Below are 122,630 nucleotides of genomic sequence, written 5' to 3' on the forward strand. Positions count from 1 at the left end.
TACCAGACAAAATAGACTCAAAACCAGGAGTAAGGCCAAGCATGGTGCCTCACACCTGTAATCCCAGAACTTTGGGAGGCTGAGGCAGGTGGATCACCTAATGTCAGGAATTTGAGACCAGACTGGCCAACATGGTGAAACCCTGTCTCTACTAAAAAAATAAATAAATAAAAAAATACAAAATAAATAAATAAATACAAAATAAATAAATAAATAAATAAATACAAAAATTAGCCAGGCGTGGTGGCTGTAACTCCAACTACTCAGCAGGCTGAGGCAGGAGAATCACTTGAACCCAGGAGGCGGAAGTTGCAGTGAGCCAGTATCACGCCACTGCACTCTAGTCTGGGTGACAAGAGCAAAACTCTGTCCCAACAAAACAAAACAAAACGAGGAGTATTACCAGTGATAAAGAGGGACATTTATTAATGAAAAAAATAGTCATTTCATCAAGAAGATACAACAATTCTAAATGTGTATGCATCTAGAAACAGAACTTCAAAAATATGTAGCAAAAACCAAGAGTTGAAAAGAAGAATTAGACAATTCTACAGTTATAGTTAGTGATTTCAACACTCTATTTGATATAACAAGTAGACAAAAATCCATTAAGATATAAAAGATTTGAGTAATACTATTAACCAACTTGACCTAACTTATGTTTATTAAATACTACATCTAACAACTGCAAAAAAAATACATTTCTGTTCCTGTATGCATGAAAACAAGATAAATTATGTGCTGGATTATAAAGCATGTCATAATAAATTTCAAAAGATTGAAATTGCACAGAATATGCTCTCTGACCACAACAGAATTAAATTAGAAATCAGTAATAAGATGAGCAGATACTCATCAAATCTGTGGAAAAAATATTAATTTTAGAGGAAGCCAGGTGGAGGGTTTACAGGAACGCTCTCTGTTATTTTTGCAACTCTTTTGCAACTCCAAAAGTATTCCAAAATAAAAGGTTGGATTTTTTAGGGAAAAAAAAAAAACAAAAAAAACCAGACACTGAAGACAGACCACAGACTGGGAGAAAATATTCTCTTCAGATAGATGGATGATTCATAGATTGATAGATAGGTAGATAGATAGATAGATAGATAGATAGATAGATAGATAGATAGATAAAATGTATGTGTAGATAAATAGATATCTCCAAACTTTATAAATAACTTACATCCAGAGTTTATAAAGAACTACTACAACTCAATAATAAGTCAAACCATCCAAATAAAAATGAGTAAATTATTTAGAACACTTAATAAAAGAAGATATAGGAATGGTCAATAAACATATAAAAAGGTACTCAACTTTATTATTAACAGGGAAATGTAAAATAAAGCCACAATGAGACACCACTTCACAACTCTTAGCATACTGATGAGCATAAGAAACAAGTGGAATTCTCATTAATCACTGATGGAAGTGATTTATGGTACAACCTCACTGGAAAAAGTTTTGGCAGTTCCTTCTAAAGGTAAATGCCCACCTATCATAAGACCTAGCAATCCCGTTTCTAAGTATACCTCTAAGAGAAATGAAAATCAATCTTCACAAAATGACCTGTATAAAAAATATTTATAGCAGATTTATTCTTAATAGCCAAACCTGAAAATAACCCAAATGTTTAACAGGTGAACGGAGAAATTGTGATTTAGTGCTTATCACCAAAAAGGAACAGATTACAGATCTACACAACAGCATGGGCAAATCTCAAAAAAAGTTGTATATTGGGAAGATGGACACTCCATTTACCCTGATGTGATTATAATGCATTGTATGCCTGTATAAAAATATCTCATGTACCTCATAAATATATACACCTACTATACACTCATAAAATTAAATAACAAAACAAAAACATATTGTATTAGAGTTTTCCGGAAAAATAAAGTAGTCCCAGCTACTCAGGAGGCTGAGACAGAAGAATCGCTTGAACCCAGGACGCAGAGGTTGCAGTGAGCCGAGATTGTGCCACTGCACTCCAGCCTGGGCAACAGAGCGAGACTCCGTCTCAAAAAAAAAAAAAAAAAAAAAAGAATCAGAATATCAGTTGCCTCGGGAGCTGGGGGTGGAGTTACTGGAAAGTAATACAAGGGAATTTGGGAGGATGATGAAAAGGTTTTGTATCTTTATTTGGATGTTAGTTTCATACGTTTACACATTTGTCAAAAGTCATTGAAATGTATACTTAAAATCTCTGCATATTACTGTATGCAAAGTATATCTCACTAAAACTGAATTAAAAAGGAAATTCATGGAACTAAACTTGACATTCGGAAATAAAATTCCCAATTATTAAATAAGCTAAAGCTTTAAGTATATTTTATTTCTACCATTCTGCTTGTAGTTATCAGAGAAAGTATCTCTAATCAGGAAAAGATTCAGGTTTTGTGGGGTCTGAAATGTCTGTAATTTTGAAGGCCCATTGGGATTAAGAAAACACAAATTTACAAATACAAATTAGGTATGAATGAGAATATTTATTTAAAATGATAATGTAACCAAAGGAAATTACAAAATTTTTAGAATCTGACAATACCACAAACATCACAAATCCAGTGTTTTTATTCATTTATTGCTTGACCATCCTCTGTAATATTTTCCCCTATATTTTTGGCTGCATACGATTTGATCATCCGTTTATATGACAATGATTTTGTAATATCACTTTCATAGAGATAAGCGAAAGATAATTTACTCTTCTAGCATGGTTGATGTCATTTTTTTATGGTTGGTTATTGGGATGTGTGAAAGGTGCAACTTCATCTGCAGAAACTGTTGTTTGTGGTTGTGCTACAGTTTCATGCCCTGGAAATAGTCTTTCATGTGATTCCCATAAAAAATGTATGGTATATTTGTAGTTGGATATACTGCCTTATTGAACATACTCCTCATAAAAGAGTCCTTTTGTTCTGGCTAGGCATATATGAGAACCAAATCCTGAGCTTGTAATTTTACATGTCTAACAACTGCAAGAATTCTCTGTGGATTAGCATGTATTTCCATACATTCCAAACCTTGTTCTTCTACCACCACCACATAATTCTGGTGCTGGACACACACCCTTATCACAACAAGATCATCAGCCCACACTTTTATGTCATGATGCTGCAGGAATTGGCTCCCTGGGTAATAGCAGTACTCTAGGAAGCCCTCTCTGCACCAGGACACCTAGCAGTAACATAACTCTATGGAAATGACAGCAAATCACATAAACATATTCTGTAAACCCTAAAATAAATGTATCCCCAGCCTGATTTCACCTTAGTCAGATCTAAGTAATGCCCAAGGCCATCCAGTAGCAGTCAACCTGAGGACGCATGTGACCAAGGAAAAGTTGAAGAAGGAATAGCAACCCTAACTGACTGTAGTTAAAATAAAGATTGTACTTTTGGGCCAGGGCCAGGCGCGGTGGCTCATGCTTGTAATCCCAGCACTTTGGGAGAACGAGGTGGCCAGATCACCTGAGGTCGGGGGTTCGAGATGAGCCTGACCAACATAGAGAAACCCCATATCTACTAAGAATACAGAATTAGCCAGGCGTGGTGGTGCATGCCTGTAGTCCTAGCTACTCAAGAGGCTGAGGCAGGAGAATTGCTTGAACCCAGGAGGCAGAGGTTGCAGTGAGCCGAGATCGCACCATTGCACTCCTTCCTGGGCAACAAGAGTGAAACTCTGTCTCAGAAATAAATAAGTAAATAAATAAAAATAAAATAAAATAAATACTGTACTTTTGCAAATTTTACAGAAACACATGGCCATTTGAACACACTGCTGGAACTCTTCCTGGGAACTTGGAAAGGGCCTGTGCAAGTGTGTGGTCCTGAAGATTAGTTTTCATTAAACCTGTTTCTGTCTCTAATTCTTTTGTGTGGACACTTCTTGAGAGCCTGCTACTCTTGTTCTAATTATGCAGAAACCTCAGCTGTTTCCTTTTCTTCCAAAAAAAATCAGGCTTTTGTGTTTGATTTGTGTTTGATGAGGGAGCTGTCCAGTTCCTACAAAAGATGAATGAGCAGGCCTTCAAACACTTTCCAAATCCTAAATTATACTGCAGTTCTTCATTCAGAGGATGCAAAAGGAAGAAAGCCCAAATAGGAACTCAATGCTAACAAATGCACTAACTTGAACCACAGCGCCCTCTCTGGGAAATGAAAACCTTTCTTGATATCAGGTTTCCATTTATCCAATATCCAAAACAGAATTTTGGAGGAGTTGGATCTCAAAGATTTTGTTCAATATCTCCCATTACAACGAAAATTAAAAAGGAGAAACAACTAAACGGAAACTTCAAAGGCATATAGAAAGGGATATAAGGATAGAATCTGGAAAAATTCAGTCTTTCTGCAAAATACCTGTATGGAACACTGGAGTCAGTTATTTCTGTGAGAATAAGTTGATTTATATCCTCACGGAAAGAGAATTTAGGCCCTCTGGCCACCTCAAATCCTTTCTGGAGCAAGATATAAGGGATATGACCAGGCCCGGTGGCTCACGCCTGTAATCTCAGCCCTCTGGGAGGCCGATGTGGGCATATCACTTGAGGCCAGGAGTTCGAGACCAGCCTGGTCAACATGGCAAAACCTCGTATCTACTAAAAATACAAAAACTAGCCAGACGTGGTGACATGCACCTGTAATCCCAGCTACTCGGGAGGCTGAGATGGGAGAACTGCTTGAACCCAGGTGGTGGAGGTTGCAGTAAGCCAAGATCACACCACTGCACTCCAGCCTAAGTGACAGAGTAAGACACCATCTTAAATATATATATATATATGTATATGATATGTACATAAATTAATAAATTCATACACATATAACAATCTGAAAGTCTCCCTCAGTTCCACTCAACTCTACTCTGGAGGCAGTGTGATACAATGCTAAGTGCACAAACAAAACTCAGCAGACCTGGGTTCTGGTCTCTGCTCTGCCACTCACTACCTTTTTGACCTCAGGTATGTTAATTAACCTTTCTAAGCCTTAGTTTCTCATTTGTAAAACATTAATAGTACCTACTTCATCAGGCTGTTGTGATTATTAAATGAGATAACATGTGGAAATCGTGTAGAATAATGTGTCACACAGTGAATATTCAGTATATGTGAACTATTGTGGTGGTTGTTATTATATGGCTTAGAATCCTTGCTCTGCAGCTTACTAGCCAGGAAACCTTAGGAAAATTATACTTTTCCAAGCCTCATTTTCCTCACCAATAATATGCACCTCTATCTTACAGGATTTCTGTTACGACTGGAGATAATACATTTATGTTTAATGTATTTGAGACATTTAGAAATGGAAATTTCTACTTGCGAGCAGAAAGTTCAGTAAGAAATAATGATGTGTTAGAAAATAATTTTCCAATCACGCTGACCTTGATTAAATAGGACATCATTTAGGATAGAAAATTAGCTGTGAAGCAAAAGAAACTATCATCAGAGTAAACAGGCAACCTACAGAATGGGAGAAAAATTTTGCAATCTATCCATCTGACAGAGGGCTAATATCCAGAAGCTACAAATAACTTAAACAAATGTACAAGAAAAAAACAACCCCATCAAAAAGTGGGCAAAGGATATGAACAGACACTTCTCAAAAGAAGACATTTATGCGGCCAACAAACATATGAGAAAAAGCTCATCATCACTGGTCATTAGAGAAATGCAAATCAAAACCACAGCAAGGTACCATCTCACACCAGTTAGAATGGCAATCATTAAAAAGTCAGGAAACAACAGATGCTGGAGAGGATGTGGAGAAATAGGAATGCTTTTACACTGTTGATGGAAGTGTAAGTTAGTTCAACCATTGTGGAAGATAGTGTGGCGATTCCTCAAGGATCTAGAACCAGAAATACCATTTGACCCAGCAATCCCATTACTGGGTATACACCCAAAGGATTATAAATCATTCTGCTATAAAGACACATGCACACGTATGTCTATTGCAGCACTATTCACAATGGCAAAGACTTGGAACCAACCCAAATACCCATCAATGATAGACTGGATTAAGAAAATGTGGCACATATTCACCATAGAATACTACACAGCCATAAAAAGGATGAATTCATGTCCTTTGCAAGGACATGGATGAAGCAGGAAACCATCATTTGCAGCAAACTAACGCAGGAACAGAAAACCAAACACCACATGTTCTCACTCATAAGTGGGAGTTGAACAATGAGAACACATAGACACAGGGAGGGGAACATCACACACTGAGGCCTGTTGTGGAGTGGAGGGCTAGGGGAAGGATAGCATTAGGAGAAATACCTAATGTAGATGATGGGTTGATGGGTGCAGCAAACCACCATGGCACATGTATACCTATGTAACAAACCTGCACATTCTGCACATGTATCCCAGAACTTAAAGTATATATATATATATATTATGCTAGGTAGCAACAAAAGAAAAACAAAGTTATGCAAAACATGAGACTTGAAAGAAAAACAAAAAGAAAATTAGCTATGAAATGTGACCTTGGACTGTCCAACGAACGGAGCTAAGTAACAGATGTTGGTGGCTGCATCCAGTTGAAGCTGTTTGACATGGGAGAAGTGTAGGGTATAATAGGACATACTTTTTTTTTTTTTTTTTTTGAGACAGAGTCTTGCTGTCTCCCAGGCTGGAGTGCATGGCATGATCTAGGCTCACTGCAAGCTCTGCCTCCTGGGTTCAAGAGATTCTCCTGCCTCAGCCTCCTGAGTAGCTGGGACTACAGGCTCCCATCACTACACCCGGCTAATTTTTGTATTTTTAGTAGAGACGGGGTTTTACCATATTGGCTAGGCTGGTCTCGAACTCCTGACCTTGTGATACACCCACCTCAGCCTCCCAAAGTGCTGGGATTACAGGTGTGAGCCATGGCGCCCGGCCAATAGGACATACATTTTTTAAAGATATATGTGGTAACCAGCCTCCAAAACAGTCCCCAAATGCTTCTTGCCTCCTGGTATTTACCTGTGTGTAACTGTATCAAGAGTAGACCAAGAAAATATGGAAGAAGTATATCACTTTTTATACTGACTGATAATTCACAAAGTCTGTGAATTTTAAAATGTATAATTTGCTGATTTTTAGTATGTTCACCAAATTGTGCAATCCTCACCACAATCTAGTTCCAAAATATTTTCATCATCCCCAAAAGAAACACTGTACCCATTAATAGTAACTTCCCATTTATCCCTCTCTCCCACACACTGGCAACCACTAATCTACTTTCCATCTCTATGGATTTATGGATTGTAGATTTATGGAAAAGTCATAACTAGTTAATTGAGGACTTTTCATATAAATGAAATCATACAATAAGTAGCCTTATATATCTGGCTTTTTTCATTTAGTGTAATCCATGTTGTAGCGTGTATAAATACTTCATTCCTCTTTATGGCTGAATAACAGTCCACTGTATGATTATACTACATTTTGTTTAACCATTCATTAGTTAATGGACATACAGGTTTTTTCTACCTTTTGACTGTTATGAATAGTGCTGCCATGAACTTATTTTTATTCTTTGCTGTTCATCTACATTAGTATTTAGGATTATGGATTTTCTAGATCTGATACTCTCCAGCTTTATTGTATTATGATCAGAAGCTGTGATACTGCATTTTTTTTTTTTTTTTTTACTTTGGATTGATATTTTATTTGTCGCTTAGTACCTAATCAATTTTGGAAACTAATCATGGGCACTTAAAAACAAGATGTATGCTTGGCTTTCAGGTGTGGAATTTTATATATCTCTATTAGATATACGTATATATCTATTAATTACCTTAACAAAGGTAGGTGGTAGTGAGTGTAAATATGCCAATTTCCACATCTTCTATAATAAAGAGTTGACATAGTTCAAAGGCGATAAATCAATATGAGAAATATTAGTCTATTATTTAAAGATATGACAATAATATTGGGTAGCCAAACCTGGGGTGAAGGAAGGATAGGGAGGTGAGGTGTAGAATTATACTTATCTCCTCATTTTTCAAAGTGGGAATTCAATGTAAACCCAATTATAAGGTAAAAAATGATTTAGTATATTGTGTCAATAACCAAAATATGTGAAATAATTTTGCCATTATAAGAAAACAATACTCACATTGGATCAGAAAGTAAAATCATTTATAAAGAACACACCTAAAACAAAGTTACTCATAAAGTTGAAAAATAAGAGGACAGGATGATTCATACATGGCAAATTAAATAAAGAGAATGCAGAGACTTTAATATCAGGCAATGGGAAATGGAAGACAAAGGACATTAAATGAGGGAAACATGCCATTCCACATTGACAACTTAGCAGTCATGACCACTTACGCCCCAAATAAACCATCAAAACAAATAAAGAAAATATTTACTTGCACTTTTTGAATTGTCTTCTTAGTGGGTTCTCTAGGGATTACAATAGGCATCTTAGTTTATCACAATCTACTTTATGCTAATGCTCATAATTCTGGTAAAACACAGAAACTTTACTGCACTATAGCTCTATTTTCTTCTCCATACTTATATTTTTAGATGCTATTTATATATTTATATTGAATATATTTATATTTTATATGTTGATATAATTTATGACATATACAGATATGGCATATATATGTGCTATTACATCTATGTATGTTATAAAACCAACAATAAAGTGTTAAAATTATTGCTTTAAACAATCTATGTCTTTTAAATGAGAAGAAAAGAAAAATGTACACATTTATCCACAAATTTACCATTTTTGATGTTCTTTAATCCTTCCTGTAGATTTGCATTCCTGTCTGTTCTTGTAAAGAATGTTTGATATCAATTCTCTCAGGCTCTGTTTATCTGTTTATCACTTTATTTTATTTTCATTGTTAAAGGATAGTTTTTGGAACCCTTGCTTGCCATATTCTTCTGTTAGCACTTTGAATATGTCATTCCACTGCCTGCGAATTTCCATTGTTCATGATGAGGAGTCAGCTGCTAATCACATTGTTGCTTCCCCTGTACGTTTGTAGTTATTTTTCTCTTGCTGTTTTCATGATTTTCTCATTGTCTTGGTTTGACTATGACATGTTTAGTTGTTAATATCTTGTGTTCATCCTACCTGGAGTTTGTTTAGCTTCCCAAATTTGGGAAAATGTTGTCACTATTTCTTCAAATATTTATTTACCATTTTATTTTCCTATCTCTTTTCCGGGATATCCATTACACACATATTGATATGAGAGAGAATGACAGAGGGCAGGGGGTGGGGTAGAGAGAGAGAGACAGAGACAGAGACAGACAGACAGACAGGGTTGACACTTCAATCTACAGGTCTCCTCTACCTTGACACACTGATTCTTGCTGATGTGACAGGCCCACTTATTTCCTTTTTCATCCTGACCTCCTTAGCCACTTGGTGTTAAGTAGTAATCAGGAAGTCCCTGAAGCTAGACAACACACCTCTATTTTGTGATTTCAAAAAACTGTCATAGAGTTTGTTCTGTGTGTCAGTTACTTACACGACTCAATGCCCCACTGGCTCTGTGGGAGGCCATCACAGAGAACAACCTCACTCAGCAGGCCCCCACTTTAATTTGCTTAGCACTCAGCTACTTTCCCCACACATTACAGTTTAAAGTAATAGGTGTTTTCAAGATTAATTAAAGTTGTATTTTATTTCGGAGAGAAAGCAGTCTTCTTAAACAGAAAGTTCTTATTGGCTCATTTTTTCACCTCTTTGATCAGCAAATATATATCCAATCCCAGCAAAGTATTTGTCATTGTGCAAGATGCTGAGGACATCAAATATGAAAAAGACTCCACATTTCTTTTTTTTTTTTTTTTTTTTTTTTTTTTTGAGACGGAGTCTGGCTCTGTCGCCCAGGCTGGAGTGCAGTGGCCGGATCTCAGCTCACTGCAAGCTCCGCCTCCCGGGTTTACGCCATTCTCCTGCCTCAGCCTCCCGAGTAGCTGGGAGTACAGGTGCCCGCCACCTCGCCCGGCTAGTTTTTTTTGTATTTTTAGTAGAGACGGGGTTTCACTGTGTTAGCCAGGATGGTCTCGATCTCCTGACCTCGTGATCCGCCCGTCTCGGCCTCCCAAAGTGCTGGGATTACAGGCTTGAGCCACCGCGCCCGGCCAAGACTCCACATTTCTGTCTCTAATCTCAGTCCTTAGATGGGTCACTTTTAAAACTACGTTAAGAGTACATCGTGTGATAATTAAATAACTCCTTAAGAGTGATCTCTCAAAGCCACAGCTACATATTAAAGTGGTACAAAGTAGTTTCTGGAAATAAAAATAATTTCTAATACTTCTGTGGCACTTGTAGTGTACCATTTTAATAAGTTCCTTATCAGGCACTCAGATAAAATAAGCATGCTTTCTAGAAGGTACCAGAATCTACCAATCCACTTGAAGTTCAAGTACCAATCTACTTGAAATACATGGCCAGGCGTGGTAGCTCATGCCTGTAATCCTAACACTTTGGGAGGATGAGGCAGGTGGATCACCTGAGGTCAGAAGCTCAAGACCAGCCTGGCCAACATGGTGAAACCCCATCTCTACTAAAAATACAAATATTAGCCAGGCATGATGGTGAGCACCTGTAACCCCAGCTACCTGGGAGGCTGAGGCAGAAGAATCACTTGAACCTGGGAGGCAGAGGTTGCAGAGAGCCAAGATCGCACCCACTGCACTTCAGCCTAGGTGACAAGAGCAAAATTCCATCTGAAACAAAAACAAAAACAAGTACATGACTTAAAAAAAAAAAAGGCATCTTGTAGTTCAAATAAACCTTGCAGCTGGTAAGTCCTTCTATCAGACAGGCCCATGTACACAAAATGGCTTCTTTTTATCTTGATATTGCCAACTGAAATGTATCATGGAGAGAATTTCTCCTTACCCACAGAATTTAAGATTGTAGAAGACTTGGCCTGACACTGTAACAGAAGGCAGACTGTCCTCAGATCTGCAGATATATTATTTAGAATTTACTTAAAAGAGCTGGAAAATATCTTCCTTTAGTGAGAAGATTCCAAAGGCCTATGTAATCCTATTTTTTCTGAATACTGACATCAGCAATGTAATACTAATGTCCTTAAAGTGTCAAAAACATCATGCAAACATTTCCGGATATCAAAACTAGATGATATTAGATTTGGCTTTTGGATACCATGCCAGCATTTAGATCACGTCAATTCAAACTCAACCCTGAATCTGACTCTACGCAATTCATAAAATTGCCTTGCCTGAATATAAACAGAACAGTGGGTAGCAGTAAAATTTCCACAACATTTTTCCTCTTTTTGTTCCATTTACAGTGAGAAGCTTTTGTTTGTTTGTTTCTGTAGACACACATTTATAAATGTTCTGCTCTGCATGGAAAGTTAACACTACCAGAGTGAGTTTTATTTTAAACATGCAAGGAGATGTTTTTGTATGTACAGAAAGGGAACTAATAACTACATCAAGGAGGAAAATGGGGTAGATAGGTCCTGACAGAGTGTGAGCACAGTGGCTGCACTGAACTCATAAGGGCTCTTGCTAGCTAAGGATAAAATCTCATTATCTCCAGTTATGGGTGACAACATTTGGAAGAACACTGTTTCCAGTTAAAAGTATCCTAGTTATCTGCTCTGGAGTAATCCAAGATCCACTGAAACCAAGGCTGCTTCCCATACCCAGCTGTCATGCGTACCACTGTTGTGCTTATATTAATAATATGAGACTTCAACTCTTGGACTTCATTTCCTCCTGACAATAGCCACCATGAGTTGTTTAGGAGGAGAAGACAATTTAAAGCAACATTTTCTAAGTAACTGAAATAAATCTAGTCTCAGGTATTATGCCTAGAACACCACGAAGAAGCATGTCATGATCCAGCTAGGCTGGGTCATGGGTCCAGATCTAGCAACTCGATCCATTTTCCAAGACGGCAGCAATCTGCGTCAAGTTAAGAACTTGTTTCCCTTCCTAAATCCTTTGGCTGTGAACTGACTTAGAATTGAAAACGTATTATTTTAGCTAAAATTTATGAATTATTTATTTGCCTCAGCTTTCTTTCTTAAGATTTCCTTGTACGTTTAAGTATAACTACAATGTAGAGTTAACCCAATTATATCAGAATGGTAAATTCTTTTCCCCACAAAAAGAACCCTCCGGATTTACAGATGTCTTGCTTTGATTTACATCCATCCATGTTGCAACAGAGCTTAGCCACTTTTTTCTTTGCCTTTCCTTGGTTCCTCCTGCATTTTGAGGGTGGTAAGGAAGTATAAACATTAAAGTATATATTTGATTTATTGCCTGATCCACTTTCTCTGACAATAGAAACAGGCCATATCCAATGAGAAATTAAATCATTCAAATATGTCTTTGTAGCTAGAAATTAATTCACTCTTTTATAAGAATTTGAAACTATGTATTTAGAAAATATATACAGTCATTACTTTAGGAAACTGAATAAAATCCACTAGAAATTTGAGGAAAGGATCCAAGACATTTTCACAACTGTCTTCCCAGGATTCTTCAGAGTTGAATACAAAGTAAGACATGAGAGATCATAAGTCTTGAGAAATGTATTTCATATTTAGGGCAAACAGATGTTTCCAGCTGATTTATAATCTCTTCTTTTCTCAAAAGCAGCAAAAAGCACCATTATAAAATGTAAAATGGAGAAGAATCGTCTGAAGGGCCACCCTGCAACCATATGGCACAGCATCTAGATTATGCACTGCAGTGGTTCCAAAATGTGGCCCTTGGGCCAGCAGCCTCAGCATCACCTGCAAACTGGTTAGAGATGCAAATTCTCATGTCCTTCTTCAGACCAACTACATCAGAAACTGAGGATGGGGCCCAGCAGTCGCTGTCCTAACAAGTTCTCCAGGTGACCCTGATGCACACTCAAGCTTGGTACCACTGCTCTGTGATTTTTTGTTCTGAATTTGAGGTCTGCTATTGTTAATCTGCCATACTTAAAAAGAAAGGAGTTGGAAAGTCATTTTCAACTAAAAAACATTTCAAACAGAGGAAATAGAAAAAATAAAGGACTGAAGGCCAATGCCTTGGCTGCAGAAGCAGCTAATGCATTTTATTTTTAGACCTCATCAGTTATTTATTTCTTTTCTTTCAACCCCAATATCTTAGAATTAGGCTTTATTGTAGTATCAGAAAGGGCAAACAGTCACCCACAATGCACTAGAACAACTCACAAGCCAGCATCTCATATGACTGGCTGGTACCCACGCCATGTAAAGCTTTAAATGTATCTCCCCAACAGGGTATGGTAGAGAATACAAACACATGGAGCAACTACTGTCTTAGAATTTAATTATGGTTAATAAAGAATACAAATGAAATATACAATATGAAGGCATCAGAGAAGGACCCAGTAGAAAGAAATCACTCCAGATGATTCAAATAAAGAGACCTTAGTGAAGGGAAGATTTTAGAGGTGTGGGCAGGATTAAGGAAGCAAACAAAGTAGGCTCAGAGACCCAGAGACTGGCGACAGTGCAGTCACCAGCATCCCTTGGATGGAAACAACAAGGAGAGAAAATAGTGTCATTGGCAAAGAAGGTGGCCCAGTGGGAGCTGTCTTCATGGAAGGATCCAGTTGCTGCCCAAGATAGAACTCCAAAGCATGAAGCTAGGATGTTAGATATATTGTGACTTACCTCTCCTGCCCTCCAATCTCCTGCCTTCCACCTGCCAAACAAAACTGAGCTAACGGCAAGGGAGCCTGGGTGATACAACCCACACTGGTCTAATGCCCAGGGTATGGAGCCAAGCAGAGAAGAATGAGACTAACTGGGAGGGGTGGAGTACTAGAGAGTAACAAGGATTACCGACAAATAGGACTCAGAGGCTTTGACTCTCATTTAACTCTACTTTTTTGGGAACAGGTACATGCATCATTTCTCTTTTATGATAGGCAGCTTTAATGTTGAACTCCAATTTTTAAAAGGTCCTTAAATAAATATTTACTATTTCAACGTTGTATTAACCCTAGTGATGTCAGCAACTACGACCAAATCAATAACCATAATTATCAGAGACGTTTAGAACTTTTGATTCAGAAATGGCATTGGAACAATTTATGTAGTTAAATAGCTTTTAAAATATTGTTTATATCCCACAAGAACAACTCATGAAAGATATTAGCATATTTTAATTAACATGTTTTAGTAGCAAAATTATATTTAAATGACATTTTGTTATCCTCCTAATAGCTTTACAAGTAATTTTCAGACACATTTGAATCCCTGCCCAGAGGGTTTTATTAACATAAAACAACCAAATAATTTAGCAACATTTATAAAAAGTTTTGTGTAACCATCTAAATTTCTAAAGCTCTGATTTGGGCTTCTGTGGTGCATGTATAATCAGTACACAGGAGGAACACAAAGTCGCCTTTCTAAAACTGTCTCCACACCAACAAGACCTCTACATGCAGGGCAGACCAGTGGCTTGCTGCTTCTGGCTTACACTGGCCTTGAGAGTGGATTCTGTGCATCTCTTCCCCACTCCATGTTTAATGGCTTCACATGGATAGTTTGAAATCTGCCACAATGGGAGTATTGACACCATGGAAACTGACAAAAGTTACAAATAGGAGTTTACTATCTGTGAAAATACAGAGGCCCACTAGGCGTGCAGGCTTCTCCCTAGGACCTGTAACATATTTTTTGGCTGTCTAGGATTTGCTGGGGATAGCCCTTGTCTCTATGATTCCTGTGGACTTTACTACTGAAATCAACTCTTTTTCTGGGGCTGATAATACTGGAAGTTTCCATGTTGCATGTGCAGTTAGTATCTGCATTGAGGTAGGGGAGACACCTCTACCTGGGGCCATTAGTGTCACTGTGGCCCAGGCCTTCCAATGTCCATCTCAGGAAGAGGTGGTCTCTTCAAAGACACTGCCTCACCTCCAGCCTATCCAAGGGTAGCAGCTTAGCCAATCCTTAGACATTTCCGCCTGAGCCAGCATCTGCAGGGGCCTTTGAAAACAGTATGCTGAGAATAGATAGGGCTCAAGGACAGTATCTCCAATTGAACTTTTAATGAACTCCCGTAGGTGCCAAGAAGGCGGGCAGATAAGGAAGAGCATAGAAACAAGGAACTGAGTAGAAGGTTACATGTGGGAAAAGAAAGTTTGTTTTGCATTGCATTCTTTCTGCTGACGTGGGGTTTATGGAGTATAAATAAAGTGAGGCGGAGGCTCTGAGTGCGGCCGCCATGTTCTCTGTGTGTCTTTGTCTTTTGTGTGTTCTTTCATTCTCCACCACCCCCGGCACGGATCCCAACAAGTGGCGCAGCGAGCAGGGTCAGCACGGGTGAGTAGGGGAGAACAAGAAGGGGAACCCCCCTAGGGGCGGGTAAGGCCCAGATATTGTTAAGGGGAACCTTCTTAAGCTTTCATTATGGGGAATTCCATCTCTCTGGCCTCAGAATATTTACGGCTGTTTCAAGGACTGTTGCTGTCTATAGGAGTAGAAGTGAAAGAAAAAGACTTTGAAGTGATTGTTTGCCCATGTTGAACAACATTGTTACTGGTTTCAGTATCAGACTAAAGTGCAGCTAAATCGCAGAGAATGGTTACAGGTAGTAAAAACTCTGCTTAGAGCTCTCCAGTTAGGGGATATTATGCCTCTAAAATTGTGGACCTTGTGTGACTCTATCACTCAGACATTAGAGTTACTTGAGACTGATTCAGAGTGTGGTAATGTAGCCACAGGAGGAAAGGTATCTGAGGATTTGGGGAAAAAAAAATAATAATAAATCTGAAATGGAGCCCATTTGTGCCAGGATAACAGAGGATGGGGGGGGGTAACAAAAGGGGGAAAAGAGAAAAAGCCAGCTCTTCCTTCTTCTAAGGGAAATTCTGACAGGCAGTGTATTATGGAAATGCTTCAACAAATATTACAAATATATTCTTCTAATTCACCTTTGCGAGCTTTCCCTGTTTCTTTTCCTTCTGCCCTGTTAAAAGAGAATTTTCCAGAGCCTCCAACCCCCCGGCTTCCTTATCTTTACCTTTGTTTGGCAAAGTTGAAGCCCTGTTCACATCAGACATACTTTAAATTTATACTAAACACCTGTTTAATATGTCAAAACCAGTGTATATGTATATCTTGTTGTTTGTTAAAATATTATGAGTATTTCAATAGTCAATAAATAAGCACATTAATATTAACTATTATTATTAATATAGTATTAATAACCCCAGCTAGAAAATTGTTATGTTATAGGGGTGCATAGGTTCCACCAATTTACACTCCAAACAGAAGTTGAGTATTCGAGCTGCTTAACACATTAACTACCTCTTAATATTTTCTGTGTTTTTAAATTTTAACCATTGTATTGTGTATGTAATAATTCTCAATTTGGTATTAATATACATATTTCCTAGTGAGTAATGATGTTAGACATATAAGTTTATTGTCATTTCTTTGTTCTGCTACTTTTGGTTGGGTTATTTGCCTTTTCTTATTAATATGTTGAGATTCTTTATATTTGGGGATATGAGTATTATTATATATTATATATACTTTTAATTTAAAAAAAAATTTAAGAAGCTGAATCTGTTTCCAATTATTTGTGCTTCTTTTGCTCCTAATGCTCAGTTTTCAAATGGTGGCAATAATGTCCAATTTAATGCCTTACAAACTAAATTTAAAAAAAAAAATAAAAACTGCCATTTCTAACTATAGACCTCAATCTCCTTTTATCCTTGGTCTTCTTAATATTTTTTCATCAAAAAATTTAATAATTCCTATAGACTAAAAGACTTTGGGAAAGGCTTTTCTTAATCGTTCTCAGTGGTTACAATTACACAACTGGTAAATAAACAAGACACATGTACAGGCTAAAAAAAATGTTATGTGTTATCCCCCTGGACCCACTGAGAAACAACTCACAGACACGGGCCAATATGCTACTCTTAATGCTCAGGCTGGTTTAGATGATGTTGCCCTTACTCAAATCAAGACTTTGTTTTTAAGGGCCTAAAATAAGGTAAAAATAACAAAAAAATGTTCCCTTTCCTCTGTAAAGATTTTACAGAGCACAAATAAACTATATCCAGATTTCGTAGCCCGTCTTCAGAATACTGTCTTCAAAATTGTGGGTGCTGGCCTTACTTCAAAAATTTTGTTACAAACATTGTCTTTTAAAAATACTTATACTGACTATTAAAAATTGTTAACATCGTTAAAGGCCAATGGGGCCAATTTAGATAAATATATTAAAACTTGTGTTAGTGTTGAAAGGGCTATTTATAATACTCAATTATTTGCTGGAACTTTGTCTAAAGCCTTAAAAAAAATAACAAACAAGGTGTTTACTTTCAATGTGGTAAACCTAAACATTTCAAAAAAAATGTCATAAAAATTAAACACTTTTATCCCTCAAGGCAGAAAGCTGCCTTCAGAGGTGTACAAATGTTGTGATAAAGGTCGACATTGAACAAATAAATGTCGTTCCAAAACTAATAAAAGTGAAAATTTACTGTCTCCTCTCCTAAAAAACGAAAGCCGGGGCCCACAAACTTGGGGCCCCAACAATTACAATACAAGTCTACTACAATATTCAGTAAACAATGGCCTACAACATTAAAAAATAAATTCAAGTCCTCCTTAAGGATCCCACACCTTACCCCAGTTTCTCAGCTTTATGCAACAACTAAACAGAGTGCCGCTACTGACTTAGCTATTACTCAGCCTTATACTTTGTCTCCTAATAAAAAAGTATATAAATTAACTATTAAAGTATGTGGCCCTTTGCCAAAAAGACATAATATTACTAATAAAATTCTTATTTTGGTACAAGTTTCACAATTTATACGCCTAAAGACAGAAAAACGTATTCTCAATAAAAAGGGTTTCGTAACACAAAAAACCTGTTTTTTGGAAAACTTTAGTTTCTAATCAAAAACCCTTATGTTCATTACACATTAATAAAATAGTTTTTAAAAAGTTAATTAATACGGGGGTAAATATGTCTATCATTTGTTTAAATTATTGGCCTATACAATAAAAAAAAAGACAAGTTTCAGTTATACTCACTGACTTGGGTACTACTTCTGTGGTTTATCAAAACGTAAAACCTTTAATATGTGTCAGTCCTAAAGGTCAACAAGGTCAAGTGTTTTTTTATATTATTCCTATCAATATTAATCTTTAGGGACAAAATCTTTCATAACAATTTGGTACTTTTTTAAACATTCTTCATATTTCCTCAACTGTCAAAAATATAATGTTCAAAATGGGCTACAATCCTTTAAACTCATAGCCACTGTTCACCAGCCTCAAGTTTTACAATTAAAGTATAAAACGACCACTCCTCTTTAGGTAAAACAGTGGCCATTATCTAAAAAAATACTTAAAATTTTAAAAAAGTAAGTCAAAAAACAAATGGCCAAAAAAAATCTAAAGCCACGTACTTCTACATGAAATTCCCGTCTTTGTCTTGTTCTTAAAACTATAAATGTTTACATTCAACCTAGAAAAAGTTTACAGCCCGGTCTTCCTAATCCTGCCCTTATCCCACAAAGTTAAAACCAAAAAAAAACAACAAGATGCTTTTGTATCATTACAAACTCAACTTTCTTTCTACTCACTTAATATTGCCACAAAAAAAATTTAACTAAATTTTCTTATTCAATATTTAGGTTATACCTTAAAAACACAAAATATTCAACCCCAAAAAATTCAAATTCAACGTAATCATTTAAAAACATTAAATGATTTTCAAAAACTTCTAGGAGACATTAATTAAATACGTCCTGTTTTTAAAATACCAACATATCAGTTATAACATCTTTTTTCTATTCTAAAAAAAGACAGTCACTTGGACAACTCACGCCATTTAACTCCTTTAACTTTACAAAAACTCCAACTTGTTAAAAAACAACTTCAAAAGGCCCTTCCTTTTGTTTATTTCATACTTTACCTTCTCCCACAAAAATAATTCATCAAACTAGTCAACCACTAAAATAGATCATTTTGTCCAATAAAATATCTAAACACTTAACTACTTATATCAATCGTTTAACTAAACTAATCATCAAAAAACGACATCACTGTCAACAACTTTGGAAAAAAAATCCTTCCTTAATTATCTCTCAATTTACTCATAATCAGATCACTTATCTTCTTACAACTTCTAATTCTTGACAAGTTGCTTGCGCTTCTTTTGTTGAACAATTTTCTACCCAATATCCTAAGTCTCCAATCTTTTCATTTTTTAGGCAACATTCTGTGTTGCCTTTCTCACCAATTTCTGTATTTCCTGTTCAAGGTCCTACCTTTTTTACTAATACTAGTAACAATAATAAGACTAAATATTAAAGTGTTCATCAATCTCAAGTTACAGTTTATCCTTATCCCTCGGTACAACAAAAAAAAACTGTTTACTATTCTCATGGTCTTACTTAATTTCCCTACTACTGGTTGTAACATTGTTAGTAATTCTCAATACGCCGTTTATGTTACTTCTTACATTTCTCAGGCCACTTTACCTCTTTGTACTACTTCTTCTCTTCAAAAACTCTTTTCCTTGTTATCTTCTACTTTGAGCCAACGTCAAACTCCTTTATTCATCACTCATCTTCGTTCTCATTCTCAACTTCCTGGACCATTAATTCATAGTAATACTCAAATTAATTCACTTTTAATAGGCCACCTACATACTACAAAACAAAAATATACTCTACATCACACTAATAGTTCTGGCCTTCAACAACGGTTTCATTTAACTTATAAACAAGCTCGTTCTCTTATTCGAGCTTGTCCTTCCTGTACTCCTTTAAACATTCCATCCTTCCATCCTGGGGTTAATCCACGAGGTGTCCCTTCTTTTAAACAATTAAAGTATGTTCATCATACCATTAATACTTTTTCTCATTTCTGTTATTACTCATCTCTTAACTTGTTTCACCATCATGGACATTCCTCTTATACTTAAAGCTAATCATGCCCCTACCTATGTCTCTCGTAAATTACAAGTTTTCTTACAACAATACAATATTCAACATATCATCGGTATCCCGGACAACAGTCAAGGTCAAGCCATCATTAAACACACAAATTTAACTTTAAAAACTTAACTATTAAAACAAAACAAAAAGGGAAAAATGAGCCCCCCAGAAACCAGATTTTGAAACCAGATTTTGAAGGTTCTTTTTACCTTAATTTTTTTGAATCAATGGAGACAATTGCAAGATTCCGCTGCCGTAACCCATCTTTCCTCACCTCCCTCGGTGATAGTCCCCCCTGACAGTTTAAAGGTTTGGTATCCTAATAAAGAAGGTAAGTATGTTCAAGGGCAAGTTCTAAAACAGGAAAGGGACTATGCTCTTGTCCTTACAGGGAGCGGACCTGAGTGGTTTCCTACAAGATGATTGAAACCCTGTTGAAAAGAAAACTGGATTCAGCATGCATTTCTTCCTTTGTTGGATGTGCCTCGGCGGGGGACTTATTTCCCTTAGTGAGGCTTTGTATGAATATTGGACTTATATTCCCTTTCCGCCCTTGTATCAGGGAGTCGCCTGGGGGGAGGCGGAAATTAAGGTTTTCACCAATGACACTACTTGGATGCCGTCCCCCTATATAGACAAGGACAATATAAAACGGGAAACGGAAATTATAAACAACACATATCAATTTGGAGTGGAAGGAGTTCCAATATGTATGGGAAATAGTTCTCATTGTCTCCGAAAATCGCATGAAGCCTGGGCTGTTCGTTATAATCATAGTCATGTGGCTACTAATACTGTTATTATTGTAACTAGAAGTTTTTAATATAATCATACTGTATATAGTAATGAAACTATTCCTAGTTCTTTACTTTTTTGTCCTATTCTAGAGGTTTCTCCTAATATTGAGGTGCTGGAGTGACAACAATGTCGGGGAACTAAACCCCAAATTTTATTAGAATACAATGAAATGTAAATAACTGATTGGAGTGTGCACGGTAATTTTCAAATAAAATTTAGTCACATACCTTTAAAATGACACTGGGTAAATAAAAGTATTGCTACTAACAGTAATGAAACCTTGGTATGGCGTGAAGGAGGCCTAAAGTACAGAGTCATCTTTGGAAGTTGTTAGCTGCAGGCGATGCCATTAGCACTTTTGTGAGGAATATGTCCCTTAATCTTTCTAACCCAACTAACTCCTTTCATATTCAGTTATATCGAAATACCTCCTGATATATTATTGCTTGTGTCTGTAAGCCCTACCTATTATTAGCAGGGAATTTGACATGGGATAATGATACGGGGATTGTTAATTGTACAGATATGTGTACATTTTTGTCTTGCCTCAATCATTCCTGGTGGCACAACTTTACTGGGGATATTTATATTCTCAGGGCTCGTAAGGAAATTTGGCTACCTGTTAACCTTACGCGACCGTGGGGGGCATCACCTCTTAAAACTTATATTTGGACTTCTCTCCAGCGAACCCGCCATGCCCTTGGACTTATAATTGCCTCGGTGATGAGTCTTGTTGCCATCGCCTCCACTGCGACCGTAGCAGGACTTGCTCTTCATCAAAGCATACAAAATGCTAAATTTGTGCAGCAATGGCACGAGCAATCTCACCGGTTATGGCTTCAACAACAAAACATTTATTCTCAACTTGCTAAAAGATTGGACAACATGGAGCAAGCATTAACATGGCTTGGAGATCAGCTCACTGTACTCAGTACTCAGATAACATTACAATGTGATTGAAACTCCACTCAATTTTTTGTAACGCCTGTGCCTTTTAACATCTCTCAAAATTGGACCGTAATCCAAAAATTATTAGTAGGCCATAAAAATATTAGTTTGGACATCCAAGAGCTCACTCAGAACATTTCCAAAGCATTTCGACAACAATTACATGTGTTGTCCGGAACCGTAACCCTGCAAGAGCTGGGTCAGCGCCTTGCTGCCTTTAACCCGTGGACCCAGATGAAAACATGGATTTCTACAATCTCCGGAAGTATATTGTTTTGGGCACTCAAATTGGGTCTACTTCTTTTGGTGATCCGATGCTCCCTCCGTCGCCTCCAAAAACAAAAGAAAACACAGGAACAAATATAGGCTACCTTTTTAGGATTGAGACAAAACAAAACAAAAAGGGGGAAATGCAGGGGCCTTTGAAAACAGTATGCTGAGAATGGATAGGGCTCAAGGACAGTATCTCCAATTGAACTTTTAATGAACTCCTGTAGGCGCCAAGAAGGCGGGCAGATAAGGAAGAGCATAGAAACAAGGAACTGAGTAGAAGGTTACATGTGGGAAAAGAAAGTTTGTTTTGCATTGCATTCTTTCTGCTGACATGGGGTTTATGGAGTATAAATAAAGTGAGGCGGAGGCTCTGAGTGCGGCCGCCATGTTCTCTGTGTGTCTTTGTCTTTTGTGTGTTCTTTCATTCTCCACCACCCCTGGCATGGACCCCAACAAGCATCCTCCTCCTTCTGCTGTTCTCAGGCTCACCTTCTGTTTTGCCAGAGTTTGTCTTATTTCTCTGGTCTCTGCAAGTGCTCCTTGCTGCTTGGCAAGGTCTCTCCCAGGTCCTGCTGTCTAACGTCCAGATTCTCACACATTTTAATAATACGTACTTTTTCTTTAATACCATCCCTTTACCTCACACCCTACTTACACTCAAGGAAGGAGAGGAAGAACAATTCAGCCCTCCTCCACCACTTTCTCTGTTCAGAAGGCACATGAACTGTGGCCACAAGCCAATGCTCTACATTAGCCTAACCACAGTTTTCCCCTGATACTTGAAATCATGACAAGGTCTTAGTAGAATGCCAGATGTTTTTGCCCCAGGTTACAAAGGCCATTATTTCCTAAATAAAATTGAGCCTGAAACCAAAAATTCTTTTAACTCTTTAGTGACATTTTATTTATGCCATTAAAAAAATTTAGTGTCTGCGTGAGCTATGGAGCCACCTGATAATGGTGAAGTTTCCATTTAACATTTTCCTTCTCCCATTTAGCCCATATATTATACTGAATTACCAGGTTCAGAGAGCAGACAAACAGAAGTTTAAATAAGAAATTACTTTCTGATTGCTGGCAAGATGGCCAAATAGGAACAGCTCCGGTTTGCAGCTCCCAGCGAGACTGACACAGAAGGTGGGTGATTTCTGAATTTCCAACTCAGGTACCCGGCTCATCTTATTGGGACTAATTAGACAGTGGGTGCAGCCCACTGAGGGCGAGCTGAAGCAGGGTAGGGCGTCACCTCACCTGGGAAGTGCAAGGGGTCAGGGAACTCCCTCCGCTAGCCAAGGGAAGCCATGAGGGACTGTGCTGTGAGGAACAGCGCACTCCGGACGAGATACTGTGCTTTTCCATGGTCTTCACAACCCGCAGAACAGGAGACTCCCTCCGGTGCCTACACCACCTGGGCTCTGGGTTTCAAGCACAAAACTAGGCGGCCATTTGGGCAGACGCCAAGCTAGCTGCAGGAGTTTTTTGTTTTTTTTTTTAATGCCAGCAAGACAGAACCATTCACTCCCCTGGAAGGGGGTGCTGAAGCCAGGGAGCCAAGTGGTTGGGCTCGGTGGGTCCCACCCCCCACGGAGCCCAGCAAGCTAAGATCCACTGGCTTGAAATTCTCACTGCCAGCACAGCAGTCTGAGGTTGACCTGGGATGCTCAAACTTGGTAGGGGGAGGGGCATCCGCCATTGCTGAGGCTTGAGTAGGTGGTTTTACCCTCACAGTGTAAACAAAGCCACGGGAAGTTTGAAAAGGGCAGAGTACACCGCAGCTCAGCAAGGCCACTGTGGCCAGACTGCCTCTCTAGATTCCTCCTCCCTGGGCAGGGCATCTCTGAAAGAAAGGCAGCAGCCCCAGTCAGGGGCTTACAGATGAAACCCCCATCTCCCTGGAACAGAGCACCTGGGGGAAGGGGCAGCTGCGGGCACAGCTTCAGCAGACTTAAACATCCCCGCCTGACGGCTCTGAAGAGAGCAGCGGATCTCCCAGCACAGCGTTTGAGCTCTGCTAAGGGTCAGACTGCCTCCTCAAGTGGGTGTCTGATCCCCGGGTCTCCTGACTGGGAGACTCCTCCCAGTAGGGGCCGATAGACACCTCATACAGGAGAGCTCTGGCTGGCATCTGGTGGGTGCCCCTCTGGGACGAAGCTTCCAGAGGAAGGAACAGGCAGCGATCTTTGCTGTTCTGTAGGCTCTGCTGGTGACACCCAGGCAAACAGGGTCTGGAGTGGATCCCAGCAAACTCCAGCAGACCTGCAGCAGAGGGACCTGACTGTTAGAAGGAAAACTAACAAACAGAAAGGAATAGCATCAACATCAACAAAAAGGACATCCACTCAGAGACCCCCATCTGAAGGTCACCAACGTCAAAGACCAAAGGTAGATAAATCCACAAAGATGGGGAGAAACCAGTGCAAAAAGGCTGAAAATTCCCAAAGCCAGCATGCCTCTTCTCTTCCAAAGGATCACAACTCCTCGCCAGCAAGGGAACCAAAGTGGACGGAGAAAGAGTTTGACGAATTAACAGAAGTAGGCTTCAGAGGGTGGATAATAACAAACTCCTCCGAGCTAAAGGAGCACGTTCTAACCCAATGCAAGGAAGCTAACAATCTTGAAGAAAGGTTAGAGGAATTGCTAACTAGCATAACCAGTTTAGAGAAGAACATAAATGACCTGATGGAGCTGAAAAGCACAGCACAAGCACTTTGTGAAGCAGACACAAGTATCAATAGCCGAATGAATCAAGTGGAAGAAAGGATATCAGAGACTGAACATCAACTTAATGAAATAAAGCGAGAAGACAAGATTAGAGAAAAAAGAATGAAAACGGGACGAACAAAGTCTCGAAGAAATATGAGACTATGTGAAAAGACCAAATCTACATTTGATTGGTGTACCTGCAACTGGCAGGGAGAATGGAACCAAGTTGGAAAATATTCTTCAGGATATTATCCAGGAGAACTTCCCCAACCTAGCAAGACAGGCCAACATTCAAATTCAGGAAATAGAACACCACAAAGATTCTCTTCAAGAAGAGCAACCCGAAGACACGTAATCGTCAGATTCACCAAGGTTGAAATGAAGGAAAAAATGTTAAGGGCAGCCAGAGAGAAAGGTCAGGTTACCCACAAAGGGAAGCCCATCACACTAACAGGGGATCTCTCTGCAGAAATCCTACAAGCCAGAAGAGAGTGGGAACCAATATTCAACATTCTTAAAGAAAACAATTTTATTTTCTTTTTTTCTTTTTTGAGACACCTCAGTCTCCCAAGTAGCTGGGATTACAGGCACACACCATCATGCCCAGCTAATTTTTTTGTATTTTTATAGAGACAGGGTTTTGCCATGTTGGCCAGGTTGGTCTCGAACTCATGACCTCAGGTGATCCGCCTGCCTCAGCCTCCCAAAGTGCTGGGATTACAGGCATGAGCCACCGCGCCCAGCCAAAGAAAACAATTTTCAACCCAGAATTTCATATCCAGCCAAATTAACCTTCATAAGCGAAGGAGAAATAAAATCCTTTACAGACAAGCAAATGCTGAGAGATTTTGTCAGCACCAGGCCTGCCTTCCAAGAGCTCGTGAAGGAAGCACTAAACCTGGAAAGGAACAACCTGTACCAGCAACTGCAAAAGCATACCAAATGGTAAAGACCATCGACACTATGAAGAAACTGCATCAACTAATGGGCAAAATAGCCAGCTAGCATCATAATGACACAATCAAATTCACACATAACAATACTAACCTTAAGTGTAAAAAGGCTAAATGCCCCAATTAAAAGACACAGTGATAAATTGGATAGAGTTAAGACCCATCAGCGTGCTGTATTCAGGAGATGCATCTCATGTGCAAAGACACACATAGGCTCAAAATAAAGGGATGAAGGAATATTTACCAAGCAAATGGAAAGAAAAAAAGCAGGGGTTGCAATCCTGGTCTCTGATAAAACAGACTTTAAACCAACAAAGATCAAAAGAGACAAAGAAGGGCATTACATAATGGTAAAGGGATCAATGCAACAAGAAGAGCTAACTATCCTAAATATATATGCACCCAATACAGGAGGATCCAGATTCATAAACTTCTTAGAGACCTACAAACAGACTTAGACTCTCACACAATAATAGTGGGAGAATTTAACACCCCACTGCCAATATTAGACAGAGCAATGAGACAGAAAATTAACAAGGATATTCAGGACTTGAACTCAGCTCTGGACCAAGTGGACCTAATACACATCTACAGAACACTACACCCCAAATCAACAGAATGTACATTCTTCTTAGCACCACATCGCATTTATTCTAAAAGTAACCACATACTTGGAAGTAAAACACTCCTCAGCAAATTCAAAAGAATGGAAATCATAACAGTCTCTCAGATCACAGTGCAATCAAATTAGAACTCAGGATTAAGAAACTCACTCAAAATCGCATAATTACATGGAAACTGAACAACCTGCTCCTGAATGACTACTGGGTAAATAACGAAATTAAGGCAGAAATAAATAAGTTATTTGAAACCAATGAGAACAAAGACACAATGTACCAGAATCTCTGGAACACATTTAAAGCAGTGTTTAGAGGGAAATTTAATGCACTAAATGCCCACAACAGAAAGCAGGAAAGATCTATAACTGATACCCTAATATCAAAATTAAAAGAACTAGAGAAGTAAGAGCAAAGAAATTCAAAAGCTAGCAGAAGACAAGAAATAGTTACTAAGATCAGAGCAGAACTGAAGGAGATAGAGACATGAAAAACCCTTCAAACAATCAATGAATCCAGGAGCTGATTTTTTGAAAAGATCAACAAAATAGACCGCTAGCCAGACTAATAAAGAAGAAAAGAGCGAAGAATCAAATAGATGCAATAAAAAGTGATAAATGGGGTATCACCACTGATCCCACAGAAATAGAAACTACCATAACAGAATACTATAAACACTTCTACACTAATAAACTAGAAAATCTAGAAGAAATGGATAAATTCCTGGACACATACACCCTCCCAAGTTTTCCTTCCCAAACAAGGAAGAAGTTGAATCCCTGAATAGACCAATAACAAGTTCTGAAATCGAGGCAGTAATTAATAGCCTACAAACCAAAAAAAGTCCAAGACCAGACAAATTCACAGCCAAATTCTACCAGAGGTACAAAGAGGAACTCTTGCCCAATCCTTCTGATACTACTCCAAACAATAGAAAAAAAGGGACTTCTGCCTAACTTATTTTATGAGGCCAGCATCATCCTGATACCAAAACCTGGCAGAAACACAAGAAAAAAAGAAAATTTCAGGCCAATATCCCTGATGAACATCGAAGTGAAAATCATCAATAAAATACTGGCAAACTGAATCCAGCAGCACATCAAAAAGCTTATCCACCACCATCAAGTTGGCTTCATTCCTGGGATGTAAGGCTGGTTCAACATATGCAAATCAATAAACGTAATCCATCACATAAACAGAACCAATGACAAAAACCACATGATTATCTCAATAGATGCAGAAAAGACCTCCAACAAAATTCAACACCCCTTCATGCTAAAACTCTCAAAAAACTAGGTGTTGATGGAATGTATCTCAAAATAATAAGAGCTTTTTATGACAAACCCACAGCTAATATCATACTGAATGGGCAAAAATTGGAAGCATTCCCTTTGAAAACTGGCACAAGACAAGGATGTCCTCTCTCAGCCCTCCTATTCAACAGAGTATTGGAAGTTCTGGCCAGGACAATCAGGCAAGAGAAAGAAATAAAGGGTATTCAAATAGAACAAAAAGGGTATTCAAGTACTCTCAAATTTATTAAGAGTAATTGTCTGTTTGCACATGACATGACTGTATATTTAGAAAACCCCATCATCTCAGCCCAAAATCTCCTTAAGCTTATCAGCAACTTCAGTAAAGTCTCAGAATACAAAATCAGTGTGCAAAAATCACAAGCATTCCTATATATCAATAACAGAGAACCAAATCATGAGTGAACTCCCATTCACAATTGCTACTAAGAGAATAAAATACCTAGGAATACAACTTACAAGGGATGGGAAGGACCTCTTCAAGGAGAACTACAAACCACTGCTCAATGCAATAAGAGAAGACACAAATAAATGGATAAACAGTCTATGTTCATGGATAGGAAGAATCAGTATTGTGAAAATGGCCATACTGCCCAAAGTAATTTATAGATTCAATGCTATCCCCATCAAGACACCATTGACTTCCTTCACAGAATTGGAAAAAACTACTTTAAATTCATATGGAACCAAAAAGGAGCCTGCATAGCCAAGAAAATCCTAAGCAAAAAGAACAACGCTGGAGGCATCACACTACCTGACTTCAAACTATACTACAAGGCTATAGTAACCAAAACAGCATGATACTGGTACCGAAACAGATATATAGACTAATGGAATGAACAGAGCCCTCAGAAATAACACCACGCATTTACAACCATCTGATCTTTGACAAACCTGACAAAAACAAGCAATGGGGACAGCATTCCCTATTTAATAAATGGTGTTGGGAAAACTGGATAGCCATATGCAGAAAACTGAGACTAGACCCCTTCATTACACCTTATACAAAAATTAACTCAAAATGGATTTAAAACGTAAACATAAGACCTAAAACCATAAAAAACCCTAGAAGAAAACCTAGGCAATACCATTCAGGACAATACCATTCATGGGCAAAGACTTCATGACTAAAACACCAAAAGCAATGGCAACAAAAGCCAAAATTGACAAATGGGATCTAATTAAACTAAAGAGCTTCTGAACAGCAAAAGAAACTATCATCAGAGTGAACAGGGAACCTACAGAATGGGAGAAAATTTTTGCAGTCTACCCATCTGTCAAAGGGCTAATATCCAGAATCTACAAAGAACTTAAACAAATTTACAAGGAAAAAACAAACAAGCTCATCAGAAAGTGGGCGAAGGATATGAACAGACACTTCTCAAAAGAAGACATTTATGTAGCCAACAAACATATGAAAAAAAGCTCATCATCACTGGTCATTAGATGAGAAATGCAAATTGAAGAAATTGAGAAATGCAAATTGAAACCACAATGAGATATCATCTCACGCTGGTTAGAATGGTGATCATTAAAAAAATCAGGAAACAACAGATGCTGGACAGGATATGGAGAAATAGAAATGCTTTTACACTGTCGATGGGAGTGTAAATTAGTTCAACCATTGTGGAAGACAGTGTGGCAATTCCTCAAGGATCTAGAACCAGAAATACCATTTGACCCAGCAATCTCATTACTGGGTATATAACCAAAGGATTATAAATTATTCTACTATAAATATACATGCACATGTATGTTTATTGCGGCACTATTCACAATAGTAAAGTCTTGGAACCAACCCAAATGCCCATCAATGATAGACTGGATAAAGAAAATGTGGCACATATATACCATGGAATACTATGCAGCCATAAAAAAGTATGAGTTCATGTCCTTTGCAGGGACATGGATGAAGCTGGAAACCATCATTCTCAGCAAACTAATACAAGAACAGAAAACCAAACACCACATGTTCTCACTCATAAGTGGGAGTTGAACAATGAGAACACATGGACACAGGGAGGGGAACATCACACACCAGGGCCTGTCGGGGGTGGGAGACTAGGGGAGGGATAGCATGAGGAGAAATACCTAATGTAGATGACGGGCTGATGGGTGCAGCAAACTACCATGGCACATGTATTGCACATTCTGCACATGTATCCCAGAGCTTAAAGTATAATAATAATAATAATAAAATAAATTACTTTCTGTATACTTGACCAGTGGGTCTATATGTCTGGGTAAGGATGAGCAACCACAGACCTCCTCTGTAAGTTAGTTTCCCAATCTGCAAAATGTGAACCATAATGGTCCCCACCTGGCTAGACTGAGATACGATCCAAAATACAGCTTGCACAGAGCAAGCATCCAAACATATTAATCACCATTTTCATTATTATTAGTGTGGAAGTCCACATGTCCTTTTTCATCTAAATTTTATCTTACTTTGAGAACAAAGGATCTTTTTGAGTACAAAAGAGAACTTAATTTTTATTCTCTTTTTTCTTTTCTACCTAGAATAGTTTGGGTTTTTGGTTTTGCGCTTTTGTTGTTTTACAAAGAGAGATAATATAAAGAGGCAACAAATTTATTAAGAGTAAATATCATATTGATGTTTGGTGAAGGTCTAGCACGAATAGTAAAAGTTGTTTTAGACACTCTCCATTCTGCTATTCTAGGGAGCGTTCCAACCATACTGAAGAAATGGCCATCTGAGGGGATGGGGAGAAGAATAGTGGGTTTAAGGTGGGAGAAAAACATAACCACAAAGAGGATTTTATAAAAATGAGGCAAAATTGATCACCCTGGCTCTGGCCTTGTTCCCCCTCTGTGGGGTTTCCTCTTTTTCTTACAGCAAAAGAATTTTAAAGATTTTGTGTAATTACAGAGAACTTTGAAATCAGAAAATGCAGTTACCAGGGGAGGGCAAGATGTTTCAATCTGAGGAACACACTTCATTATTAGTACTTTATCTAATATCCACGTTAGTATCCTGCACAGTCCAATGCGTTATGCTGTAAACATTTTAAATTTCTCTACATATGTATTCACTTAGCAGTAAATAAAAAATAAATGGATATTAAAAACTGAGAGTTTCCAAGACATTTAAAACATGGATAGCAGCTTAAATTTTTTACATGTCTAATATATCAGATTCTCGTAACTGCTTAAAGCCCTTTAGGAGTAAGTCTAGAACAACACAATCATTACAAAACAGAAGCATACACCTACATTGTAACTGGTTATACAAGTGTTAATACCACGACTTAGAATTTTCTTTATCTTTTTACTCCAATAGGAAGATTTGTATCATGAAAGCCTGGAGAGTTTCTCACCTAAACTCTCATCCTCCCAGATCTAAAACGATGGCATTCATCCACTTTCACTTGCCAAATTAGGATTCTTAATGATTTTAGATCTTTTTCTGTTTTAAAGCTGAAACCAGGATTATGAGCTCGTCTACATTTTTATTGTAAATAATGCATTCTGCATTCTATTACAGAGAAATTGAAGGCTTGTGCTTCCTAAGCCTTTAAGCTACAAACACATTTGTCTGAATCTAATAATCCAGGTAAGGAGAATTGTAATTTACAATTACCCATGATAAAGAAATACCAATTAGCCAAGTGTAAACTGCTAGCACTGAGGCAGTAAAAATAGGGTCTGGAGGCAGGGAACGTAAGGCCGATTCACACTTCAGCTATGGCAGGAAATATTCCCTCCATAGCGCATGCATCAAATAAATAACTTTGTAACTTTACTTCATCCTCTATTTACATAGGGCATACCTCAGGTAACCAACAGAATCCTCCAGAGGGTATTTAAACTCCCAAAGTTCTATACCAGGGCCCTTGAGCCCCTAAGCTTGGGCCGCTCCCACACTGTGGAGTGTACTTTCAATTTCAATACATCTCTTCGTTCCATCCTTGCTTTGTTTGTGCGTTTTGTCCAGTTCTTTGTTCAAGATGCCAAGAGCCTGGACACCCGCCACCGGTAACAGTATGGTTGTGCTGGTGTCTCTCACAAAGGGCTCTTATTCACCCTCTGTTTTCCTTAATCTTTCTTCCCCCTAAACCAAGATCTACTAAAAATATAATCTCTGATCTTAAGGGAGATTAGAATACAGAGATGTAGGATGGGCTACAGAACAACTCATGTCACCATTAAGACAGGGCTGCAACGTCACTATATTATAGCTCCTGTCACCCTGGGTAGACCTGTCCCTCACTGGAATTTTGGACTTCACATATCTATCTTCAGCCCATAAAGGTCATCTTACCTGAACTCCTAAGGAATCAACCTTTTTGGAGCAGAGGGAAGGAACTATTGTCCAGGATGCAAATAGGCCAGGTGTGCTCTTTAGAAACTAACAGAACAACCAGAAACTACCAAACTGAGCAGGATGGCAGGGTCTGGATGGATGCTGCTGCAGGGCAGGTTCCTCCACAAGATGGACCCAAAGAAAGCCTTTAAATACTGACCATGAGTGTGAGAAAAACCACTCCTCCCCCATACGAAGGGCTGCAGCAGAACACTGGCTACACTCAGATGTGCAGATGTATCATCTAAGGTTATTTACAAGAGCTAAAGAAGGTCCTCCTTTGGTGAGAGGACTCCAGAGTTATTCAATACGTCATCATCAGTAGTGAAAGAACAGCGTACTTTAAGGGTGAAGAACTCATACAGATGGTTTCAGGTATCGATGCAGATAGATGTTAAGAGCTTTCACTTTTAGAAAAAGACTGCTAGAAAGGAAATTTTCAGGACAAAATGGAAAACCAGGCAAGGATCACCAACTTGGAAGAAAATACACAACATGGAAAAAGAAGACCAGAATTAACAGAAAAAATGTCTCCAGAGGAAACAAATAATTAAGTGAACAGATTAAAACTAGAAAAGAACATGCAGCATCTTCAGTGAGATTTAGGGAATATTTAATCCACAAAACAAAAATGGGATCCCATAAAAAAGAAATAGCAGAGAACAACAAAGAGAGTTCAACAAATAAAACTGGGATTGTCCACATGGGGAAAAAATTAGTATAAGACCTGAAAAATGCAATCAAGAAATTCTAAACAGGCCAAGTGTGGTGGCTCACACCTGTGATCCCAGCACTTTGGGAGGCTGAGGCAGGCGGATCACCTGAGGTCAGGAACTCAAGATCACCCTGGTCATCATGGTGAAACCCGTCTCTACAAAAAATACAAAAATTAGCCAGGTGTGGTGGTGTGCACCTGTAATCCCAGCTACTCGGAAGGCTGAGGCAGGAGAATCACTTGAACCCAGGAGGTGGAGATTGCAGTTAGCCAAGATCATGCCACTGCACTCCACTCTGGGCAACAGAGTGAGACTCCATCTCAAAAAAAAAGAAAGAAAGAAAAAGAAATTCTAAACATTATGGAGGATATGAGCTTTATGCAAAAAAAGAAAAGGAAATCTGGGCTGGAATATTATGAGAGGGTCGTTGAAGTGAGTTAGGAAGGCCCAATCTGACAAGGGTATTTGAAAAAGATAGTGCAGAGAAAATGGAAGGAAGGAAGTCATTAAACACCACCAAACAAACAAACAGGGAACAATTTCCCAGAACAGAAGGCTATTGGGCTTCATATTAGAAGGCCTCAAGTGCCCACGCATTTACACCAAAAGGACCCAGGCTTAGACTAGTTTTTCCATGGTCCCAGCTGGTGTCGAGCCATTACCCCAAACTGGCCTCCTTTACTGTGTCTCCAAGGCCTCTCTGGGTTTTAAAATAGTATCTCACCACATATAGGAAATACAACAATAAGAAAATATGTTTAAAATATACCAAAACTCTAATGCCACCCAACTGAACGATGCCCTAGAGACACTGATAGACTATTTCAGAAAATTAGTCTTTTCTTTTGGAAGACAAAATATTTTGGAAAACATCACTTTAAGCAAATTTATGCTGAAAATAAACACATATACACATCCATATCTAGTTATCTGTATTATTCTAAAGTGCCTGCCTTGAAAAGATGCATGTGCAGAGGTCTGTGGGGAAAGGGTTGAGGGCAACAGTTTTTCTGAAATCCCCATGAAATGGAAAGTACCATGGAAAACCAATCACTTACCAAAATATTGTAACAGAGGCTCAAGAACTAGAAATTTCTGAAAGAAAGCCTATGGATACGTTGCAAACTTTATACCAGAAAGCATTCTCTTATGACAGCTTCAAGATGTACTCGGAAATTGCTTTTACTGAAACTCATCACTCTTTTAAGACTGCATAGCAGTCATTACTTTCTGACATTTCCTTGTTTATTGCTTGTTTCTTTGTGCATTGCAGGTTCCATAAAAGCTGACTTTGTGCCTGAAATATTAGAAGTGAACTGTGAGTGCTTACTGAATGAATAGGTGAATGGACAAAACCTCCTGCAATATAGCTTTCTTACCACGCCTCAAGAGACTCTTCAGTCCATCCTGCTGTTGTTGTTGATTGGTTCTCCCTGAGTGCTGACCCTAGGCCCAGATTCAGAGATTTCTCCAAGAAACAGCTTCTTTGAAAGACATCATTCCTATTGTCAACCCTGTTGGCATAGAAATAAAATGTAGACGTTGGACAAAGGCAATATTTGTTGTGACAAAGGCGATATTTGTTGTAATAAAACATAAATGTATGTCCATCAGTGGGGAATGAGAATGCTGGGATTTGAAGAGGCCAAAAAATAATACTGCTCTCTTTCTCTCTTGGGAAAGAGAGGGGATGTATTTTTTTGAAAAGCCATAAGCTTACAACAGATGAAATTCAAAATTCATACTAAACTTCACTGGAGAATGTAACCAAAATATGAGGCCACAGGTGAGCTTTCTACTTCTTTCCTCCACTCTCCAAGATGGCCCACTGATACGGTTTGGCTGTGTCCCCACCCAAATCTCATCCTGAATCCCCATGTGTCATGGGAGGGACCCAGTGGGAGGTAGCTGAATCATGGGGGCAGTTACTCCCATGCTGTTCTGTGATAGTGAATGAGATCTCATGAGATCTGATGGTTTTGTAAGGGGCTTTTCCCCTTTTGCTTGGCACTTCTCCGTCCTGCCATCATGTGAAGAAGGATGTGTTTGCTTGCCCTTCTCCCATGATTGTAAGTTTCCTGAGGCCTCCCCAACCATGTGGAACTGTGAGTCAATTAAACCTCTTTCTTTCATAAGTTACCCAGTCTCAGGCAGTTCTTTACAGCAGCGTGAGAACAGACTAATACACTCACCCAGGATTCAGTCTCCCACCTGCAGAAGCAGCGGTCCCCCAGTCGCTGTGCTCCTGGCATCTTTGAGGGCCAGCCACTGGGACTGAAAGCTCAAAGAGGGCAGGGCCGCTGCCTGGTTTCTTCTCCTAGTTTCAACAGTAAGATAAATCATTCCCACCTGAAGTCTGGAATCACTAATAGTGTTATACCCTGGGAGTGTAAATTCCCTCATGCAACATGATTGGGAGGAATAAGATTTCCACCAGATAAATAAATAAATAGTTTGTGGTGCACCCAATGTTATGTTATATATCTATTTACAAGAATACAGTTAGATCAGATCTACATATACCAACACAAGAAATGTTTCAAAGGATTTTAAAAGTGGTAGAAAAATTGCAACACTGTTTGTGACCTTCTTTTTTTCTTTTTTTCTTTTTTTTTTTTTTTGACAAGGTCTTGCTCTGTCACCCAGGCTGGAGGGCAGTAGTATGATCATGTCTCACTGCAGCCTTGACCTCCTATGTCTAAGGTATCCCCCTGCCTCAGCCTCCCAAGTAGCTAGGACCACAGGCACATACCACTACACTCAGCTAAGTTTAAACTTTTTGTAGACATGGGGTTTCACCCTGTTATGCGGGCTGGTCTAGAACTCCTGGGCTCAAGAGACTCCCCTGCCTTGACCTCCCAAAGTACTGGAATTACAGGCATGATCATGGTTCTGCTTATGCAGGTGTAAGACCTCTGCTTAGGCAGGTGGGAGCCCTCCATGCCCCCAATCTGACCTTCTTCTTATAAAAGCAAATGAATAATTCTAATATATGTTAGCATATGTATAAATATGAAAAAAGGAAGACTATGCATTGAACTTAATGATGGTTATCTTTAGCAAGTGGGATCACAGTGGATGTTTATTATATTATAGTTTTGATGATGTCTGAATTTTGTATTAATGGAAAGCCGTTTCTTCTATAATAAGGAAAAATAATTAAGAGTAGAAAAAAGGGAATTAAATTAGAAAGCAGATGACATTTCTTTTCCTCCTAAGATCATGCTGAAGAACAAGAGGAAGAGGGAAACCAAATGGGTGTCTGTAGGACTGGAATATGCAAATGGCCTTGTCCCTAGGTGCCACCACATATGGTGAGGATGGGAGAGTGCTGGCCACCTGTTGCCTCTCATGGCCTGCAGTTTTCTTCTTGAAGCCTCAGGAGCCTCCCACTCCCAGTCCTCATCCCTCCTGTGTGCTGTCACATGAAACCACAGTCTTGGTTCTGGACTTTACAGCCAGCCTATGGGGGCACTGAAAAAAGAGCATGGGCTCTGACAGTAGATGGGCCTAGGCTCAAATGCTAATCCTGCCATGTCCTCAATGTTTGAATCTGGGCAAATCACTTATCTGCTGAAACTTGGTTTTCACATCTCCAAAATGGATTTAATAATATTCTCATAACAGGTAGTGGATATAAAGCCCTCAGCTAGCCTCCTTTCCCCTGATTATAATTTCCAAACTGCTTGAAATAGGGTGTCACGGGACACAAGAGGGATACAGCATAAGAAACTGAGTGAGATTTAACTTCCTAGAATCACATACACTGGGGACTGGTCACTTGAGAAACCAGACCCCAAAGACGCCCTTGGTGTGGGAGCAGAGATCTGTGTCCAGAAACTGCAGGAAAAGCACAAAACTCGGAAGCATGTTCATTTCTCCACCCTCTCATCAAGACAATCAACCTGCTGCTTCGGGCCCTTCTAAGAGTTTGCTTTCACTCTGCTGAATGTCTCCTTTTTTTGCACTTTGTAATATGCTTTAACATCTTTCTTTATGTATCCAAAGAAACAATCAATTAGCTTTAACTTTCAAAATTCTTGATTTTTCACTGTGGTGGCAAAAAAAGGAAGCCTCTGAGACCCCACCAATAACTCATTTGGGATGTCTTTGAAATATTAAACTGTGTTCCTTTAAAAAAAAAAAAAAAAAAAGTAAATGGCCAGGTGCGGTGGCCCACACCTGTAATCCCAGCACTTTGGGAGGCTGAGGCGGGCAGATCAGGAGATCAAGAGATCAAGACCATCCTGGCCAACATGGTGAAACCCCGTCTCTACTAAAAATACAAAAAATTACCTGGGTGTGCTGATGTGCACCTGTAATCCCAGCTGCTCATGAGGTTGAGGCAGGAGAATTGCTTGAACCCAGGAGGCGGAGGTTGCAGTGAGCCAAGATTGTGCCACTGCACTCTGCCTGGCGACTCTTGCTCTAGTTCCCCAGGGAAGAACTTCATAGGATATTGCGTTTTATTTCACATTCCCCACCTCAAGCCTTGTCTCCCAGCATTCCAGAGACTAGTGGAGGCATGGAAGAGGTACGGTCTGCGCAAGCTCAGGCTAACAGCTCTCTTACAAGATGGTTTTCAGACTAACTGTTAAGATGACCCCAAGTAAGCATGGATTCTGTAAATGTGTCACTGAAAAGCTGAATCCTGCTATCAAAGACAAGAAAAGAGCTTCAAGAACAGACTCTGGAAACAGTCCAGCCACACAAAAGCTGGAGAGATTCAGGAACCAAGTAAGAGTGAGGAGCAAATGATCAGGCTGTGAGACGGACCAAGCCACGGTGATTCTGGCATAAGAAGAGGTGACTATAACAAGGTTTCAGAAGACAGCCTCACATATACGAGCAATTGCTTTACAATTAAGAGGCTTCTGCGATTTAGTGTTAAAAGGATGATCTTTTCAATAAATAGTGCTGGAGCACTTATATTTTATATTATATAAAATACTTATATTTCAAAAATATACTTCAATCCACACCTTATATCACATACAAACATCAATCCTAAGTAGGTTATAGGCCTAAACTTATAAGCTAAAATCATTCTTTCAACAATAGAAGAAAACATAAGAGAAAAATCTTTGCAACTTCGAGTTAGGCGAATAGTTTTTAGAGAGGACACCAGTCAGTATCTTTAACCTTAAAAACATATTAAATCGGCTGGGCACAGGGGCTCACGCCTTTATCCCAGCACTTTGGGAGGCTGAGGCGGGTGGATCACCTGAGATCAGGAGTTTGAGACCAGCCTGACGAACATGGAGAAACCTCATCTCTACTAAAAATATAAAATTAGCTGGGCATGGTGGCACATGCCTATAATCCCAGCTACTCGGGAGGCTGAGCCAGGAGAATCGCTTGAACCTGGGAGGCAGCGGTTACAGTGAGCCGACATTGCGCCATTGCACTCCAGCCTGGGCAACAAGAGCAAAACTCCATCTCAAAAAAAAAAAACCAAAACCAAAAAAAAACTTACTAAACTGAGCATCAGAAGTTAAAACCTTTTTTCCTCCAGAATATACAGGAGGCAACATCACCAAGATAACAGGATAGGAAATACCAGCCTTTATCTACCACATTAAAAATATATATATATAAACAGCTATGCACAAAACAAATAGTCCAGAGGGAGCTCAATGGTTCATTAAAGAATCTGCAGCAATACAGTAGAGCACAAAAATCCAGGGAATATTCACATAAAAAGTATCGCTGGTGAGACTGGCATAGCTAAGATGCCAGGAGATGACTAGGAGTGAAAAAGAAGAAAGTCAAAGACTATCGGTATCAGTTACACGATGGGAACCACCAGCATTGCCAGGGGCCTGCTCCACAAAGGACACTGGCATCTCTTGTTACTGAGCTAATCAACAACCCTTCTCACCAGAGAACCCCAGAGAAAGAGAGATGCCTGAACACCCCATCCCCATCCATGAATTTGATAGACTGTTGAGCCACTTCAGGAAAGGAGCAACCACCTCTCCCAAGCCCATGTGTTCTTTGATCCTGGAGCTACACTGACCTGCGAGTGCCTGCACTCCAATGACAGCATCTTAGTCCATTTGTGTTGCTCTAAAGGAATACCTGAGGCTGATAATTTACAAAGAAAAGAGGTTTATTTGGCTTATGGTTCTGCAGGCTGTACAAGAAGCATGGTGCTGGTCTCCTCAGCTTCCTGTGAGGGTCTCATGCTGCTTCCACTCATGATGGAAGGTGAAAGGGAACTAGCATGCAGAGATCATACGGTGACAGCAGAAGCAAGGGAGAGAGAGAAGGTGCCAGGTTCTTTTGGACAACAAGCTCTCAGGGAAACTAAGAGACCTCATTCACTCCCACAAGGATAGCACCAAGCCATTCATGAGGGACCCTCATGACCCAAACACCTCCCAATAGGCCCCACTTCCAACATTAGGGATCAAATTTCAACATGAGGTTTGGAGGATCAAATATTCAAACTATAGCACCTGGACTCTGTGGCTGTACTGGGCCTGACACTGGAGTCATCACCAAAGTGAGCTAGTTCACACGCCAGGCCTAAGAGCCAAACCTTCACTGTGCATGCTTGTGCTCTGGGCACCAGCTCAGCTACCATAGAGAGCTAGGCCCCGCCTGGACCCCAGAGTCACTCTAACTCTGCACACACTTGTGTTCCCATTCTCAGCTCCCCAGCTAATTCACAAACATCTGCAACTTGCATATCTTCACCAACTCAGCAACAGGGGTGCCTTCACCGTGGGCACCAGTGGCATTACCACCCTGGATCCCAGAACTGTAGTTCCTCTACACATGCCTGTGCTTCAGGCCTCAGCACTGTGGTTGCTCCACAGGTGCCATGCATCAGACACCAGTGCCACCACCACCATGAGTGGACCTACAAGCCAGACCCAGTGCCAAGAGGGATCCCCTCAGCCCCAACATCTCCAGAGAGGAAAAAAGAGATCATGAGGACTTAGCAGCCATTGCCACTGAAGATCCTAACAATCCTGGATGCCGCTATAGACATCCACAATATTGGCCACTAAGGATCTCTGCAATCTTTGTTAACACTGACCTCGGCTTACAGTGCCACACAGAGACTACACAGCTGTACTCTCACTGGTATTAGAAACCCTGAAGGCCACCAAACAAGCACTCTCATACTCCCCTACAGGGGAAGGTCTTTCCACAGCAAAACTAGCCTGTAAAGTCTGGAAGAGGTGACTGCTCCATCAAATGCGCAGATATGGATGAAGACAACAAGAAACATGAAAAACAATGGAGACATAATACCACCAAAAGAACACAATAATTTCCTAGTAACCAACCCCAAAGAAATGTAGATACACAAACTGCCTGACAAAGAATTCAAAATAATAGTTTTAAGGAAGCTCTGCAAATTTCAAGAAAATACAGAGAAATAATTCAATGAAATCAGAAAAATAATAAACTAACAAGTGAGAAATTTAAATTATTTTTAAAATAGTGAGATTGAAATTATTTTTAAAAAATCAAGCAGAAATTCTATAGTCCCAGCTACTCAAGAGGCTGAAGCAGGAAGATAACTTGAGCCTAGGACATCAAGGCAGTGAGCCATGGTCATGCCACTGCACTCCAGCCTGGGTGACAGAGCAAGACTCTGCAGCAAAAAAATGTATCTCTTGAGACAAATGAAAATGGAAATGCAACATACCAAAACTTACTGGATGCAGTAAAAGCAGTTCTATCAGAGAAGTTTATGGCAAGAAACAGCTACATCAAAAATGAAGAAACATCCCCCCAAAAACAACCTAATGCTACACCTCAAGGAGCAAAAAAAGGAAGGACAAATGAAGCCCAAAGTTAGTAGAAGAAAGGAAATAATAAAGATTAGAATAGAAATAAATGAAATAGAAACAAGAAAAACAGTAGAAAAGATCAATAAAACTAAGAACTGGTTTTTTAAAAAGATAAGCAAAATTGACAAAACTGTAGCCAAACTAAGAAAAACTTTTTTTCTCCAAAGATGCCAATAAGAAAATAAAAAGACAAGCCCTAGACTGGAAGAAAATATTTATTATAAATATATCTGGAAAAGGTCTTATATCTAGAATATATAAAGAGTTATAAATCAAAAATTAAAAAAAGAAACAACTCGATTTTTTAAATGGGCAAGACTTGAGACACTTCAAAAAGGAAGATATACAAATGGCCTATACACACAGAAAAAGATGCTTAATATTGTCCGTCACCATGTAAAATACACGTTAAAATCACAATGAAATATCATGACATACCCAGCAGCATTATTAAAAGTTTAAAAGATTGACAATAACAATTGCTGGCAAAAATGTTGAGCAATGCGAATTCTCACACACTGTTGGTGGGAATGTACAATGATTCAACCACTCTGGAAAAGAGTTTGGTGGTTTATTATAAAGTTAAACATACCCTTACCCAAGGACTTGCAATTCCACTCCTAGGTATTTATTTACCCAAAAGAACAGAAGAACATATGTCTACACAATGACTTGTATATGACTGTTTAGAGTTGTTTTATTCCTCATAGCTCAGAACTGAAACAACCCAAAGGTCCATCAACAGGTGGATAAATGGATAAACACAATGTGGTATATTCATACCAGTGAATATACTCATCATCATTAAAAATGAATGAACTGCTGATGAAGCAGCAGCACTGATGACCTCACAGATATTATGTTGAGCAAAAGAAGCCAGACAGAAAAGAACACACACTGTATAATTTCATTTTTATGATGTTCTAGAGTAGAAAAAATGAATCTATGGTGAAAAACATAAGAAAAAAATGGTGGCTTCAGATGGGGATGAGATAGGAATTAACCATAAAGTGACTGCAAAGAGGCAGGGGGGACTTTGGGGATGATGGAAGGGTGGCAGTGCGTAGGAATATGCCTTGGTCAAAACTAATCAACCTGCGCAGTTACAATGGGTGCCTTTATTAAATATAAACTATGTCTCAACAAATTGAATTTATTTTTAAAAAATGTCAGATAACATCATGCCTCAAAATCCTGCCATGATCTTCCTTTCATGCTGCAAGAAAACCAAAGTTCTTCCTCTGGCCTATGAGGCCCTTCATGATCTACACCTTCCCCCATTACCTTCTGACCACTTCTCCCACCATAATTATCACCATACACTCTACTTCAGCCACTGTAGCCTCTTCGGTGTTCCCCAAACAGCCAGCACATTGCCACCTCAGAGCCTTTGTACTAGCTGTTCCTTCCTCCTGGAATGCTTTCCCTCAGACAGCCACATATTTCACCTTCTCTTACGTCTTCGCTCCAATTCCATCTTCTCGGTAAGACTCGTCTTGACAGTCCTATTTAAAATTTCACTCTCTGTATTCTGGACATCTTTTATTCATTCTCATTAATGTGCTGATCCTTCCCTAAATGCTGGTGGGATTATACATTTTATAGCCATTGAAGAGAGAGCCTCGTGTACTGAAATAGAAGATGCGTTTGACCTACAACTCAATAGTTACACTCTTCTGTTTCTGTCCCACGGAAGCATTCATACATGTGCACAAGGACACATATATTAGGATGTTCACTGCAACAGTCTAAAATAGTAAAATCTTGGAAATAATTTTAAATCCCATCAATAGAAAGATGCTTAAATATATTTTTAGAACTGTTCAGCATTTAAGCAGAATTAGGTATATACACTAACATGGGTGAATCTCCAGGATATCTTGTCAAGTGGAGAAATTAAGTTTTTTATTTAAAAAAAAATCAAAGAAAAATGAGTGTGACTAAAGAGGAGCAGTAGGGATCTTTGTGGTAATGGAACAGTTCTCTCTCTCAATTGTGATGCTGAATAGAAAATCTACATATGATACAATTACAAAAAAAAAAAAAATACACACAGTGAGTATACATAACCTGGTGAAATCTGAACAAATTCTGTGGATTTTACCAATGTTGATGTCCCAGTTTTGATAGTGTACTATAGTTATATAAGATATTACCACTCGGGGAGGCTAGGTAAAGAGTATCCTGTACCATTATTTTTGGAACTTTTTGTGAATCTATGATTATTTCAAAATAAAAAGTTTAAAAAGAAGAAATGAAAAATAAATGTTGTTATACTTTGAAGATTCAATTTGATGACATCGATTCTTCCTAAATTGTCTAGAGTCGATGCAATCTCAAAACTTTTAAAAAGTAACTTGACAAATTTGTTTTAAATTTATATGAAAATACAAGGAGCCAAGTATCATGAAAACACTCTTGAAGAATAACAAAGGTAGGGAATTTGTTCTACCACACAAAGATGTATTAAAAAGTATGGGAATAAGGAATATGGTATTGCCACAAGAATAAGCAAATTGATCAATGAAACAGAATATAGTCTAGAGGTGGAGGTGGAGAACAATTAATGTAAGAATACTTGATTAATGGCTAAGTTGGCACTGTAAAATAGAGGGAAAGGATGGACTCTTCAATAAAAGGTGCTGGGAAATTTGGGTACTTGTATATAAAATTTGTATAAAAAATAAAATTATATTCCTACTTCACACCAAACACAAAGATCAACATATGTCTACACAATGACTTGTATCCATCAAAAAATTGCTTCAGTGCACAACTGTGAATACACCTAGTGGAAATGAAAAATAGTATCAGCAAAATAAATAAATAGAATATATAAAGAAAAATCAAATGGCAATTTAGAACAGAAAAACATAATAACCAGGTTGGGCATAGTGTCTCATGCCTGTAATCCAGTACTTTGGGAGGCGGAAGCGGACAGATCACCTGAGGTCATGAGTTTGAGACCAGCCTGGCCAATATGGGGAAACCCTGTCTCTATTAAAAATGCAAAACTTAGCCAGGCATGGTGGCACATGCCTGTATGGTGGTGCATGCCTGTAATACCAGCTACTTGGGACGCTGAAGCAGAATAGCTTGAACCCGGGAGGTGGAGGTTGCAGTGAGCTGAGATTGCCACTGCACTCCAGCCTGGGCAACAGAGCAAGACTCTGTCTCAAAAACAAACAAACAAACAAAAACAAAAAAACAAAAAAAGAAAGAGAAAACAAACAAACAAACAACAACCAAAATTTGAAAACTCATTGGATAGGCTCAATACCAAAATGGAAAGGACAGAGCAAAGAATCAACAAATTTGAAGACACAGAGGTCCTACCAAATGTTTAAAGAATCATTAACACTAATTCTACAGGACCAACTCAAATTATGAGGTCAGTTTTACTATTATCAAAACTTGACCAAGAAAATACAAAGAGGAAAGGAGGGAGGGAGGAAAGGAGGGAGGAAAGGAGGGAGGAAAGGAGGGAGGGAGGGAGGGAGATCTGTCATGAATATAGATGCAAATTTTTAAACGAAATATTAGCAAATACAGTTTAGTAATATATAAAAATAAGTATGCGCCATGACCAGGTAGGATTTTTTCCAAGTATACAATGATGGTTCAATAGTTGAAAATCAACCAATGCAATCAGCCATATTAAGAGACTGTTCTGAGAGGCTCCAACTAAACTGGGATTCCAGTACCAGAGCAACTACAGACCCTGCACTAATGAGAAATGGAGAGGAGCCTGGCATGGGTATTTACTGTGTCTTTCACAGAATACTTATTTTACCTGGCAGATATCCCAATATCTAGCTGTTTGACCTATGACCAGGGTGTCCCTTACATGGGAAACTTGTTTATATTTGCAGGGGTCCCAGGGGTCCCAGTGGCTCATATCGGACCTGTGTTCTGTTTATGCCTGCTTGACTACTGCTCTGGCACTGGGAATCCAATCCTGTTTTCTCTAGCATCCCAGGGAGAACCTGGCCCAGGGGAGCCCCTGGTCTTCAGAGTAAGATGCAAATTCAGTGCACTACCACAATAGGAAAGATCTTCAAATATTTATTACTTAAAGATTCTGGGCAGGGAGGGTGCGATGAGTAAGGAGGGCAGTCCTACATTCCCAGGGAGGGCACTCCTACATTCCCGCGTCACACAAGCACACAAGGCAAGGCAGGAATGAAGAGTTAGTCACAGAGAGAGACAAAGACAGAGAGAGAGAGAGAGAGAATGGCAACTAGCAGTAAATACAATGAAATGGGGTACATGCGTCACTTTAAGTTCATAGACAAATTCCCAAATGTCCTTTTAAAGGAAGTAGTGGGAAAATGTCCTTTTAAAGGAAGTAGTGGGAAAAACAGGGAGCCCGATCTGCTAGATGAGAGAGATGCCTCCAAGTTCTCATCTCCAGCCACTGGCTTCAGCCATCTGGACGTGGCGTACGCCAGCAACTTTTACTGTGTTGTTCCCACTACACAGATTAAAAGAGAAAAGTTGAATAATCATATCAATCAATGCCAAAAATTATCTGACAAACTTTAACACTCATCCATGCCAAAAACTCTCAGGAAGCTAGAAATATAAGGAAAGTTCCTTGACTTGATAAAATTCATATACAAAGACCGTATAAATAACATCATACTTAATAGTGCAAAACTGAATGAATTATCCCTAAGGTCAAGAACAAGCAAAAAATGCCCACTTTCACCACTATTATTCAGCATTGTACTGGAAGTCGTAGTCAGTGCAACAAGCCAGAAAAAGAAATAAAAACAGTACATATTGGACAGAAAGAAATTAAACCATCCCTACCTGCAGATAATATAATGATCTATACAGAAAATTCTAAGTAATCTATTAAAAAAAAAAAAAACCCTTCTAGACCTGATAAGTAAGTTCTGCAAGGATGCAGTTACAAGCTCTATATACAAAAATCAATTGTAGAAAAGAGCCAAGATGGCTGACAAGACATGGCCAGGAAGACCATTTCCCACTGAGAGACCAGACCATCAAGAAAACTGACACACTCTGAGCAGATCTCCAGAGAGAAGGCATTGAGAATGGACAGAGGGAGAGCACAGACCCTGGGCTGAAAGCAAAGGAGGCTAGGAGCCCTACATGGGGTTTCCAAGCACCAGGACTCATTGATGGCACCCAGCAGCTCCTGGGGAAGGGGTGGGTTAAATAGGTGAGGAGTGGCCCACTCTCATCACAGACCTCCAGAATCCTAGCTGCAGAAGACCCCATGACCTCCACAGACATTTGAGCTGACAGGGAGAGCTGCTTGGAGAGGAGGCAGGGACAGGACTCCAGCCTGTGCAGAGCTCAGAGGGTTTGGCACGGGAATGGTTGCAGTGGAGCACAACCAGAAGCACTCATCCTCCAAGGCTTGCCATGCTCTTCTAGGTGGCTTTGGCCTTTGTTGACTGTCAGACTTGGACAAAGAAGAGCATTCTTGCCCATGGGATGGGGACAGTCTGGTCTGAGCACCTCCTTGTCTGCTAGCCTCTCCCAGAGTCCCTGCCTGGCCACATCTGCTTGCGGCACGACCTTGGATGCCCAACCAGGGTATTTCCTGGCAGCTGCTGCCATAGCTTCTTCTCCAGCAGATCCTGCCTAACCACAGGAGAATTACAGAGAAGGGGCAGGTCACCTACCAAGGGAACCCCATCAGGCTAACAGCACACCTTTCAGCAGAAACCCTACAAGCCAGAAGAAATTGGGGGCCTACAATCAGCATTCTTTTTTTTTTTTTGGAGGGGGGATGAAGTCTCGCTCTGTTGCCCAGACTGGAGTACAGTGGCATGATCTCGGCTCCCTGCAACCTCCATCTTCCAGGTTCAAGCAGTTCTCTGCCTCAGCCTCCCAAGTAGCTGGGATTACAGGTACCTGCCACCACGCCCGGCTAATTTTTGTATTTTTAGTAGAGACAGGGTTTCATCATGTTGGCCAGGCTGGTCTTGAACTCCTGACCTCATGATCCACCCACCTCAGCCTCCCAAACTGCTAGGATTACAGGCAAGAACCACTGTGCCTGGACTATAATCAGTATTCCTTTTTTTTTTTTTCTGAGACAGAGTCTCGCTCTGTTGCCAGGCTGGAGTACAGTGGCACAATTTCAGCTCACTGCAACCTCTGAATCCCTGGTTCAAGTGATTCTTCTGCCTCAGCCTCCTGAGTAGCTGGGATATAGGCATGCATCACCACGCCCGCCTAATTTTTGTATTTTTAGTAGAGACAGAGTTTCACTGTGTTGGCCAAGATGGTCTCGATCTCTTGACCTTGTGATCCGCCCGCCTCGGCCTCCCAAAGTGCTGGGATTATAGGCGTGAGCCACTGTGCCCAGCCTATAATTAGCATTCTTAAAGAAAAATTTCAACCAAGAATTTCATATCCAGCCAAACTAAGCTTCATAAGTGAAGGAGAAATAAAATCCTTTTCAGACAAGCAAATACCAAGGGAATTCATTACCATCAGACCTGTCTTACAGGAGGTCCTTTAGGGACTGCTACTATGGAAACAAAAGGCCATTACCAGCTACTACAAAAACATACTTAAGTACATAGACCATTGACACTATAAAGCAAATACACAATCAAGTCTGTATAACAACCAGCTAACAACAACATGACAGGACCAAATCCACACGTATCGATATTAACCTTGAACATAAACAGGCTAAATGCCCCACTTAAAAGCACACAGTGGCAAGTCGGATAAAGAAGCAAGCCCCAACTGTATGCTGTCGTCAAGAGGCCCATTTCACATGCAAGGACACCCATAGGCTCAAAGGTTAAAAAATGGAGAAAAATCCACCAAGCAAGCGGAAAACAAAAAAGAGCAGGGTTGCTCTTCCTCTTTCAGACAATACAGACTTCAAACAAACAATGATCAAAAGAGACAAAGAAGGGCCATACATACGATAAAGAATTCAATTCAACAAGAAGACTTAACTATCCTAAATATATATGTACCCAATAATGAACCACCCAGATTCATAAAACAAGCTCTTAGAGACCTACAACGAGACTCATAACCACACAGAAACAGTGGGAAACTTCAACATCCCACTGACAGAAATAGAACATCGAGGCAGAAAACTAACAGAGATATTTGGGATGTAAACTCAACACTTGACCAAATGGACCTAACAGATATCTAGAGAACACTCCACCCAAAAACAAAATATACATTCTTCTTATCTCCACATGGCATATACTCTAAAACTGACCACACATGCAGCCATAAAACAATTCTCAACAAATTCAAAGAAAACAAAATCATACCAACCAGACTCTCAGACCACAGCACAATAAAAATAGAAATCATGGCTAGGTGCAGTGGCTCATGCCTGTAATCCCAGCACATTGGGGGGCCAAAGCAGGCAGATCACTTGAGGCCAGGAGTTCAAGACCAGCCTGGCCAACATGGTGAAACCCCGTTTCTACTAAAAATACAAAAATTAGCCAGGTATGGTGGTGCATGCCTGTAATCCCAGCTACTCAGGAGGCTGAGGCAGGAGAATTGCTGGAACCTGGGAAGCAGAGGTTACAGTGAGCCAAGATCACGCCACTGCACTCCAGCCTGGGCAACAGAGCAAGACTGTGTCTCAGGAAAAAAAAAAAAATGAAATCAATACTAAGATGATCTCTCCAAACTATATAATTTCATGGAATGAAACAATCTGCTCCTGAATGACTTTGGGGTAAATAATGAAATGAAGGTAGAAATCAAGAAATTATTTGAAACTAATGAAAACAAACATACAACATATCAGAATCTCTGGGACATAGAGGAAAGTTTATAGTGCTAACTGCCCATATCAAAAAGTTAGAAAGGTCTCAAATTAACAACCTAACATCACAGCTAAAGGAACTAGAAAAACCAGAGCAAATAACCCCCAAAGCTAGCAGAAGAAAACAAATAACCAAAATCAGAGCTAAACTGAATGAAACTGAGATGCCAAAAACCATCCAAAAAATGAACAAAACCAAAAGTTTGTTATTTGAAAGAATAAATAAGATTGATAAGCCACTAGCTAGACTAACAAAAAAAAAAAAAAAAAAAAAAAAAAACACAAAGAAACACAATCAGAAATGACAAAAAAAATTACCATGGACCACTCAGAAATACAAAAACCCTCAGAGATTATTACGAACACCTCTATGCACACAAACTCGAAAACCTAGAAGAAATGGATAAATTCCTAGAAACACAACCTCCCAAGATTGAACTAGGAAGAAACTGAAACTCTGAACAGATCAATAATGAGTTCTAAAATTGAATCAGTAATAAAAAGTCTACCAACCAGAAAAAGCCCTGGACCTAATGGATTCACAGCCAAATTCTACCAGATGTATAAAGAAGGCCTGGTACCAATTCCACTGAAACGACTGCCAAAAATTGAGGAGGAAAGACTCCTCCCTAACTTGCTCTATGAAGTTAGCATCATTCTGATACCAAAACCTGGCAGAGACACAACAACAAAAAAGAAACTCCAGGTCAATATCCCTGATGAACACAGATGCAAAAATCCTCAACAAAATACTAGCAAATCGAATCCAGCAGCACATTAAAAAGCTAATCTGCCACAATCAAGTAGGCTTTATTCCTGGGATGCAAAGTTGATTCAACACACACAAATATATTATAAAGATTGATTTTCATATATTTAACCATCTTTGAATTTCAGGAATAAATCTCACTTGGTAATGGTGTATAAACCTTTTAATATGCTGCTATATATGGTGTGCTAGTATGCATTCTAGGACTTAAACATCAATATTCATAAATAATACTTGTCTGCAAAAGAAATTAATTGTACTTCTACATACTAGCAATGACCACATGGAAACCAAAATTAGAAATACATACCGTTTACAACTCCACAAAAAAGGGAGGTACATGTGAACTAACAAAATACAGCATTGCTTTTATAAAACAGAGCATTAAATCATATGCTAAAAACTTTAAAACACTAATAAAAGAAATCAAAGTAAATCTAAATTGAGAGACACACCACGTTCACAGAATGAAAGACTCAATATAGTAAAGACGTCAACTCTGCTCAAATTGATATAGAGGTTTAATGCAATTCTTATAAATATCCCAGACATATTTTTTGTAAAATAGACTAAGTTATTCCAAAATTTATACATAAAGTCAACGAAGTAGAATGGCTAAAATAACTGTGAAAAACAAGAATAAATTGAAGGAAAATACTCTACTCCATTTAAGACATTATACAGATAAAGTGTGTTACTGGCAGAGATATAGAAACGTAGATCAATGAAAGAGAATACAGAACCCATTGACAACTAACTTTTGAGGATACAAAAGCAATTTAGTGATGAAAAGATAGTCTTTTCATCAAATAATGTGGGAGCACAGCTTATAAAAAGTTAACTCAAAACTGATAATAAATTAAATATTAAATATAAAACTATATACCTTTTAGAAAAAAGAATGGGAAAAATCTGCAGTACTTAGAACTTCGGGAAGAATCCTTAGACATGGCACCAAAAGCATGATCCATAAAAGAAAAAAGTTGATAAACTGGATGCCATCAAAAATAGCTTTTGCTCTGTGAAAGACACTGTTCAGATAATAAAAAGACAAACTGAAAACTAAAAGAAGTTCTTTGCAAACCACATGTCTGATGAAAGACTCATGCTTAAAATAGTTAAACCACTCTCAAAATTCAACAGTAAAGAAGGCACCCAATTAGAAAATGGACAAATGACATGAAGAGATATTTTACTGAAGAGAGCACATGGATGCAAAAAGCATATTAAGAGATGTTCAACATCACTATTCATTGGGGAAATAAAAATAAATACCATTATGAGGTATCACTATGTACCTATTAACGCAGTAAAATAAAAAGAAATAGTAATAACATCAAATGGTGACAAAGATGCAGAGAGACTGGATTTCTCACACTCTGCTGGTGGGAATGCAAAACGGTGCAGCAACTCTAGAAAACAATTCAGCAGTTTCTTCAAAAACTATACAGTTGACCCTTATTATCCTCAAGGGATTGGTTTCAGATCCCTCTGCAGATATCAAAATCCATGGATGCTCAAGTTCCTTATATAAAATGGCGCATCTTATCTGATCTTAGAATCAGGGTTGGGCCTGGTTAGAATAAAAAATAAAATGGTGGCGTATTTGCATATAACCTACGTATATCCTCTCATACTTTAAATCATCTCTAGATTATTTATAATATCTAATACAATGTAAATGCTATGTCAATAGATGCCATACTGTATTTTCTAAAATTTATATTATTTCCTATTGTTGTATTGTTATTTTTATGTTTTTTCCCAAAATATTTTTGGTCCATGATTGGCTGAATTCATTGATGTAGAACCCACGGATATGGAGGGCCAACTGTATGTACATTTACCATATGACCCGGCAATCACATTCCCAGGATTTATCCCAAAGAAATGAAAACTTAAATTCACACAAAAACCTGTGCGTGATTTCCATGATTATTCATAAAAACTTTATTTGTACTAGTAAAAACCTAGAAAAAAAAACAAAAATGTCCTTCAATAGGTGAATAGTTAAACAAACTTTAGTACATCATACCTTGGAATACTTCTCAGCAATAAAAAGTAAATGAACTAATGCTACACACAACAATTTAAATGGGGTTTCAGGGCATTATATTGAGTCTTTTTTTTAAAGCCAACCTCAAAAGATCACATACTGTATGATTCCACTTATGTAAAATTCTGAAAATGACAAAAATCATAGGGTTGGAGAACAGATTAGTGGTTGTCAAGGCTAAAGGACGGTAGGGAGTGGAGTGGATGTGACATAGAAAAGTAGCATGAGGGAGGTCTTTGTGGTGAGGGGGATAGTTCTGCACCTTGATTGCAGTGGTGGTTAAAGGAAGCTACTCTTGTGATAAATGGCATAAAACTATACACACACATTGTAACAATGTCAATTTCCTGGCTTTGCTATTATACTGTAGTTAGATAAGATCTAACTATTGAACAAAACTGGTTGATGGGTACACCAGATCTCTGTACACTATTTTTACAACTTTCTGTGAATCTTTAACTATTTCAAAATAAAAAGTTTTACAAAAAGTACATTTTGGACTGGAAACCTAAATTTGACACCTAAATAATTTATTTCTTATTAGGGATGGGGGTCTTGCTCTTTTGCTCAGGCTGGAGTGCAGTAGTATAATCACAGCTCACTGCAGGCTTGACCTCCCAGGCTCCAGCAATCCTCCCACCTCAGCCTCCCATGTAGTCAGGACCACAGTTGCACACCGCCATGCCTGGCTACTTTTAGAATTCTTTTTGTAGAGATGTGGTCTCCCTATGTTGCCCAGGCTGGTCTTGAACCCCCGACCTCAAGCAATCCTCCCACCTTGGTCTCCAAAGTGCTGGAATTATAGGCGCGAATGACTGTGCCCAGCCAAGAAGGAAAGGAGGAGGAGGAGAAGAAGGAGGAGGAGGAGGAGGAACAGGAGGACAAAGAGAAGGAAGAGGAGGAGGAGAGGAAGGGGGAGATGGAGGAGTCTCAAAAAACATAACAAAAGCAAAGGATAGACAAATAGATCAGTAGAACAGATGGAGAGCTCAGAGATAGACCCACACACATATAGTCAACTGATGCCTGACAAGTGAGTTAAAGTAATTCAATGGAGAAAGAATGGAGTTTTCACCAAATGGTGCTGAAGCAAGTGGACATCCACATGCAAGAAAAAAAAAAAAATGAAAGAAAGAATCTAGACACAGACCTTACATCTTTCATAAAAATTAACTCAAAATGGATCATAGCTCTATGTAAGACGGAAAGCTATAAAACTGCCTGAAATATTTAACATAGTGGAAAATGTAGATGACCCTGGGTTTGGCAATGAGTTTTTAGATACAACACCAAAACTGCAATTCATGAAATAAAAAATTGACAGCTTGAACTTCAAAAATTAAAGCTTTTTGCTCTGTGACATACATTGTTAAGAGAACGTAAAGGCAAGCCACACACTGGAAGAAAATCTTTGTGAAACACACATTTGATAGAACGCATATCCAAAATAGACAAAAGGATTCTTAAAACCCAATAATATATGGCCAGGCACAATGGCTCATGCCTGTAATCCCAGCACCTCGGGAGGCCAAGACAGGCAGATCATGAGGTCAGGAGATCAAGATCATCCTGGCTAACACGGTGAAACCCCGTCTCTACTAAAAATACAGAAAAATTAGCCAGACATGGTGGCAGGAGCCTGTAGTCCCAGCTACTTGGGAGGCTGAGGCAGGAGAATGGCGTGAACCCAGGAGCCAGAACTTGCAGTGAGCCGAGATTGCAACATTGCACTCCAGCCTGGGCAACAGAGTGAGACTCCATCTCAAAAAAACAAAACAAAACAAAACAAAACTCAATAATATGTAAACAAACAACCTAATTTTAAAACAGGCAAAAGATCAGAACAGATGTCTCACCAGAGAATATACGGCAACAAATAAGCATATGAAAATAAAATAAACTGTCATTAGGTATCGGGGGAAACCAGCCCCCAATAATTCAATGTAGGTTTTTTTCTATTTCCCTAAGTGTCGGCTGGTCTGAGAAATAAAGGGAAAGAGTGCAAAAGAGATAAATTTTAAAGCTGGATGTCCGTGGGAGACATCACATGTTGGCAGATTCCATGATGCTCCCTGAGCCCTAAAACCAGCAAGTTTTTATTAGTGATTTTCAAAGGGGAGGGAGTGTACGAATACGGTGTCGGTCACAGAGATCGCATGCTTCAAAGGCAATAAAATATCACAACGCAGAAGGTCAGAGTGAGATCACAAGATCAGGGAGAAACTAGAATTGCTAATGAAGGTCCATGACTCACTGTGCACGCACTGTCATTGATAAACATCTGAACATGGATCAAAAGCAGAGAACCCGTCTGACTAGAATTCGCCAGGCTAGAATTTCCTAATCCTAGCAAGCCTGGGGGTGCTGCAGGAGGCCTGGGCATGTTTCATCCCTTATCTGCAACTGCATAAGGCAGAGACCCCCAGAGTGGCCATTTTAGAGGACCCCCCGGGAATGCATTATTTTCCCAGGGTTGTTAATTATTAATATTCCTTACTGGGGAAATAATTCAGCAATATTTTTCTTACCCATTTTCAGTAATAAGAGAAATATGGCTCTGTCCTGCCTGGCCCACAGGCAGCCAGACTTTAAGGTTATCTCCCTTGTTCCCTGAAAATCACTGTTATCCTGTTCTTAACATGCCCAGATTTCATATTGTTCAAACACACATGCTTTACAAACAATTTGTGCAGTTAATGCAATCATCACAGGGTCCTGAGGCGACATACATCCTCAGCTTACAAAGATGACAGAATTAAGAGATTAAAGTAAAGACAGGCACAGGAAATTATAATAGTATTGATTGGGGATGTGATAACTGTCCATGAAATCTTCACAATGTATGTTCAGAGATTGCAGTAAAGACAGGCATAAGAAATTATAAAAGTATTAATTTGGGGAACTAATAAATGTCCATGAAATCTTCACAATTTATGTTCTTCTGCCATGGCTTCAGCTGGTACCTCCATTCAGGGTCCCTGACTTCCCGCAACAATTAGGTAATTGCAAATCAGGATAACAATGAGATACTGCTACACTATTAAAATGGCTAAAATCCAAAATTCTGAAAATATCAAATGCTGATGAAGATGTAGAGCAACAGGAACTCCCAGTCATTGCTGATGGGAATGCAAACTGTTACAGCCACTTTGGAAGACAGTTTGGCAATTTCACACAAAGGGAAATATAGTTTTACATTACAATACAGCATCTGTGCTCCTAGGAATTTACCCAATCGAGTTGAAAACTTACGTGCACACAAAATCCTGTAAATGAACATTTATAGCAGCTTTATTCATACTTTCCAGAAACTGGAATCAACCAAGATTCCCTTAAATAAGTGGATGAATAAACAAACTGTTGTATATCCATACAATGGACTATTATTCAGTGATAAAAGAAAATGAGCTATTAAACCATAAAAAGACATGAAAGAACTTTAAGTGCATATTGGTAAGTAAAAGAAGCAGTCTTAAAAAAGCACATTCTATATGATTCCAATCATAGAACATTCTGGAAAAGGCAAACTATAAGAGACAGTAAAAAAAAAAAATCAGTCTTTGCTAGGGGAAAGAGAAGAAAAGATGAATAGGTGGAGTACAGGGAATTTTTAGAGTGGTGAAACTATTCTGTTTGATAATGTAATAGTAGATACATGACACTGTCAAAAACCATAGAACTGTACAACACAAAGAGTGAACCCTAATGTAAATTGTGGACTTTAATGAATTATAATGTATCAATACAATTTCATCAATGCTAAAAAATGTACCTTACCAGTGAAAGATGTTAATAATAGAAAAACTGTGTGCCGGGAAAGAAGAGTTATGTAGAAACTCTCTGTATTATCTAATCAATTTTTCTGTAAACCTAAAATTGCTCTAAAAATAGTCTATTAACTTTTTAAAGTCAATTAAAATTACAAATAAAAGTAGATTTTAATGAAGCAGTGAGGTTTATATAAAACATCTTATAGTTACAACAGCCTATTTTAAGCTGTTCACTTAACTTCAATAATGTAAAAAACGACACACTTTAGCACCCCCCACATATTTTATGTATTTGAAGTCACCATTTACATCTTTTTAGATTGTGTATCCCTTAGCAAATTTTTATAACTATTATTTTAGAGTTTTCCCTTTTAGCCTTCATACTAGAGATATAAGCAATTTAACACGGCCATTATCATATTAGAACATTCTGGATTTTACTATGTACTTACTTTTACTAATGAGTTGCATACTTTCATATGTTTCCATGTTACTAATTCATGTACTTTCCTTTCTGCTTAAAGAACTACCTTTAGCATCAAAAAAAAAAAAAAAAAAAAAATTGGAAATGGGGTTTTGCTGTGTTGCCTAGGCTGGTCTTAAACTCCTGGCCTAAAGTGATCCTCCTGTCTCAGTCTCCCAAATTGCTGGGATTACAGGCCAGCATTTTTGTATAAAGCAGATCTAGTGGTGATGAACTCCCTCAGCCTTTTCTTTTTTTTTTTTTTTTTAATCTGGGAATGTTCTAAACGATCATTTCTGAAAGAACAGCCTTGCCCTATATCGCAGGAATTTTTTTTTTTTTTTTTTTTTTTTGGTACTTCGAATAAATCATCCTACTCTCTCCTGGCCTGCAAAGTTTCTGTTGAGAAATCTGCTGATGGTCTTATTGGGGTCCCTTCGTATGAGACAAAGTGCTATTCTCTTTCTGCTTTCAAACTTAACTTTTTGGGCTGGGCACGGTGGCTCATGCCTGTAATCTCAGCACTTTGGGAGGCCAAGACAGGCAGATCATGAGGTCAGGAGATCGAGACCAACCTGGCTAACCCGGTGAAACCCCATCTCTACTAAAACATAGAAAAAACTAGCCAGGCTAGGTGGCGGGCGCCTGTAGTCCCAGCTACTCGGGAGGCTGAGGCAGGAGAAGGGCGTAAACCCGGGAGGCAGAACTTGCAGTGAGCTGAGATCCGGCCACTGCACTCCAGCCTGGGTGACAGAGCGAGACTCCGTCTCAAAAAAAAAAAAAAAAAAAAAAACTTACCTTTTTGTCTTTAATTTTTGAGAGTTTGATTACAATGTGTCTCAGTGAAGATAATTTTACATTTAATCTATTTAGGGTCCTTTGGGATTCAGGATATGGATGGTCATTTCCCTTTCCAGATTTGGAAAGCTTTTTTTCATCATTATTTATTTAAATATGCTTTCTAATCCTTTCTCTTTCTCTGCTCCTTCTTAAATTCCCATAATGTCAATATTGGTTCACTTGAAGAAGTCTTGTGATTCCCATATACATTTTTCACTTTGTTTCATTTTTGTTTTTGTTGTTTTTGTTCTCACCAGGTAATTTCAAATGCTCTCTCTTTGAGCTCAGTGATTCTTCTGCATGATCGAGCTCTTTACAGAATTTTTCAGTTTTGGCTAAAACCAGAGCCAGTTTACCTCCAGATTTTCTGTTTGGTTCTATTTTTATAGTTTTTATCTCATTGTTGAACTTCTAATTTTGTTTGTGTATTATTTCCCTGATTTTATTTAGTTGTTTATATGTGTTCTCTTGTAGCTCACTAAGCTTCTTTGATTATTTTGAATTCTTTGTCAGGCAGTTCATTAGATCTGTATATCTTTAAACTTGGTTACTGGTGCTTCAATTTGTTCCTTTGGTAGTATTATGTTTCCCTGATTGTTTGTGATCCTTGTGGCCATGCACTGGTTTCTGTGCATTTGAGTAAGTAGGCACATATTCCAGTGCTGACAAACTATCTTCACCAGTAACCCCGTCCAGAGATTCTGGGCAAGCCGTCTATCATTAATCCACAGGCAGGCATGATGCTGGAGTTTTTGAGCAGGGTGGCCTGGTGCCTGAGCTGGCTTTATATAAGCCTCATGCTAGTTACAAAGCCAAAAGTAGCTACACAAGAGATAAAAGTAGCTACACAAGAGATACAGTAGCTACACAAGAGATAAAAGTCTTCAAAGCACACCACTACTGAAAATCATCTAATCACAAAAAAAGATAGCAAGAAAGGAAGAAGGGGGAAAAAGAACTACAAAACAAGCAGAAAACAATGAACAAAATGTCCAAAATAATTATTATGATCAATAATGTTATTAAATCAATAATTACTGATTACCTATCAATAATCACCTTGAATGTAAATGGATCAAATTTTCCCAACAACAAACATACAGTGGCTTAATGGATAAAAAAAACAAGACCCAAATAAATACATGGGGCCTACCAGACTCTTTTTTTTTTTGGACATGGGGTCTCACTTTGTTGCCTAGGCTGGAGTGCAGTGGTACGATCTTGGCTCACTGCAACCTCCGCCTCCCTGGTTCAAGCAATTTTCCTGCCTCAGCCTCCTGAGTCTCTGGGATTACAGGCACACACCACCATGTCCAGCTAATTTTTTTGTTTGTTTTTTGTTTTTTTGTTAGTAAAGATAGGGTTTCACCATGTTGCCCAGGCTGGTCTGGAACTCCTGACCTCAAGTGATCTGCTCACCTCAGCCTCCCAAAGTGCTGGGATTACAAGTGTGAGCCACCATGCCTGGCCTCACTTCACTTTTAAGGACATACATTGTTTGAAAGTGAAAATATTGAGAAAGATAGTCCATGAAAGTGGAAACCAAAAGAGAACAGAGGTAACTAACCTCATATCAGATAAAATAGACAAGATTAAAACTATGAAGTGAAACAAAGAAGGTCATTATATAATGATTAAGGGGTCAATTAATCAGGAGAATATATATATATATATCCTATATATATTTTGTACATATATATCAGGAAACATTGGAGCACCTAGATGAACACAGCAAATGTTAATATATCTGAAGAGGGAGATAGAGTGTGATATAACAATAGCAGGGAACTTCAACACCCCATTTTCAACAGTGGACAAACAGAAAATCATTAAGGAAATACTGGACTTAAAGTGTGCCTCAGACCAAATAAACTTCACATGTACAGAACATTCCACCCAACAACAGCAGAATATACATTATTTTCAAGTGCAATGGAACATTCTCAAGGATAGATCACAGGCCACAAAACAAGTCTTTAAAAATTTAAGATTGAAATCATATTAAGTATATTTCAGACCACAACAATATGAAACTAGAAAACAACAGAAAGGCTTTCAAAAATCTACAAATATGCAAAAACTAAACAAACGATTCCTAAACAATCCATGGGTCAAAGAGAAATTTTAACAGGAAATTTAAAAAATCTTTAGATAGGCCAGGTGAAGTGGCTCATGCCTGTAATTCCAGCTCTTGAGAGGCCAAGGCAAGAGGATTACTTGAGGCTGTGGGTTCAAGACTAGTTTGAGCAACATAATGGGACCATATCTCTATTTTTAAAAAATTATTGTATCATCTTTGTTGTCTAGGGAAAAAAAATTTTAAGAAAAAATCTTCAGACAAGTAAACATAGAAAGACAACACACCAGCACTTATGACATGCAGCAAATGCAGTTCTAAGAGGCAGTTTATACCAATAAATACCTATATCAAAAAAGAAGAAATATATCAAATAAACAACCAAACACTGCACCTCAAGAAACTAGAAAAAGAAGAAAAACCTAAGCCCAAAGTTAACGGCAGAAATAAATATTTTTTTAAAGCAGAAATAAATGAAATAGAGAGTAGAAAAACAATAGAAAAGATCAATGAAAGCAAGGTTGGGTTTTTAAAAGATAAGCAAAATTTAAATACCTTTAGCTAAACTAAGAAAAAAAGAGAAGACTCAAATAAATAAAATCAGAAATGAAAGAGAAGTTACAGCTGATACCAGAGAAATACAAATAATTTTAATGGACTGCTATGAACAATTACACACCAACAAATTAGATAACCTACATGGAATGGATAAAATTCTGCAAATAACCAAGACTAAACCACAACAAAATAGAAAATATGAACAGACTAATAATGAGAAACGAGATTTAAATGATTATAAAAAGTCTGTCATCCAAGAAAAACCCAGGACCTGACAGCCTACCTGGTGAATTCTACCAAATATTTAAAGGAGAATTAATGCCAATCCCTTTCAAACTTTATTAAAAATTTAAAAGGAAAGAGCACTTTCAAACTCATTCTACAAGCCTGAAAGCAGTCAGTAAAGGACACTATAAGAAAAGAAACTTACAGGAAACCCTAGCCAGAGCAATTAGGCAAGAGAAAGAAACAAAAGGTATTAAATCAGAAAGGAAGAAGTTAAATTGTCTGTTTGCAGAAAACATAATCCTATATATAGAAAACTCTAAAGACATCACCAAAAACTGTTAGAACTAATAAACAGATTCAGTAAAGATGCAAAATACAAAAATCAACATACAAAAATCAGTAGCATTTATATATGTGAACAATGAACTATCTGAAAAAGAAATCAAGGAAACCCATTTACAATATGTTCACAAAAAAATACCTAGGAATAAATTTAACCAAGAGGATAAAAGCTCTATACAGTGAAAACTATAAATATTGATGAAAGAAGCTGAAGAAGACACACAAAAAATGGAAAGTTATCCAAGTTTATATACTGGGAGAATTAATATTGTGAAAATGTCCATACTACTCAAAGCAATCAACAGATTCAATACAATCTTTACCAAAATACCAATGACATTATTCACAGCTTTAAAAACTTCTTTAAATTTGTATGGAACCATAAAAGACCCTGAATAGCTATGGCAAAAAGAGCAAAAAGAAAAAAGCTGGAGTTACCACATTACTGGGCTTCAAAATATACTATGAAACTATCATAACCAAAATAGCATGACACTACCATAAAAACAGATACATAGAGCACATGAACAGAATTAAGAACCCAAAAATAAATTCACATATTTATAGGCAACTGATTTTCAACAAAGATGCCAAGAACATTCATTAAGAAACAGTGTCTTCAATAAATGGTGCTGTGAAAAGTGAATATCTACATGTAGAAAAATAAAAGTAGATCCTCTCTCTCACCATATTAAAAAAAAAACTCAAAATGGATAAAACACTTAAATGTAAGTCTGCAAACTATGAAACTGCAAGAAGAAAACATATGGGGTACACTTCAGGACATTGGTCAGGGCAAACAATTTATGGAGAAGGCCTCAAAGTCACCAGGAACAAAAATAAAAATAGACTAATAATTATATCAAATGACAAGCTACTGCACAGAAAAAAAAAAATCAGTAGAGTGAAGAGACAAATTGCAGAATGGTAGAAAACACGTGCAAACTATTTGTTCCACAAGCGATTAGTAACCAAAATATACAAAGGACTCAAACAACTCAACAGCAATAATAATAATCATCATCTTATTTTAAAATGGGCAAATGAGCTCAAAAGAAGACATGTGAATGGCCAAAAAGTATATGAAAAATTGCTCAACCTCACTAATCATCAGAAAAATGCAAATCAAAACCACAAGGAAATATTTCAGTTAGAATGGCTATTATCAAAAAGACAAAAAATAACATACCTGGTGAGAATGCAAAAAAAAGATACTCTTTTTTTTTTTTTTGAGACAGTCTCACTCTGTCACACAAGGTGGAGTGCTATGGCGCAATATCAGCTCACTGCAACCTCTGCCTCCTGAGTTCAAGCAATTCTCCTGCCTCAGCCTCCTGAGTAGCTGGGATTACAGGCGTGTGCCACCATGCCCAGCTAATTTTTGTATCTATAATAGAGACAGGGTTTCATCATGTTGGTCAGGCTGGTCTCAAACTCCTTATCTCGTGATCCGCCCACCTTGGCCTTCCAAAGTTCTGGGATTACAGGCATGAGCCACCATGCCTGGCCAGAAAAGCATATTCTTAATACACTAGAGTGAGAGTGTGAATTAGTATAGCCATTACAGAAGACAGCATGGAAGTTTCTCGAAAAACTAAAAACAGAACTACCATATCATCCAGCAATTCTACTACTGGTTATATATACAAAGGAAAGGAAATCAGCATGTCAAAGAAACATCTGCACTCCTACGTTTATTGCAGCACTATACACAATAGCCAGGATATGGAATCAACCTAAGTGTCCACCGATAGATGAGTGGATTTTTAAAAATGTGGTACATACTCACAATGGAATACTATCTAGCCATAAAAAGAACAAAATTCTGTCATTCACAACAACATGGATGAGTTTGGAGGGCATTAAGTGAAATACGCCAGGCACTGAAAGATAAATATCACATGTTCTCACTCACATGTGGAAGCTAAAAATGTTGATCGCATTGAAGTAGAGTAGGATAGAGCAGGAGAGTGGCTACTAGAGGTGGAGGGAGTAGGAGGGAGGAGGGGATAGGAAGAGTTTGGTTAACAGATACAGGAACACAGCTAGATACGAGGAATAAGATCTAGTGTTCTATAGTACTATAGGGTGACTATACTTAACAACAATTTATTGTATATATTTCAATAGCTAGAAGAGCAGATTTTGAATGTTCCCAATGAGAGGGGAAGCCAGCTGGGATTCCCGGTGGGGTGAGGACTTGGAGAACTTTTCTGTCTAGCTAAAGGATTGTAAATGCACCAATCAGCACTCTGTGTGTAGCTAATGCACCAATCAGCACTCTGTAAAAACGCACCAATCAGCGCTCTGTGTGTAGCTAAAGGTTTGTAAACACAACAATCACCACTCTGTAAAAGCGCACCAATCAGCACTCTGTGAAATGGACCAATCAGCTCTCTATAAAATGGACCAATCAGCAGGATGTGGGTGGGGCCAAATAAGGGAATAAAAGCAGGCCACCCGAGCTAGCAGCAGCAACTTGCTCCGGTCCCCTTCCACGCTGTGGAAGCTTTGTTCTTTTGCTCTGTGCAATAAATCTTGCTGCTGCTCACTCTTTGGGTCTGCACTACCTTTATGAGCTGTAACACTCACTGCGAAGGTCTGCAGCTTCACTCCTGAAGCCAGCGAGACCACGAACCCATCGGGAGGAACCAACAACTCCAGACGCGCCACCTTCGAGAGCTGTAACACTCACTGTGAAGGTCTGCAGCTTCACTCCTGAAGTCAGCAAGACCACAAGCCCCCCAGAAGGAAGAAACAACTCTGGATGCACCCCTTTAAGAGCTGTAACACTGTGAAGGTCTGTGGCTTCACTCCTGAAGTCAAGCAAGACCACAAACCCACCAGAAGGAAGAAACTCCAGACACATCTGAACATCAGAAGGAACAAACTCCAGACACACCATGTTTAAGAACTGTAACATTAGGCCGGGTGCGGTGGCTCAAGCCTGTAATCCCAGCACTTTGGGAGGCCGAGATGGGCGGATCACGAGGTCAGGAGTTCGAGACCATCTTGGCTAACCCGGTGAAACCCCATCTCTACTAAAAAAATATAAAAAACTAGCCGGGCGAGGTGGCGGGCACCTGTAGTCCCAGCTACTCGGGAGGCTGAGGCAGGAGAATGGCGTAAACCCGGGAGGCGGAGCTTGCAGTGAGCTGAGATCTGGCCACTGCACTCCAGCCTGGGCGACAGAGCAAGACTCTGTCTTTAAAAAAAAAAAAAAAAAAAAAAAAAAAAAAAAAAAAACTGTAACATTCACCGCAAGGGTATGCGGCTTCATTTTTGAAGTCAGCGAGACCAAGAACCCACCGGAAGGAATCAATTCCGGACACACCAACATAAAGGAATGAGAAATGTTTCAGGCAATGTATATGCTAATTACCCTGATTTGCTAATAATGCATTTTATACATGTATCAACATATCACACTGTACACCATAAGTACATACAATTATTTATGTGTCAAAAATAATAAAAGCAAAAATTAAAAATATTTTTAAACATTTGAAAAGCAGTCTACAGATTGAATATGATTTCTAGCAAAATTTCAATGACATTTTTCACAGAAAAAGAAAAAAAAATCTCAAAAGACCCCAAATAGCCAAAGCAATCCTGAGCAAAAAGAACAAAATGGATGCATTACACTATCTGATCTCAAAATCCACTACGAAGTTATAGTGATTAAAACGGCACAGTGGAGGAGAGTTTCAAGATGGCCGAATAGGAACAGCACCAGTCTGCAGCTCCTAGCAAGATCGATGCAGAAGGCTAGGTGACTTCTGCATTTCCACCTGAGATACCCAGTTCATCTCAGTGGGAATGGTTAGACAGTGGGTGCAGCCCACGGAGTGCGAGCTGAAGCAGTGTGGGGCATCACCTCACGTGAAAAGCACAAGGGGTCGGGGAATTTCTCCCCTACCCAAGGAAGAGGGTCTGTGCCTGAGGAGCTCCAGCACAGAAACGGCTCTTGTCCTACGGTCTTCGCAACCCGAAATCCATGAGATTCCCTCCAGTGACTACCCCACCCGGGCCCTGGGTTTCAAACACGAAACTGGGCTGCCAATTGGGCAGACACCTAACTAGCTGCAGGAGCTTTTTTTTTTTTTTTTTTTTTTTTTTTTTTTTTTTTTGCATACCCCAGTGGCCCCTGAAAGGCCTGAGACAGAACTGTTCATTACCCTGGAAAGGGTGGCTGAAGTCAGGAAGCCAAGTGGTCTGGCTCAGCAGGTCCCACCCTCATGGAGCCCAGGAAACTAAGACCCACTGGCTAGAAATTCTCACTGCCAGCACAGCAACAATCTGAGATCCAGGCCGGGCGTGGTGGCTCACGCCTGTAATCCCAGCACTTTGGGAGGCCAAGGTGGGCGGATCACGAGGTCAGGAGATCGAGACCATCCTGGCTAACACGGTGAAACCCCGTCTCTACTAAAAACACAAAAAATTAGCCGGGCGTGGTGGCGGGCACCTGCAATCCCAGCTACTCGGGAGGCTGAGGCAGGAGAATGGTGTGAACCCAGGAGGCGGAGCTTGCAGTGAGCCAAGATCGCGCCACTGCACTCCAGCCTGGGCGACAGAGCGAGACTCCATCTCAAAAAAAAAAAAACAAAAAACAATCTGAGATCCACCTGGGATGGTCAAGCTTGGTTGAGGGAGGGGCGTCTGCCATTGCTGAGACTTGAGTAGGCAGTTTTACAACCACAGTGTAAACAAAGCTGCTGGGAAGTTCGAACTGGGTAGAGCCCACTGCAGCTCAAAAAGGCTGCTGTGGCTAGACTGCCAGATTGCTCCTCTCTGGACAGGGTATCTCTGTAAAAAAAGCAGCAGCCCCAGTAAGGGGCTTATAGCAGACTTAAACATCCCTGCCTGATGGCTCTGAAGAGAGCAGCGGATCTCCCAGCACAGCGTTTGAGCTCTGCTAAGGGTCAGTCTGCCTCCTCAAGTGGGTCCCTGACCCCCATGCCTCCTGACTGGGAGACACCTCCCAGTAGGGGCCAACAGACACCTCATAGAGGAGAGCTCTGGCTGGCATCTGGCAGGAGCCCTGCTGGGTCAAAGCTTCCAGAGAAAAGAACAGGCAGCAATCTTTGCTGCTCTGCACCCTCTGCTGGTGACACCCAGGCAAACAGGGTCAGGAGTGGACCTCCAGCAAACTCCAGCAGACCTGCAGCAGAGGGGCCTGACTGTTAGAAGGAAAAGAAACAAATAGAAAGGATTAGCACGTCCACTCAAAGACCCCATCAGACGGTCACCAACATCAAAGACCAAAGGAAGATAAATCCACAAAGATGGGGGAAAAAATAGCAGCACAAAAAGACTGAAAATTCCAAAAACCAGAATGCCTCTCCTCCTCCAAAGGATCACAACTCCTCACCAGCAAGGGAACAAAACTGGATGGAGAATGACTTTGACAAACTGACAAAAGTAGGCTTCAGAAGGTGGGTAATAACAAACAACTCTGAGCTAAGGGAGCATCTTCTAACCCAATGCAAGGAAGCTAAGAACCTTGAAAAAAGGTTAGTCGAATTGCTAACTAGAATAACCAGTGCAGAGAAGAACATAAATGACCTGATGGAGCTGAAAACCACAGCAAGAGAACTTCGAGACACATGAACAAGCTTCAATAGCCAATTCAATCAAGTGGAAGAAAGGATATCCGTGACTGAAGATCAACTTAATGAAATAAAGAGCTAAGACAAGATTAGAGAAAAAAGAATAAAAAGGAACAAACAAAGTCTGGAAGAAATATGGGACTATGTGAAAAAACCAAATCTACGTTTGACTGGCGTACAGGAAAGTGACGGGGAGAATGGAACCAAGTTGAAAAACACTCTTCAAGATATTATCCAGGACAACTTCCCCAACCTAGCAAGACAGGTCAACATTCAAATTCAGGAAATACAGAGAACACCACAAAGATACTCCTCTAGAAGAGCATTCCCCAAGACACATAATCATCAGATTCACCAAGGTTGAAATGAAGGAAAAAATGTTAAGGGCAGCCAGAGAGAAAGGTCGGGTTACCCACAAAGGGAAGCCTGTCAGACTAATAGCAGGTCTCTCTGCAGAAACCCTACAAGCCAGAAGAGAGTGCAGGCCAATATTCAACATTTTTAAAGAAAAAAATTTTCAATCCAGAATTTCATATCCAGCCAAACTAAGCTTCATAAGCAAAGGAGAAATAAAATCCTTTACAGACAAGTAAATGCTGAAGGATTCTGTCACCACCAGACGTGCCTTCCAAGAGTTCCTGAAAGAAGCACTAAACATGGAAAGGAACAACCAGTACCAGTCACTTCAAAAACATGCCAAATTGTAAAGAATATTGACACTATGAAGAAACTGCATTAACTAATGGGCAAAATAACCAGTTAGCATCATGATGACAGGATCAAATTCACACATAACAATATTAACCTTAAATGTAAATGGTTGCATGCCCCAATTAAAAGACACAGTCTCACAAATAGGATACAGAGTCAAGACCCATAAGTGTGCTGTATTCAGGAGACCCATTTCATGTGCAAAGACACACACACGCTCAAAATAAAGGGATGGAGGAATATTTACCAAGCAAAAGGAAAGCCAAAAAAAAAGCAGGAGTTGCAATCCTAGTCTCTGATAAAACAAACTTTAAACCAACAAAGATCAAAAGAGACAAAGAAGGGCATTACAAAATGCTAAAGGGAACGATGCAGCAAGAAGAGCTAACTATCCTAAATATATATGTACCCAATACAAGAGCACCCAGATTCACAAAGTAAGTTCTTAGAGATTTAAAAAGAGGTTTAGACTCCCACACAATAATAGTGGGAGACTTTAACACCCCACTGTCAATATCAGTCGGATCAACAAGACAGAAAAGTAACAAAGATTTTCAAGACCTGAAATCAGCTCTGGACCAAGCAGACCTAATAGACCTCTATAGAACTCTGCACCCCAAATCAACAGAATATATACATTCTTCTCAGCATCTCATCACACTTATTCTAAAATTAACCACAATTGGAAGTAAAACACTTCTCAGCAAATGCAAAAGAATGGAGATCATAACAGTCTCTCAGACCACAGTGCAATCAGATTAGAATTCAGGATTAAGAAACTCACTCAAAACCACACAACTACATGGAAACTGAACAACCTGCTCCTGAATGACTACTGGGTAAATAACGAAATTAAGGCAAAAGTAAAGATGTTGTTTGAGATTCTGGAGTATAAGATGGCTGAAAAGGAACAGCTCTGGTCTGCAGCTCCCAGCGAGATTGATGCAGAAGACAGGTGATTTCTTCATTTCCAACTGAGGTACCTGGTTCATCTCACTGGGACTGGTTGGACAGTGGGTGCAGCCCACAGAGGGTGAGCTGAAGCAGGGCAGGACATCACCTCATCCAGGAAGCACAAGGGGTCAGGAGATTTCCCTAATTTCCCTTTCCTAGCCAATGGAAGCCATGACAGACTGTACCTGGAGAAACAGTACACTGCTGACCAAATACTGTGCTTTTCCCATGGTCTTGGCAAGTGGCAGACCAGGAGATACCCTCCTGTGCCTGGCTCAGTGGGTCCCACACCCATGGAGCCTTGCTCACTGCTAGCACAGCAGTCTAAAGATCAACATGTGGTACTGTGGCTTGACGGGGGGGAGGGGCAACCACCATTGTTGAGACTTGAGTAGCTCAGAGTGTAAACAAAGTGGCTGGGAAGCTCAAACTGGGCGGAGCCAACCACAGCTCAATAAGGACTCCTGCCTCTCTAGATTCCATCTCTGGGGGCAAAGCATAGCTGAACAAAAGGCAACAGACAGCTTCTGCATACTTAAACGTCCCTGTCTGAGAGCTCTGAAGAAAGCAGTGGTTCTCTCAGCACAGCGTTCAAGTTCCAAGAATGGACAGACTGCCTCTTCAAGCAGGTCTCTCAGCGTGTAGCCTGACTGGGAGACACCTCCCAGTAGCGGCCAAGAGACACCTCAAACAGGCGGGTGCCCCTCTGGGACAAAGCTTCCAGAGGAAGGATCATGCAGCAATATTTGCAGTTCTGCAGCCTCTGCTAGTGATACCCGGGCAAACAGGGTCTGGAGTGGACTTCCAGCAAACTCCAACAGACATGCAGCTGAGGGGCCTGTTAGAATGAAAACTAACAAACAGAAAGGAATAGCATCAACATCAACAAAAAGGGCATCCACACCAAAACCCCCTCTGTAGGTCACCAACATCAAAGACCAAAGATAGATAAAACCACAAAGATGGGGAGAAACCAGAGCAGAAAAACTGAAATTTCCAAAAACCAGAGCGCCTCATCTCCTCCAAAAGATCATAGCCCATGGCCAGCAAGGGAACAAAACTGGATGCAGAACGAATTTGATGAGTTGACAGAGTAGGCTTCAGAAGGTCGGTAATAATAAACTTCTCTGAGCTAAAGAAGCATGTTCTAACCCATCACAAGGAAGCCAAAACCCATGAAAAAAGGTTAGATGAATGGCTAACTAGAACAAACAGTATACAGAAGACCCTAAATGACCTGATGAAGCTGAAAACCACAGCACGAGAACTTTGAGATGCATGAACAAGCTTCAATAGCCAATTCAATCAAGTGGAAGAAACTATATCCGTGAATGAAGATCAAATTAATGAAATAAAGCGAGAAGACAAGATTAGAGAAAAAAAGTGAAAAGAAATGAACAAAGCATCCAAGAAATATGGGACTATGTGAAAAAACCAAATCTATGTTTGATTAGTGTACCAGAAAGTGACGGGGAGAATGGAACCAAGTTGAAAAACACTCTTCAAGATATTATCCAGGACAACTTCCCCAACCTAGCAAGATAGGCCAACAATCAAATTCAGAAAATACAGAGAACACCACAAAGATACTCCTTGAGAAGAGCAACCCCAAGACTCATAATTGTCACATTCACCAATGCTGAAATGAAGGAAAAAATGTTAAGGGCAGCCAGAGAGAAAGGTCGAGTTACCCACAAAGGGAAGCCCATCAGACTAACAGCAGAACTCTCTGCAGAAACCCTACAAGCCAGAAGAGAGTGCAGGCCAATATTCAACATTCTTAAAGAAAAGAATTTTCAATCCAGAAACTCATATCCAGCCAAACTAAGTTTCTTAAGTGAAGAAGAAATAAAACCCTTTACAGATAAGCAAATGCTGAGAGATTTTGTCACCACCAGACCTGCTCCTGAAGGAATCATTAAACATGAAAAGGAACAACCAGTAGCAGCCACTGCAAAAACATGCCAAATTGTAAAGACCATTGACACTATGAAGAAACTGCATTAACAGGCAAAATAACCAGCTAATATCATCACAGGATCAAATTCAAACATAAGATTAACTTTAAATGTAAATGGGCTAAATGCCCCCATTTAAAAGACACAGACAGGCAAATTGGATAAAGAGTCAAGAACCATCAGTGTGCTGTATTCAGGAGACCCATCTCACATGCAAAGATGCACAAAAGTTCAAAATAAAGGGATGGAGGAAGATCTACCGAGCAAATAGAAAGCAAACAAAAAAAAGCACGAGTTACAATCCTAGTCTCTGATAAAACAGACTTTAAACCAACGAAGATCAAAAGAGACAAGGCCACTACATAATGGTAAAGCGATCAATTCAACCAGAAGAGCTAACTATTCTAAATATATATGCACCCAATACAGGAGCACCCAGATTCATAAAGCAAATCCTTAGAGACCTACAAAGAGACTGGCACTCCCACACAATAATAATGTGAGACTTTAACACCCCATTGTCAATATGAGACAGATCAACGAGACAGAAGGTTAACAAGGATATCCAGGAATTGAACTCAGCTCTAGACCAAGCGGACCTAATAGACATCTACAGAACTGTACACCCCAAATCAACATAATATACATTCTTCTCAGCACAACATCACACTTAATCCAAAATTGGCCACATAATTGGAAGTAAAACACTCCTCAGAAAATGCAAAAGAACAGAAATCACAACAAACTGTATCTCAGACCACAGTGTAATCAAATTAGAAAGCAGGATTAAGAAACTCACTCAAAACCACAGAACTACATGGAAACTGAACAACCTGCTCCTGAATGACTAATGGGTAAACAATGAAATGAAGGCAGAAATAAAGATGTTATTTGAAACCAATGCGAACAAAGATACAACATACCAGAATCTCTGGGACACATTTAAATCAGTGCTTAGAGGAAAATGTATAGCACTAAATGCCCACAAGAGAAAGTAGGAAAGATCTAAAATCAACACCCTAACATCAAAATTAAAATAACTACAGAAGTAACACCAAACAAATTCAAAAGCTAGCAGGAGGTAAGAAATAACTAAGATCAGAGCAGAACTGAAGGAGAGAGAGACACTAAAAACCCTTCAAAAAATCAATGACTCGGGCGAGGTGGCAGGTGCCTGTAGTCCCAGCTACTCGGGAGTCTGAGGTGGGAGAATGGCGTAAACCCGGGAGGCGGAGCTTGCAGTGAGCTGAGATCCGGCCACTGCACTCCAGCCCAGGCAACAGAGCGAGACTCCGTCTCAAAAAAAAAAAAAAAAAAAATCAATGACTCCAGGAGCTGGTTTTTTGAAAAGATCAACAAAATTGATAGACTGCTAGCCAGACTAATAAAGAAGAGAGAAGAATCAAACAGACGCAATAAAAAATAAAGAGGATATCACCACCAATCCTACAGAAATACAAACTACCATCAGAGAATACTGTAAACACCTCTACACAAATAAACTAGAAAATCTAGACGAAATGGATAAATAACAGGACCCTCCCAAGACTAAATACACCCTTCCAAGACTAAACCAGGAAGAAACTGAATCTCTGAATAGACCAATAACAGGTTCTGAAATTGAGGCAATAATTACTAGCCTACCAACCAAAAAAAGTCCAGGACCAGACAGATTCCCAGCTGAATTCTACCAGAGGTACAAAGAGGAGCTGGTACCATTCCTTCTGAAACTATTCCAAGCAATAGAAAAAAGAGGGAATCTCCCTAACTCATTTTATAAGGCCAGGATAATCCTGATCCCAAAGCATGGCAGAGACACAACAAAAAAAGAGAACTTTAGGCCAGTATCCCTTAGGAACAACGATGCAAAAATCCTCAATAAAATACTGGCAAACCAAATCCAGCAGCACATCAAAAAGCTTATCCACCATCAAGTCGGCTTCATCCTTGGGATGCAAGCCTGGTTCAAAATACGCAAATCAATAAATGTAATCCATCACATAAATAGAACCAATGACAAAAGACACGATTATCTCAATAGATGCAGAAAGAAAAGGTCTTCACCAAAATTCAACAGACCTTCATGCTAAAAACTCTCAGTAAACTAGGTATCGATGGAACATATCTCAAAATAATAACAGCTATTTATTACAAACCTACAGCCAATATCATACTGACTGGGCAAAAACTGGAAGCATTCCCTTTGAAAACTGGCACAAGACAAGGGTGCCCTCTCTCACCACTCCTATTCAACATAGTATCAGAAGCTCTGGCCAGGGTAATCAGGCAAGAGAAAGAAATAAAGGGTATTCAAATAGGAAGAGAGAAAGTCAAATTGTCTCTGTTTGCAGATGACATGATTGTATACTTAGAAAACCCCATCATCTCAGCCCAATACCTCCTTAAGCTTATAAGCAACTTCAGCAAAGTCTCAGGATACAAAATCAATGTGCAAAAATCACAAGCATTCCTATACACCAATAACAGACAAACAGAGAGTCAAATCATGAGTGAACTCCCATTCACATTACTACAAAGAGGATAAAATACCTAGGAATTCAACTTACGAGGGATTTGTGAAGGACCTCTTCAAGGAGAACTACAAACTACTGCTCAACAAAATAAAAGAGGACACAAACAAATGGAAAAATATTTCATGCTCATGGATAGGAAGAATCAATATCGTGAAAATGGCCATACCACCTAAAGTAATTTATAGATTCAATGCTATCCCCATTAAGCTACCATTGACTTTCTTCACAGAATTGGAAAAAACTAAGTTAATATGGAACCAAAAAAGAGCCCATATAGCCAAGACAATCCTGAGCAAAAAGAACAAAGCTGGATGTATCACGCTACCTGACTTCAAACTATACTACAAGGCTACAGTAACCAAAACAGCATGGTACTGCTACCAAAACAGATATATAGACCAATGGAACAGAACAGTGGCCTCAGAAATAACACCACACATCTACAACCATCTGATCTTTGACAACCCTGACAAAAACAAGCAATGGGGAAAGGTTTCCCTATTTAATAAATGGTGTTGGGAAAACTGGCTAGCCATATGTAGAAAGCTGAAAGTGGATCCCTTCCTAACACTGTATACAAAAATTAACTCAAGATGGATTAAAGACTTAAATGTTAGACCTAACACCATAAAAACCCTAGAAGAATACCTAGGCAATACCATCAGAACATAGGAATGGGCAAAGACTTCATGACTAAAACACCAAAAGCAATGGCAACAAAAGCCAAAATTGACAAATGGGATCTAATTAAACTAAAGAGCTTCTGCACAGCAAAAGAAACTATCATCAGAGTGAACAGGCAACCTACAGAATGGGAGAAAATTTTTGCAATCTATCCATCTGACAAAGGGCTAATATCCAGAATCTACAAAGAACTTAAACAAGTTTACAAGGAAAAAACAACCCCATCAAAAAGTGGGCAAAGGATATGAACAGACATTTATCAAAAGCAGACATTTATGCAGCCAACAGACTTATGAAAAAATGCTCATCAACACTGGTCATTAGAGAAATGCAAATCAAAACCACAATGAGATACCATCTCATGCCAGTTAGAATGGCAATCATTAAAAAGTCAGGAAACATTAGATAGTGGAGAGGTTGTGGACAAATAGGAATGCTTTTACACTGTTGGTGAGAGTGTAAATTAGTTCAATCATTGTAGAAGACAGTGTGGCGATTCCTCAAGGATCTAGAACTAGAAATACCTTTTGACCCAGCAATACCATTACTGGGAATATACCCAAAGGATTATAAATCATTCTATGGTAAAGACACATGCACACATATGTTTATTGTGGTACAATTCACAATAGCAAAGACTTGGAACCAACCCAAATGTCCATCAATGATAGACTGGATTAAGAAAATGTGGCACATATACACCATGGAACACTATGCATCCATTAAAAAAAAAGGATGAGTTCATGTCCTTTGCAGGCACATGGATGAAGCTGGAAAACATCATTCTAAGCAAACTATCATAAGGACAGAAAACCAAACACTGCATGTTCTCACTCATAGGTAGGAGTTGAACACTGAGAACACTTGGACACAGGGCAGGGAACATCACACACTGGGGCCTGTCAGGAGTTGGGGGGCTGGGGGAGGAATATCATTAGGAGAAACACCTAATGTAAACGACGAGTTGATGGGTGCAGCAAACCAACATGGCACATGTATACCTATGTAACAAATCTGCATGTTGTGCATATGTATCCTAGAACTTAAAGTATAATAATAAGAAGAAGAAGCAGAAGATGTTATTTGAAACCAATGAGAACAAAGACACAACATACCAGAATCTCTGGGACACATTTAAAGCAGTGTTTAGATGGAAATTTACAGCACTAAATGCCCATAAGAGAAAGCAGAAAAGATCTAAAATTGACACCCTAACATCAAAATTAAAAGAACTAGAGAAGTAACACCAAACAAATTCAAAAGCTAGCAGGAGGTAAGCAATAACTAAGAACAGAGCAGAACTGAAGGAGATAGAGACACAAAAAGCCCTTCAAAAAGTCAGTGAATCCAGGAGCTGGTTTTTTTAAAAGATCAACAAAATAGACCACTAGCCAGACTAGTAAGAAAGAAAACAGAGAAGAATCAAATAGACACAATAAGAAAGGATACAGGGGATATCACCACTGATCCCACAGAAATACAAACTACCATCAGAGAATACTACAAACACCTCTATGCAAATAAACTAGAAAATCTAGAAGAAATGGATAAATTCCTGGACAATCTACATACACCCTCCCAAGTCTAAGCCAGGAAGAAGTTGAATCTCTGAATAGACCAGTAACAAGTTCTGATTGATGCAATAATTACCAGACTACCAACCAACAAAAGTCCATGACCAGATGGATTCACAGCCGAATTCTATCAGAGGTACAAAGAGGAGCTGGTACCAATCCTTCTGAAAATATTCCAAACAACAGAAAAAGAGGGACTCCTCCCTAACTCATTTGATGAGGCCAGGATCATCCTGATACCAAAACCTGGCAGAGACACAACAAAAAAAGAAAATTTCAAGCCAATATCCCTGATGAACATCAATGCAAAAATCCTCAATAAAATACTGGCAAACCGAATCCAGTAGCACATTGAAAAGCTTATCCACCACCATCAGGTCGCCTTCATCCCTGGGATGCAAGGCTGGTTCAACATACCCAAATCAATAAACGTAATCCATCACATAAACAGAACCAATGACAAAAAACATGATTATCTCAACAGATGCAGAAAAGGCCTTCAATAAAATTCAGCAGCCCTTCATGCTAAAAACTCTCAAAACTAGGTATCAATGGAACATATCTCAAAATAATAACAGCTATTTGTGACAAATCCACAGCCAATATTATACTGAATGAGAAAAAACTGGAAGCATTCCCTCTGAAAACTGGCACAAGACAAGGAAGTCCTCTCTCACCACTCCTATTCAACATAGTATCAGAAGCTCTGGCCAGGGTAATCAGGCAAGAGAAAGAAATAAAGGGTATTCAAATAGGAAGAGAGAAAGTCAAATTGTCTCTGTTTGCAGATGACATGATTGTATACTTAGAAAACCCCATCATCTCAGCCCAAAATTTCCTTAAGCTTACAAGCAACTTCAGCGAAGTCTCAGGATACAAAATCAATGTGCAAAAATCACAAGCATTCCTATACACCAATAACAAACAGAGAGTCAAATCATGAGTGAACTCGCATTCACAATTGCTTCTAAGAATAAAATACCTAGGAATCCAGCTTACAAGGGATGTGAAGAACCTCTTCAAGGAGAACTACAAACCACTGCTCAACAAAATAAGAGAGGACACAAACAAATGGATAAACATTCCATGCTCATGGATAGGAAGAATCAATATTGTGAAAATGGCCATACCACCTAAAGTAATTTATAGATTCAATGCTATCCCCATCAAGCTACCACTGACTTTCTTCACAGAATTGGAAAAAACCACTTTAAACTTAATATGGAACCAAGAAAGAGCCTGCATAGCCAAGACAATCTTAAGCAAGAAGAACAAAGCTTGAGGCATCATACTACCTGACTCAAACTATACTACAAGTAACCAAAACAGCATGGTACTGCTACCAAACAGATATATAGACCAATGGAACAGAACGGAGGCCTCAGAAATAATGCCACACAGCTATAACCATACGACCTTTGACAAACCTGATACACACAAGCAATGGGAAAAATATTTCCTATTTAATAAATGGTGTTGGGAAAACTGGCTAGCCATAAGCAGAAAACAGAAACTAGGCCCCTTCCTTACATCTTTTACAAAAATCAACTCCAGATGGATCAAAGGCTTAAACATAAGACCTAGGACCATAACAATCCTAGAAGAAAACCACATCAGGGCATAGGCATGGGCAAAGACTTCATGTCCAAAACACCAAAAGCAATGGCAACAAAAGCCAAAATTGACAAATGGGATCTAATTAAACTAAAGAGCTCTGCACAGAAAAAGAAACTATCATCAGAGTGAACAGGCAACCTACAGAATGGGAGAAAATTTTTGCAATCTATCCATCTGACAAAGGGCTAATATCCAGAATCTACAAAGAACTTAAGTTTACAAGGAATAAACAACCCCATCAAAAAAAATGGGCAAAGGATATGAACAGACACTTCTCAAAAGAAGACATTTATGCAGCCAACAGACTTATGAAAAAATGCTCATCATCACTGGTCATTAGAGAAATGCAAATCAAAACCACAATGAGATACCACCTCATGCCAGTTAGAATGGCTATCATTAAAAAGTCAGGAAACAACAGATGGTGGAGAGGTTGTGGACAAATAGGAATGCTTTTACACTGTTGGTAGGAGTGTATTTAGTTCAACCATTGTAGAAGACAGTGTGATGATTCCTCAAGGGTATTTAACTGGAAAAACCATTTGACCCGGTAACCCCATTACTGGGCATATACCCAAAGGATTATAAATCATCTACGATAAAGACACATGCACACGTATGTTTACTGCAGCACTATTCACAATAGCAAAGACTTGGAACCAGCCCAAATGTCCATCAATGATAGACTGGATAAAGAAAATGTGGCACATATACACCATGGAATACTATGCAGCCATAAAAAAGGATGAGTTCACGTCCTTTGCAGGAACATGGATGAAGCTGGAAACCATCATTCTCAGCAAACTATCACAAGATCAGAAAACCAAACACTGCATGTTCTCACTCATAGGTGGGAGTTGAACAATAAGAACACATGGACACAGGGCAGGGAACATCACACACTGGGGCCTGTCTGTGGGTGGGGGCTAGGGGAGGGATAACATTAGGAAAAATACCTAATGTAGGTGATGGGTTGATGGGTGCAGCAAACCACCAGGGCACGTGTATACCTACATAACAAAACTGTTCTTTCTGCACATGTAACCCAGAACTTAAGAGTATATATATATATGTATATAAACAGCACAGTACTGGCACAAATACACACACATAGACCAGTAAAACACAATAGAGAATGCAGAAGCAAGCCTACGCATTTACATTCAATTGACTTTCAACAAAGATGCCAATAACACACAATGGGGAAAAGACAGTATTTGCAATAAACAGTGTTGGGGAAACTGGATATCCATATGTAGAAAAATATAATTAGACCCTTATTTCATACTACATATAAAAACTCAAAATGGATTAAGACTTAAATATAAGACCTGAAACTATAAAACTACTAGAAGAAAACATAAGAGTTTCTTGACATTGGTCTGGGAAATGAATTTTTAAATATGACCCCAAAAGCACAGGCAACAAAAGCAAAAATAGACAGATGACACTACATCAAATTCAAAAGCTTCTGCAAAGCAAAGGAAACAATTAACAGAGTAAAGAGACAATGTATGGAAAAAGAAAAAATGCTAGCACACCATCTGATAAGGGATGAACATCCAAAATACATAAGAAATTCAAATAACTCAACAGACAGAAAACAACCCAATTAGAAAATGGGCAAAGGACCTGAATAGACACTTCTCAAAAGAAGGCACACAAAGGGCTAATAGGTGTGTGTGTATATATATATATAAAAGCTCAACATTACTAATCATCAGGAAAATGCAAATAAAAACCACAGTGAAATATCACTTGGCACTTGTTAGAATGGCTATTATCAAAGACAGAACATAATAAGCATTGGCAAGGATGTGGAAAAAAGGTAACCCTTGCACACTATTGGTAAGGATGTAAATCAGTATGCCATAAGGAAAACAGAATGGAGGGTCCTCAAAAAAATAAAAATAGACCTGGAAATAATCCATTCTTGAATAAAAGCATGGAGATAAAATTTTTTCTTTGGAATGTGGAAAAATCTTTTCCTTTCCTTTGGAAAATAGTTTGATGGTTTCTTAAAAGTAAGTCATAAAACTAATACATAACCCAGCAATTCTACTCCTAGGTCCTACCCAAGATAAATAAAAACATGTGTCCAAACAAATACGTGCACACAAATGTTCACAACTGCACTGTTTATAATAGAAAAAACTGGAAACAACCTAACTGATTGGTTCAGCTGGTGAATAGATAGACAAAATGCAGTATATTCATGTAATGAAATTCTACATGGGAATGAAAAGGAACAGCCTCTTGACACATGCTTGTCATGGATGACTCACAAAAATAGTATGCTCGGCAAAATAATCCAGATGCAACAGATCACATATCTTATAACTTCACTTATATGGAATCTCCAGAAAAGGCAAACATATAGAGACAGCAAGTAGATTATTGGTTGCCTAGAGCTGGGGGCGGGAATGGGAATTAACTTTTAATGGACACGAGGGATCTTTCTAGGGGGCATGAAAACATTCTAAAACTGATTTATGGTGATGACTGAACCACAGGGTGGCATTACTGAAAATTATTGTATTGTTAACTTGAAATGGATAAATGTTACGGTATGTCACATATACTTCAACAAGTTTTTTTAATTACCTAATTTTAAAAATCTAATGAAAAAAATCTGCAGAAAATTAAACTTGAAAAAGATGAAAGAACAAAGACAACAATGAGAAAGAAGACATCATTGGAACTACAAAATAGATTTTTAAATTATAAGACATTTCAATATACAACTCCTATCAAATTTTTGAAAATCGAAATACAATGAACAAGCTATCTTTCTTCAAGAAAGAAGTAGAAAAACTCAAAAGACAAAAGTACAAAAACCAATAATGATGAAAAGTTGGGAGACATTTAGCCAGACTTGAAAGGTTAGTGGGCCTAGATGGCTATATGATGAAGCTCTTTTAGGCACTGAAGTATCACATACTTCTCATGCTACTTAACACTTCCAGAAGACAGATAATTTATTTATCTAGCTTATCTCTGCTCCCTAAACCAAAGTAATGAATAGCAAAAGACCAAACTTGCTTTTCAATATAGATGCAAAAAATCTAATAAAATGTCTAATACGCAAATGCAAACATTATAGTAAAAGAATAACACAGTATGACTAAATGCAATTTGTTACAAGAACAGAACAGTTCAACAGAAGACAATCTATTAGTTTGATGCATCATATTAAGTTCATTTTATACCAAAAGATGTATTAATCTTTTTATATGTTGGTTGATGCATCAATCTCTGGGAATAAAACAGGGAGCAACATATCCATGACTCCAAGTTATAGGGTCATAAAGGTGGCCAACAATGAAACATATATACAAGAAGATATGACGTAATATGATAATAGAAGTTCAGGGGCTACAAAAAAGCACATGCTATACATAGGAGGAGTATTTAGCCAAGTCTACTGCATCAAAAACAGCTTTTCCATAGTAACCTTTAAGCTGAGATCTGAAAAACAGTATTAGAAAGAATGGGATTAGAGAAAGAGATTTTTTTTTTTTTCCTGGAAGAAAGAGAAATGAGAGGAGAGAAGGGGAAAGGAGAGACTTATCTATAGAACAAATTAAAAGATACCTTTCGGGTTTGTTTGTTTGTTTTGTTTTGTTTGAGACAGTGTTTCACTCTGTCGCCCAGGCTGGAGTGCAGTGGTGTGATCTCAGCTCACTGAAACATCTGCCTCTCAGGTTCAAGTGATTCTCCTGCCTCAGTCTCTGAGCAGCTGAGAATACAGGCACGTGCCACCACACCCGGCTAATTTTTTTGTATTTTTACTAAAGACGGGGTTTCACTATGTTGACCAGGCTGGTCTCGAACTCCTGGCTTCAAGTGATCCTCCCACTTCAGCCTCCCAAAGTCCTGGGATTACAGCTGTGAGCCCCAACGTCCAGCCAAAAGATATCTTTCTTGGGTGGCACTGTGTCTTAGTTGGTTAAACCGCCTGTCTAGTAAAAAAGATACCTTTCTTAATAGATGCTGCAGTAGTTTGTGTTGCGGCCCATTCACACACACCAAAATATGTCCACCAGGAATCTGTGTACGTGACCTTATTTAGAAAAAGGGTCTTTGTAGATATAATTAAGACTCTCAAGATGAGATCATTGTGAATTATCCAGGTGGGCTCTAAATCCAATGACAAGTGTCCCGAGAAGAGGACACAGACTAAAGAGACGAGAAGATGAAGGCAGAGCTATAAGTCAAAGAGTACAAAGGATTGCTGATAGCCATCAGAGGCCGGAAACGGGCCGTGAAAGGGATTCCCACTCAGAGTCTCCAGAAGACGTTAACCCTGCCAAGACCTTCATTTTGGACTTCTGGCCATCAGAACCGTGAGAGAGTAAATTTTGTTGTCTTAAGCCACCACGTTTGTGGTGATTTTTTAGGCAGCCCTAGGAAACTAATATAAATACCAAAAAGACATCTGACAAATTTAGTACTTATTCCAAATTAAAAAGAAAGAGAACTTAGTAAATAAGGTATAATGTGAAAAATATCTATATCAAAAAACAAAAAAATCAGACAATCCTGCACTTGAAGGTAAAACAAGAATAAAGTAAAAACCAAGACAAAGGTTCCTATATTATTTAATGTAGTTAGGGATATTCCTCCTGATGCATTAAGATAAGAAAAAATAAAAGGATTAATGATTATTTTAGGTGTTGCAATTATCTACGTTAAAAACCAACAACAACAACAAAAATACTAAAAAGATTAAAATTCTGGCATCAGTAAGGTCTGAAAACATTTAAAAATCAGTTGTGTTACTATGCCTATATCCATAATAATTAGTTTAAAAAACAACCAGTTACTAGGCGCTGTGGCTCACAACTGTAAAACCAGCACTTTGGAAGGCCGAGGTGGGCGGATCACGAGGTCAGGAGATCGAGACCATATTGGTTAACACGGTGAAACACCGTCTCTACTAAAAATACAAAAAATTAGTCGGGTGTGGTGGCAGGCGCCTGTAGTCCCAGCTACTCGGGAGGCTGAGGCAGGAGAATGGCGTGAACCCGGGAGGCGGAGCTTGCAGTGAGCCCAGATCGCACCACTGCACTCCAGCCTGGGCAACAGAGCAAGACTCCAACTCAAAAGAAAAAAAAAAAAAAAAGAGTCAAGGAAGATCCAACAGCCAATTCAATTAAAATATAGGCTGGGCGTGGTGGCTCACACGTGTAATCCCAGCACTTTATGAGGCCGAGGTGGGTGGATCACCTGAGGTCAGGATTTCGAGACCAGCCTGGGCAACATGGTGAAACTCCGTCTCTACTAAAAATACAAAAAATTAGTCAGGTGTGGTGGTGGCTGCCTGTAATCCCACTGCTCAGGAGGCTGAGGCAGGAGAATCGCTTGAACCCAGGAGGTGGAGGTTGCAGTGAGCCAAGATCACGCCATTGCACTCCTGCCTGGGCAACAAGAGCGAAACTTTGTCTCAAATAAATAAATAAAAATTAAAATATAAAACACCTAGAAATAAACCTTTAAATTGAAGTGCTGTACCCAATGATGAAAACTGCAACATTTGATAGAACAAAAATGAAGATTCAAATGAATGGTGAGACCTACTATATGTCTAGACAGAAAGACTTAATATTATAAAGACATAAACTCTCCCCAAATAAATTTCTATATTTCTCACAATCTAAATATCAATGGAATTTTAGGCCAGGTGCAATGGTTCACACCTATAATCTCCCAGCACTTTGGGAGGCCAAGGCGGGTAGATCATCCGAGGTCAGGAGTTCGAGACCAACCTGGCCAACATGGTGAAACCCCATCTCTACTAAAAGGACAAAAATAAGCCAGGCATGGTGGCACACACCTGTAATCCCAGCTACTCAGGAGGCTGAGGCAGGAGAATCACTTGAACCCATGAGGCGGAGGTTGCAGTAAGCTGAGATCGCGCCACTGCACTACAGCCTGGGCGACGAGAGCAAAACTCCGTCTCAAAAAAAAAAAAAAAAAAAAAATTAGCCGGGCATGGTGGTGGGTGCCTGTAATCCCAGCTACTCAGGAGGCTGAGGCAGGAGAATCTCTTGAACTCGAGAGGCAGAGGTTGCGGTGAGCAGAGATCATGCCACTTTACTCCAGCCTGGGTGACAGAGTCTCAAATAAACAAATAAATAATTATCAATGGAATTTTAAAAATGAACAAAATTTTTCTAAAGTTCATCTGAAAAAATAACAGTGGGAAAATGGTGAATACTATTTTGAGAAAGAATAATGTTATGCTAGTGAATGTAGTAATGCAAGAAAATTTTCAAAATATATTAATTTGTTTAAAGTAGATTACAAAATGTCTTGAGCATAAATTCTGTTAAAAAATGAATTATCCATAAAAAGTGACTTGAAGCAGATATAGCAAAATGTTGTAATTGGTTATCTTTTGGTGAAGAAATAATGGACTTTTTAAAAACTCATCTGTGTTTCCGAAATTTTCCACAATAAACATCAAATATATCCATACGATACATTACTATTGTATACAGGAAAAAATAATAGGTGCTCCTTTTATAAAAACTCAGATAACATCTAATTCTTCAGGAAGTCTTTCCTTGTTTAACCCCATCCCTCCAGGTCTCGACTAGGAGGCTTTTTACTATTTTCAGATCCAGTATCATAATTATTTGCCTTTCTCTATTCTAACTTTGTAAGAGTTTGATAAATAAAACTGTGTCTTTTATTTCTGTATCCCTAATACAGGGACTATTGTGTATCAGGATGCAATGAATAAACATGAAAAAAAGAAATACAAATAAGAAAATTCACAACTTCTTCTACCACCACTAGAGGGAACCACATTCCCTCTAGTGAGCTCCCTCTAGGAGCTTTTATTTTTTTAAACAAGACTGCTCCAACCTAAGAAATCTTCCAGAAGGGATTATCTCCTGATGGGGACGGAATATAAACATTCCTAACAATGATATGTCTATCCTAAAATCAGTCCCAAAATATTCCAAGATATTTTACCTTATCCAGACTTACTGTACTCAATATCCGCTCCATCTAATCAAAAGCAATTTTATTGGTTATTCAATTGTATCCTATGTCTGTCTTACCTCCACAACAAGAGTACAAAAACACTTTATTTTAGTTAAAAGGTTAACATGCTCCCTTCAATCATGTGCCACACTAAGAAAATCCAACAGGCAACGTTCCAAACTTACAAAACACAAACGTTATGTGATGATTCTAAGAATACTCTCAGATTTATTGAAGGTTTCAACAGATAGTGACAATAAAAAGCCTCTCTTGATACACTTAAAATATGAGCCTGGTTTTTGAATTAAAGGGATAGCTACTTTTACAAGGGTCAGTTATGATTTAGAGAATAACAGCCTATTCCTGATGAGACTTGGGAGCCAGACACATCAAATCAAGGGGAAGGGGTGTCTCCAGAAGAACATGGAACTGGGATTTGCCTCATTTTTTTTTTTTTTAAGTTGGGGGCATCTGTTACTTGCAGAGCTCTGTGTTATAAGGGCTGGAATACACATACAATTTAGGGGAAAAAAAGACCAGGCTGGGTGCAGTGGCTCATGCCTGTAATCCCAGCACTCTGGGAGGCTGAGGCAGGTGGATCACAAGGTCAGGAGTTTGAGACCAGCCAGACCAACATGGTGAAACCCCGTCTCTGCTAAAAATAAAATAAAACAAAATAAAATAAAATAAATGAAATAAATTAAAATAGCTGGGCAACGTGGAGCGTGCCTATAATCCCAGCTACTCAGGAAGCTCAGGCAGGAAACCACTTGAACCCAGGAGGCGGAGGTTCCAGTGAGCCGAGATCGCGCCATTGCACTACAGCCTGGGCGACAGAGCGAGACTCTGTCTCAAAAAAACAAAAAGAAAGAAGAAAAGGAAGGAGGGAAGGAAGGAAGGGAGGGAGGGGAGGGGAGGGGAGGGGTGGGAAGGGAAGGGAAGGGAAGGGAAGAGAAAGAAAAGAAGAGAAAAGAAAGAAAAGAAAAGAAAAAAAAAGACCAGTGGGCAACAGTAGTTAGTAGGTCTCCAGCACTGTCCACCAGGGGCCTGGTGGCTGCCAGAGCTCAAATCCCAGCTCCATGACCTACTAATTTGTGTGAGCTCGAACAACTTACTCAACCTGTCAATGCCTCTGATGCCCCGGTGCAAAATGGGGAGGACAATCAGAACCTACTGCATCAGATTCTCACAAGAAGTAAATGAGATAACGTGAAAAGTTCTCAGAATAGTACCTGTACATAGTAAATGCTCAAAATATTCACTATTACTCATAAACTCACTCAACCAGTTACACAGAAAGACTTTAATAAACAGTGCCTGGCACAGAATAGGCACTATGAGCGTGGCCTGTTACTATTACACGAGAGAGAGAATAGCCCCGGACACTCCCTAAGTTTCTTGATCCCCTTGAAAGAGGTATTCCCATCCCATGTGCAAGGTCATGAGGCTACCCCCAGCTTCCTAACACCAGCTACTATGCTTATGCCTGCCACAGCCTTTATCCTGATTCCAGACTCAGTAAATAACCTTCTGTTAGTAAGTTAGCATCCTATGTAAGCATTTTGCTAAGGAGAAATGTACTGGCAAACTGATACTAAGATCACCAATATGGCAGTCTTTTTTAGTTAAGGATACAAGATTAACGTTCAATTTGGGGGGACTTTAAGCCCCTTCCTGACCAAATTAGTAGGAATTAAGACTTTCCAGGGGTTCTTTCCCCAGGAAGACCATGAAGGAAATAGGGTTAATTCAATTAAATCAATAAATATTTAGTAAGCACTTGCTGTGTGCCAGACACCATTCAAAGCATTGTAGTTAAAGCAATGAACAAAATAGGTCCCTGCTTTCATAGGGCTAGCACTCTAGTGAAGGAGACAAATGAGAAATAAGGGGTGGGTTAAATAATATCACAGCTAGAGAGTACTAAGTAGCAAGAAGAGAAAGCAACAAGTCAGAGGATCTATAAGAAGAAAGGGGGTAACGGTGATACAATCTCAGGTAGAGAAGCCAGGGATATCAGGAGATTAGGGTGACATCCATTGGTCTGAGAGCCAGTTAACTTCGTGACTCATCTGCTATAACAAGTTGGGAGAGTCAGCCTGGGAGTTCCCCAATCCAGGTCAATCCCTACAACTGTTTGTTCACCCCATACCTCCTCTCCTGCTGAACTAAGGAGCATCCAGGGCTACCCCACCACTGCCAAGACTGCCTCTCTCACATGCAATCCTGCAAATCCACAACCCCAGCCTCCCCAGCTACTACTCCCTCTGACAAAGACCACAGAGGCCAGTGGGCCCCAACTTCCAGGCCCTCCACAGGGCGAGAGCAGCTCGTCCCACCCCAGAACCTCTTTGGCCTCCTCATACCTCCAAGTTTGGCCCAGCAATCACAGAACATCCCTCCCTCTTCCCTTTACAACCACAGAATTAGCCACGTCCTATAATGACCGGCAGAAAGGGCGTCCTGGCCTAAATAGACAATTCCCAAATAAAATAGCCCAATGTTGATCAATTTCCTAAGGTCTGGGTATCCATCCCAGCCTCAGGCACCTTGCTCAAGAGTATTCTGATCCAGGGGTTAGCCAATGTTTTCTGCAAGGGGCCAGAGAATAATTATTTTGAGTTTTCAAGCCATATGGGTTTCTGTTGTAGATTCTTATTTTTGTTTTGCAACCCATTAAAACTGCTTTTAAAATGTTCTCAGCTCATGGGCTATACAAAAACAGGCTGCAGACCACAGTTTGACAACCCCCATTCTAACCCATTTGTTGGTTAATTGCATTAAAATTAATAAATTGTTGAGGCCAGGTGAGGTGGCTCATGCCTATAATCTCAGCACTCTGGGAGGCTGAGGCAGGAAGATCCCTTGAGCCCAAGTGTTTGAGGCTGCAGTGAGCTATGATGGCACCACTGCACTCCAGCCGTGGCAACAGAATAAGACCCTGACTCTAAATAATAAGTTGTTGTCATGCTTTATAAACCAGCGTTTTCTTGGTTTATTTAGCATTCACAAGATACAATGAACTGCTCCATCAGATGATGTGTCACTTTGTAAGAACTGGTACATAGTAGGCACTGATTTGTTGCAGAGTGAGATGTACTTGTTGAACAGCAGGCTTGCTGTAGCTCTTGGTTACTCTTCAAGAGAGAATTGTCTTTTTTGAGAAGACCACCTAGATAGACTGTTTTGAACATGGAGGGTGACACCCCATGGCGTGGCTGGAAAGGAGACAGTGCAGAGAGAGAGTCACACTGCTCTGCAAGACACATCCAAAAGCAGAGGAAAGTTGGGAACATTCATAGGTGGGAATGGAGGGGAAATGGGGGGGGACCACACATGAGGTGATGAAGGCCCATGAGGGAAGGTGAAAAGAAGCACAGTCCTGTGGCAGAGGGGCCAAAGACTTTTTAAATAAAATCAGTGAGACTGTCTAACATTGCCTTTGAAGATATCTGCACTGCTGAAATACAAACTCCTTCTCGATCCCAATCCTCTAGTCCGTGGCTTTTTCTTTTTCTTCACAAGCAAGACTACTGGAGCTAACTTCAGAACAGCAGGATTTATTGGAAAATAGGAAGCAAACCAAAGAACTAAAGGAACTATTGAAGAGAAAGGATCAGAAACGTGGTGCTAGTGACCCAGTTGGTCTGCTGCTCTGGAGGTCAGTGGGCAGCTGCCCACTCCGGACTCCGAGTCCAGGAAGACAACCTCCCGGCTCTTTGCCCTAGAGTTGGTAGGACACCGTACCCGCCCCCTGAATCCATTTCCACTGGGGAGGGGCAGCTCCCCAAAGCAGACTGGGGTCCTATGACCAGGAACTGGGGGCTACTGGACAGGCAAAACAATGATATCTGCCACATCCCTTGTGAGTGGCATTGGGGGAATAAGGAAAGGGACAAATGCCACTTTCTGGGCAAGAAAGAAGGGAACAGGCATAGAAGGTGAGAGGTCAGTGAGACAGGGACTCAGAACCCAAGGTAATGCTGAGAAATGAGTCCCCAGAAGGTCACATACACCCTAGGGAGTCACTGGAATTTTCCCAGGATGCTGGAAGGGGCCTGAACAAATTTTACTTAAAATCTCAATTATATATTATTTCCTTTACCCCATTCCTCCATCTGTGGCTTTACTGAATCTGTAAGATAAAGGACCAGACCCAACATATTGAAAGAGGGACAGCACCTCTGAGGTCATTGCTTGAGCAGCCAGACAGCCATTCCCATTTAAATATAACAATTGTCTAACAACCCTTGAATGGGGAAGTTCTTCAATACAGTGAGGATCTTTTGAGATCCTTCATTCACTAACTTTCTTTATTTACCTGCCCATAGGGATTCTAAGCAGGCGGTTCTCAAGTGTGGTCTCCAGACCAGCAACAACAACGTCAATCTGAGACCATGTCAAAAATGCTAATTCTGGCTGGGTACGATGTCTCATCCCTGTAATCCCAGCACTTTGGGAGGCCGAGGTCAGGGGATCACCCGAGGTCAGGAGTTCAAGACCAGCCCGGCCAACATGGTGAAACCCCCATCTCTACTAAAAACACAAAAATTAGCCAGGTGTGGTGGTGGGTGCTTGTAATCCCAGCTATTCAGGAAGCTGAGGCACAAGAATCGTTTGAACCTCGGAGACAGAGATTGCAGTGAGCCGAGATCGTCCCACTGCACTTCAGCCTGGGAGACAGGATTAGACTCCATCTCCCCACCGTCTCCCCTCCAGAAAAAAGAAAAGAAAGAAAAGAAAAAAGAAAAAGCCAATCATAAGGTCCCACCCCAGACCTACCAGGTCAGAAATCTAGGGGTGGGAGATTGGTAGGGAGGCAAGCAATCAGGATTTTAACAAGTCCTATAGATGTTTCTGGTGCAGGCTCAGCTTTAAGAACCACCATTCTAGGGGGTTTGCCCTAAGTCGTAGATGGTAAAGGGCAAGAGAAGATTTCCAGTCTGCATATCCTTTCTGTCTCACAGAAATCTACCGAAATTTAGTCAGTTTCCTCCCTTTACACATGAAGTAGTAACATTTCATTCCAATTAGCCCTGCATCTGTGCCCCAGAGTAACAGATTCCTACTGTAGTTTTGGGACTAGTCTTCCCCCAATTATTTCCCCCCAAATGTTATCAGCAGTGTCCAATCTCCTCCTCAACCACTCTTGTCAGTAACTTAAATTCCCCTGTCCCTACCGGTACCAGTGTAGGACACATTTTAAATTCCAGTTTTTCAAGGTAATTCAGAGAAGGACAGAGATGAATGTGGCTCACCAAACCTAGAAACATTTTCTGGCCTCATGATGGCACCCAGCATCAGAGAAGAGGCAATGTACTACCTCAAGCTTAGCTGCAGGGAGAATATGTTGATCACGGCTTATATAAACCAAGAGCCCCTTCTTCCATAGCAACATTTTCTCGATTTTCTCTTAATTTATTCCCTTCTCAGCACCACAACAACCCAAACCCCATGAGAGGCTATGAAGACGTTACCAGGGGAGACAGAAAGCCTTCAATAGGAGCTCCAGGATCAATGCAGATATCTGTCCCCAGGAGAAGCCACAGTCATCTTGTTCTCATTGGATCTGGCCACCTTGTGACATACAGCACCTTCCTCTGATCACCTCTGAAATGCTTCCAACACAATCTATGCCCTCCTAATGTCTTGACACCTCTCATGGGATATCCCACAACGTCAATAACGGAACCAAATACAGAAATCACATAAATCTTACGGGAAGAGTGATAGTTCACAATGGCACACACTAGACTCAGGAAAAGGGATTATGAACTATTACCAGGCAGCCCTGTTACGGAGCCAAGAGATATAGGACGTGAGCAGGCTGGAAAACAAAGGGGAAAAGACATACCAGCTGGGCCGGGCGCGGTGCCTCACGCCTGTAATCCCAGCACTTTGGGAGGCCGAGGCAGGCGGATCATGAGGTCAGCAGATTGAGACCATCCTGGCTAATGTGGTGAAACCCCGTTTCTACTAAAAAAATACAAAAAATTAGTCAAGTGTGGTGGTGGGCGCCTGTAGTCCCAGCTACTCGGGAGGCTGAGGCAGGAGAATGGCGTGAACCCGGGAGGCCGAGCTTGCAGTGAGCTGAGATTGCACCCCTGCACTCCAGCCTGGGAGAGAGAGGAGACTCCTTCTCAAAAAACAAAACAAAACAAAAAAAACAACAAAAAAAAACATACCAGCTGAAGCTGGTTTGAAGGCAGAGCTGTCCAGCCACCAGGCTGAACACCCATTATTATGTCCTCACATGTGACTGAGTGTTGTTTTAGGACTGCTTCACTACGTCTGTCCTCCCTCCGCACCGCACCCACATGGCACCCTGATACTGTGAGCCTTCCGGTCCTTTTTCTCTTTTTAATAAAATGTTAAAACGAAACTGAGATCATGTAGTACTTACAGTATATAACCTTGTTTTTGCTTTACAGTTTATAACATTTTCTGGTCATTATATATTTTCTACATTAGCAATTTCCTGGCTGTGTAGAGGTTCACTGTAAATAAATAGGTACCATAATGTAATTCACCAGTTCCCTATTTGGAAGCATTTATGTTGACTGTATTGCCTTCATAGTACATTATATCACTTATTCATATAAAAATAATTATATTTGTTCCATTTGATATTCTCATCCTGAATTCTATTTCATGTGATTTTAATATTAGCATACACGGATGGGTTCTTTTGGTTGCATTTGCCTCTGATACTCTTGCCCATCTCATTACTTTTCTACTTTCTCTGTCAATTTCATTTTGCAGTATCTCCTTTTGTAAACAGCTTACAACAAAACTGTATGTTTTTTGTACTCAATCTGAGTCTTTTGTGTTTTGAAAGATTATTTTTAAGCCACATCTGCTATGACAAAAGTTCTACTTGGTGTTTGTTCTGTCATTTTATTTTATGGTTTCTATTTTTAATACTTCCTGACTGTTTCTTATTTTTTCTTACTATAGTAACCAAATTTATTCTTTCTCCTCATTCATGACTTGGGAATTATATACCTTTTTGTTTTCTGCTTGGGCTTACTTAATTTAAAGTGTAGAAATATGTTTGAGTTATATCTTTTTATTTCACTAATTTAAAAGCTTAGTAAAATACTAAGATATTTGTTAAGCAAAATAAAACAAAACATAAACACATTTGCATTTTAGAAGTTCCAATAACACCAAACTTTGCGGAGTTAAAAGTGTACCTTTCCTTCATGATACCCCCACCCACTTCAAGAACCACTGCCTGAGCTTTGAAGTGCATTTAGCTGGACCTTGTATGTGTGTGTGTGTGGGGGGGAGATTTGTAATTTTTTAAAATAGCACAATATGCATGTTTTCTTGTTATTTGCTTTTTTCACTTAATAATGCATTTCATTATAAATAAATTGCCAGAGTGCTGTAACAGTACTCACATATGTGTCATCCGTACTGTCACAGCAGCCCACCCTACGGACTCACTTCATTTATGTAATCATTCCTCTGCTGATAGATGTGTAATTTGGTCCCTATTTTTGACTACTACGATGTTCTAATAAAAAAAATCTTTTATATATATATTTATGCACCTATGTGAGTATTTTATAGCATTAATATGTAGAAGTGAAATCGCTGAGTCAAAAAGTATGCACATTTGGGTTTTTGATAGCTACTACCAAATTACCTTTCAAAAAGCTGTACAAATGTATATACTCCCAAAAACTCTATGGGACTGTTGCCTCACATCCTTACTGGTGTTGGGTTTTAACAATCTTAAAAGCTGTGCCTCTCTGATGGTTGAAAATGATACTGTATCGTTGATTTAATTCACAGCTCTCTGACAGAGAGTGAGGTTGTGAATCTCTTCGGCTCTATTGACTCTGGTTTCTGTGAACTCCCTATACGTACCCTGCACTTCATGTACTTCGTCCACTTGTCTTTTATAGTATTTACCTTTTTTCATGTTAATTTGTAGGCACCATTTGCATTATGGATGTTAATCCTTTGTCTGTAATATTTGCTGAACATATATATTCATAAGCCCATGGCCTAAGTTTTTCATTTGTTTAGGGTGACTTTTGTCCTACAAAAGTTTAGTATTTTGTAGTCATCAGATCTGTGAGTCTTTTCCTTCACAGCATCTGAGTTTTCACATCTTCCTATCCTACTGAGCAATTACCAAGATAGTCTACATTTTTTCGTAGTAATTTTTAAATTCACATCTTTAAATTCAGAAACAGTAAAATTCTCTCTTCGTGTACCGCTCTATGAGTTTTAACAAATTCATACAGTCATGTAAGCACCCCCTCAAACAAGATATGACCCTTCAAAATCATTCCTGTCCTTCCTCCCACACCCAGCCTGTGGCAACGACAGATCTGTTTTTAAGGGATTCCTCATATAAATGGAACCATAAAGTAGGTAGCCTTTTATCTGACTTTTTCTCCTAGCATAATGCAGATGAGGTCCATCCACACTGCTGTGTGTCTCATAGTCTGCCCCTTTTCATTGCTGATTACCATTCCATTGCATGGAAGTGCCACTGTGTTAGTCCGTTCACCAGCAGAACAACATCTGGGTTGTTTCCGGGTTTTGATTTTGGGCAATTATGAAAAAAACCATCATGAACAGTCACATAAAGGCTTCTGGGTAAATGTAAGTTTTCCACTTTCTCGGCTAACTACCTAGGAGAGGGATTACTGGATCATGTGGTAAATGTGTATTTAACCTTATAAGCTGGCCTACACATTAGAAATAGAACACCGCATACAAATGGCTGAAGCCAGTGGCTAGAGATAAGAACTTGGAGGCATCTCTCCCTTCTAGCAGACTGGGCTTTAGAGTTCCAGAGTTTGAGAGTTCCAGCTGCTCTGTATTGTCTGGTTTAAAAACAACATTTTAAAAATTCTAAAAGGGCTGGTGCAGTCGCTCACGCCTGTAATCCCAGCATTTTGGGAGGCCGAGGCAGGCAGATCACAAGGTCAGGAGTTTGAGACCAGCCTGGCCAATATGGTGACACCCCGTCTCTACTAAAAATACAAAAATTAGCCGGGTGTGGTGGTACATGACTGTAGTCCCAGCTACTCGGGAGGCTGAGGCAGAAGAATCGCTTGAACCCGGGAGGCGGAGGCTACAGCAAGCCGAGATCATGCCACTGCACTCTAGCCTGGGCAACAGAGCGAGACTGTCTCAAAAAAATAAATAAATAAAAAATTCTAAAAGGTGTATTGCGGTACCTCATTGTGGTTTCAATTTGCATTTCCCTAACGTCTAATAGTGAGCATCTTTTTGTATACTTATTTGCCAGCCCCACATCTTTTTGAGTAAAGTGTTCAAATCTTTTGTCCATTTTAAAAATTGAGTTATTGTTTAATATTGAACTTTGAAAGCTCTTTATATTTTTCAATACAAAATTCTTTTTCAGATATGTAATTTGCAAATATTTCTTCCAGTCTGTTGCTTGTCTTCTAATTCTCTTAGGTGTCTTGCAGAGAAACTTTTAATTTTGATGAAGTCCAATTTCTTTTTTTCTGTTATAGCTTATGCTTTTGATATCAAAATTAAGAAATCTCGGCCTAACCCTAGAACACAAATCTATTTTCTTTTTTTCCGTGAAAGTTTTATAGTTTTGGACTTTTATATTTAGGTCTATAATACATTTTGATTATAATTTTGTAGGAGGTGCAAGGCATGAAGTGAAATTCTACTCGGGAGGCTGAGGCAGGAGAATGGCGGCGTGAACCCAGGAGGCCGAGCTTGCAGTGAGCCAAGATCGCGCCACTGCACTCCAGCCTGGGTGACAGAGTGAGACTCCATCTCAAAAAAAAAAAAGAAAAAAAAAAAAGAATGAATGTCCAATTGTTGAAGAACAATCTGCTGAAAAGACTATTCTTTCTCTGTTGAACTGTGTTTGCACCTTTGTCAAAAATCAGTTGCTCAGTTTGATCTATTTCTGAAATCTCCCCTCTGCTCCATTAATATTTGTGTCCATTTTCCCCCAGTACCACACTGTCCTAATCACTCTACTTTTGTACTAGCTCTTAAAATCAAATACTATGCATTTCCTAACATCCTATTTTCAAAAGTTGTTTTCCAAAATTGTTTTGATTATTTTAGTTTGTCTTTCCATATCAATTTTAAATACAATATCTACAAAAGTCACACTCCTACTTGGATTTTGATTAGGGCCATTTCAATCTATATATCAATTTAGGGAGAACTGACATCTACACAGTATTGAGTCTTCCAATCCATGGAAGATGTGCCACTTATTTAGGTATATGCTGTCTTTCACTGGTCTTTTGTAGTTTTAAGTACGCAGATAACGAATATTTTGTTAACTATATATTAAACATTTCTCTTTTTGGTGCTAAATGGAACTGGTGTATGTGGTAAATAATGCTGTTTTTAAATTTTGATTTTTATGTATTCATTGTTAGTATACAGACCTTGTATTTTGAAAACTTACTAAAATGACTTCTTAGTTCTATGAACTTTTGGATAGATGCCTTGGGATTTTCTTAATAGACAATAGTGTCTGAGAATTGAAGTGACAGAGTGAACATCCTTGGCTTATTTCCATTCTTAGGTGAAAATCATTCCATTTTTCACTGTTAAGTAAAATGTAGGTTTTTTTGTAGATGTCTTCTATAAAATTAAGGACATTCCTTTCTACTCCTAATTTTCTAAGAGTTTTTTAATCATGAAGGAATCTTTAATTTTGTCAAATACTTAATCTATTGAGATTATTCCAGTGCTTTAAATTTGATTTTTATGCTTAGCTCCCTAATTCACCTAGAGTTTATTTTTTATATGTGGGAGTGAATTTTTTATTATTATTATTTTTGTTTTGAGACGGAGTCTTGCTCTGTCACCCAGGCTGGAGTGCAGTGGCACAAACTCGGCTCACTGCAAGCTCCACCTCCCAGGTTCACGCCATTCTCCTGCCTCAGCCTCTTCAGTAGCTGGGACTACAGGCGCCCGCCACCATGCCTGGCTAATTATTTTTGTATTTTTAGTAGAGACGGGTTTTCACTGTGGTCTCGCTCTCTTGACCTCGTGATCCACCCGCCTCGGCCTCCCAAAGAGACGGGATTACAGGCGTGAGCCTCCGCGCTCGGCCTAATTTTTGTATTTTTAATAGAGATGGGGTTTCATCATGTTGGCCAGGATGGTCTCGATCTCCTGACCTCATGATCTGCCCATCTCGGTCTCCCAAAATGCTGGGATTACAGGCGTCAGCCACCACGCCTGGCCATGGGAGTGATTTTTATTTTCCCCCAAATGATTAACTGTTGAACATTCTTTAATAAACTATCTATCATTTCCCCCACTCGTTTGAAATGTCACTTTTATCGTATACTGAACTCTCACGTATAAATGGCTGCTTCTAAACCATCTCTTTCTTCTGTCAATTTACTGGTCTATTTCTATGACAATACCACACTGAATCAATTACTAAAGCTTTATAATTTTTTTTTTTTTTTTTTTTTTTTTTTTTTTTTTTTTTGAGACAGTCTCGCTCTGTCGCCCACGCTGCAGTGCAGTGGCGTGATCTCAGCTCACTGCAAGCTCCGCCTCCCAGGTTCACGCTATTCTCCTGCCTCAGCCTCCCGAGTAGCTGGGACTACAGGCGCCTGCCACCTCGCCCGGCTAGTTTTTTTGTATTTTTTAGTAAAGACGGGGTTTCACCGTGTTAGCCAGGATGGTCTCCATCTCCAGACCTCGTGATCCGCCCGTCTCGGCCTCCCAAAGTGCTGGGATTACAGGTTTGAGCCACCGCGCCCGGCCATGATATGTTTTAATACCTGCTAGAAAAATGTTATTCCTCCTATTTTTTCTCATCCGGATGAATTATTTTGCCAAATTTTATACAGAAACCTGCTGCTATGTTGAATGAAACAGTCTTAAATTTATAAATGTTTTGTAATAATTGTATTTTATAGCATTGAGTTTTTCTGTTAAGAAAGTGTTGCTTCATGTAGTCACATCTTTATGAGAACTTTACTTCAGCTGTATACTGTTTTTCACCAAGATCTTTATACAGTAACCCTACCAAAATCTTACTAGCTCTCAAGTTTTTCTGACATTTTCCTTGGATTTTTCTAGGTACATGGAAATGTGCATCTGCAAAAAGTTACGGTTTTGTATATTACTTTCCGACATGTATTCATCTTCTTTCTTGCCTTTTTCCCCATTGTTGTACTGAATGGGATGTCTACTTCAATGCTAAGTGGTAGTAGTAAAGGCTACCCTTGTATTGTTTCTAATTTTAATGGGAATGTTTCAAGTATTTCATAGTTAAGCGTTATGTTTGTTGTAGATTTCCACTGGAAACCCCTTTTCAAATACAAGATGCTTTCTTCCAAGACTTCTTTACTAAGATCATTTTTTAAAACCAGGAATGTGTGCTACACCTTATCAACTGCTTTTTTGGCTGCCTATTATATATTTTCTCTTCAGAGAATACAATGAAGTCTATTAATACACTTTCACCATCCAATACCATTCTTCTCCTGGGAAAAACTCAACTTGGGCATGATGCACTATTTTTAAAATACACTTCAAGATTTTGTACTATGTTTGTGAGATGAGTCTCTCTCTTTTTTTTTTTTTTTTTGGATCCTATCTTTATCTGATTTCAGAACTAGGGTAATTAAAAAAAAAAACCTCTTATGAATCGAAAAATGTTCAATCTGTTTTATGGGCTATGACCATAACACAGGAAATACCTGTTTTTAGTTTTGGTAGCTCCAGTTGGCAAAACTACTTGGATCTGGTGGTTTTTTTGTTTTGTTTTGTTTTGTAAGTATACCTTTGATTATTTTTCCATTTATTTTAAGGTAATGGTCCATGGAGTTTTACTCCTTACTGAACCAACTTTGGTAATTTGTGCATTTATGGATCAAACATTTTATCTTAATTTTAAAGTTGTACATAGTAATATTTGACTTTTTCCACATTTCCTGATCCTTATATTAAGCATATCTTCTTTTTTTCTTAATCTGATTCACCAAGCATTCATCTATTTTATTAGTCTTGCCAAATAAACAGTAATTGGTTTTATTAATGAAGCCCATTTGGGGTTTTTTGTTTCATTTATTTCTACTATTTTTATTTGGGTTTTTTGAGATGGAATTTCACACTTGTCGCCCAGGCTGGAGTGCAATGACATGGTCTGGGCTCACTGCAATCTCTGCCTCCTGGGTTTAAGCGATTATCCTGCCTCAGCCTCCCTAGCTGGGACTACAGGCGCCTGACACCACACCTGGCTACTTTTTGTATTTTTAGTAGAGACAGGGTTCCACTATGTTGGCCAGGCTGGTCTCAAACTCCTGACCTCAAGTGATCCGCCTCCCTCAGCCTCCCAAGTGCTGGGATTACAGGCATGAGCCACCACACCGGGCCAATTTATTTCTACTTTTATTTCTTTGGGCTTATTTTTCCTGTTCTTCATCTAACTCTTGAGTCAAAAGCTTTGTTTGTTTATTTTCACAATTTCTGTTTTCTACAAGCACTCAAGGCTGCAAATCTTTCCATTTGTACCACTTTGGCAGTACTCACAAATCTTGGAATGTAGTTTGCTCATTTGTTCATTTCTAAGTAGTTTGTAATTTCAATTTTAATTCTTTTGTAATCCAAGTTAATTAGAAGTGTGCCTTCTTATTTTCAAGAGGATAGTGCTTTTTTCTGTTTGTTGTTTTTTACTGTCTTCTTGTTAAATAATAATTTTATGCATGTGGTCACTGTGTAGGTTGTATAATTTCTACTTTATAGAATCTATTGAAATTTTCTCTGTAAATATTCCACATACATTTAAACTGAATATATAAAGCTTCTGATAATGTTATTAGAATCTTCTTTATCCTTATTTTTTTTCTACTTGAAACGTTAATTTGGTTGGCTTTGTTGACATTTTCATAATATATCTGCTTTTGTTGTTCAATTTCAAATTCCTGGGTCATTTGTTTTAGATGTTTTAGGTAAAGAGCATATAGCTATTTAGGGTTTTGAATTTTCTACCCTCCCTTGTCATTTTTTAAAACTCCAGTCTGAGGAGGGGCTCTATCTTTTCATTTGGTTAGTTAATTCACTTTGTGATTACTGACACTTTGGACTAACTCCTGCGTCTTATTCTGTTTTCTATTTACCGTACTTTGTTACTGCTTCTCCTTTTCTCCTCTTCCTTTTCTTGAATTGATGACATTTTCCTTATTTAATGTTTTCTTTTAATGGTTAGGAAATCAGACCTCCTATTTCAATTTCTCCAGTGGTTACTCTTTCATTTTGTAGCACACATGTAAAATTATTGGATAAAATCAGCGTCTTCAATTACTCAACATGACTAGCTTCTCTCTGAGCAAGTCAGGAACCTTTTCACACCTCTACTTTTTCCTTTGCCCTCTTGCTACCCCCCATGTAAAGACCATTAGGGATTTTCATTCCAGAATGTCAGATGGTTGTTATTTCTCTCTTTCCCTCCCTCCCCTCTTTCTCCCCTCTCCCCCCAGTCAATAATTATTTTAAATTATGCTGTGTTTTGTCACTGGGTTCCCTGTCCCTTGTGCCTTCCTCTTTGACTCATGTTTTATCTTTCCAGAATACGATGTTTAGTGATTGTTCCGGAGAGGGTGCTTGAGTGGTATATTTCCTGAACCTGAAAACTTCTGAAAGTGTTTTCATTTTGCTCTCACACTGAACGATGGGTTCACCTGGGTACAGAATTCTAAGTTCAAAATAATTTTCCCTCAGAACCTTGAAAGCCTGGCTCCACTGCATCCACACGGCTGGAGAGGAGTGTCCCTCCCAATGGCCAAGATGCCCCCTGCTCTCCTTAATTCTGGACAGCAAAATAAAGGGGGAGTCCAGCCAGATGTTTCAAGGGCTGCATCCCCAGTCCACCCACTTATTTGGCAGATACGTTTTATGTATCTAATATTCCGGCTCTATTCTGTGATTTAAAAAAACAAAACATTTCACACACACAGAAAAGTACAGAGAATAATATGTCAAACAGAACTGTACCCATGCCCATACTGACAAATCTCATTCACCTAATTTTCTTCAGATTTTTTAAAAAATAAATAAATAATGAAAGAATCCGTTGAAACTCCATTCCCTTTCCTCCCCTACCAGAGAGGAAACTTACTACTCTAAATTTGGTATTTATCACACCTGCTAATGTATTATACTTTTAATATATGGGTATATTATGGACATATATGAATAATCTATGGATAACAATACATAATAATGAATACAGCACTTACTACATGCCTATGTGTGGTCTAATCATATTACATGCATTAACTAATTAGTACCACACAAATAAAGTCGGTACTATTCTCATTCCCTTTTATGAATGAAGGAAAGTAACTCAATCAAGGTCATGTAATTGGTGAGTGATAGAAGCAGAATGTGGCAGTCTGGCTGCAGAGTCTGTACTATTAACAACTATAACGTGTTGATACAGTAATTATGATCATGCATTTACGTTGTGTAAAAGATATCATATTTGACAGTCTTCTAAAATCTTAGATTTTGTTCATTCTATTTACTAAGCAAAGCATTATCCATGATCTAATTAGTTTTAGTCTATCTATCTACCTAATCTAATCTAATCAATATATCTATCTACCTATTTATTTAGAGATGAGGTCTTGCCCCCCTGTTGCCAGGCTGGAGTGCAGTGGCACCATCATAGCCCACTATAACCTCAAACTCTTGGGCTCAAGTCTCCCAAGTAACTGGAACTACAGGCTCAGGCTGCCACACCTGGCTATGATATTTATTTTTATTTTTTTTAAGAGATAGGCCTTTGATATGTTGCCTCACTGCTTATTTTTACTACTGTGTAGTATTGTCTTGCATTTTAATGAATAAGTTGCTTCAAAAATTTGCAGCATTGTCTTGCATTTTAATGAATAAGTTGCTTCAAAAATTTGCAGCAAATGGTGCTTTGAACATATCTGTAGAAGTCTCCTAGGGCCAAATACAAGAATTTCTCTATAGCATATAACTAAGGTATAAAAGTTCTAAGTCACAGGGTATGTATGAACATCATCATCTTGACAGGTTATCATCAAACTGTTGCACCAATTTCTATTCCCTTCATGAGAAAGTAGAGGGTCCTATGTCCCATGCTGAGATTTGAATCTGGCTGTTAGACTCCAAAGTCACCACACATACTGCTGAACTATTGAGCTGTTATACTGCAGAATCTTAACATCATCCACTTTTTTTTTCTGTCTCATATAAACATCTCAGTTGGGCCTTTGCTCTCAGTCTCATTATATAAAAATATTTTCCAATTATTTGCTATGTGCCTTTACTGTCTATGTGCGCACAACACTACAGGCACTGAAAAAGTGTTTGAAATTCATCAAAGAAAAGCTCATCTGTTTTTCATAAGGTCACATATAGTTCATTTAGACTTGAAATTAACATGAGTGTGAATGTCACAGGAAAGAAGTTCAGCGGATCTAGAAGAAACCTGACAGCTAAGAACATAGAGGTTTTATCAAGAATGGAAATTAAACTTTAAAAAATTAGATATTAAATGATTAGATTTCCTAGAATATAAATCTTTGTTTTTATAGTTTGACACAAAACAAGCAGTTTTAATTATATTTAGATAACATCTTATGATCATTATACTAAAAAACTATTAAACAAATGATTATATATGGCATTTTGAAAAACTCTACTGAGAGTTAGAATTCCTGTTCTCCAGAAACATACAGATAAAAATACGTAGCTTTAAAAAATCCCTTTTATCCTATTGCCCAGTCAGGGATGTAGCTGGACTTCACTGAACTATAAAAATATCAGACTATCCTGGCTACTCAGGAGGCTGAGGCAGGAGGATCATTTGAGCCTAGTTGAAGACCAGCCTGGGCAACATGGTGAGACTCTGTCTCAAAAAAAAAAAAAAAAAAAAAAAAAGCATCTGACTCAGATCCAAGAGCCAACTCAGCTTCCCTATCTCCAAGTTTCCAAAAGCAAACTCCCAATTTCCACCTCCTATATCCTGCTTCATCTAAAGCCATCCCCATCTCAAAATAGAAAGCATATTCTTCCAGTTACTGGGCTGAAATCCTTGCAGTCATTCATGAATCCTCACGTTCTCTTATACCCTACATCCAACACCTTAGCAGATATCTCTCACTCTAGCTCCAAACAACATCCCGGATCTGACCACGCCTCACCACCTTCACTGGTCTAAACCACCATCATCTTTGTCTTGGATTTCTGCAGTGGCATATTAACTGGTCTCCTGCTTCCACTCTTGTTTGCCATTGAGTCTACTAGCCACACAGCAACCAAGGTGAATCAATCCTCCTTAAGACTTCCCATCTTCCTCTCCACATTGTTTACAAGGCCCTACATGACCTGCCTCCCACTCAGCCCAGTCCCTGAACTCATGCTTCCCTTCCCTGTGCTAGACAGAATAATAGTTCCCCACAGATGTCCAGATCCTAATACCCAGAACTCAGATGGAATAAAAGCTACTAATTAGCTGATCTTGAGATGGGGAGATTATATTGGATTCAAGTGGGACCAATGCAATCAGAAGGGTTCTTACTAGCAGAAATAAGAGGGAGAAGAGTAGATCAGATTTACGCAAATCAGAGAATGATTCCACCCATCATTGCGGCCTTTACAGAGGAAGGAAGGGGTCCAGGAGACAGCTACTTCTAGAAGCTAGAAAAGGGCAAGGAAACGAATTCTCACTCAGGATCTGCAAAGAATATAGTCCTGTTGACCTCTTGATTTTAGCCAGTGAGACTGATTTTGGACTTCTGAACTAAAGAACTGTGAGAAACGGAATTTTTGTGTTTTAGGCCACTAAGTAATTTGTTACAGCAGCTGTAGAAAACTAGTACAAGCCTCTAAGCTGCCCAGCACCCCACATACTTCATGCTTCAAAACTTTCACACTTCCTATTTTTCTCTTAGATTTCTCTAAGGCTACTCCCTTCAGTTCACCACATCAGAATGGTCTTGCCTAACCCCCGCACATAAAATATCCCCTTTCAGAACTTGCTATCTCACTGCCCCTGTTTTATTGTTCTCCATAGCATCTGTCACTGAATATCTGAAATACTATGAATTTACTTACTTGCTTGTTATCAGGCTCTCTCACCAGGATGTAAGCTCCATGAGGGCAGAAACTGCTTTGTTCACTGCTCTATCACCAGTGCCTAAAACGATGCTAGGTGAAGAACAGGCATCCAATAAATTTGTTAAATCAATGAATGCCTGTGTAAAAGAAGGGACACAGTTTAGATTATGGGTGTTGGGATTCTCAGAGGAAGTGAAAATGGATGAATGATGCATAGGAATTATTAAGGCAAAAAGTGAAGGCAAGAGCAGTTTAGGTTTAAGGGGCAGCATATGCAAAGATTTTACAGTGTGAGCGTTCGAGGAACTAGTGTTTTCAAAGGCCAATGTAAGCTGGAATACAGTGACTGAGTAGGAGGTCGTATAGAAAGGTATATAGGAGCCAGATCATTGCCCGTCATTTTGAATTTGTCTTAACTGTGATAGGAAGGTTCTGATAACTTCATCATGCAGCAACTATATGGGGAAGACGCTGGAATGGAGCTAGAGTGAAGTAGTGGAACTAGTTAAGGGAACCCAGTATTAAGATAGTTTGACCAAAAGCTGACGTTGATTTGGATTAGGGTACCGGCAGGAAAAAATGAGAAAAGAGATGGTCAAGACACATTTTCAAAGCAGAATAACCAAACTTGAAGGTTAATTAAATGTGGGGGCTGATGGAGAGGGAACTGTCAAGAATGACCCCAGTTTCCTGGTTTAAGGAGCAGGAATAGATGAAAGTGCTGTGTACTGAGACAGGGAAGAATACAGTAAGAGTAGATTAGGGGTAGAATTTGACTTTTTAATCTACTGTTTGAAATATCAATGAGACATTCCAGGAAGGCTAGGGAGTTGTCAAGTAGTTAAGACTCCCTGACATCTCTGGAAAAGAGATCTGGGCTAAAGATTATAAAATTTATAAGTTCTTGGGATACAGGTGTACTTAAATCATGGAAACTGTTTAAAATTACCTAGAGAGAGTGGGTAGAATTGAGAGAAGAAAACCTAGGATAGAGTTCTGTAGAAGTTTAAATTTTAGAGATTAGGTAAAGAGGTGGAATGAGTAATTAAGACTTAAACTGTTAAGGAACAGTTAGAAAGATGAAGAAAGCCCAAAAGAATGTAGTATCACAGAAGCCAAAAGATGAGAATGTTTCAAGGATTGCTCAACTGCTCTGAGAGTTCTAGTTATTTGAGGATTGAATTTAGCAACAAGGGGGTCAATGTTAATTTTTTTCTCCTTTTGAGAAAAGAAAGCTTTGAAAATTAAAGTATGTATAATAAAAAATTTCTCACTTTACCCATTTTTAAATGTACAGTTCAGTAGTGTTAAGGACATTTACATTGTGTGGTGCATCAATGTTGATCCTGACAAGAATTTCTGTAGCAAAGTGAGGGCTCGATATTGAAGCAAACTTAATAATCCATGGGGGGTAAGGAAGTGGTGACAGAACATATTCAGCACTTCAGAAATTTGGCTTTCATGGGCAACCTAGCTATGTGGCAGTAGCTAGAAGAGAAAGGAGAGTCGAGAGAGATAGAGGGATATTTTTTAACTGAAGGTATTAATCCATTATTGAATGTGGATTCAAATTATTCTGTACAGAAGAAAACACAGATGATATTGGAGACAGAAAAGGTATGTTATGGATTGTGAATCATGAGAAAGCAAGAGACAATGGAGCTAGAACTAGAACAGACTAGCTTTTGCCAAAAGGCGGGAAGGAAACTGGCAACAGATGCAAACAGGTGTGCAGTATTTCTAGGAATGCTGAATGTCTGGGATGAATAATCATAAATGAATGGTAATAGTAATCTGTCAGCTTGTATATTCCTACTCATCTCTTCTACTATATTTATGTAACCCCTACTATGCACATGCCCTGAACTACTTGTGACCAAAGGAATAGACCAGTCAGCTGTTCAAGGCCTTCAGGAACATCTCTTTGATGTCGTTCCTGGAAGCTTCTGAATGGGCTTGGGAGAGATAACATTTTGGCAACATTTACTTCAAGGCCACAATATATGCTGCATTAAAAAATTACCCTTATTCTACTTTCCTTTTCAAATAATCCCCAATTATACTTCTAGACCCAATTCCTGAGAGGTTACACAATGAGTGCTGGTTACCGAATAGTTCAAGTGATACAATGCCAGGGAAATCCGGGGACAGCACCCTTCCAAAAATTTCATATTTCAGAAATCACAGTGGAATTATAAAGTATTTAGCACTGAATGGCAATAAAAGCACTACTTTAAAAACTTGCAGGATACAGATAAAGCAACCGAAATTTCTCTTTAAGGGAAATTTATAGCCCTTAATTATATATTAGAAAATAAGAAATACTGGAAATTAATTGATAGGTATTTAACTTGAAAAGCACTTAAGGTGCTAAGGAATAACACACTAAACTCAATGAAAATGTAAGTGAGGGATTAATAAAAATAAATATAGATATTAAACAAATATATACATTTTAAAAGAAACAGATATATGATCAGCAAGAAGATATATGATCTTCTTATTTGTAAAGACTACACATAAACCTCTATAAGTTTGTCTAAATATACAGACAAATCTTTGTTAAGACAAAAAAGAAAAAATGGAGAATTCACAAATATATGACATCAATAATGAAAAATAGGATATAACTACAGACACCATAAAGAATTTTTAAAGAGAATACCATGAACCATATACCAACATTTTAAAGGTTTAAATGTAGTATGTAATTTTTTAGGAAAAAGATGTGAATCATCAAAATTGATTGAAAAAATAGAAAACCCAAAGAAACCAACAATCATTAGAGAAATTAAATTGAATTTTCAAAATACGATAGTTTCACAGAGGAGATTTACCAAATAGTCAAGGAACAAATCATACCTATCTCATCCAAACTGTCACAGAATATAGAAAAAAGAAAGAAATTTCCAAATGCATTTTCCTTCTTGCACAAAGTGCAAGAAAGGAAAGTTTTAAACCAATGTCACTTATGAACATAGATGCTAAAATAAAATACATGAAGCACTATATTAATAAATAACAGTACATTAAGGGAAAGCAGGGTTTAACTCAGGAAAGCAAGGGGAGGTTCACATCAGAAATATCTATCAATATGACCTGTCACATTAACATAGCAAAGATAAAACCTGTAATCATCTCAGTATTTTTAGAAAAAGCATTTAACAACATTTCAATATTCATTTCATGGTTTAACAATATTCCTACTTTAAGCATAAATGGGATAGAAGGAAACTGATAAAGGGTTTCCACCAAAGACTTACAACAAATATCATAATTATGACACATGAGAAACATTTTCAATGAGATAAAAATAGGAAAACAATGCTTGTACTCACCCTTACTATTTGATGTTATACTGAAGGTGCCAGCCCATCCAAGGAGATAAGAAAGAGAAAAATGTATTAGGGGTGTTATTTATAGATAATATTATAATCTACATGAACACACAAGAGAATCTACAAATAAACTAACTAATAAGTTCAGCATGTTTGCCAACATTATCTAACACTTAAGGTTATTGCAAAATCTACAGGATCTCTACCAACGACAGTAGCAGCAATGACCAATTTAAACATTTAATAGAAAAGAAATCTCACTTATAATATCAGCAAAAGCTGTAAGGTACAATAGGAATAAGTCTAACAAAGAGGTATAAGAGTTTTATAAGCAAATTATAAAATGTTATTGAAAGACATTTAAAAATCAGAATAATATTAATGTACTAGGTGGCTCAATTTTTAAAGTTGTCATAGCGCCCCAATTTTAACCTATAAATATAACTAAGCAAAATACCAAAAGAGTTTTTCAATGCAACTTGACAAACTAATGCTAAAGTTAGTATAAAAGAAGTCCAAAAATAGTCTATACATTCATGAAATTAATAAAGCAGATTCTACAGTTATCAACATGGGTGACTCTCAAAATCACATTGAGGGAGAAAAGCAAGTTGCAAAATGATATGTACATTACCTAACAATTTTTTAAATGAACAAAGAGAGGATATGCCCTTCTACACATCAAGATTTACAAAACCATAGTAATTAAGACCGTAGTATTGGGTCAAATTTGGTTTGATCAGTGGAAAAGGACAAACTAGAAACATATCCATGAACACATAGAAATTTAATTTACAATCATGGTGGCATTACACACTAATAAGGACACAAAAGACTGTTCAGTAAATCAGGTTACCACACGCCTTCCATATGGGGGTTGGGGGAAAAGGGAGGAGTAAAATTATTAAATTCCTACTTTACACCATTAAAAAAAAATAAGTCCCAGATAGATCAATCTCATGTGTAGAAAGCAAAACTTTAAAACATTAAGGAAGACATAAGAGGCTACCTTTATGCATCAGGTATGGAGAGGTTTCTTTAATAATCCACAAATGACACTATAAAGAAAGAGATCAATGAATATGAGTACATTTTAAATTTTCTATAGTACAAAAGACATCAAAAGCAATTAAAAGACAAGCCACAGACTGAGACAATATATTTAATGTTTATACACATGAATTCCTACAAATCAGGAGGAAAAAAGATAAAACATACATGATCCAATGAAAAAAATGAACGAGGACTGTGAAAAAACAAATCTCAGACTTGGAAACCTCAATAACCAATAAACATATGGGAAAAAAATGCTTAATTTCACTAGCAGTGAGAGAAATTCAAATGAAACAACAAGATACTGTTTTTTAAAATAATCAAATTGGCAGGAATAATAAAAGTCTGAATCTAAACAAGATCATGTGAGGGAAACATGAACTGTCATACACTGCTGATGGTTGTGCAAATTGAACCATTTGGCAGTCTCTCACAAAACTGAAAATGTGTGTGGAGCCCGGCAATTCTCCATCTAGGTAGATACATAGAGAAATTCTCACATATGTGCAAAGGAAACATGTACAAGTAGTACCAAAATATTGACAGCAGTTTAATATTCATCAATAGGGGAATGAATAAACAGGACACATTTGTATGCATGGATCTACAATATAGCAATTAAAATGAATGAACTGGATCTACATTTATCAACACGAAGAGAAAAAATAAAAACACACCATGAAGGAAAAAAACAAGTCCAAGAATAATATGTACAGTCTAATACCATGTTTGTACATTTAAAAAAATCATTTAAACCAATATTCTGCATTTTATAGGTTCACATCCAGTTAAAGTGTAAAACCCAGATTGGAAAGTTACATACCAAATTCATGTCAGTGTTTGCCTTTGGGGAAAAGGGTGGAGAATGGTATTGGGGGCAGTACAAGGGAAACTTCAATTTTATCGGAAATGTTGAATACTTAATAGATCTGAGGGCGACATGACAAAATGTTAACATATTAATTATATGAGACAGGTATATGGGAGCTTGTAATGTTCTCTCTGCATTTTAAACATCTTCACATTTTTTCTAAATAATAAAACCAAAACAGCTAGTAAATCACTCTATCTCTGATAGATTTTAATGCGTAGATAAATGAACAGTTAATCGTCTAGAGGAACTTCAGAAAAATTAACTGTTTTGCAATGGAATCGCCTTAAAAATAGTAACACTGACAATATTATTTAAAAACTGCTGAAATGAATAAAGTAGATTCTATAGGTGTCAACCTGGATAGTTGTCACAATCATATTGAGGGAGAAAAGTTGCAAAATGATATGTATACCAGTGAACCATTTACTTAAAAATGTTAATAAATAAACACGGGTATATACATATATTTACATATATAATTAGGTAATAAGGGTATCAAAACAAATGCAGATTAAATAGCCACTTTATAATACTAATTACCTAGAAAAGTGAAGAGGGAGAAAGGTGAATGGGACTGGGGAGGGAAATAAAGTGACATTCAACTCTATCTGTAATGTTTAATATAAATAAAAACACGAAACAACTATAACAAAAATTTCACATTTGATTATCCTAGGCAGTAAATACATGAACGTATGTTATTCTTGCTGCATACGTATTAATTTTCAAAAGAAAAAGTACTTAAGAACTACAAATAAAATGCACATAATTCACTCATAAAAGCTTGTATACATCAAAAACTAAGATATGACTATTTTTAGAAATTATCCTGTTTGTTTTTCTATGTGGTTTTACATTTTTTAAAAGGAAAACGAGGGAAAAAATGAAAGCAATGAAGACACGTAAAAGAAACCGTACATGCATTTGATTATAAAAAAGGCAAACCTCCACAATCACAAAACACCATATGAGCATTCTATATCATGTGCTGCATTTCCTTACTTTTAACTTTTGTCAAAAGCAAATTACAAGAGACTGCCTAATTGGAAACGTGACTTTCTATTATTAAAATGGTGGGAGTCCATTTTAATGTGTTTATGTCGCCGCTAGACTATAATTTATATTTCAGCGTTTAAATTTGTTTGGATGCCAGTGACAGGTTAATGCAGTTTAAACATGCATTTTTCTTTCGTTGGCTGAACAGTTAAATCGTTACCTAAAGGATTTTAAGTTTCAATTTCAACCGGGAGAGGATTCTTTGCTTTTCCAAGGTTAAAACTGTTTCTGGTTCGAGATGCTATTAATTAATGGCTACGTAGCGGATCTATTTAGGGAACTGCTCCCGGCCCCCGAGTTCACAGTTGAGCTGCTCAATGAGAAAACTTTTTTTGCTACAGACTTGGGGATATTTGCAATTTAGCCTGAGAGTGGCGAACGGGGAATGAAATGGAATTCCAGACCACTTCGCTAACAATCGCAATTATGAACCGAAAGACATGTCAGGTATTAGCCATTTTTTTCCTTAAAAAAAAAAAAAAAAAAACTTTCTGGGACTCCGCGGGACACCCAGCTGGCTACGGACCAGCGGACGGCGAGCCGGGGGGAGGGGGGGCGAGGCCGCGGCAGCCCAGAAGTTCCGACCGGGGAGTTTCGCTCCGTTACCATTACCTGGCTCGCCGGCAGAAGAAAGAACGCGGAGACAAGATAATTTCTGAGGCTGTTAAACATGACTTAGCCGGGGGGCCGCGCGTTCCGAGGGGGTGTCCTGCGGGCCGGGGCGGGCCTCCGCCGCCCCCGCGGGCTCCGGTGCGTCAGGGGCGCGTCAGGCGGGGCGGGCTCCGCGCGGGCGGCGGCGGCAGCGGCTGCTGCGGCGGCGGCGGCGGCAGCGGGCTGCGGGCGGCGCGCACCCGGCCTCCTGCTTCTCGCTCCGAGGCTGCGGGACGGACGCTCCGGGGAACTCCCTAGCCCGCGGCCGGCCGCGTTCGGACGGCGCTAGCCGGCGGCCGGGCGGTCCCAGCATGTCGGCCGCCGTGGCGTGCCTGGACTACTTCGCCGCCGAGTGCCTGGTGTCCATGTCCGCGGGCGCCGTGGTTCACCACCGCCCGCCGGACCCCGAGGGTGCGGGCGGAGCCGCAGGCTCGGAGGTGGGTGCGGCGCCGCCGGAGTCCGCTCTGCCGGGTCCGGGGCCACCGGGGCCCGCGTCGGTTCCCCCTCTCCCGCAGGTCCCCGCCCCCAGCCCCGGCGCGGGCGGCGCCGCGCCCCACCTGCTGGCTGCAGGCGTTTGGGAGGACTTGCGCGGCAGCTCTGGCGAGGGCTCCTGGGAGAATTCGGGGGAAGCTCCACGCGCCTCGTCCGGCTTCTCCGACCCGATCCCGTGCTCCGTCCAGACCCCGTGCTCCGAGCTGGCTCCCGCCTCCGGCGCCGCGGCGGTCTGCGCTCCCGAGAGCTCCTCCGGTGCGCCCGCCGTCCCGAGCGCGCCTGCCGCCCCGGGCGCACCAGCAGCCTCTGGTGGGGTCTCTGGAGGGGCCCTAGGGGCCGGCCCCGCCCCCGTCGCGGATCAGGTGCCCCGGAGGAGGCCCGTCACACCTGCTGCCAAGCGCCACCAATGCCCCTTCCCGGGCTGCAACAAAGCCTATTACAAGTCGTCGCACCTCAAGTCTCACCAGCGTACCCACACGGGTGAGCGTCCTTTCTCCTGCGACTGGCTCGACTGCGACAAGAAGTTTACGCGTTCCGACGAGCTGGCCCGCCACTACAGGACGCACACGGGCGAGAAGCGCTTCTCCTGCCCCCTCTGCCCCAAGCAGTTCTCCCGGAGCGACCACCTGACCAAACACGCTCGCCGCCACCCAACCTATCATCCAGATATGATCGAGTACCGGGGGCGTCGTCGCACTCCCCGCGTCGACCCGCCACTCGCCAGCGAGGTGGAAAGCTCCGCCTCCGGCTCCGGCCCCGGCCCGGCGCCCAGCTTCACCACCTGCCTGTAGGACAGTCATTGCTGTCAGTCTTACCCTCAAGGATGATCCCCCAGGCGGTTGTCCCTGCCTTCTCTCTGCCCATCCCCCTTTCCCAGAGTCATTACACCAAGGCACAGACTGGTTCCTCTGCTTTGAGGGTGGGTCCAGGCAGACATGTGGACTCTGGGGAGGTACTGGGGGCCGAAAAATAGCGGGAATTCTTGCAACGCGTATATCATCCTAAAAGTGGGGTTTGCCTCAAGACAGCCCCCGGGAACTGATAAGAAGGGATGAACTCCGGTACTCTCCGGAGTACTGAAGATTCTCCCCTCGCAGGAACCAGGGATGTGAAACTGGAATTCTCAGATGCCTGAGGAGCTCCCAGTCTCAAAGGACTCTGGTGTCTCACCCATCCACCAGGGCGGACCTTGGAGAGGGTGTCAGGGGTGGCAGTCTTGGAGATGTCCAGGACTGGGATGGTGAGAGGCCTTTGGAAACAGAAATGATTTCTATTTCTGTAAACAGCAATGTTTACTAATTTATTTTTAGCATCTTTTAAATAGGGATTCCAGATTGATGGGAGGCTAATGCCCTCCACTCCCCCAATTGCCCCAGCTACCTCTGCTAGGAGAGGCCACATAAGCTCCATGTAGATGTGTGGCTGGGAGATGCTTCTTGATGTCTGGGGTGTGAGTCTGTTTGCAGGTCCTATTGCATGATTTGGAACCCTGCGCTTGCGTCGTAGCCCTTCTCCCCATTTCGATTCCTCCTTGAGGATGGTAACTTCCTGGCTCACTCTCACGCTGAGATTGGTTAAACAATTTGAAAACAACCGTAAAGGCACCAGAAAGAAAAGGGTGGTCCAGACTAGTTCTCTCTTCACTCAGAGAGAAAACTCAAGCGACCTTAAGGTTGGGCGGGGCCCAAAACAAGCGCGTTCATAACCATTGATAACTTTCAGGGAAATAGAGGCGTGTGGACACAGCTGCCCCACCTTATGTAATCTCAGGAGTGGTAGATTCTGTTCATTTCCTAATGGCTAACTAGGGGGTTATTTCCCTAGATTTTTGTTTCTGAAACAGGTGAGTTGGTAGATGGGAGAGGGAAGGGTAACAGACTGGTTTCTTTCAAGGAGCTGGCTGCCTTGGATTTGAGGAAGGAGTAGCGAGGTGATAGGTATTATCAAATAGGAGGACCTTTCTCCTCTGACCATATAGTCCCTCCAAGTTATATCCTCAGGGCCCCTCTCCCAATAAGAAGGAATCAGACATCAACAGTATTTGTTTTTTCTGTGTCTCTGCTGCTGTGGATGAAATCATTGACCACTCTGCTTGTGTATGTGTGAATGTGTATATATGTGACCCTTTCTTTGGAGATGAGGCTGAAAGGCACTTCCTGCCCTGGGAGATCCCCTCTGACACCCTCCTGAATATTTTGCAATAGTCCGTCACTGACATTTGGGGAAGATGCTGTCATCTCATAGGACCCTAACAGGCACCTGGTTAAACAAACTGCTTTCCCCTATTTTGCAGATGAGGATACTGAAGACTAGATAAGCTCAAAGTCATATGCTGGGTTACTGGGAAGAGCCATGACTAGAACTTAGGTGTCTGGCCTGCTAAGTGACTCTTTCCCTCACACTTGGTTACCCCATCTCTTCCTCCTCTCTGGGACCTTAGTCCCTCCCTCCCTCCGTATTCTGTATTGCTTCTATGTACCTTCACATGTTGATTGAACTCTTTGCCTATTGTGTTTGACCCAAAAGCCCTTTTCTTAACAGGTTACTTTCCCTCCCTTCACACCATGTTGACATAAAGTGAGAATAACTTTTTGGCATCGTAGGAGAGACTTTCTCTTTGGACCTGCTAGGTTAATTTTCAGTGTGAATTCCCTTCTTTTTCTGGTCCTGGGCATTCCAGCATCCTCAAGAGAGTGAATGATACAAACATGGCATTGGGACTCTACTAAGTGCTTCTACACTAAATGAGGGAGGGGTCCTTAGAAAGGACCCAAAGAGTATGGCCTATGACCCTGAAGAGGTTCAGTATTTCCCAATGAAGGCTAAGCAGGGAAGGTAAGACTGTTGAGTTACCTGTGGGAGGAGAAGGCCCCCATTGTGAGATTGATTTTTGGTGGTGAAAGGAGTCCTCTCTTTGCTCTGTTTGTCTCTTCAGCTAGGGCTGGATAGCTAGGGCACTGTGGGTCCTATTGAAGACTACTGTTTCCTCTTTGTCCTTTTCAGTTGAAGATCTGCCACCGGGCAAGTGGACCAAAGAAACTAACAGGAATTTCCACTAACCATTCTGAAATTGGTTTCAAGAAAGCTTGGCTTTTCCAATCACCTGTTGATAAATAACTTTTGATTCTCAAGCTCCCAAATAGTGTCCTTATTTGGGTTCTTGTACATTGGGGACTTTCATCTGGGGATGGCCTCGAGAATCTCAATGTGACATGTCTTTCATTGGTAAAACTGACTCCTCCCAGGTCTTGAGGTGGTGGGGAAGGAGATACTCAGGACATACATTGGAGTAGCCAGATACAAAGTTTTTAGGTGGGTCTTTCTTGGTCTGAGTATTGTTGTTACCTTTTTCACTCCAGCAACCAGAGAGTTCTCAAGGAGTAGTTAGTGAAATGCCGTGAAAAGGGCTTCCTAATTTTATTGGTGTTTCTTTGGTTTCTTTTTGTTAATCAGATGGTGCTCAATGAGTGAGTACATATGGGGGTTGGTTGGGGTCAGATTGAACCTCTGAGCCCTTGCCCCATCCCTGCCATCCCCAGTTCTGATGTAGGAATGACCCAGTAGCAGAAACTATTCATAGACCTCTTCCTGAAATATGGGTTGGAGGCTGGGGATGAGTTCTAGGTCAGACCTTGGGTGTGAGGGAGTTGGATCCCCTGCTTCTGCTGGGAGGATGTGAAGAATACAGGCTTTGCCCCCACCCGTGGAGGCAAGAATATGTCATTTGTCCCTATTTCCCTGTTCTTCTCCAAGCAGGGAACCATTCTGGAATGTCATTTGTGACCCCCATCTCTACCTCTACTCACTTGTCCCCAAAGGAAAAATGATTGTATTCTCTGATGGAGACATAAGGAGGGGAGGTCATTGTACACACACACACTTAAGTTCTCTCTTTTACACCTCCCTGCCTGCAGTGTGCATGCACTTCACTCAGATCCTGCTTCCATAGGGTAAGCACACCTGCTGAGCCCCAGACCTGCCTTCTAGAGGCAGGTTTGAAGAACACCTCTCTCTGTTCCTACTTTTGGGGCAGCCCTGCTCCTTGCTGCTATCCAGGTAAGTATTTCCACTGTGTGTTTTTCTTTGGGTAGTCCAGATCCAAGACCAGGAATCAGGAGGAGTGGGGGAGACAGTGTATTAGAAAGCCCAGTTTTGACCGTGATACAGCTTCATCAGCAAAGTAACATTTGACCCTTGAGCAACATGAGTTTGAACTGCACAAGTCCACTTATGTGCAGTTTTTTTTCAACTACACAGTTCAAAAATAGGGTATTTGTGGGATGCAGAGCCCGCTTATATGCTGTTCTTTACACATATACAAAAAGTCACATGCGAATAGAGTATAAAAAACTCTTCATATACATGGGTTCCACAGGGCCAGTTGAGGGGCTTGGGTATGCGTGGATTTTGGTATACGCAGGGATCTTGGAACCAATCTCCATGTATACCGAGGGATGACTGTACTGATATTTTGACCCTCATTTGTCTGATTCTTGTATCTATTATTCATTTGGCTGATAACATAGAGGGGAAAGAGGTAGAATTAATATTCTCCCTTAAGCCCCACCACATCGAGATGTGCCTTGCCTGTTAAATCTTGAGAAATAGGCACTTCACCTGGAATTAGGGAATCAAAATAAGATGTGTGGAGATTGGATGTCTGTAATGCCAGAGTACAGGGCTTTAGTGCTTTAATGATCTTCAGCCTTTCAGTTCTTTAGTCGTTTCAAGTCTTAGCAGCCTATGATAGCAAGTGTCCTCACACAAGCCACTGATTTTTTTAGAGTCTCTGAGCATAGACTTTGGCAAAAGTGAGCTGTACAGACCACTGTGGCTGATTTTGATTCGCATAGATGTAGCTGAGACAGGATCACTGCAGAAAGGGAAGGCACTATTGAATAGATCAATTTGTGCTGCCTTTATTCTCAGCCAGAATTGCAGTTGAGGATTCTAAGGTCAATGGCATAAGTTCCATGTATATGTAAGAGCACAGGTTAGGGACATTCTAGCTCTTAAGTTCTTCTGGGAAGTATCAGGTCGTATCAGATCAGTTTCCCCCTTACCTGGATTTGAAATGCACCCTTGAATAGGGCTAAGGAGAGGCCAATGGGAGGCTTCAAGTCCTTTAATTTATATGGGATATCCAGAATCACCTTCTATTTATGTTCCAAGTTGATGCCAGATGTGTTTACTATATAAGCCCTGACAGTGGAATTTCAGGGCCTTGGCTGAATTTCTTGTGTGTTCAACCACAGAGAAATGGTGGATTTTATCATAAATACATAAAGAAGAATGGAAGTTTTTGTTATGTAAGGGTTTGAGGAAGAGAAAAGCAATAATCCCAAAGACAGGAAAGGTATTAAAAAGGCTTTTGCCTGAATCCTTCTCTCCCTAGGAATCAGAGTCTATTCAGGAAATAAAATGGGAGCCATATTTGTTTCAAATATATATTTAAATCTTGAAGTCAAAATAGAAGCAGTGCAAGGGTGAAAACTGAAGAAAGGAAGACGGTTTGATTAAGCTGAAAGAAGAGAAGGATTTATTTAGAAGAAAGGTGGTATTTTCAGAGGACAGTATTGATGATGTGAAAAGAAAAATAAGAAAGACCAGTAGCCAACAATCTTAAACATGGAATTATAAAGGAGTGGCGTTTTTATAATTAGTAGGTTAGAGGAGGTGATTAGAACCCTAAGAGATCTAACAGAAGCATGGATGCAAGCTTTACATGAATGTCCATCTTCACTCAGGATCTCAGGTCCAAGAAAATATTGAGAGGTACCTGCTTGAATTTGCAGAGAAAGCACTGGAAAATCATCCCTATGACTGAGTTAGGTATAGTAGATGATTACAAAAAATGTAAACAATACTTCCAAGTATTTTTAGCTTAGTTTCAGTGATATTACCATTGTCATTGGGAATATAGATGGTTGCTTGGAGGACGTACAGAAAGAAGTAGGTCTTTAGAAAGTGTAGGAAGATGAGACACATGAAATATATCAAAGTAATTGATCAAATTAATAGAAATTAGGAAGCAAAAAGGCATGACCATCTCAATAGTTTCGAAAATAGGTATTTGTTAAAACTCAGCAATGATTTGTGATTTAATTTAAAAACACCTTAGTAAAGTAGTAACAAAAGATAATTTCTTAAGTTGATAAAAGGTATCTGCCAAAAGCCTACTATAAAAATCAAACTTAAATGTTGAAACATTGCAATCTTTCCTATTGGCCACATGGTAAGATACAAAGAAAGTCTAGACAAACTTCAGGCAGGTAATCACATAAAAATACAATAAAAAATACATTAAAAATCCATCAATTGGGAAATGTAAAAGGAAGCCTCTACGTAAGTCAGACAAAAAGGGAAATTGCAGAAATTTAGAGCTGAATGAAAACAAAAAGCACTATATAGCAAGCAAAAAACACCAGGGGAAGAAATGTAGTTTATAGCCTTAAATATTTTATTCAAAAAAGAGAAAGATTGAATGAAGGTGAATGAACTAAGCTTTCAATTCCAGAAGAAAAGGAAAACAAACATTTAAATATTACAAAGGTTGTGGCCTCCAAAAGAGCATACTACATAAATAGATATGCACTATATGTGTGGTTTAAGATTTTATAGGGATGTGGGGAACGGAGTGATTAGCACCAAAAAAATCTGAAAGCAATTCTGGAGGGGTGATAATAAAAAAAAAAAGGATGAAAATATTATCATTAGTAAAGCAGAAATTAATGAAACAGAAGAAAAAATAGGTAGCTTGAGCAAAACTCTTTTAAAAGGCTAATAACAGTAGGTTTCTTTGCAAATATAAATTTCTTAAAAAGAGAAGTCAGGTCAGGTGCAGTGGCTCACGCCTGTAATTCCTCCCAAGGTGGGAGGATCATTTCAGCCCAGGAGTTCAAGAAGCATGGCAAAGCCCTGTCTCTACCAAAAAATAAAAAAAAAAAATTAGCTGGGTGTGTGGTATGTGCCTGTAGTCCCAGCTACTCAGGACACTGAAGCCAAAGGATTGCTTGGGGCCAGGAAGCCAAAGCTTCACTGTGATTGTGCCACTGCACTTCAGCCTGGGCAACTGAGTGAGGCCCTGTCTCAAAATTAAAATAAAATAAAATAGAAAGCACAAAAAGTTATCAGGAATAAAAAAATAAAATAAAATCATAACACAAAAAACAGATTTTTAAAATTAGAATAATACAAACAACTTTATATCAAGAATTGAAAACTATATGGATAATTTTATAAGGAAATGTAAAATTTCAAAATGGTTTAAGAAAATGTAGAAAACCTGAAATTGAAGTGGTCGTCAAAGTTATATCTCCCAAAAGGCACTAGGTCTTGGCAGTTGTATTGGCAAATTTTCTAAGTCTTCAAGAAAAAGATAATTTCTATTTTTATAAAGCACCCTAAAGCATAGAAAAGGATAGAAAATTAACCAATTTATTTTATGTAGTCAAGCTAACCTTGATACCAAAACAAGGCAAATTAAAAGACAAGAAAAAAAAACACCAATTTTATCTATAAAGACAGGTCCACAAATCCTAAGTAAAATTCAGCAATGAGTGACAAGAATAATGCATCATAATTGTGTGAAGTTTATCTGAGGTATGCAAGATTAATTCAATAATATCTATAAACATAATTCACTACATTAATTGAATAAAGAAGAAAATCATTTACTTATGTGCCAGCAATCATCAATCAGAAAATGTAATAGACTAAGTGATTCCATATTTGGTAGCAACAAATAACATAAATAACATCTATGAAGAATACTATAAAATTTTTACTGAAAGACATGAAAGAAAATAGGACTTTTGAGACCAGCCTGACCAACATGGAGAAACCCCATCTCTACTGAAAATACAAAATTAGCTGGGCATGGTGGTGCATGCCTGTAATCCCAGCTACTCGGGAGGCTGAGGCAGGAGAATCGCTTGAACCCGGGAGGCAGAGGTTGCGATGAGCCGAGATCATGCCATTGCACTCCAGCCTGGGCAACAAGAGTGAAAATCCATCTCAAAAAAAAAAAAAAAAAAAAAAAGAAAGAGAGAGAGAGAGAAAGAAAGAAGAAACTAGGACTAAGTGGATAAAAATAATGTGTCTGTGGATGGTAAAATTCAATACTCTAAAAATGTCAGTCCTGTCCTCAAATTAATCTATATAGTTAATGCAATTCCAATCAAAACCCCACAATAATTTTTCTTCGAGCTTTTTAAAGGAAATATTACAGAAGATCATAGGGGAAATGAAGGAAAAATTGCTTTACCAGATATCAAAATATGACAAAGTTACAGTAATTAAGGCAGTGTGGTATAATGCAGGAATAGACAAAGAGATAAGTGGAATTGGATAAAGAGTTCAGAAATAAACCTGTAAATACAGTCCAGTGGATGAGAGAGGTGGCATTCATGTAATCAGGGAAAAGATAGGCTACTTGATAAATGCTATTGAGACAATTGACTCTTCATGAAGAAAACAAAATAATACACAGCATTACTTTCTCTCTCAAACATTTCATAACAATAAATTACAGATGGTAAAGACATAAACATGTTTAGGCTATAAAAAAAATAGTAAAAAATACTGGAAAATCCCTCTATCATCATTAAATAAGGAAGGTCATCTTGTTTAGGACACAACAAAATTAAAAATAAAAATTTAAAGAAGGAAAAAGACAGATTTGACTACATCAAAACTTTTAAATGTTTTACATTTAAAAGCCTAAACACAATTAAATATCAAGCTACATTCTGAGCAAAATATTTGTCAGGCATAAGATCAATGTCTGGAATATATAAAGAATCAAAAATTCAAGAGATAAGAACCAAAAAAGTTGGCAAAGTATAGTAATAGGCAATTAAAGAAAAGACAAGGATTGAGAGTGATGGTTAGGGGCTCTCTAGCCTTACATATAATGCTTTCACTCTTTTTTTTATTAATTTTTTTGTAGAAATGAGGGCAGGGTCTTGCTTTGTTGCCTACGCTGGTCTCGAACTCCTGGCTTCAAGCAATCCTCCTGCCTCAGCCTTTGGAAGTGGTGAATTACAGGCATTAGCCTCTGTGCCCAGCCTGCTTTGACTTTTTTAAAAAGCAGAATAACCATGTATTGCTTGTATAAGTCAACAAGATTGACATTTTAAAGTATTTTAAAGGACAGAAGCAAAATAATGGTGGTTAAGGAAAAAAAAAAAAAAGCAGGTCAGACGCAATGGCTCACACCTACAGTCCCAGCACTCTGAGACAAAAACTCGCTTGAGACAAAAACTCAGGACCAGCCAGGGTAACATAGTTGTCTCTCTAAAATAAATAAATAAATAAATAAATAAATAAATAAAAGTTAGCTGAACATGGCGGTGCATGCATGTAGTCCCAGCTATGCAGGAGACTGAGGTGAGAGGATTGCTTGAGCCCAGGAGGTTGAGGCTGCAGTGAGTTGTGATCACACCATTGTATTCCACCCTGGGTGACAGAGTGAGATCCTGTCAAAAAAAAAAAAAAGAAAAAAGAAAATCCTAGGTTTGGAAATGTGGAAATGATATACCAAACAAATGTTAAGTGTTAATAAAAGCAAGAAGGTGTGACATAATTAATGTCAGAGTCAAAATACAATTACAAGCACAAAACTTGAGTGCAGCAAAGGTAGATAATTTTATATGGAGAAAAAGCATAGTGTGCCTGCATATAGGAGTGTCAGCTCAGGAGCTCTCATACCTATTCTAGGACTTGGGCAGGGAGTTTCTTTTGCTCCTCATCCCTCACTAGGAATTCAGAGACTCATTCTCATTTTCTTAAGCTCATTGGAGGGATAGAGTTAGGGGAGTGTCAACACAAACCACACCAGAAATGAGCCCAATCTGAATTCTCAAAGGAAAATCTCCCACACTCCACTCCAGAGTACTCTTTTTCTCTCTTATTTTTCCACCATAGCTCTTGATGATCCAGAGCTTGACCCAGAACCCTAGTTCCCCTATCAAAATATTCCAGTTTAGTAAAAGGGAAGAAAAGCAAACAATCAAAACATACAAACATTTACGATTCAACTTGAAAGAAAAAAAGTAGCATTTTTTATTGTCTATAGCTACTTGTGTCTTATTAAGAAGCTCCCCCTCCTGTTAATGACAGGTGAAAAATTTAAACTTGTCAATTAAGGTAATTTAGTTATATTTCAGTTAGTCTTTTTCAGTTTAAAATATTCCCATTCAATTTAATTCAGTGTTTTGGGTATAAATATTCAGTCAATTCAAAGCTCAAACTCTCCCCTTCTTCCCACCGTGGTCCCTGAACACTGGGAGCTTACATATACTCAGAACAGCAGAAAGGGAAGCAGTCTCATGGCTGTGTCCTCTGCTGTTCTCTGGATCCTCACTCATTTTCTATGCTGTGTGACTGTCTTAGGGGTCTCTGGGAATATTGTGTTTGTGCCCAGTGAATTGCAACAGGTCCTGTCTGGTGTTTTTGGTGGCTTTCTGACACTCACTGCTGGAGTCTGGAGTCTGGAATCCTGCTATATCTCTTACTGGAGGTCTCTGCTGGATGTGGCTTCCTCGTCCCCAATGCAGACTTCTCCTGGACCTTGGGTTTTCTCAGCACTCCTGCATGCTCTTTCCAAGGCATAAAAAATATTCTGGTCATCCTCCATTCCACACCAAGGCCACAGGGAACTGGGGTGCAAACCCAGGTTCATCTGCCTAGATACCTCTCAACCATGTAAGGACTACCTCTTGAATGGCACTGTATTGCCCCAGTGTCACACTGAACATGGAGTAAAAGTGAAGGACAGGCCAGACGTTCCAGATTCTACCTCAACTTCTCTGGGGTTCCTGATGTCATGCCCATCTTCCCATTCTGGGCCAAGGTCCAAGGTCTGAAGGGACTGAGGGGTTCCTTCCCAGGGATCCAAGGATTGGTTAGTCTCAACCCCTCAAACCTGCCCCCTGCCCTTGGCTCTTACAACTGGAAGAGCACTTTACTTTCTCCCTCAGCAGATGGCAACTTCCCACCATCATAACTGAAGTGTGCTGTACTTTCAGATTAGAGTAAAACCTTATGTCCAAGCTACGCTCTTTGCTCTTAATATTTAAGAGGTTTTGGAATTTTGAGCTTATTTTCTCGAAAAAGCTTTCAAGACTGTTATTTAATTTTGGGCTTCAAAAGCTGAACTCAAGTCCCGTGTACCCTTGCATTCTTGCTGTAACAACCATAATGCTCTCTGGTGAAAAAGGATGCCTCTGGTTGAGAAGGGAGTCATTATACGGAAGAGAATAAGAAAAGAAATCCCATTAATATTAATATTTTCAAAACAGATTCTCTACTTCATGTCAAGTTTTAGTCTGGTTAAAGATTAAGTTCTTAGTTCTGAAAGTGGAACCCAGAGCAGAATTTTTTATTTTACTTCCCCCCCCCTCTTATTGGGTCTTTATAAGAGAAGACAGTTACCAAGTATAAGTAAAACAAAAGAAAGCTTTGATCTGTCTTCTGCAGACCCCTAGAATTAGGAATATCCCCAGGGAGATGTGGGACTACAGATACGACTCTTACAAACAGGGTATGGAACAAGTAGGTGGCAAAGAGGAGATCAGCAGCCTCTTGTCAACCCTGCTGGTCCCCAAGGAGTTCCCGGTCCACTCATCCAGTCAAGGGACAGACAGCAACTTGGTTGCTGAGTTCCAGCAGGGGTCAGCAATGGACTGGACTGAAGTGCATCCAGAGGCGGTGCTAGCTAGAGGCTTTCCTTCTGGGGTCGTGTGTAGTCATGGCTTTTATCTTTAATGAAACAAAACAAAAACAACAAAAAACACCAGGCTTTCATGGGCTAAGAAATACAATTCACAAGGATTGATTGAGCACTTAAAATATGGTAGACACTGTTGTAGGCACTTGGGACATTGAAGTGAATAAAACAAAGATCCTTGCCCTTATGATTTTATATTCCAGTAGAAAGAATATAGAAAATTAAAAAATAAATCAGCGTTGGGTAATAGAAGATATGGAATTAATGAAAAGTAGAGCAGACTGAGTGGGATCAACAGTGCTAGGTGAGAGTAGAGGTTAGGGTGAGGTCATAAACAGTGTGATCTGAATAGGCTTCATTATGCAAATGAGATGTGAGCAAAGACTTGAAGAAGTTGAGAAAGTTAGCCCGCAGCTATCTGGAGGAAAAGTATTCCAGGCAGAGGGCACAGCTAAAGAAGCAACCCTAGGTGATGAGGTCAAGAAACAGTAAACGAACTAGCAGTACTGGAGCAGAGTTATGGTCAGAAGGAGGGGAGGGTGCCAGACCATGTGGGCCTCATAGGTCATTGTAATAACTTTTCCTATGGGTAAACTAGAAAGTCATTGAGGATCTTGAACAGAAACATAGTATGCTCTACCTGGCATTTCAAAAGATCATTCTGACTGCTATGTTTAATGCATTTAAGCTGGGAGATCTGTTAGGAGGTAATTTCACTATTCTAGATTAGAGATGATGGTGGCTTGGACCAGAGTGATGGTAGATTCTGATATATTTTAGAGGAAAAGCCAATAGACTTTCCTAAAGGATTGACAATGGGGAGTGAGAGAAAGAGAAGAGTCACAGTGACTCAAAAGTCTTGCCTGAGCAGCTGGGAGGATGGAGTTTCCATCAACTAAGATGAGGAAGGCTAGAAGTGGGGCAGATTTGTAGTGGAAGAAAAAGTATTCTGTTTTGGACATGTTGAGTTTGAAATAAAAATTAGACATCCCATGGAAATTTTGATTAGGCAGTAAAATAGATACATCTGGTGTTTGAGAAAGAAGTCTGGGCTAGAGAGAAAAATTTGGGAGTTATCAGCATGTAGATGTTATTTAAAGCTGTAAGTCCAAATGAGATCAGCAAGAGGGTGTAGAGGGTGAAGGGATAAAAAGGCTAAGACTGATCCCTGGGGCACTCCAAGGGAAGCAGAAGGAACCAGCCAAGGAGGCGAAGAAGGCATAACCAGTGAGGTAGGAAGAAAGTCAACAGTGTGGTGTCTTCGAAGCCTAGAAAAGAAAGTTCACCCAAAAATGGAGTGGTCCACTTTGTGAAATGCTCGTGCTATGTCAAGTAGGATGAAGGCTGGGAATCTGACTATTGACTCTAGCCAGGAGGCAGTCATCGGCAGCCTTGATCACAGTAATTGTGGTGGAGTGGCAGGAGCTAAAACCCCAGCTGCAGTGGGTTTAAGAAATCATTAGAGGATAGGGCGCGGTGGCTCACACCTGTAATCCCAGCACTTTGGGAGGCTGAGGAGGGCAGATTACCTGAGGTCAAGAGTTCAAGACCAGCCTGGCCAACATGGTGAAACCCATTCTCTACTAAAAACACGAAGCTAGATGTGGTGGCAGGCACCTGTAATCCCAGCTATTTGGGAGGCTGAGGCAGGAGAATTGCTTGAACCCAGGAGGTGGAGGTTGCAGTGAGCTGAGATTGTGCCACTGCACTCTAGCCTAGGTGACAAGAGCGAAACTCTGGCAAAAAAAAAAAAAAAAAAAAAAAAAAAAAAAGCGTAAGAGGAAACAAACTGTAGACCATGAGTACAGGGCACTATTCTGAGACATTTTCCTGCAAATGGGAGCAAAGAAATAGAGAAGTTGGCAGGGAAAAACAGGGTCAAGAGAAATGATTGCTTTTATTCTCTTTTTTTTTTTTTTTTTTTTAGATGGGAAGGAAAGCAGCCTGTTTATATGCTAGTAAAAATGATCCAAGAGGGAGTAAAAATTATTAATGCAAGACAAAGAGGGGGAGAATTGCAGGAACAATATCCTTAAGGCAGCAAGCGCAATGGATCTAATGCACAAGCAGAGGGATTGATTTTAGCTAGGAGCATGGACATTTCATCTGTGAAGCAGTCGGAGAGGCATAATATGAGGGTAAAGACACAGGTAAGTGGGTGGATGCAGTGATAGGAGACTGTGGAAGTTCTTTCTTGATTGCGTAATATTTCTCAGTGAATTAGAAAATAAGGTCATCAACTGAGCTTCTGAATGAGACATGACCTAATTGGGGGTTTGAGGAGAAAGGAAAATGTGTGAGTCATTTAGGAGAGGGGGAGAGTAATGAACTAGGCTATGTGTGATTCCCAGGCAGCATTAAGAATTCACTTGATGCTAGCAATTGTGAATTTAATGTGAGATTAGCCAGTCTGTGTCTGTGCCCGCTTATCAGCCTCATTTAGCTGTGTGGGTTTAGACATGCATTGGGCAGAGAAGTTGAGTTACCCAAAGTTTTAGTTTGACCAAAAAAAGTGAGGGGGACAAGGGTATCAAAATTATATGAATGGGAGTACTTACGCTAAGAGACCATGGGCTTTAAGCTGGATATGGAGAGGAATGAGAACAGCAAGGTTGGGAAGAATAACAGCAAATAAATTGGTACAAATGGAAGGGTGTGTGTGTTTTTTATGAAAGCCAGTTTATTGCTTAAGGAAATGGCTTAAAGTGTTCTTTTTACGGCTCTAAAAAATGTTCTTTTTGTCTTTGGCACATATTTGCCCCTGTATTATGGGACGTAATTTTTGTAAATAAATATTGTATGTATTTTGAGTATAGGATGCAAAGGTTTGTTGGGTTTAGACAGTAAACTGGAAAGATAGGAGAAAGTGATCAGACAATGGGAATCATAGCACTGAGATTATGCAGGGGTTACACCTGTAAGTAATGATAAAATCTAAGCAATGGCCATGGAAGTGAATAGTTAAGGAGAAGATCCTTGTGGGAGAGGAGGTCAAGAATTAAGAGGTCGGTCTGGCGCGGTGGCTCATGCCTGTAATCCCAGCACTTTGGGAGGCTGAGGTGGACAGATTGTGAGGTCAGGAGATTGAGACCATCCTGGCTAACATGGTGAAACCCCGTCTCTACTAAAAATACAAAAAATTAGTCGGGCGTGGTGGCACGCACCTGTAATCCCAGCTACTCGGGAGGCTGAGGCAGGAGAATCACTTGAACTTGGGAGGCGGAGGTTGCAGTGGACTGAGATCACGCCGCTGCACTCCAGCCTGGGTGACAGAGCAAGACTCTGTCTCAAAAAAAAAAAAATAGAATTGAGATGTCAGGGTCATCTACGTGTATGTGACATTCACCAAGCTTAAGGCAGGGGTAGTAATGTCAAGAGTAAAAGTAAGCCAGGAGA

General features: G+C 39.5%; 1 protein-coding gene and 1 long non-coding RNA gene across 2 annotated transcripts; one reads left to right on the plus strand and one right to left on the minus strand.

Annotated features, from left to right (window-relative positions):
* Positions 1–33,971: 33,971 nt before the first annotated feature.
* LOC126949735 (uncharacterized) lies at positions 33,972–107,064 on the minus strand. The gene is made up of 4 exons (XR_007723956.1): positions 106,973–107,064; positions 104,387–104,435; positions 103,378–103,397; positions 33,972–34,111 (listed from the first exon to the last, which is right to left on the minus strand). It is a non-coding gene; the product is annotated as an uncharacterized LOC126949735 (long non-coding RNA).
* Positions 107,065–107,148: 84 nt separating this feature from the next.
* KLF14 (KLF transcription factor 14) lies at positions 107,149–110,643 on the plus strand. Its single transcript, XM_050782505.1, has one exon. It carries the CDS (start codon positions 107,323–107,325, stop codon positions 108,292–108,294), a length of 972 nt encoding a protein of 323 aa, XP_050638462.1. The 5' UTR covers positions 107,149–107,322; the 3' UTR covers positions 108,295–110,643.
* The last annotated feature ends 11,987 nt before the right edge of the window (positions 110,644–122,630 follow it).

This window comes from Macaca thibetana, chromosome 3 (assembly GCF_024542745.1).
Source record: "Macaca thibetana thibetana isolate TM-01 chromosome 3, ASM2454274v1, whole genome shotgun sequence".
Lineage (NCBI taxonomy): Eukaryota > Metazoa > Chordata > Mammalia > Primates > Cercopithecidae > Macaca > Macaca thibetana.

Bases quoted from the DNA above. Each gene is read 5' to 3' on its own strand.
- KLF14 (XM_050782505.1), top strand. From the start codon at position 107,323: ATGTCGGCCGCCGTGGCGTGCCTGGACTACTTCGCCGCCGAGTGCCTG.